The 126,900-nt window shown below is 31.4% G+C and overlaps 3 protein-coding genes across 6 annotated transcripts; 1 reads left to right on the top strand and 2 right to left on the bottom strand.

Moving 5' to 3' along the window:
- Window positions 1-25,166: 25,166 nt before the first annotated feature.
- LOC107368148 (uncharacterized) lies at window positions 25,167-45,082 on the bottom strand. Of its 3 annotated transcripts, none has more exons than XM_015935928.3 (5): window positions 44,255-45,082; window positions 37,692-37,819; window positions 30,703-31,606; window positions 28,287-30,239; window positions 25,167-25,516 (listed from the first exon to the last, which is right to left on the bottom strand). In XM_015935928.3, the coding sequence occupies exons 1-5, from the start codon at window positions 44,665-44,667 to the stop codon at window positions 25,465-25,467; spliced, it is 3,450 nt and encodes a 1,149-aa protein (XP_015791414.2). In that variant the 5' UTR covers window positions 44,668-45,082; the 3' UTR covers window positions 25,167-25,464. The 3 variants fall into 3 exon arrangements, with proteins under 3 accessions (XP_015791414.2, XP_015791415.2, XP_025017858.2); XM_015935929.3 differs by lacking the exon at window positions 37,692-37,819 and adding an exon at window positions 37,263-37,366 and having other exon boundaries at window positions 44,255-44,792; XM_025162090.2 differs by lacking the exon at window positions 37,692-37,819 and having other exon boundaries at window positions 44,255-44,764.
- A 14,624-nt stretch (window positions 45,083-59,706) lies between these two features.
- LOC107368145 (solute carrier family 12 member 3) lies at window positions 59,707-98,593 on the bottom strand. Of its 2 annotated transcripts, XM_015935925.3 has the most exons (12): window positions 97,798-98,593; window positions 97,268-97,478; window positions 95,190-95,285; window positions 94,950-95,089; window positions 94,658-94,777; window positions 85,205-86,497; window positions 84,121-84,233; window positions 82,083-82,487; window positions 62,504-62,590; window positions 61,402-61,522; window positions 60,995-61,062; window positions 59,707-60,343 (listed from the first exon to the last, which is right to left on the bottom strand). In XM_015935925.3, the coding sequence occupies exons 1-12, from the start codon at window positions 98,215-98,217 to the stop codon at window positions 60,208-60,210; spliced, it is 3,210 nt and encodes a 1,069-aa protein (XP_015791411.1). In that variant the 5' UTR covers window positions 98,218-98,593; the 3' UTR covers window positions 59,707-60,207. The 2 variants fall into 2 exon arrangements, with proteins under 2 accessions (XP_015791411.1, XP_025017856.1); XM_025162088.2 differs by lacking the exons at window positions 59,707-60,343; window positions 60,995-61,062; window positions 61,402-61,522 and adding an exon at window positions 61,914-62,435.
- A 6,754-nt stretch (window positions 98,594-105,347) lies between these two features.
- LOC107368165 (putative G protein-coupled receptor No18) lies at window positions 105,348-112,135 on the top strand. Its single transcript, XM_015935951.3, has 2 exons — window positions 105,348-105,730; window positions 107,690-112,135. The coding sequence occupies exon 2, from the start codon at window positions 107,846-107,848 to the stop codon at window positions 109,226-109,228; it is 1,383 nt and encodes a 460-aa protein (XP_015791437.1). The 5' UTR covers window positions 105,348-105,730; window positions 107,690-107,845; the 3' UTR covers window positions 109,229-112,135.
- The last annotated feature ends 14,765 nt before the right edge of the window (window positions 112,136-126,900 follow it).

The following is a 126,900-nucleotide window of genomic DNA, read 5'->3' as shown; positions in this document are numbered from 1 at the left end:
TTTGTATTTTATATCAAAAAATTTTCATTGTTTTTCCTGAAATCGCATCAAGCATTGCCATTACATTGCATATTAGAGCTGCATTTGTCCTCATGCGTTTGCAGTTAACATTTTAATGGTCAGCAAGTTATTTTCGTGATTGTTTCATTCGAGTATCAATCTGAGTGAGTCAGCTTTTGGTCAGTTATTAAATCGTTAAACACGATTTAACGAATCAAATCTAAAAATTCCTGCAATGATCTTCACATAATTTTCGGTTTGATACTATTAAGATCAGCGAACTCCAAAGATTGCATATGTAAGTTGTAAGTTAGTTAGTTAGCTCGCATAGTAAGTTAGTATGCGAGTTGTAAGTTGTAAGTGGATACTTTGATATTGGAGTCGATTTGCAAAGCAATTGTTTTGTGCTTCGATCTTGCCTCAAAGCCCTTTCAGTGAATAATATATGAGCTTCGTTACATAATATGCAATCTTTGGAGTTCGCTGCTCTAATAGTATCCAAACTAGCGAAGAATTTCATTGAAGTTCCGGTTAATTGCTATTTAATTATTGCAAAAATATGCACATTTAAGCATTGATCTGCAATGTTTGACAAACTCTAATTGCTTTGCAATAGCAGAAGACATCAATTCAAGACATTTCATTCAAGATCAAACACAAACTTTTTAAGAAATATGGTTAAATCAATTCGCTTGAACTTCGTAGACATTTCTCACACCTATTAGACTGCATTTATGAGTATGGATAGCCTATGCATTTCTGCGTCTACCTTCAGCATTCACGTTTGTCTTTAGCAAACGTATTGAATCTGTAAAACTATGAAAAGACACTTTTTCTTGCACATTGAGAACTTAAAAGACTGTAATATCGTCAACCAACGGCAAGCTTCTTAACCTTTCCCTTAAACGTTACATATTTTGTAAGAAAGACTAATAAATGCAACACTTCGTTCGAGAGATGAACGACTCAACGATAAATTGTGATTCTGTCTGCAGAAGCCTTTGTAGCTTAAGAACTTTGACTTAGGTTTCAGTTCAAACTCTAGTTATACTTTTGAAATGCAGCAATAAAAATTTATAAAGTAATATAACGAAATTTGTAAAGGTTAATTCAACTTAGAAATACAAAATTGGCGAAGGTTTTCTTCCCATGCAATCAATTCTGTGTTCTTCATCAGTAATGTACTATAAAATGAACTACGTTTGTTAGTTTTGCAACTAAACTCATCTCATTGAATAATCATTATTTTTTTATTTCTCATATAATGTCCATGTAATGTTGAGAAAACTTTGAAAGATCATTTTTCACATTTGAAAACATTATTTCTTGCCATTTGATGAACAACTAAACTCTATTCAACGTTGCATATTGGAAACAATAAAATGAAAATTTCATGCATTTCAAGAATAAAAATGTTTCCACAATAAATAATGAACAAATAAAGAGAAAGAATAAAATGGAAAATCATAATTCCCTTTAAAATTACCCTGAGTTACTAATAAAATGTGTGTGAGTGTTTCACTGTCAACCTTTTTCCATCACTTATTCATTCTAATCACTGCGTTAAAGAAAGTAATAATAATAAATTATCAATTAGAGTAAACAAAATTAAAATAAATATCAAATTATTATTTACTATGCAAAGAGAAACGGAAAGACATGAAAACAAGTGCAATGAGTTTCAATAAATAAGAAAAATTAATAGTCGCAAAAAGTGTTGCAGGTAAAGTGTATTTCAATTGAATTTCATCACGGTCACCATATAATGAGGAGAGATGAAAACAAATGCCATGTGTGGGTTTCAAATGCTTGTTACATGATATTAATTTTGAATCACAAAATTAGATTTCAGGCAAAATCAAAGATTAATTTGCACTTTATCCAAAGTTCAAAATAATAGTAAAATGAAAGCCTCAAGACTCATGCTTTAAACATCATTCATTTTCCTAAAAAAATCAGAAAATCATTAACTTATCAAAGGAAAAGGTCGGGCAGATCACACAGCAAATCAATAACTCTACAACTGGCAATTCACTTCCATAAACTGAAGCAATATGTTCTTCTTCAATCTGTACTAACTCAAGAACTTCAATGAGATTCTTCGCTAGTTTGGATACTATTGCGAACTCCAAAGATTGCATATTATGTAACGAAGCTCATATATTATTCACTAAAAAGGCTTTCGAAGCAAAGATCGAAGCACAAACAATTGCTTTGCAAATCGACTCCAATATCAAAGTATCCACTTACAACTTACAAGCGTTTCAATGTTTATAAGAGCTTCGTTACATAATATGCAATCTTTGTAGTTCGCTGGTCTAATAGTATCAAAAGATCGTAGCGAAAGATCTTCTTGAAGTTTTTGAGTTAGTAGCGATTGAGAAAGAAAATATTGCTTGTGAATAGAGTTTGTTGAATGTAAAAACACATTTCCCAAAGCATTTTGTGTGATATTTATTTCCTTATGAGAATGGTTTCGATAGCATAAAGAGAGTTACTTTGTTTTGAACGATCGGACATTTCGTGCATAATTACAGTTATGAGTAAACCTTTGAACGCATCAATATTTGCAATTCACTTGACGTTTAGATGCTCTTCAGAATTAATGATTTAAGAACTTTAAACACAGCAAGGATGCAGAAAGTTGTTGACGAAGTTGTGCAAAAGTAAAAGAATAACCAAGAGAATTGAAGCCCTCAGAATTTTGAAAAGCTTGATAGAATGCAATTTTCCAAATGAATTTCCAAGACTGAACAAGCTGCAAATATTTGAATAATCTCATTTAAATTATACTCTCTTCATTATTCCATATATTCAGGAAGTGGTGAGTGAAGAAAAAAAAACTTCTATGATCTTCTCTTTAGCATTCAGGTTTGATTGTCTTCAATCTTACTTGTCATGTCTATTGAATGCTTGTAACGGAAACTGAATTTGGTGAATCGGAAGTAAATCTTTAAATTGTGTCCCATGTTTCCAATGAATAACAACAGATAAGCAAAAGAAGACGAAGAAGGAAAACAAAAAGCGAGTGAAAACTGGAAGAAGGAATCAACTAAAAAAGTCTTATTACATTTCAAAATGAATTGCCTTCTATTATTATTTAACTGAGCACAACTTTGCAAAACTGAAATGAGAAAAAAATTTATTCGCCATTCTTTTTCTTTCTATTATTTTATGTATTAGTTTAGACTTGTTTCTCGTTACCATTTATTCCTATTCTTATTCACTTGATTCACTCATTTTATTCCCATCCAACTCATCCTCTTACACAGAACAAAAAACTCCTGACTTTCCAACTCTTTACCGTTCCTTTAACTTCCTTCCTATCCTAATTTAACTTTAAGGTAATCTTAAGTTTACTTCAATGAACAAATCATTGGCATGGAATCCCTTCCAAGTCTCTATCCATTGTTTATCCTCCAAGATGAAATGCCTTTTTAAAGCGCATTTCTCTTGTTCTGTCTAATATCTCATCACAATATTCATCAATTGAATCATTTTTCACTCTCCACTTTATTGTGCCCTTAAACTGCCAAAAATGTTGAGTCCAAAGTTTCTAGTGTTGCTTTGTGTTCTCAGTTGAAAACAACTTTATTCACCAATGCTTGACCATCCATTCTGGGTCAAGATTAATCTTTGCTTCATACATAATCAAAACATTTCAGGTAATAACTTTGAGTGGGTAAACTTGAAAGGGCAAAAACTGAAGTAAGAAGGAAAAGATTTGCTCTCAATTGTTTTCCATTTATATTGAAATATAAATAAATATTATTGTTTTTCCCTTTCTGCCTCTCAACTGTCCAAATTGTCCATTTTTATTTGATCAATATTTGGCTTGAGAAATAATCTGTTGTTAAGATGAAGGAAGAGAGAAAAAACTAATGCAAAGTTCAATATTGAGGTGAAATAAGATGAAAAAGACATTTTAATGGTTTTATATTGATTCAGTAGAGTCAATCGTAAGAGGTCGTCAATATGGCTAATATGATTCACGAAATGCATGATTTTTACTTTAAAATCTTCAGAATTGTTATTCAAAGCTGCAGGTAATTTGAAGAATTCAAGTTCTAGTCGGTTTGGAATGAGAAGAAACTAAACTTTGGAAATTTTGTGCTTTTCTTTCAACTCTACTGAAATGCTTTTTATTTTGCTATTCAAGATCATTCATTAAGTTGCTTGGTGAAACGAATAATTAGACTTAAGAGATTTAGGCATATTTCCATATAAATTTGTCATTATTTTACCACTTTTGCTTTTACGAAATTCGCAGAAAATAACACAATACTGAGTATTCGTTATTGCAATAGAAATAAATACGTTTAGCTTTCATTTGTTTCTCCGTTTGTAACGAAATGAATGCAATTTAATCGATGTGATCACTGTGAAGCAAAAGATCGATCGAAAAGAAGAAATATTCTTGCTAGCCATCCAATTGTTTATTTTGTGCTTTGCTAAAATTGCATTGCTAACGAAAGCATAACATTATAAGTTTCATTAACATCGTTTCAAAGCCTACAATCATTACTAGCAAACAGTATAATTGCAGTAATAGATTTGCATTTGCAAATATGATCGGTCTGAAAGCATTCGTAAAGCTTTGATAGATTTCAAAGCATATTAACTACGTTTTGGATCGAATTGAGTAAGACACATCAAAATTTCTTGCTGCATTATAAAGCCCCAGACAGATATCAAGCAAACTTCATTCCACTAATGCAAAATGTAAACCCGAGCTGAAGTTGCTCTAAATTTATATTTCAGTCCATTGGAAGCTTTTAACGAGTTTCAAGAAGTAATATTTGCTATCAAACTATCCTGTAAGATCTTTTGCGGTTGCCAAAGTTCGAAGAAACTAATCGTCATTGCCATTCGGGTGCAATAACTAGATCTGCCGAGTAGCTTCACTAGCGTATGTCAAAGATGTTCACTAGATGTCAACTTACACTAAAGTTTCTGCATTTAAGCTTGACCAAAGACGTGAGCTGCGAAAGAAAGGTGAATGAAAGAACAAGAAAAAGCGCAGAAGTGACACATTTATTGAGTTAACTACACTTATTGTGGTACATTAATAAGCATAATTTATCACTAATAAATATGAACAAGTTTGCCTTTCGAATGGTGACAATAATTTGTTTCAACTTTTTTGTTCTTCTTTTTTCTCCTCACTTTTTGTGTCCTCTTCATCAACCTTTCAATTGTCTTTTCTATTGACATACTTGTGTTCAGTATTCTTGATGAGCCCAATTACACCATGATTATTCATCATGATTCCATCATCCACACTGAATCACTTCATTTGACCCAAAAAATCATCTTCAACTCTACCAATGGGTCAATAAGAATAATATTTATTCTCATCATTTTCCCATTCTTTCACTGTCCATTATTATTCAGAAAGTTTCCACTATTTTCATCAGATAATTGGTTATACCTTTATCAGCATCATCACCATCTTTCATGAACTCATCATTTTTCTTCTTTTATCCTTCAGAATTGGAAACGAAAACAAAAAAAGAGAAACGTAACGATTCTTAGACTGACCAATTTGTTCACATGATTCCCATGATTATGATGAATATTATTATTGAATTAGGTTCAATATCATTGATTTCATCTCTTCATTTGTTTATCATGGTAAACCTGATCATAATTTCTTCATAACAATTGTTCCATCAGCAAAAGTAGTCTAACCATTTGCTCACCTTTCATGACGAATGCAAACCTTAATGTTACTTTCCGTTTAATTCAAGTTGAACATTTACTTTACCCTTTCCTTTTATGTACTCATCTTCATCAAAATCATCTTCATGACAACCTCATCTAACGTGCAGGTTAATAAAGTCAAGTTTGGCGAAACTCTCACGAGAAATAAAAGATTCTGATCTCAGTTTCAATTCTAACGTCAACCTCATGAGACTCATCTGTGTTTCTTGTTGACAAAATGGCGTTTATAAGGAAACATGTAAATTGTAAATAAAAAGACAATAGTAATTCTCAGTTATTCCCGTGAGTTGAACATTAATTTTTATTTAAGCAAACACTAATTAATGGTTAACAATTTTCAATTGTACCAAAGTTAATCAATAATCCAACCTTAATTAACCACAAACATTAAATCACTAAATACAATTGAATCAAGCTATTCTTCTGGCTAATTGAGATTCAATGGTAATCTAGGCTATCTCATCTTTACTCATTAAGTCACTTTGTTTGGTTTCCTATTTTGACTTCGAAGTCAATGTTTTACCAAAATAAGTTATGTGATTGCAAAGCGAAATGATTTCGTTTCATATTTTCCATGATCATTCCAAGAAGCATCAACTTAACATTTACAAGTCTATGAAAGCTCTTGACCTGGAACCTTTGCAAATTTACTCGACGAAAATCGTTAGAAAGCTGATCTTGCCTAGAAGCAAAGATCCATTACAATGTCTAAGAATCTAAACTATTGCAATGCATAGTCTTGACAAGCCTCAAGCTCCAAGTTATTGATTCATGCATAAGTATAAGTGCAACAGATCAGTCGATCATTTGTAAACCTTGTTTAATTCATTTCATTGGTAACTGAACTTTAACTTTGCATTTGATGTAAACATTCAATTTTGCTATCGAGTTTTGATTTTTAACTCAAACCTGACACTAATATGTAGTTTTACACATAAATTTACTTTCAACTAATAGCAATAATATTCTTGTTCAAACGGCAATTTACTTGTAACACTAATCGTTCAGCGAAAGACTTCTTGTCATTCAATTTTAACAGATGAACTTTGAAGCTTCCCAAGACTTACGAAACTGCCTTTGCAATGTGACTTGAGATTTTGATTTGACGGCAAATATTGTTGAGCAATGAAATGTATTGGATGCTTGACTGAATTTTGCTCGTATTTTACTATCAACATTATTGTATCAATATTATTAAACAAATAAATTAACAGTAATGGTGATGATAAAGGCTGCCTCTTGAATAACTGCAAAGGTGATGTTGTTGATTGATGAAGGAAAAAACAAGAGATGAAAAGTATTTGATAATGTTGTTGATGGGATTGAAGGGAATGAGCGTTTATAAAATGATGAAAAAACGTACAAAAAAAGTGAACCAGGTTGGAATGGGAAACAATTGAAGAGTAAATTGGATAAATGATTATGAAATTGTTACCGATTGATTGACAAGCTTGAGGGGCTCTTACAAGTAGGGAAGGATGGTGAAGATGAGAGGATGAAATTGAGCAAAAAGTGAAAAGTAAGAGGCTTCTTCTGGATCTTTATGGGATCACAAGTGATGATAACAAGGCTTGAGGCAATATCAGCATGATTATGAGGTAACCAGATGCTTATGTCACATAGCCTAATGGATGTTGGATTTGAACATGGAAACACATGGGTGAAGAGGAAAGAAGAAAAGAGAAGAAAAAAAGAGATGAAAATGAAGATGAACAGATAAGATGCAATGGAAAGGTAAAGGATGAAGATGGAAAGAGGAAAAGACGAAAACAAAAGAGACAAAAGATGGAACAATATGTTGATGAAGAGAAGCAATAAGAGAGAAAAACTAAACCCAGAATAATCTCCATCTTTTCCCCTGTCTAACAGTCGAATCCGTGGAACCTTTATATCGGTTAACCCCTTCATTGCCAACCTCCTTCATTACCAATTAATCTCATCATCATACTCATCAACCTCCTCATCCCATGACATTACCATAGTTACCCAACATGTTTGAATGAAAAGAAGCAAAAAGTAATTACAAAAAATGTTAACTTGTTAATGTTCATCTGGCAAGGAAAAGAAAAGAAACGTTTTTTCTTTTCCATTCTCTGTTTGATTCCCTGCTACTCTCATCTTCATCCTCATCTTCCCTAGAATCACTTATTTCATGGTCAAGCACATTGAACCATTCATCTCCAACTAAAAAGAAGCAAATTTTTAGGTTGAATTCTTGTGAAAAAAACAATGAGAAATCTCGCCTTTGACTAAACACAAAGAATGCGAATAAACACACAAGACTTGATTATTTACCAGAACAACATGATGAGTTAATCAATAAGTGAATCAAAATGGTTAACATAGAAATTTCGCTCTTGAACTACATTCAGATATAAAATGTGTTCAGAATAAAAAGAAATGAAAAAAGCGAAAGATTTCAAAAGTCGAACGCAAAGTTTAATACATCTGACAAGGAATATAAAGAATCTTTGATTCTCTGTTAGATTAACTTTTACTCTCTTCATCCTGTTCTTTATTAGTATCGCCTATTCAGTGGTCAAATACATTGTACCATTGAACTCAGATCAAATTTTCAGGTTGAATTATTGTCGAAGAAAGTCAAACAAATAAAACTTGATTTTTCATCAAAATTACAAGTTAATCAGCGTAAAAGATCAGCATCAAAATTTTCCCTTTTGTAAAATTCAGTTATGAAGTGCGTTTAGAATGAAAAGAAATGAATATTTTGCAAAAGCCTTTGAATATGCAAAGTTAATGTTTACTTAAACTCGTTTTAGTTTTGAAGCTCAACTCGGACTGTGAGCATTTCAGGTTGACAGGGAGTTGAAGGAAGTGTAAAAATAAAGGCCAATGAAAAGAAACATTAAGACACCTTAATAACCATCTTGATAAGTAAATTATATTTACTTTATTAAAAGCAGTTAACACGGGAAAAGTTTACATCTAATGTTACATCAACATGCAAACTGACTGATGACTGTTGGCACTATTTTTTTGCATAAAACAAAAAGGCGACCAAAAAATGTCAAAATGATGAAGAAGCAGAAGAAGTGAAGAGCAACCTTAATAAATAACTAATAAAATTAATATAATCATAATAATAACCTAAAATAAAAAAAGTATTAATTATAAAATTAGTTTTATATTACAAAGTGGTTTCTCTTTATGTTACCTGTAATAGTAGCTCAACTACTCATAAACAACCGGCATTAACTCAACTCATCCTCATCTTTTTATTGCAATCTTCCTCTTCTTCTCGCCTCTTTTCTCACCTTGCATCTTCTTGGCCATCATCTTCTTCATCCTCATCTACTTGTAACAGTCTTGAAGAATGATGATGATGCTGTTTCCCATTTCCTTCAGGTAAGTGGTTAAATTGACCGTTGCTGGGTCAAAAATGCGTGAACCGACTTGTTAAAATATATGTGAACCATAATCATAGTAATAATGATAATGATAGTGATAATAATTTATGAAAAGGCAACATTGAAAGAAAAGATGCAAAATTAAAGTGAAAAAGAGCAAAGCCAAGCCCAAACTTTTCAAAGTTAACTTTTAATTCATTAATTAATTTGAATGAAAATTATAATTTAATCTTAAATTGGAAAGGCTAACAAAGAGATGATATTTGACTGGAAAGTTACATGAAAAGATGCACCTTGTTATTAGCATTTATCCTACAAAGAGCTGACTATTAATTGCATTTTCTTGTTAACTTGTCAAAGTTGCGTTTTCCAGCATCCAAATGAAGATGATTGCTATCGAATCAGCCAGTTACTTCTAAATATTTATAAACATTGAAAAGCTTGCTCGGACATTGTACGCAACATTTCGCAACTTCTAAAAAAGCTCAGGTAACAGAGTGAAATGCAAATCTTTAAAATCTTAATTTCTCATTTCATTGTCAATTCTTCCTCCAACAATTAAAACACTTCCTAAACAAAACCAAGCTAGAAAGAAAATAGAGAACCAAATAAAGATAATTTTTCCGATTTTCTTTTCTTTGAAATTTGATAATTAATATACATGTAATTGTATTACATGCATAAAAATCTGAAGAAAATTCAATAAATTCATCATTACAGGTGAAGTGGTTTGATAGTTTTGCTTTGATTTTTGGGTATTTTGAAATGAATTTTTCGACATCGAAGATGTTCAAGTAATGCTAGCCAATGAATGGCTTTGAAATTGATTGTCTTGATACTGGTAGGCTACTGTGCCAACGATCGTATGATTCGTTGAAACTTTGAGAAAACTCGGAATGGAGTGATTTGTGAAACTTTCTGTTACTCAAGTGTTGAAAGGTGAAACAGTTACATGAATTTAAACGTCTATAAGAATGAGCATAAGTATGTCTTTAAAAGGTGGGTTGAATTTTGGTCGATTGCTTTAGTAGCTTTTCTCTGATGGAAATCAAGGTTACAACTCATTCCATCATCATGATATACATCCTCTTCTTTATCATCATGAGGTGACACTTAAAATAGAAACTCAAAAATTATAGGCTTTTTTCGTTGAGTCCAGGTCAGTGTCAGTTAAACTCACCTCATTTGAATATTAATATCATTTAAAGAGATAAAACAAATCTTTACTTTCTATCTTAATGATGCTAATTTTTTTCAATAATGTATCATCATTATCACGATGAAACAAAAATGAAACAAAATGAATCTGTGACAAGATAAACAATTAAATGATTTAAACTGATTTTTATCGTCAAAATGTTTCACCTTTTTTCAGTCGACACAAAATAAATTATCATAATTAACAATTTATCCAGTCAACAGAAAACTAATCAAAATTGAAATCCCATTTCATTTTAAATTGTTTAGCACATTTATTTTACCAAAGTTGACTTTTTTTTGCAAACCAAAAGTCAAATTAACTTGCGTAAAAGTTTCTTTTAACTTCATTTCTTTTTCCGGTTTTGCTATATTTTCTGTTCTATTTGCATATGTTAATGTACATTACATGATGTTCAACAGTTTCACAAGCTCACACACAGTTGCATCAAATCGCAACCATTTCAGTGTGAAATCCAAGCCAAACAAATTCTCATACATTTTTGTCTCTATTTTGAGTTGTTTTATTGAAATTAATTTAATAATTATAAGTTTGCATGTTTACATTTACCAATGAGTAAACTGAACGCATAAGATTAACAAGTTTACTGTGTGAATATTTCATGGCTATTTTACCTCCAGCTTGTGCTTCTTGATAACAGACAGATAATAATTGTAACAGTTTCAAGAGCTTGTGGCTTAAGTAATTTTCACCAATTTCACTCATTATGATGCAGCATTTCTGACCAAAAAAGTGATTTATCGAGTTTTAACAATCATGTTTCAATCGTCTAAAATAATTAGTAAAAATTTGCTGGAAATACTTAAAAATTTGAATAAAAAGTTAATTATAATATGATGAATAGATCAACAAATGCGAAAGCAAATTTTTTGGTAAGCCAGCACTAGGGACCCTGGAATTGTTAAAAAATAGAGCTAATTTGAATTTTAGGTGGCATTGCCTTTAAAAGGGGGAGGAAAAGAAACTGCTTAACTACTGTCTTCTGAGTTCAGGGACCAGAGAGAAGCGAGTATCCTTAACCACGTTATGAATCCTTCTACACCATTTGTTCAATCTTTCTCAATTTTTCGAATTCACACTTGCTTTGAAATTTCTACAGGCTATTCTGCTGATAAGGTGCTAGCAGCAAATAATTTCGCAACTAGAAGAGTAAAAAAACTAAGTGATCGAGTTTAGGTGATTAATTTTCTCGGGAGTCGAGATCACTATAATTTCACATCTCAAGGTCATTCCCTGAAATACCAAGTTTTCGATGTGCTTAATTGATGAATGATTTCAAATCGGGCAAAATAGATTCAGCCGTAGTTGTTCATTTGTGAAGTAAAGAGAAGCAGGAGATTAATATTAAAGGCAGAAATTTATTGTGGCAAAATTTTTTGAATGTTATTACAATATCATTTGAAATCTCTGTTTTAAATATATTAGCTAATTGTTTTTACAATCATTGGACAATCCTTTTATTTGCAATCTCGGTGCAAAGTCAAGAAAAGCTTATAAATTTGATTAAATACTCTTTTCAAAATGAGATTATAGATAAATATAATCATTATTAAAATAACAGTTGTCAATTTGTGCTAAAAGAAATACAAAAGCAGACATTTATCGGGGCATTACTGTGATGTTTTTCACAATTCGTCGAAATTCCCAAAACCATCAATATAAAATTAGATCGTAACACCCATTACTTGCAACTGCAACAAGGCTGCAACTTCTATTCCTTTCTTTCAAGAGCAATACAAGCGGCGTCTCTTAAAGCATCTGCGCCACAAATGCTATGCATCTCTTCTTGATCGTTGTCAAGAACTCTCCGTGGATGAACTCTTTGCGATCATCTAAGGTTCGAGGTCCGTGCGCAAAACCTTGTCTTTCAATCGCCTCCATAGGAACAAGTCACATTCAATCAGATCAGGAGAACTTGGAGGTGATTCTCGAGTGACTCCTTTGCTGGGTACCACATGGTAATAGCAAGGTAACTCCAAATTTGTGCTTTGCATAAAAATTGAATTGTGTCACGAAGCAACAATTAGTAAAACGAAACTTAATCAGTGTGATAATCCGACCTCCAATATCATACTGAGCGAATCCCGAAAAATAACCTTGGATGACGTTGGCTTTGAATATGGCAAATGAGTATCTGGCAATCGGTATAAAAAAGTCTTGCGTCTCTAAGCCTCTTCAAATAATAGCGGTTTACATCATTAAAAATAGAAGAAATGCTCTGTAGTTTGTGTACGCATAGATCGACCCATCCTTGAAGTTAAGGTTGGCCTACATACAGCATCGAAAGTCAAGTTAGAGCTGGTTACGTTATCTTTCGCACATTGCTTGGTAACCAAGCATATCGATAGTCAAATCTTTGAGATGAAAAAAGCACAATCAACATCAATTCAATGTATTAACCAATGAGTTTTAAGTTGATGTTGGTTATGTTTTTTCATCTCAAAAAATTAACTATCCATTTGCTTGGTTACCAAACAATGTGCAAAAGTTAATGTAACCTGATCTAACTTAACTTTCGATCCTCCATCTTATTTCGATGACAATAGGGGTTAAAGGAAATATTTTGTATTTTTCTAATTCACATTCAAAAACAATCAAAAAAGCAGAAAATTTTTAGTGAAATGTCCGATATTGATAGAATTTCTTTACTCGATTCTTTTCACATGATAATATCAACAAAAATGCAGTAGAACCATGAGAAGAAATATCGAAATGGCGATCGACCTAAGATGGAAACCTTTTTGAGACTTTTCGGTTGTGACAATGAAAAACAAAATGCTGTAAAAGAATTTCCGTTAAAAAAGAAAAAAGTTATTTGGAATAAAAGGTATAATTTAATAATAACATGATAATATTCATTGATTGGTAATCATTTAAATTGATTAAGCAAAAAAGTAAGGTGTGCCTTTTAATGCTTATAATCATGTAGAGCTCGTTTGAAACTTTTTTGAAACTTTTACGTTGAAATGTTTCTGCTCATCATTTTAAATAAATGATCATCAATTGGTGTTAATTTAATTTACTTTAAGCCATTCTCATTATTCTCATCAAAAATGATGATCACTTTTGTTCATCATCAGCATCATCATCAGCATACCTTTGATTGTTCAAATGAGGTAAATGATTAAATTAATACTTTCTACTCTTCCTTCCTCCATGATAATCATCAAGTTATAACCAATGCTGTGAATCACTTTACAGAATTACTTTATTAATCTAATCAGTGTTTGAAAAAAAAACTCTTAACTCATTAGATTTTAAGGTGTGACTGGAAACAAGAAGCATTTATCATGCAAAGTAAGAAAGATGAGGAAAAAAAGTTACATTCAACTTGAATTTTGTCTCAACCTTTTTTACCCAATCAATTTGGAAAGGCATCAACAGTGCTGATGGAAAATGGAAGGAAAACATTTTTTGTGGGTTCATCAAATGTCCATCCAATTGTACCATTGGAATCATCAAAATGCTTCGAGAGTTTCATTTCAGTATAAACTCATTCCATCTTCATTTAGCATCACCAAACAGTGTCCAATTGTCTCAACATTGACTGGTCAATAATAATATCCCAATCATAAGCAGCAATTTTGCTGATCTCAACACTTGCTGTTGCATGATAAACATTGTTTTCGTGTAAAGTTATCATGAAAGGAAAAGCGAATAAGAAGCATTTCCGGCTATCATGCTTTTCCATTTCATTTACATGATTCAGTCCTTTTCTCAAGAAAGTGGTTCTTGCATGGAAATTCATTTTTTCTCCTGCTATTTTCATTCGAAACTGAATGATCACATTGATTGAAGAGTATGTAAATTGGCAGGAATAAGCTCTTCATGATTCTATTCATTTTAATCAGTAAACGAATGCGTTCAGTTGAACACTTTTTACTTTGATCTTACCTTGAGTTTATTGAGATGAAAATTTCAACGTCAACTTCACCAGCTCATGTAAATCAGTTTGAAAAGTCATCAGATTAATGTAAGGTTTTTTGTTCTTTTTTGATTTTCTTTCAAAGAAAGGAAAATCTGAACGAAATTTAATTTCATTAACAACCGTTTCTACAGATTCAATGGGGTTTGTTGGGTGAAATAAAGGAAAACATGACATGATGATAGAAGATGGAAATGAAAAAAAAATATTTGATTCACAATGGAACAGAATAAGTGCATTACTCTTTGAAAGAGGCAAAAAAGTTGCTTTGGTTCCATCAAATGGAACATTTTACATGTGAAAAATTATTCTCTTGAGTCGAGCCAAATTGAGATTAACATTCGAGCCTTTGATGGTGACGATTGTGACGAGAAATGTACAACAGTTAAAGAAAAAATTGTATACCAAGTAACCACAAAATTATGGAAATAAGAGTCATTCAGGATGAAATTGAATCAGTAAAACAGATACAACGAATCAAGACTGACAATGAATTTATTGTTAGATTACCCAATGAGCATTTGATTATGAATAACTCAATACATCTTCAGATTATCGGTCAACAATAATGTAATCGAATCAAGTCTTCAGAAACATGAGTTCCATCCATTAGAAGCGCTTAATTTTAAACAAAATGTTTCCCTCATAATTTGCATTTCAAGATTAGAACAAAATTGATGAACTTTGGCAGAAACTTGACATTTGCAAATGATTAAACTTAAACAACACTGAAAATACTGAATTCAGTCAGCTCTTATCAGAACAAACATGTTCTAGAAAACCTCAAATATGAAGTACGAAAGCTGAAAATCGAATTCTGACTCTGAGCTAAAAAGGATCGATATATTTCGTAGTAATTCAACAATTCTGATGTAAACCGAAAATGGAAGATTTCGTAAAGTCTATAATGTTATGCCTTGAAGCTAAACAAGACGATTGGAAAACTTCAAAAGTCAGTTTGACTGAAAAAGTTGTGTAAAAAGAATCGAATCTGTGTATAGAAATTCATGCATGAGTTGGGAAATCATTTTCTTCTTCATCCCTGAGCAGCCTGGAAAATCTAACAAAAAGAATTCAATCAATTAATCAGATTTTCATGAATTTCTGTTGATAGATTATCATAAAGTTTGAACCTTTTGTTTCAATTTTTGCATGGAAACACCCAAATGAATTTTTAATTATCTTAAAATTCCTTTAATGAGAGTATCTATTAACAAGGTGTGTTAATAATTCCATTTAATTAACAAGAAAGATTAAAGGTACAGGGTAAACTCATTGGACTGAATGAAAACTCATCAGATTGAAATGCAACTGATAACAAGAATGTTAACCAGCGAAAGAAAATAAATGAATGGAAACCGCACACAAACACATTATTACTGAAAATGATAAATAAATAAATTGATTGCACTTGAAGGTATAATCACATTAAGAGTAATGTTGATGGTACAAAAGACGCTGAGCCATTCACACTTGAGCACTGAAAAGGATGCAAAATGGTAAAATGAAGGAAAAGAAGAAAATGAAAACAGATAAATCATGAATCGTAAATCAAACGATGATCAGTAAATGAGGAATGTCAAAAATGGTGTTCACTCGTTTGACTTTATTTTAAAGGCAAAGTCCCACACAGAACTTGTCCTGTCATTGAGTAAATGTTTCAAATCATTTTTTATAGCAAATAATAAAAAAGAAATGAAATGTTGAAAAATATTGAATTATCTGATAACATGAAATTACCTGTCAATTGTCGGTTTTCCTTCTGATTGTTTAGCATAGGTAAACCATTAAAAGTGACTCTAAGGCCTGATGAAAATAATAATAATGATAATAATTATGTTAATCATTATCATAATAATGGTAATAAAAGCGAATGAAAAAAAAGGTTCAAGATAAAGTAATAACAAGTTGCAAGACGATTGTATTAATATTATTAAAACGCAAAAGGCAAACAAAAAAGGCTTGGTTTTGTTGAGCACATGATGTTAATGCTTCTTCATGACAAAGGTAAATGTGAAAGAAACTTGAATATTTAGATTTCAAATGAGGCCTAATGTGACGGAAAATGACAATTTTATGTAAAAATGGAACCAATAATGAGTAATAATAATGATTAACGATTAACAGAACAACTCGATTTTTCTTTATTGGACTCAAGTGACCAACCTGGACCTACAGGGTGTTACACACCTACGGATGTTGTTGCTTTCAATGATAACTTTTGTCTCATTTTTTGGATAACTTTTTTGTCCTTCTTTCGTTCTGTTGCAATATGACGCTTTGACGATACATTTGTCGGTTAATTAATGGTTAGAGTAAAGGCATTTGAAATGGGTTTGAAGATGTGATCAGGCTGATGATGATTACAATGATGATAAGTTTGTTTCGTTTCTCGCTAAGTAAGGTTATCAAGCCTAAGGAGCCTCATCTTTAGGTGGTTAGCCTCAGTTACATCAACTTAATTTTTGTTCATTAACTGTCCAGACTTGATTTGACTTTTTCTCTCTCCTTTCTTCAAGCTTCTTCTTCTTCTTTTTTCCGATGAAATCATTTGATTTAATTGTATTGGATGACAAATGTGACGATAAAACAAGTTATCATTAGCCACAACAGGGAACAACATAAATATTGTTGTTTAAAAAGATAATCAAATGAATTTAAATCATTTCCATTGGACTTTTTTCCCTCTTATTTTCTTCTTCTTTTCTTACCTTATCATCAACCTTTTCTCGCCTCCTAATTATAAACCCTTTTGATTAGAGTCTATTGAGGGTCAATATAATACTTGTTGACAGAATGTTTCAATGTTGAATCATTTCGTGTTCATCAACTTTCCCTGTTTCATTCAACTTGTTTTGCCTCATCATTTGGTCCATCTGTTGCTAATAATGGCTGGAACTTGAGCGACTTTCAAAGTTAGTCAATCCTTTCAATTGATCAGAAAACCATTTTTCTCTTTCAGATTCAATTAAATTCCAAATTCTAGTTGCATGTTTTTTCATCTTGGGTGTGATCCAAATGGAAATGGAAATTGGAAAAGTTTTTCCAGAAAAGCAACATTTTCTTCATGTGATAGGAATTTGATAAAGCATGGTAAATAAAGGTGTTTTGATTCATCAGTGATTATGACAAGAGCTATAAAAATGATGGTGATAACAAGACAGAAAAATTGTGCAAAAATTATGATACTTTTTATCGTTTCTTTTTTTTCTTCATGTTACACTCATTTAATGCTCTCTAATAATATTCATGCTTCAGGTAACATCAACTCTTTGGATTTTTATCTTTAGCCTGTAAATTTAGTGTAATATTGAAGCAAAAAATTTAATGACAGAAAAAGGAGCAAATAAAAAAACGGAAAATGGCAAAAAAATTCAGATTTCAGTAATAATATAAAGAGAAGGCTGAATTTTCTTTCAAAATTTAAAAGTGCAAATTACATTTTGTCTTCAAATTATCTCTTACAAGTTCCATGGTGAGCAGTTGAACAACACCAATCCAGACAGTTTACCTTTTAACAACAATAATCCATTTCAATTTTCAATGCAAAAGAATCTCCAATTTTTCAAAGAATAAACTCGAGATAATTTCGATAAAAATTTTCTATCGCCGAAACAATCGAAATCACATTAATCTCAAAAGTTACTTTCATTGTGCACTTTTACTTGACTCTTCTCAGTCTGGACTCATTTAATTTTCTCAGATAATTTGTGATTGAAATGACATTGACATTGCAAGTTAACCAAGTTATTGACTAATGATGAGTTTCGTATGAGACAACTGAATAGATTAGCAAAACAGAAAAGGCAAAGAAAGTCATGGAAAAGAAGAAAAATCTCGAATGAACAGCAAAGATAATTAAACAAAGGTAAACAGAATGCTTAATAAGCTATCTATCTTTGGCATTATTAGCTAACCAGCGGAGAAATAAAATTAACCTCATTATGATTATCATGTTGTTTCATTGAAAAGCAGCAAAAAAACGACACAAAAAATGCAGATTCTTTGTTGACATCAATAAAAGACGAAAAAAACAAGAGTAAAAATCGAAAACTTTTTGCCCAAAACACAGAATACAGATTATGAAGATAGACTTGAAAAATAGTAAAAAAAAGCATCGCAATGACCAGATCAAAGAATCAATCAAGTTGATGAAAGATGAAAAAACGAACAACGATAAATGTTGAAAGATAAAGTCATTGTCTTGGTGTAACAACAGTAAAAACAAAACCCAGCAACCATTCATCTTAAGCTTACCTTTTACTCTTGTTAGTCAATATCTTATCACTGATTTTGCTCATCATTTTTTCCTCAATCAGTTTTTTTCTGTTTTGGTTAATGTTTCTTTTACCACCTTGTGAGTCTGAATCGCCATCATGAACATGATCGTTATTGTATCCTAAGAGTAACTCAGTAACTAGCAAAACCGAAACTCATTTCTTCATCTTTTTCACCATCTTTTGATATTCATGTTAAATCACATTTAGTCTTATCACAAAAAGAGCCTTTATCTTCATCTGATTCAATTCCTGTATCCTCAGTTTCACCAGTGATTAAAGTTAAGCCAACAAGGTATTAACCTATTTCCTATTGACCCCATCACAACGAAAATAACAATCAATTTTCAAACTTAATTAGATTTTTTCTCAAACCTTTTTTTTCTCTTTTCCTTTTCACCATCTTTGTTCAACCTTTTTTCCCTGTGATTCAAGCTCATGTATCACTAAATGAGAGTAAAGCATTTATTAACAATATCAATGGCAAAAGTACAAAGAAATGTGAAAAAGAAACAAAAAGCGCGTAAAAATCATTTTATTGCTATTTTTTATTTCTTCCTCTTCGATTCCACCAAAATTTAAACCCAAACTTTAATGCCATCAACAAAGTGGACACACACAGATAAATTTATCCTTCAGATTAGTTTCAACATTTCTTTGGTTCATGTCCAGATTAACTCTTTTCAACTTTTTTCACTTTTCTTCTTCCATCGTAACGGATAAAAATATCACTTTGATTCGCAAAGAGCAAAACCTTCAAACGATTTAAAGGTTAAGTTTCAATAAGATCAATTGATTTTTCATCATTAATTTCAAACTTTTATTCTTCACTGAAAAAAAAGTTCATTGCAAGCATCTGCTTTTACTCTTATCAGATTTCCAATGTACTGCAATCAAGCTTTTAATAATAGTTTACAAAGTTTCTTAGTTAGTCAATTGAGCCCAACCCAGTGATACTAATAGCAGTGCAAACCCTTTCATTATCGGTAATATTTTTAACGATGAAACGGGCTCAAATTAATTTATGATAAACAAAAATGCAAAGATTTGACAAAAAAAAGTTTCCTTTTTGAAACAATTTTCCCGTCTCAACTGATTGTTAATCTGATAAACATTAAAATGTACATTTATCAGTCACAATCAAGTTGTGCAAGAAAAAAATGTTGAGCCAATGTGCTAAGTATTGATAACTTTTATGCTCAATCTCCAGGATTTGCCAAAAGTTGAACACTTGAAGGCAAAATTGTCGCCACTTTTCAACTTGTAATAACAAACCTGATCAGATGAATTCCAGTCAAGTCTAATGCTTTCTGTTTTACCTTAGTTTCTCAGTTTATTGATGTAACTTGCAACCTTTCAATTGAATTGGACAAAGTTTCCCTTGCATATGTTATCAGTCTAAAAGTCTTGTGTTAATTGACCTTTTAGGGAGAACATTTTTTACGAATTTCCAAACTGATATTTTAAGATAGAAATCTGAACGTTCAATCACAGATAATAGCTTCAGACACATTTCGCTAAATATTCAAGTCTGCAATCATTTCTTTAAAGTAAAACTGGTTACATGTGAGTGATTCATCTCATGATAATTTCCAGTCAAACCAAGGTTGATCACAAAATGAAACAGAATTGGAATATTCCAACTTTTTTGAGTTTCTGATTACAACGTTTCAGCATCGCCATGAATCGAGTCTTTGCAGAACTCGATCATCATTGCCTCGATAATTGTCAGAAAATTGTATTGAAAAAATGCGCAAACAGCAAATTTGTGATTAATTAATGAGAAAAGTTTCTTTTTACTTTTCCATATTTACAAATATTATTATCATTGAGATCACGTTAGGAAGCAATTAATTGTGAAACGTAAACAAGTAACTTTAATCAAGTAATGAAAAGCAAGAGAATCATGACAACCATGATAATGAATTGAATTAAACCTACAAATATCATAAATACACAAATTGTTTATCATATTGAGAAGCAACAATCAATATCATGATATGAAGAATATTTTGCTTCGTTGTTCTATTAATAATTTCATTTAATTATAGATTAATACGTGTAATTTAGACCTTAAATGTTGGATAAGACGTACAATTAACATTGATCAATTATATGTTTGACTGAATAACAAAAAAACTGGAAAATATCTCTTTTATTTTCTTTGTTAGTTAAACATTTCCTTGTGCTTAAATGCTTCTTTGATTGATCAGATTCGTGAGTGCAAAAGTGACTCGAAGTCGGTCCAACACGAAAAGCTTAATAATAGATAAGCAATTTAATTTTGTGTCAATTATTTTCTACTCATTTAACTGTCAATATAATTACTAGGTTTTTGGATCATTAACCGATAATCAAATGTAATATCTTTGTTACTGTGGAACAGGAAAAGTCAAAACAAATTTAAAAGTCAACCATTCAATTACGAGTGTAGACTTACAAACAGATCAAAATCATTGACAAAATTTTTCGGAAAAATGCAAAATCAAAGCAATATCTTGAAGTTACTCCATAAGCAGTTGAATTTCGTGAACCGTTTGCTGATAAGCAGCTCTAATGTTATGCAAACGAAAATTTCATACCTGAACTGAAATTCCAAAAACGATTTTGATAGCTTTGCAATGTTTTGATCGATTAGTTTAGAACCTAGAGAAGATTAAAAAAATTCGTTATTGAACATTACATGGGTAACGCTTGAATCATGATAAATTTAGAAACTTTCAAGATTCTGATAATTTTGAGCCTTTGTTAGTTAACCTAGAAAAATCTTCTCCACTAACTTTCCAACAAGTTTTGAGTTAACATGATTTTGGTGTTTATTTGAACATTGATGCTAAAACTGAAAGGATTGAAATATGAACAACTGAACATTTGACAGGTTACTAGAAATGGTGAGAATGAACAATACAGATTTACTATGAATGAGTGAAAATTAAAGAGCAACTTTTCTTTGCTGATATAATCAAGATCAATAACAGCAACAATGAAAATGATTGATTAGAGTAAATTGATTGAAGCTTTCACTTTATCCATCTGAATCCCTTTTCTTGGTTTGCCCTTTCATTGTAACCCAAAGATGAAAATGAACTTTTACTTAAAAACTTTTGTGTTTATCAAACAGTTGAAAAAGATAAAACAAATGAAAAAGTTGATTGAAAACATGAAATGTTTCAATTGAAATGGCTGACAATTAATCATCAGTTAATCAATTTGCTAAAAAGGTTCAACGTTGAACATCGGAATAAAAAGTTGATGGTAAATTGATAAAATTGGAAACTCTTGAAGTAAACATTTTTCAATAAATATTTTCTTTTCCAATGATATTTACTTATAATCCAGCCTTTATCCATTTCCATCACTAACAAGATTAATGTAAACGACTTGACCCTTGGTCAACACACTGCATTAGCCTCAAGCTGTATGCTAATACTGACACTAACTGAATGATTCAACACTCGATAAGTTATGAGTCTGAAGTAAACTTTTTTACCTTCCAATGTGATTACCGTTGATAAGCTGATTCAAAGTAAAAGCAATCTTCTTCTTCCAATGAAACAAAAATATCAACTTTTTATTTCCAGGCAATTTTATCAATTTTATCCAAAAAATGGAATGAAATTTTTTAGGTGAAAAAGCAAATTTTTTCTTCTTCTTCTTCTTTTCATTCCTATGATTATACCTTTATTCAAAAAGGTTAGGTCAGATTCTTGTTCACATTCTGTGTGTTCAACAACAAAAAGGTAAGTAAACTTTGAAACTCAATGAATCAAAGGTAATGTAATCATGCTTATCTCATCACATTTTCATTGCTATTCAATGTATATTTGTATGTAGATCTTTTGGATCTTAAATTGAATTTCATTCAACATGCAATTCTTTCATATATATTAGGAAAAGTTACAGTAAAAAGATTTTCATTTCATTCTTTTTTACCTTTTTTTCTCTTTTTCCCATTTTCTTTTCTTTTTTTCCTTACCTTTCACCCAAAATGCTCATCATCAACATCACAAGTCGACAAGCAAATATAATAAACAGATAAATAGTGTTCAATATTGTGCTCACTTTGGCTTCATGATATTCCATGATAACTTTTCTGCTTACATTTCGCCAAAAATTTTCTTTTCAGTAAATTATTTACCCTGAAAATTACTGCAGTTCTTATGATTTTCCTTTCATCAGAGAACTTTAAATTAAATTTGTGTTTGATTGATAAAAGTGTAAACTTATGTTAAATAAATCACATTCAAATTAATGTTAGAGAATTTCATGTTTTTCAGTTATTAAGGAAAATTTTGCATGAAAAGCAAATATTTCCAAAGAATAGTTTTTCTGAGCAATTTCATCACACAATCTGAACATCTTGATCAATTGAGAAAATTTGATTTCAACTTATCGATACTTTACGAAATGCTATTTCAAAGTTGAACTCAATGTTGAACTTTTTTTATCATATTAATTTCTGTATCCAATTGATCAGAAAAGATTTCACAAGAAACTCATGGAATGATCTTAAAGTTTTTCTACTCAATCCTTGATTCAACTTTGGTTCTCTAACTTGGTTTAGACAATTTATCAACTTAAAAGGTTAGATTACCTTTTCTAGAATCGAAACCAATTCATATTTATCGACTGAATTGATTTCATGACCATTCAATGCTGTCGAAAGTTGAATGATCGAATGTTCGAATTTACTGAACCCAGAAAAATTCTTGCATTTTGATTGAGAACGATTCGATTTGATCCTAAATCTGAGCAATTTCGGTATTCGATTTTTTCTCTCAATCGATTTTGCATAAATTTCTCAGTGAAAAACTTGATCTTTATTAATGATTGACTGAAATTCCTAAAACATTTCAGAAGAAACCAAAATTATCGTGACTTACCATAACCATCCTCTGCACTTAAACTGCAAATGAGCAAAGTTTTTGAATATTGAACAAATTGAATAAACATTAGCATAAAATCATCAATAAACTCAAGTCATGGACTGATTAAAATTCATTTACAAGTTTCCAAAATTGAGTCAAAATTGAATAGAAACTTGTTCATTGGTCGCCAAGAAGAAAACTGAAATTTAATCAAATCAAGTAACCATTAATTAATTGACTGACACAAAAATATGAACCCGAAAAGCCTGTAAATGTAATAAATGGTGGAAAGAAAATGAAGGAACAAATTAAATTAAATTGATTGAAAAATATTTTCAAGAAAATGTGAAAAAAAGAAAAAAGACTAAAATAATATGATAAATGTTGGTAAAACAATCTGAAAAATTATCCCAAATGACTAATGAAGATCGTAAAGGAAAGAGGGAAAAAGCAAGAGAAAGAGTTTCTCATGCAAAGTTAATTTGTTTCAATGGAAAGGTGAGTTGTTGAAGAAGAAGAAAAAAGTTTAAATCAAATGCAATATTTTTCAATAAAATTCATAGCTGTTGGTGAAACAAGATGGAAATGAATAGATATGAGCGTAAAAGTAGCCAACAAGAGTAGAATCAGCCTGAAGCATTTGAAAAGGCAACAACATTATTAATAACATGAAAACATGGAAACATGAAAAGGTAAGCAAAAAGAATATTGAATTTTGTGCGAAAAAAGAAGCAAATTTTGGCCTCAAAAGTAGCCCAGAATGAGTTATTCATTAACCTTTTCCTGAAAAACTGAAGCAAACATCGAACCCAGAAATAAAGTAAACTCAAAGTTGAACCAAAATTCAAAAATGAACATTGATTTCGATTCAACCTTCCTTTCCAATTCACCTTTCACTTGAAAAGGGTATTAAGTTTCATGAGAAAAGTTGGCAACTTTGAATCAAGATTGCATTGTTGGAATGGAAGAATAATTTTCATTAAAAATATCATTTTCTAGGTAAATAAAGATATTATTATTAAATGTTGTTAGAGTTTTGCTTTCATTATTACAGACAAAATGTTTGAAAGTTGAACATCAATAACAGTTCAATGAGGCAAACTATTGGTTCCTTTTTTGTGCCCAAAAATGTATATAAATTACTTTCTAAGGTCTCATAAATTTTGCCTCAATTCAATGGTTATTATTATTATTATTACATTTTGACTCTATTTTTGTGTGCATTAATATTATTCCATATTCAATGTTGGTATCAAAGTTGAATGTGCAAAACATTAAGTTAATTTCAATTCAAGTCAAGCAAATAAGCAAAATGTTGAAGAGAAGCAAAAATTTAAACTTTTATTATTTTTCATTATTCGTCAGTATTCTTGGTTAATCTCATGATTTATCGATCTCTTTTGGCAACTCAATTGAATAAAGAAATTAAATGTTAAAAGATTTTGTAAAAAGTGAAATCTGTTTCAATGAACAGCGAAAAATCAATGAACTTTTTTTTTCTCTTCTTCCTCATCTTATTACAGATTCTCATTTTTGTTTTTTCTTCTTTTCTTTTTTTCTCTTTCCCTGTTTTCCATGCATTTCTGTTTGAACCAGTTTTCTGTTTTTGGTGAAATGCTCAACTCAAATGAAAACTCAAAATGCAATAAATTAAGTTTAATTTAATATCATTTCTGTGTGATTTGGTTGGGTTACACAGTTGCCTAAGCAAAGAGGTTTTTTGCTCGTCTATTTGTTTCCTTCAAACACTGAATGTTAATTTTGATTAAAAACTTGAGCAGAAACTTTGAGGGCAAAAATTTGTTTATTTTGTCTTTTTTTGTATCAGAATTGTTTTTTTCCAGTAAATCAAAAAAATGAACGACTAGGTTTTTATTTTACACTTTTCATGGGCATTTGTCCACTCAATTTTCACAAGTATTTTTCAATTGCTTAAATTTTTTATCAATAATTAATAGCAAAAATATCAACTCCAGTAATGGAATTGTCTTTCATCTTTTGTAATAAACTTCATTGAAATGTTGGCTTTCATCGTCTTTGACGTCTTCATGGTTGTCCAGTCTTGTCGGCTAACAGGCCAAGGTTAGGATTGGTCAAGTGAAACTTGCTTCCTATCTGAGTAATAGATTGGCGATCTGAAATGGAACAAAATTGTTAGTTTAATTTTATCTGAAGGTAAATGAAAAGAATAATGAATGGGTTAAGAATAGTCAGGGATGAAATGTTCATGTTGTTATTGAATAAAGTAAATACACGAAGATTGAAAAGATTTAAATTCTCGCAATTTAACCCAAACTCTATCAGATCGTAAATTAATATGACAGTTTGATTGAAAATAGTAGACTTTAAATGCGATTTGAAATGTAGAATTGAACAGTTGGAAAACAATTCTTGATAAACTCGTTCAGTAAAAAGATAGAAATCTGAGCATTTTCAGAGCAAATTCAATGAAATTTGTAGAAATCAAGATTCGTTGATTGGCACTAGAGCAATAATTTTTGGCCTTTAAAGACAATTTTTGGCATTTTGGGTTTGAAGTTTATTGGTAAAGAAATGAAAACTTGATGTTGACATTTTCTTATTAAAATATGGTTTGAATCTGCATTGGATTGTGAATGGAAATATGAAACTTTGTTGGATTTTCTTGAAATTTTGTACAACTTTTCATCTTTATTTTAACATTTTGTTCCCTTCATTTCTACTGCTTTCAAGCTTATCCTTTGCCATGTCAGTTTCATTATATAGCTTTCGTTATTTACCAGTTGCCTGACGAAATGTTGAGATGAGATAAAAAATTTCAATTTGATAAAGAAAAGTAATTTTTCTCTTCTTTCATTCACCTTGCTTTGATAATCCGAGTGCTTAAAGTTTTTTTTGCTCAAACTTAATCTTTTAGGAATGACATATTGCACTCACTCACTAGTGATCATTTTAAATTGCAAAAAGATGACGATGCAAGATCAAGAGAAACAGTTCAAGAGAACACAATTTCAACAGTTTTTTCAATCATAAATCATCATTCTTTAAACATTAGCCAATGATAAATGACCGTTAATTTTATTTAAGAAACATTGAGATTACTTTTACCAAAAATCAAATCAATTCAGTGCTCAAAGGTAAACCAAACGACAATGGCAATAATTTTACTTGAGACAGGATCAACACTACTTGAAAGCATCAGAATCCTGAGTAATCTTTCCAATTAAAAGTATTTCTATAAATTGCAAATCGTCCAAAACTGAAAAAAGTAAAACTATAACCAAAATCATTGAAATTAAACCAAACTCTTTTCTTAGTTTTGATAAACTTTCACTAACTGATTTCATGGAAAGTAAATGATGCAAAAATATTCTGACATTCTTATTCTTCTGCAACTTGGCATATGAAGAAATTGTCATGAAAATGATTCCATGTAAAACTGCGATTCTCTTATCAAACATAATTTTTTCATGTTTCATTTGACTCGAAGCTTTCCTCGACTAAGACAAGATATACTTGGATATTGCATTATTAACATGTAAAAAAGTAAACTAAAAATACAAATAAACCCGTTGAACCATTTGAAACGTTTAGTTTGGGAAAGAAACAGAACATGATAAAACAGTATAACGAACAACAACAATATCATCTCATTTTCCATCATCATAATCATCTTCATCTTGCCTGAAATTTCAAGTATTCCCAATTTTCAAACTCAATAACTACTTATGACCTTAAAATGACAAAAAATGTCATTTTAACTTCATTCTTCTTCACATCTTCATTTCTTTCCACTTTCTTATTGCTCTTCATCTTTGCTTATTTTTTTTCCTGTTCTTCACTTGACAGCCCAATATCTTTACTCCAATATACAGCATCCCACTCCCATCCAGTTATTCACCCAATTTTATCATCACCCTTTTGCCACTCTTTCCTTGACTTTACCAAAAACCGAAAGAATGAAAAGAAGGAAAAAAATCATCTCAAACTTACAAGATAAACTTCAATATTGTTGAATAAATTTTTTTCATTTTCACAAAATTTTATCAAAAGCCTTTTATATCCTTTCAATGGCAACAAAAGTGTGCATAAAATGTGAACCTGAGTTAATCATTTTAATAACTCGATAACTTTCACTCGAGTTTTGTTTCATTCAACAAAAGACAGAAATGATTAAAATGTTGTTTTCCACATTCTATTCAACATCCATCATCTCCATCAACATCATTGAAAAATAAAAGCGATTAATAACTTAATCATCTTTCGACTATTGATATAATAATCTGGGAAACCTTATCTTAATTGAAATACAATTTTCCCTCCCAGACACTGTTAATGCTTTTAATTTAACCAGAATCGTAAGTTTCATTGTTAAAGTGAAAATGCTCATCACATGTTTAAAGTATTCAAGTGTTTCTCAAGTGTTCAACAGAAAATGTCTTGACACTATTAACATTTTTCTAATGGTTTTATATTCATTAATAAATGTTGCTGAATATGTGAACCATTTTCAGATTTCAATATAATAATGAAAGGAAGAAAAGTCTAAAAATGCATTTCTTTTTTCACTTTTCTTAGTCAATCAATTATCTTGTATTTTTGCCTTTTTATTCACAACAATATTTGTGACTTTAGCCAAGTTTAGCCTTCTCTTGTTTACCAATTTTTATTGTCATCAAACTCATGAGTTGAACACTTTAATATAATAACATCCAAAACTGCTGGGAATGACAAAAATGTTGATAACCTTTTAAGAAAATATGAAATAATTTTGTTCGAGGTTCACATTTTTTGACATAAATGGCTGAGTATTTTATACTTTCAATCAAATTATAAATTACTTAACTTAATTGCGTGTATTTCTTGTTCCATCAAAAACATGAACATTTCTAATCGAAAAGAGGGAAAAAAAGTTTTGATGCTTACCTTGTTGTATGATAGTAATACGAGTTTGTTGGTCCAACTCTGGGTTGTCCAATGAATGAGTAACTATCTGTGGCTAGATTAGATGAGATGTCTTCGTATTCATGCAAATATATTGGAACTGGTGGTGCATATGGACTAACTTCGGGCACTAATTGTCGTCCAGGTGCACCCACTTGACCATTGTTTAGTCCACTTGTTGGTCTTCCACTGGCAAGAGTCAAGTTTGCATGGTGAAGAGATAATGTTTCTTGAGAAGCTCGTAACACGTTATTTGATCCATCATTCATTGAACGTGAAAATTGGGATTGTTGCTGTTGTTGGTATTGATGAGGGTTTAAGGTTGTTGTATGTTGATGTGTGTGAAGATGATTGATATTGTTATTAACATTTAATGTGTGAAGACGAGATGATGAGCAATTTGATAGGGATGAAGTTAATTTAATTATTGGACTTGGTGGTGACATGAGATGGGATGGATCGAGTGAATAGAAGCAAGCAGTCATTGGAGTTGCTGTTGAACCTGAATTGGTTAGACCATTGACCGTTGAGAGTGGACTCATTGAGGAAGGCTCAATGTTGGCCGTTGAACCAAATTTAAAACAATTTGGAACATATTTGTTTATTAAAAGCCATTTACGGACATTGTGACGAGCGCGGCGATTACGGATAAAAGTAATTGTACAAACGCCGGCAGCATTTGATACATTTAAAAGGCTAAAAATGATGGTTGCAATGACATTGGTTGCTGGTGAAGTCAGGTAAATGTTGAACATTAACCAAAAGCAACATTCAAGTAATAATAAATAAAGTGTTGGCTGCCAATTGTGTTCCAATTGACGATGATGTGAACGATGATGATGATGATGGTGATGGTGATGATGTGAATGTTGAGAATTATGGTGACCATTGTGGTGAGAATGGCGAAGTGAATGATGTCGATTATTTTGCTGTTGATTTTGTTGAGCATTATTGGTGTAACCCGATTGTTGAATAATGGCAATTCCTGATGAATCGGTGACATTGATTCCAGTCTTGTAGTCAATTAGACTGCCTTGGTTGGTGTGATAATGACTCGGGTTGCTTCCATAAATGGGTAACCCAGTTGACTGAGTGTTGCCCATTGAAGCATCCTGACCTGAAGGGTTGGTTGAAGGTGTTGAACTTGGACTCATTTTACCATAGATTGTCAACAAGACGAGAAGGGCAGTGAAAAAGATTGATAAAAAGGTGGGCAAAAAGACCCAGAGTGAGGTTTGAAACAAGATGGATGAGGGTGTTGTTGATGATGTAAACCAACAATAAGTCATTAGTAAGCTGTGCGTTGTTGAACCAGTTGAACCCGGTGTCAGACCGCGATAGATTAATGTTGGTTCTATAAGAAAACTAATGCCTATGGTTACTATGGGTAGACCATAGGTAAGAAGGTAAAGAGTTATAGAATTTTTTGAGATTAAGCTAAGGGAAGATGAAAAGGTGGGCTTATTGGCAGCGGCATTGGTGGTGTTGCTGTTGGTCGCCGGGTTGTTCAAAGGATTGACAATGTTGCCGGTGGTTGAGAGAGTGGATAAAGGTGATTCCATTTTATCACAGTCGAGGTGAGATGAAAAGGCGGTTGTTGATGATGAAGAGGCTGATGAGGTGGCTGAGGGTGATGATGAGGAAAAGGATGTTGATGAGGTTGCTGAAGAGGTGGATGATGATGATGATGAATTGGTTGTGGCTGTGGGTAAGGTTGGTGAAGATGAAGATGAGCACCAATATACTCGAATGGAATCAATTGAAATTACATTGAAAATAGCCTGAAGTAAAAAGTGAAGTAAAATGCCAACAGTGTTGCATAAGGGTGACGATGATTCAGTCCATGGCTGAAAGCTGATAATGCACAGAATGACACTTGACAATATCAATATGAAGCAGATGTTTTTGTAAACAATTTGACGGTGATTTGTTATCCTGTAAAAACGAAAAGAGAAAAAATGGAAAAAATGAAAATACATTCTCAGACTGGAAAAGTTGAAAGGTGAAGAAAACTGTTCAACTCAATTGAGATTGATTTGCAAAGTTGATTTGTGAATGTTGATCACTTTTAATCAACAAAATTCCTTTTTCTTTTACTCTTCCTTCCTTTTTTCAGCAAAAATTGTTGAGTTGCTATTCATTTACAATAAACATAGGAATGTTCATCTGATGGATTTGAATATTGAAGAGTAAAAGGAAAAGTTTTTTTTTCTTTTCACCTAATTTTTCCTAAATTGACATTATAATAATCAATGAAATTTGCATTTCCATGTTGAACAAGAAAAATGCAAATGATGGTGAAACTGAAAAATGCAAATGGCACTAATTGATGACCAGAAAAGGTAAAAAAGAATTCATGAAAAAAGAAAGATAAGTTTGAAGAGAAACTTGAAAATACCTTGAAATGATCAACAGTACAAGTGTTATGCTGTAAATGATAATGGCAATGAGTGATGATATCGATACAATAACTAGCAAATTGGTTGTTTGGGCACGATTGGTTCGACTCGAGTTTTCAGGTAAACTTGAGAAGAGTGAAGGTGATTTGGATGACAAGGAGGAACCATTTGTTGAGTAATGAGTATTGGATGCAAAACTCCAAATCGATCCAGGATAACCTGAATAGTTATTGTCGACCGAATCAAGTGTATCATGGATTGAATGTTCATCCAGTGTTGAAAGTGTAGTCGATGGAAGTCGAGCTTTCAACCAAGGTGGAAGAGTCGTCGTTCTCTTGCCATTGCTATTTAAATTAAAATTACTATTGGCATCGCCATTGATTCCAATACCCTGTAGATTATCGGACCTCTCATATGGAGGAGCCAATGTTGTGGTTGTGCTTGTACTTGAGGTTGAACTTGTTCCCGATGAGAGTTGATGCAACGTCTTTGACATTTGCTTGTAAACACTCGGCATTGGTGTTGTTGAGGGCAACGTTTTACCAGTGATTATTGATACTTTTGGTGGCCTCCAAGGTGCTGAGGTTGATATGGTTACTGGATTATTCATGTTGCCTGTTTCGCCATTCCAATGAGTAGATGATGATGATCGGGTTGTTGATGAGATATCACTTGATTTCCATGAAGGTGGAAACATGGTTGATGTAAATGTACGTAAATTTATTGAGCCACCAGACTGAACTGGAGGTAAAGTACTACTAGTTCGAGTAGTACTTGTTATTGGCACTATTATGGGCGGACGAGAAGTCGACGACAATTCATGTCCATGATCATCGTCTTGAGATGAGAAGCTACCAGGTTTGGCTTTTGATGATAACCAGGGTTTACCGTCAACTACTGATTCTAATTGTGAGAAAAGATAAAAAAGGATTTTGTTAAAAAAATGACCTTTAAATTGAGCTTTTGCTTTTGCACCTTTAAGCTAATAAAGCTATCAAATTGTCACCTTTATCAATCTGACAAAACTGGAATAATATGGAAAGGAAAATGAATTGCAATGAAAATTTTCTCTGATTTTATTCCTTCATTACTTTATTCATCATTTCCGTTCATTTTTTTATGTCTTTTCTGTCTTTCATTAATGTTTCAAGGAAACGGAAAAAATATAAAATTCAATCTAAAAACGGAAATAAAAAAATGAGTCTATTGATTGCTTGTTGATAGACTTTTGCTTTTGTTTCATTTCTCACTTTTTTCAGTTTTCGCTCATTTTCGCACACAATGAGAACTAATATAATTTCAAGAAAATATGAAAACTCATTTTTTGCCTATTTATTTCTTCCCTTCAATTACATCTTTCGAGTTGGTCTGATTGTTTTTCATCGACCACCAAAGTGAGAATAAAGTGAAAAACTGAATTTCCACTGAAAATGGGATGAGAAGGTTACTATTGATAAATGGTTTTACACTTTAAAATCATATTGACCCAATATTGCGATACAATTGAAATGGTTTCAAGAAACCAAGTTTTATTGGAAAATAAAAGTTCACCAGAAATATGGTGAAAAACGATGAAATAAATTGCATATTCTTTGCAGATTTGATTTACTTTAACTTTTCTTTTCATTTCAACTCTCAAAGTGTTTATCAAGTTTCAATTGGAATATAAAAGATGCAAATTTTCATGGCAATAAAACTAATAAAATGCACAAGAATATCAAATGGAACAACAAATTATGCAAAAAAGCGCATGTTGACCTTTTGCTATTCATGTAGAAAAAAGTCTGAGTTGAATAAGAAAATGAAGCCAAAAAAGGATTCCTCAATGTTGTTAATTTGCAACAGAAAACATCATTTCCAATCAATAAACTTGTCTGATAAATTTTCCAGACTTTTTCATGAAATAATAAACAGAATTTTCATCTCAATAGATTTCTTCTACTTTCATTCGTAGGTGAAAATGTTGATTATTTCCAGTGAATTGTTATTATCATTATTACATTACAAAGTTCATGATATACATGATGGAAGAAGAGATAAAAAGTTTTTCTTTCTTTGTCTCAACCAGCATCATAATTATTCATGATATACTGTAAATTGAATTATGAAGGGAATGTTGAGGATAAGATAACCTTGTGGTAATGGAAATATATTTAGCAAAGAATTATGATTATCATGATTACAATTTATTTATTACTTCTCTCTCTTCTGAGTCGAAATTTTGTGCATTTGATTGAAACATTTCAGAGGATTACATTGAAATGATGCGAATTGTTCAAATGGAACAATCAAAATGATAGTAAACTTGCGATAAAAGTTATTGATTTATTGCAGGGATTGATCATCATAAAGAAAATTTGCTTTTTTTCCTTCTCTTTTTACCCTTCAAACCAACTAATTAGGTAATTATTAAGTGATTGTTGGGATTCAAGTTTTTATTGGATTCAAAGTAAATGAAGGAAATGGGATTAATCGAGAATCTATTTGGATTAATTTGTGCAAATTGTGGGTTTACTTTGTGTGTTTGTAGGTGAACAAAGCAAATATACTTTATAACATAATGAGCAAGATTATTGGCAAATAGTAAATCAATGAGTAATAATCATTATCATGAGTAAGATGAGAAAAAAAGGAAAAGAGAAAAAAGAGTTTGATTGGAAGACGAAATTGAATCTAAGGTTTGAGCGATATTACGAACACTTCTCTTCATGACTAACCCTTTTGTTCACGTGTGTGTTTTCATAATGAATCATCTTTGAAAGGTGAATTTCGAGGTTGATTTAATTTAATTGAGGAAAAAGGTTTAAATAAGATTTACTTGAGATGAAAAAGATGTACCAAAATGGGAGCTTCTATGCAAAAAAAAGGAAACCGCGTTTTCAATCATTTTTCATGTTCACTTTGTTCATCTCATCCTACCCTTACGAGTAAATCTCATCTCTTATTTATTCCTACTTTTATCATGAAGATGAGGTAAAAAAAGGTTCACAAAAGAGAGCAAAAGATAACGAGAAAAGTGCAACATGGAAAAGCAAATCAGTTTGAGCATCAAAAATTTACAAGGTAAAGATTAAACGAAGAATAAATTTTTTTCTTCTTTTTCATCTTGCGATTCTTTTTAATCTATATCATGATGATGAGCCGAGACCAAATATGTTGACTACAAATGAAGAGCAAATAAGAGGATAAAAGCTTTGATCATCTCTTTTTTTGTCGCCATCTTCATCATCACTCCTTCAAGTTTGCCCAAGGACTTGTCTCAATGTTATCACCAACAATGAAAAAAGACAGAAGCAACAGAAAAATAATAAAAATAATAACCAATTGCCTGGGAGTTTTCACTCCCAAAGCGTTTGGACGATGAACAATTGTCATATAAATGAAACAAGACAAAGAGACATTTCTTTTCACCTTCCATCTCTTTCCTCATTCTCATCCTCTTCTGATTTAATAATGTTTCCATGAAAGAGTTTCTTCTACCAATAAATCTGAAGGCAGATAAATAGACAATCGCACTTGTAGTAAAAGTTTCAAGATGAAAGCGTGTTTATTATTCCAATCAATGTCAAAATGACTTTTATCAATGATGGATAATATATATATACATAAATGTATAAACACTGAACACTAACAAATTGAGGAAATAATCTGTTCAACTGTTATTGGAAAGATGAGAAAAGAGAAAAATGAGAAATAATTGGAATAATAATGAAAATGAAAAAAAAGATGAAACAGTTATGATGGATGCAAAAACTGACGGAATAAAGAGAAATGGTAAAAACATTTATAAGCATCTTTTTCACGCTCTTTATTCACTTTGTCCAACAATAACAGACTCTTGAGATGATTTAGTTTTCCAATTGAATACAAGGACAACATTCAACTTGGTTACTTGAGAATCGAGATTACATATAGAACCTTTCGAAGCCTAGATAAACTTATTATCATTTTCGATATTCGAGAGAATGGAAAAGGAAAATATTTTCTCTTTTCAATGTTACACTTTTCACAGAGGATTAAGCCTAGTCGATGGATCAACATAATCATTATTGAAATGATCATTTTGGATTAACATTGTTATTACAATTGTTGAAAGTCGCAATTAAACTGAGAAGGAAAACTCGTCTGATCTTAATCTTTCGAGTCGACTTTCATTTTGTACTCTTTTCCCTCAGCTTTTGATATTAAATGATAACTTTGTCTCTCTGAAGATTAATCATTCTGTAAATTGAGATTTCCTTTTATCTCAACTTTTTTTTTCTTCTGTCAACATTTCACTAAATCATAATCTTTACTGATAAATCTGGCAAATGTAACATTAAGAGCATATTATATCATGTACAACAATCATGATAATTGGTTTGCAACATTTCAGTCAATATCATTTTCTTGATCGCATTTGAATATTTACTGTTGATCAATTGACTAATCATTTTCATTTTTTGTCTCTCACTATTAGTTTTGCAGGTTACAATTGGACAAGTGGTTGTTCAAGTTGATTATTGAAAGAAAAACATTGATGAGAATAAAAAAAAAGACTATTCAATATCATGAAGAGTCATCAATTGATCATTATGCTTTGGTGCTGCTGAGAGACTCTATTGTGTTACACTGAAAACAGACAACATATCAAATGAACAGCAAACAAAAGAAGTACAACAGTAAATGAATTAAGGACAAATAAAAAACTACTCAATGAACTTGATAACAAATAAAGTTTAAAATGAGAGCAAAGAAGACAAAAAAGTAGACAAAAACGTTAATTAAACTGTACAACCTACTAAACTCAAAATGAAACTAAAAAGGGTTAATCGATCAAAAAATTGGACAAGAAATCAAACTCAAGAAATCCCAATACTGAAAGGAAACATTGCTAGGAATCGTTGAAAGACACAAATCAAGATTTTTGTATCGATTTTTTTTCAAGTTAAAGTATTTTCTGGTGAAAATGATGATCGTTTAAGTTTGATTATTAAACAATGGATCTTCATCTTTTCAATTAAAATGACATTAAACTTAATGGTCTTGATGAGATGCTTTTCCTGAATCAATTCACTTCAAAACTCGAAAACTATCGAGAAATTTCAATCTAAAGTGAATCAAAAATTTTTACTTTCAATTTAAATGATTCTATTGATTTTGTCGAAACAAGATTATTGAATGGATTGATGAATGCTTATCTGATGTTTCTGAATGAAGAATCAAAGATGATTGAATATTTCTTAGGAAATTATCTTAAAAGTTTTAAGTTTTCTTTTATGCTTTGCTATTTTGAGAAGAAAATAAATTTTAAAAAAGTTGATTTTATCTGAAAGTTGAGGCACAAATTGAAGGAAACATTGAACACTTTAACCATCTATTTATTGAGTTAAGGTTGGGTTAGATTAATGATTTTTGATCAATTTGACACTCTTAATGGGACAAAAATGTATATAACCTGTGAAACAAGTGGAAACATTGACTTGATTTCAATAGACAAGAATAATGACAACATTTCTAATTGCAAATTGGTATTGATCAATGTGATTAATGAAACTGATGAAAGAGTCCAACCCATCAACTGTCCCTCAGCATGAGTCTAATCATTATGGTTATCCTGATGAAACTGATTATCAAGATGTATACATGCCAATATAAGGCAAAATCCAAGTCATACTTTGATTGATATCATTTTAACATTTGTCAAGAAACCATCAGGGAGGTAAAAAGAAGAAAATATTTCAACTCTTTTTTTTGTTCTCATCTCTCATTATCACCATGGAATTTAATTTTCATTATCATGTGACCCTGTTATGTCCTCAGGTAAAGATTGATTGTTGAAATAAATTAGATTGGGAAAAGGTAGAAACTCAACAGAAGAGTGAAACATTTAAGGTTGGCAAAGAAAAAGATATCAAAAGATGATGATTGAAAGTAACAGATGAAAACTATTGGATATCAAGTTTCATTTTATACAAAATCTCAGTTTTCTTCATTGACTTCATCAACTTGAACATGTTTCCTCTTCTTATCATTTCAATTCCAAGCTCAAAATTCAATCTTTTAATCTTTTCATTTTCTTTTTTTTTCTTTGCAGTCTTTTTAGTCTTGATTCCTTTGCAACTTTTACCTTCATCCTGAAACCCGAGACTCATCTTTGCTTCACTTTGAGATTGGCTTTGATCTGAAGAAGTTCACTTTTCTACTTTTCACAGTTTATGAATTAACAACTTTTTCTTTCTCGTTAACATGAAAAATGTTTCCATCTCAACTTGATACAAATAAATCTTAATCCGTTTCAATGGAATACATTTAAAGATTTTTAATCTTATTCGTGTTTCCAGCTTAAAACGTTTGTTGACAACAAAACGGATTAAAATAAAATGTCTTTTAGTTAAGCCGAGTTACGACAAAGTTTGCTAATCAACTGCAAAAAAATATTGCTTTTATAATCAATTATTTCGCATTTTGGGAAAATTTCAAAATAAAAATGCTTCAGAAATTGAAAAGTAATTAAAATCGGCAACAAAAACTCATTACTGGATGGTTTGCTGTTAAAGTGTTAGAAATAAAGTTTTACCTTTACATTGATAATGAACTTCAAGATATTTAAATGTTAGTGAACAAGGGTCATCAAATATTTTACTGGAAGCCGGAACTCGACAAGAGTTTCGCTGACCACATCTGAATTTACATACGGATTAGTGGGTTAAGAAAAGAAAATGTTAGTTTGAAAGAAAAGATCATTTATAATAAAATATCCATTGACCATTCCAATCAGTAATAATGATGTTTTGATGAAATTAGCAAGTACTCTTGGATATTACAAGAGAACAATTTAGATAACTGTTTAACAAAGGTTATGTTCAATAAACGCAAAATAAATGATGAAGGATGACGAGCAAAACAAAAGGTGAAAATAATAGAAATGGCGAGCAAAAGTAAAGCGTGCAATATTGTGTCCAAAATTGACACAAAGGTGAAGGGAAAACAAAAAAAAAATACAAACCTAAATGTTGATGGATAACCTTTGGTAAACAATCGTATTGCACTTCGAGGTACTTATAAGTTCCTGGGCAATGATCTTCAAAAATAGTGCTCGATACAGTAATATTGCATTCTCGCATTGAATGGCATCTATAAAAGGATCCAAAATGGTAACAAAAATCATGCAAAAAAAAGAAAAATAACCAAAAATGAGAAAAAAAGGAAAATGCAAAAAAAATCAAAAGCATGCAAAATGGACCGAAAAATTGGGTAAAAAATTGGAAAAGTTGAAAGTTGTTATTGTAACCTTGAATGCATTTCATGATTATTTGTTTCATTGAAGCAAAACTGGCAAAGTGTTGATCAACAATTGATTATTAAAAAGGTTGTAAATTGAAAGTTTGGAAAAAAGCTTTAGCCATTTTAAATGAATCATAATTTGAGAATTGTTTTCTCACCTTTTCACATCATTCAACCTTTCACTTCATTTATTGACTCAGCTTGACTCCCTGAGTGATGAACGGATAAACCATTTTGAAACAATCAATTGATATTTTCTTTGCGTTTTGCTCACCACTTTTGCCTTGTTTACATTTACATATTGCAATATCATTTGCAAGCAAGTTATTGTTTTGAGATGAAAACACGCAGCAAGGATGATGAAAAGAGCTCAATGATAATGAAAGATAAAACACTTTTTTCTCCCTTTAATCTCACTGTTTTTTTCTCGCCTCAACAAAAGCATCATCATGAATATCATCATGAACCAGAAGAAACAAGAGTTAATGCAGTCTTTTATCCTTTCCTGGTTCATTCCTTTTTTTGATATTATAATTATCCTTTGCAGTCAAATCACAAGAGCATTGAAAGCTCAACATTTTTTATCATTACCATCATTTAATACATGAACAAAGTGTGCCAACAAGACAAACAGAGAAACTCTCAATATTTCAATATTAGAGGAAAGACTCTTCAAGTGATAATATCAAACAGTAAATGATATTAATTTTTCAAGGGCAACAGAAAGCAATAGTCTCGTGGGCAATCAAGTGCACATATTTGTCATTCAGTGTGAAGCTCAACAATATCAATTTGAAATGAATCCATCAACTGATTACCTCAACATTAAGCATTTTCCCGTTGATCCCACTTCGCTCTCAGCTTACAATAAGGTTTCCCGCTTTTCCCTGCATTTCCATTAATTATTTAGCTTTTTCTCTGACATTTCATTTTCCAATCTGAATATGTACAAAACTGTTATCCATTTTATTGGACAAATATATCAATTTAAAAAAAAAGTGAACAAGAAAATTGTTCAAAATGAATGTTGCCTAATATTAAAAGATCAACAAGCTTAACGCAATTTTGGGTTAATGCAAAAGAAGCACTATTTTTATCACTAGTTTATTGTTACAACCAACTGGGAGTGCAAATATGATATTGAAACAGTTTGTGCGATATTATTGAATAAAGATGAACAGAAAATGTTGCGCTATTTTTTATTTCGCCAAAGTCTGGAAAGTCAAAAAACTCTTGTTTGCCTTTCAATGTTAATATGGTAATATCACTTTTCAGTGTCTATTCATAAGTAAACATTAACAAGAGAGCAAAGAAAATGTCAAACTGGAAAAGGCAACAACAGGGAGAAATGAAAACTTTATCCTGCAACCTTTTCAATTGTAATTTAATATAATTTAAGAGGAAAGCTGATCATCTAGTCTTGACTCGGGTTCGGGCGTGATGATAATAAATACTTGACTCAACCTTTCGCCTTATCAATAGTAATGTTTCAAGTCGCATTGTACAACAGATTTTTGGCAAAAGAAAAGTTGAACAAAACTAAGCTTTGAAGCGATTAACCAGATTGATTGATTGCAACAGTTTACAAATTACAATGTTAGTCCAGAAAGTGTCGCAAAAGTGACTAGTGATTATAACGATTATCACTTGAAATTATCAAAATGCATTTTCTTTATTCACTCAATTTAGTCTCTTTTTTCCTCTTCCATTGCAAATGATTTACAGTTAACCTTTTCTCATGTAGTAATGTTCACTATTGATGTGCTTGCAAAGGATAAGTTTGGATAACTTTTCTCGCCTCTTCGAGTTTGCAAATTATCCAATGAACAAAAAGATGATAAAAGATGAACTTTTGAAAACTGCAAATTACTTTTCTTTTCACAATTCGTGTTCAATGGTGAATCTCACTGTTATCATTCAATCTTACGACTGCTACTTATGATGAATATAAATGAACTTTTAATGCAGTCATTGTGTATCATGGCTTGTACTCATCTTTCCTGTGCCTTCATCATCATCATCATTTCACTTTTGTTCATCTTCTTCTTTCCTATTTTCTTATTTAACTTTGTCTTACGACTTTTCATCATCATCTTCTCACTTGAATGAACATTATCTAACTTTCATTTTAAAAGTCTACTGTGTTAACCAGTAAACCTTGTTATTCACTTCATTATTAAAACCAAACTGATCCAAAGCTTTGTTAGTTTTTTTCCTTCTCTCTTCTCTCCATTCCCTTCTTCATTATGTCATCATCGCCATCATCATAATCATTAAATTCATTGAGCTCTCAATGTAAGCATTAGTTAATAACATGGTAAAGAATGAGAATTCATTTTCCATTCAAAGCAACACTCAATGAAAATTTCAACTCACAAAATGGCAAAAAGAAGAGCAACTTTTTTCTTCTCTCGGTTTCAAATTTTTCACCTAATTAGCCAACAACTAGTTACATTTTCATCATCAATCTCATGATAATCAGTAGAACCAGAATCAGTCACAAAAGAGCAAAATTCAACATTCTTTTCAGTCAACAATGAATCCAATTTTTTGATACATTGACTTGTGTAAAGCAACTGATACAACAACAAACTATCATATTTCAGTTCAATTTTCATTATCAATTTTCAATCTTATTGTTTCGTCAGGCAAAACTGTAATGAAGCAAAAATAGTTCAAAGTTGATCTCATTTAATGAAGGTTAAAGATGAAAACATTGAAAGGGATAAATTAAAAGGTTAATTGATGGAGTTTCAACAATTGAAATTGAAGCTGAAAAAAGAAGAGAAAAGTTAACTTAAACATTCTTTTCCGTATCAATCAACTTTGATTCCAACTGTTAAACTATTATTTGATTGGCAAAAATCCTTATTCATCACTGATCACCATCTTAACCTCCTCTTCATCCTCAACCTCTTCATTTCTTGACTTCTCCATCTCACCAAACGCCCATTTCTCTAATCTTTTAGATGAATATTGAAAAAAAAACTTCTCATGTGATTAATCAGATAACTTGTATTATTTAGTTGCAATATTTTCTCCAAGTCTTTTTTAATTAAGAATATGAAAAAAGAATGAAATGATCGACAATAACAAACTCTGAAAATCTCATCATTTCCATCATTCTCTTCATCTAATTGTTTATCATGTCAAAAGTAATCAAACGATGAATAAAGAAGCTGTTGATTGGACCAACATTAACCGGCACTTGGACAGCAATGGAATCACGCAGAGTTGATAACTCATCATCTTCCTACATTCAGAATTAATGATCAAAATGGAAACTCATTTCTTTCCTTTCTAATTAAAATGTTCAACATCTTCAAGAGAAAAGATTGAAACAAAGAAATGAACTTTGCTCAATTGACAGATAAACATTTGAATGTTGGAAAAGAAGACGAAGAAAAAGGATTCAAAGTTAACAAGCAAAAATTATCATCAAATCTTGCCTTTTAATCATTCCGTTAATTAAATGGCAAAGAATAAAATTGATCTCATTATTATCACTCTGTATGGATATTATCATGAACCAATGGAAATGATGTTTTCCTTCCTCATTTGTAAATATATTTTTACGCTTATTCACAATTTTGTTTTTCCTTCGTATTCTTTTATCTGTTTAGGTAAACCTTTTTTTTCCTCTCATCAGTTCTTTTCATCTTTTACCATGATATTGTTATTGTTGATAATAATTCATACCAACAAATATACTTTAAGAATGGAATCATTTCTTCTCTTCTTTTTTTTCATCTTTCCAAATGGTTTATGCACAATAAATATAATTCATAAGATTTGCATTATCATGATTTAACCATGTTTTTCCAAAATCAACTGAACAAGCAAAGATGAGGGAAAAAAATGATGATAATAATGCATTTCATGGGGTAAAAAATGGATTAAACTTGTGCCAGTAATGGAAAAGAAAAAGGTATTCAGACAAATATCATGGTGATTCTATGAATAGAAAGATAAAAAATGCGAGAAAATGGTGAAACAATAATATTGAGAAATGATTAAACATTAAGTGTGAAAGGTAAAGAGGAAAAACTGAAAAGACAAAATGATGATTATTCCGACAACTTGTAATGGAAAAGAAGAAAATGTTGAAAATGATGAGAATCAGGGGAAACTTAATGAAACATTGATTATTAATAAAAGATAATTTTAGGTTAACAGTTGGTTCAATGAAAGATGGCAAAGAATAACTTGACAAAGATCATTTTTAAATGAAGAGAGAAAGGAATGAAACAGAAAAAATGATAAATGATGAAAAGAGCATATCATGTTGATATTGATGATGAAAATGGTCGGTGAAGATGGCGATGGTGATGATGATTATGTTTATAAATGTTCTGATTATTGTGCAAAGAGAAAGAGAGAGAGAAAAGAAAAATAAAAGTAGCTAATGAAGATGGAGAAAGGATGATAAGTTGATGATGTTGAGCCTGAAATGGTGAAGAAAAATATTATACCTTTAAAGTTCCGGTTCAACAGAAACAAAAAATCCAGGCTATAAGAGTCACTATTCAGAGCAAGCCACACCTTAATGACTTTCCACTGGATGAGGTAATTAGTGGCATATCATGGGGAAAGATTGCCCAGAGGGACCAGAGAGAAGAAGAAGAAAGGAGAAGAAGAAAGAAGAAGATGAAGATGAAGAAAGAAAGATCTATTGCTCTCTATCATCAGGTGAATCTAATATAATAGGCTTGGGAATAAGAGGCTTGGTTAAAATTTTTGCTTTCTTCTTCTTCTTCTTCTTCTCTTCTTCTTTCTTCATCTTTCTATGATGACTATAATTTTACAATCTTTTTCAACAGTTTCTTGTTTTCCTTTTTCTTCTTCTTCTTTACCTGGCTAAAATTTACTCAGATGATGACGATGGAAGAAGCTAACTACTTAGGGCTTGGTTTTGCTACTTTTTTGCACTTGACTTGTTCACCTTGTTGCTACTTAAATAACGTTGTATTGTATGAAATTACAAACTTTTTTTGTTTCTTTTTTCGCTCCATTTTGTTTCTTTCTGATATTTTTTTTGTTTTGTTTTTTGATAAAACTTTTTCTTCTTGATTCATTTTCGCTTCGCCTTTACCTTTTTTTTCCTTCCCTTACCTGCTTACGAGTTTACCATTAATAATAGTTTGATTCAATTTTTAACCCCCTGAAGATTGTTATTACATTTTTTGTTGTTACTTTTTTTTCCTTGCTTTCTTTTCGTTGTTATGGTATTCAACTTGAAATTTGGTAACCAGATGGTTGGTAGTGTTAATTTGAAGTTGAAGATGCTTCTTAAGAAGGCAACAAAAACATGAATCAAAAATGATGATCAACAAGAACATGATTATGGATTCTCTCACTTTATTCAGGTTTATACTCAAACTTTTCATCATTACCTTCTTGCTGTGTTTGTCATCTCTTACAAGGCAAAAGCTTAAGTGGTAACGATTTTTCCGATTTTTTCGGGCTTATAATGACAATTAAAAATAATTAGACTCTGATTTTGGCTCTTGATTGGCAAATAAGCGTTTTCAAGGAAGATTCACATGCATGGCAAACACCGCAAAGTGATCATGCTTTTTCATTGGAAATTTGCTTTCTGCTATTTTCATGTGCTTTTCATGACTCAAGTACACTGCTAAGTTCACTAAAAAACGCTCAAATATAATAAATCAGCAACAAATAACACGGTTGCTTGGCTAAATTTTGACCGCGGCATTTTGAATTTAAGACAATCTTGAAAAATAAACACCATTTGTCATTAACTGCAGTAATTTGTTGCAATTTTTCAGACAAAACTGTTGAGTCACCTTTTGTTGACAAAAATTTTGAAAATTAAAATTAACAGAAAATATTATTTGATTGAAACTACATTTAAACTAATATTTTTTTCTTCCTATCAGCTTGACACTTGGCCCTTCTTCTTAAATTTGGTATTTCTTTCACAAATGTAGCTGTCCCTCTCGATGTTGACGGGCCTCCAGTGGACTCAAGGTGAGTTTACATTAAAAATGTTTTCAAAAAGTCAAATAAATTTGAAAAAAAGTGTCACAGAAAAAATTCCAAGCTTTACTCTTAAAATAGATAACTCTTGTTCCTAACTCAGAAGCCAAAATACGTGCTCAATTATTTTTACTGTCTACAATATAAAGCCGAAAAATCGGTAAAAATTGTACCACTTAGGGACCTTCCCTTTTTAGGGTCAATGTTGAAAAAGAGTTAAGTTTATTACGGTTAATTGGATTGGTCAACTTTTCAATGGATGATGAAAAATGAAGTAAATTTTACCTTTTAGAGATAACTTCATAGGAATGAGGTGAAGTACAATCAACTTTCCAGTCAAGATTACCATGGCTATTACAAATTGAGATGCTGTATCGTCCATAATTGGCCCTTATAAGGTGTATCAGGTAACCTTCATCACACTTGATCTCCAATATTTTATCCTCACAAGCATAAACAGTTTTATACCTGGCAATATTATTATTAACAACACTATTTGAACTAATATTGTGAGTCGATTTGAAAAATGATGAAGATACTGATGGTGATGATGATGGTGAGTGTGTTGGTGAAGGTGATGAGTGTTGAGATGTTTCCACGGTAATAAGCACAACATGATCAACAATTGAACACAATAAAATAAAGATGATCCTTAATCTGGACAAATGAACACATAACCAATCCATTGGTAAAATCATTGTGGTAACTTGACCATTTCATTTGCACATCAACATCAAGAAAAGTTATCCCAAACAGTGTAACACTGAACAGCTTTAAAGTTTAACTGGTGAGACCAAAGTGTAATGCAGTAAGAGAGAGACCAAGAAACAAGAAAAATTTAGGTTCCATTTGGTGGAAAGACTCACTCAAGGTGGCGCTGTTGGCTAACAATGCCATCTAGTAAATGAAAAAACAACTATAAATTTCTAAATCGCTGCGTCTTAGGAAATGACAATTTGTACTTTTTTATTGTGAAAATAGGCTCGGAGACTATTTTTGCTCGAAGAACTATTGTACAATCTCATGTTGAGCTCACATTCAGAGTTGAATTGAAGATATTTTAGCTTTATTTAATTATTGCAACACATATAACGAGTCCAAACAATAATTGTTGATTTAACCTTAATAATCTAACACGGGAAGTGGCCCAAACACTACCAAAATTTTGAACTTTTTTGGACTTGAAATATTCTAATGGGTCAAATGTGAACCTTTGTCAAACCTTTTAGACAGAAAATTGTCCATCACCCGTAAAGTCACATGGTGTCAAAAATCAATTTTTGCTTAGGTTAAGCCTATTAAATGCATTGTGCATCGATTAACAAACATTTTATCATAGACTCATATTACTTGCATTAAGCACATAAACCTGTAAAAAACAACTTTGATCAACATCAACCCGCAACTAACATGACTCGGCATCAGCAAGTTCAGAATCAGGATCATCTGTAGCTTTTAAATTGCTATCTAAAAGACTTGAAAAAGGTTTTATCTGACCCATTAGAATATTTCAAGTCCAAAAAATTCAAAAATTTTGTAGCGTTTGGGATGCTTCTCTTGCAAGTAATAACTTAATTTAACCCGTGTGTTTTAAAATTCAGCGTTTGAATGAAAAAATTGAAGGTCTACTCGACAAAAGGATGTTGATCAAATGAACACAAATATTGTCTGAAAACTCTTTTCGTTTTTTAAATATTGTAATTATTATTAATACATCAGTAGCTCTAAATACTAGTCAAACGTAAGCCAACGTAGTCTGAGCAAGCGTTTAAAATTGTGACATTATTTACATTAAAAGACACAAAAACGGCATTTTTTCAATTTTTCAGTCAACTCTCTTGAGGAAATTCAAGGTTACTCCTTTCTGCCCTGCATACATATGTGTTGCATCTTTTACAGAATTTCATCGGAATCAATTCTTTGGTTTGGCCGCAATTCTCAAGAGGAAAGATTTTTTGGGCAGCTTAGCTTAGTTTAACTTAGCTTCGCTCAGGCTAATTACCGTGATCGGCATCAACCAAAGGGCAAAACAAATCTACCGCCAGAAGCTGTTCTTTTAATGAAATCAAGTATTTCCTATCAAAGAATTGAATCCAAAGAAATAATTCCTCAGCAAAAATAGGCTTTAATTGGACATCTTAACATGGAACATGAAAATCTCGGAAACGGCTTGAGATACAGATGTACAAATCGGTACAAATCTAAAGATTAGCCATAAGTTACACAGAAATTGAGAGTTAAAGTGCGTCATTTCGAGAGCCATTCATAAGAAACTGTTCAATGTAAACATTTTCACCTGAAAATAACTTGAGATACAAATTGAAAGAAAACAAATTTTCCTTTTTTTAATTTCTGTTCAATTGCACCTTTCAATATCAGGCAAAATGATGAGTGATAAAAGTAAATATAGAATTGGAAAGAAATGAAATTGAAATTGAAATTGAATATACATTTTCTGTGAGTTTCAATATTTTGCGCTTTTCCAAACCAATAGATCCAATGAAAAGAAGGAAAAGTTTCTGAAAACTTGCAAATCAATTACACATTTTCATGGGTCGATTCTTCCATTTTCAGTTTACCTTTTCATTGACAAATTTGCATACAACTTTACAGCTTATTTGCTTGCAAATTGTGCAACAAACCTTTCACTTTCAAGCAACTTGCCAGAGTAAAGTATTATCACAACAACAGCAACAATAAATGATAATAATGAAAGTTTGCTCCTAACAACATTCAAATCCATTCCAAGTAATCTTGTTGATTCAATTTTGGATGAAGAAACGAGCCGAAAAGAAAAGGAATAAAAAAGTTTTCCGTTTTCATTGACAAAAAGTAAAGCTGCAAATTACATTTCAATTTACGATTGAACAATCAATAACGTAGGATGGAAACTCGAGATTTCCAATTTTCAGAAACATTGCCAATTGTCATAGCTGTTGACAGTTGAAATCATTTTCATCATCATTCTAATCATCAACATGATTATCATCATTAACTGTCAATGGGAAAAGCAAGTTTTGTTTGTCATTTGGACAGCAATTTTGGAAAGAAAACAATGAATAAAAGAAAACAATTTTTTTAATGAACATAATTGGTTTTTACAATTGCAAGTTGAATGACAAAAAATAAGATGAAACAGTGACCCAAACCTGGCAATGATGACCTTAAAAGCCAGTCAATTGTAATAAATGAATCATAATATGGTTAATGGTCAAAACCAAGAGATCAGGTGAACACAGAAGAGACACTTTTACAGTTATGTGTGATGATCATTATGTTGGCTTCTCATGTTGATTGCCTGTAAATTTCATGTAACCTTTTCATTTTAAATTATTGCTTTCAACAATTTCATTGTTCGTTTGACTATTCATTTGTTGTTTAATGAAACCATCAATGGACAGTTGCGAGTGTAACCGATTAGTTATGCTGACCATTTGGTTGAGCTGTTCATCATGAATTATCTCGATTTAAACATTTAATTCTAATTGAAGTTGAAAAGTAAATAAAGATTGATTGGAAGTGAAGCAAATTCAATTTTCAATCTTTCATTATTAACTGATTTAAATGGGAAAACAATGAATGCGAAAGTTCAATTGGAATGATCAAGTTTTTGTCTTTATTTGAAGAAATCAATTGACTTTGAGGAAAGTTTGTTTTGTGCGAATTGATGATAATTAAAAAGTAAATCAATTCAATAAATTAACTAATTTTTGCATTTTAATCACCATTTTAATAGCAATTTATTCAATCATAACTTTGGGTCAATGAGAGATTAACACTAAACTGGATCAACTAGAAATCAAATAAACCGTTTACTATCAAGTTGACTCTTCAAGGTGAAAGTTAATTGAATGTTTAATTAACTTTTGATTGCGGAAAACCTTTTTGATAAAGTTATCCAAGCTGGACAAGAGATGAAAGAAGATATCAATTTGGATTAAACGCGATTAAAAGATTAATCGAAAGAATAGCATTTTGTTACAATGACAATGTAAATCAATTGTCGAGATTAAATGATAACTTAATGATGACAATTTAGAGCGTCTTTGGGCAAAGGAATTTGGTTTTTCATGTTTTAAAGGAAACCCCATTAACTGTTTAATAATGGTCAATCCAATGACAATTTGCAACTGTTTTTGAACAGTTAGCAGTTGAGGTAACACAAAAAGACGAGTTTAAATGTAAAAGCTGTAAGAGAAGAAAAGAAAAGAAGAAAAGAAGAGAAGAAGAGAAAAGCTGTTTTACTGATTAAAAAGCTTTGATATCTTGATATTGACTTGTCAAACAGGGAATGTAAAAGGACCACAATTTTGAGCCAAATAACTTTGTTATTGTTGTTGACACTCACAGTGTGCAAACCAGTGCAACACATTCAATGTTCAACTTTAGTCTTAAAAATCAACTAACTTTGCCTATTTGCTAGCAATCTTTCAGGTCTCAATCAAATGTCTCCCACGTTGAGCAACGGCCAATGTTCAACACAAAACACGGCTTTGCACATAAACAGACAGGCACAATAAGGGTCATCAAAAAGGACTTATCAGGGCAACTTATTATATCCATATTAGAAGAGGACAAAAATATATTTATATGTTCATCTAAAGACGGATTAAAAGCTATCATCGAGAAAACGCTTCCCTTCATTTGGACACATTTTACACTCTTCTAAATGCTGGGCGTTCTTGGTCCAGCTTTACCCATATAATGTATCCAACTATGTACAAAGCTTAGCTTGTCCTTTTACCTTTTGTGTTACTTTTTGTCTGCTTTTGTCTATTATATTGTGCTCATTGTATCACTGGATTGACAATATTATTATTGTAATAATAATGATACAATTGATTTCACTTGGCTCTTTTAGATGAACGATAACAAGAGCAAATTTTGCGCTTTCTTTTTTGCTCTCTTTCTTTCCTTTGCCAGCTTTTCTGGCCTCATCATGTCAACTTATGATCCATCAGATCACATAGTTTTTTGTTATCGTACTCTCTGTATGCAACTATATTGGGGTCACTTTATTATTAAACTTTTTCCAAGTTAACCTTCCCAGCCAACAACTTCATTCAATATCAATTTTTTGCTCATTGTAATCTAATCAAGTGGTCTTTAGTGTCGAGCTTTAAACGTTAGTTTTCTTCATATCGCACATTTACACTGTACATTGAATACACACTGAAAGTACCAATCAACTGTCAATCAATTTTCCATTCTTCTTCTTATTCCATCTTCAAACTTATTGATCAAAACAGAAGCTGTGATGATCAGCTAAGAGTGATTCATGAAGAGATTCACAGTTTGAAGGTGATCACTTTTTTAGGTGAAAAGAGAGAGAAAGAAAAGTGAAGAGAAAAATTTCAACTTTCAATCTTTCATTGACTTTTTTTGTCTCCGATTGTTACATGAAATGTGCATCTCAATGAGAAAAGCTTGTTTTTCATTGGAACAGGCTGCGCTATGAAAAGACAAAAGTTAATATTGAAAAAGGTTTGACCAAGAAACGATGATCAAATCAATTGTAAAACAATAATAATTTACTCAATGGTTAAGCTTTACGCTTTTAACCTACTTTAGGCAGATCACTGAGAGATTCAGTTTCATTGTTGTTTTCACAACTTTTTTACTGAACAAGTAAAGAAGCGAAAAAAGTGTTTCCAGGTAAAGATCAATACAATGTATTGATGAATGGTGAATAAAGGTGAGGTGAGATTTCAAGGCAAGACTCGAGTCGGGATGAGTTGAGGTAATAAAGAAACAATGGAGCTTCTTGTTAACCTCTTTTTCCCTCTCAAATCAACTTTCATTTTTACTCTTTTCTTTCATTTGCTCAACCAACTCAAAATCATTACAAGATTAATCATTCATTTTCATCATTTTTCACCATCATAATCAAATCAATCGCTTTTTCTTCTTCAACTCATCGAATCATCAATTGTAAAGAATTCGAAAGAAATGAGAAAAGAGTCAACCAATTGATCGCACCTTTGAAAACCCTTTACTTTTCAATTTCATTCGAGCACACTTTTCATCTCTAACTCATGTAATATCATGGGACTCAAGTGTATTCAACTTTTGCAGTGAACATTTCAACCTTTTCTTATCACCATTAAACCAGATCAACTGTGGGTTAACACTGGCTGTTGGGTGAATGTGCAGCAATAAAGAGAGCAATGATGATGAACATGGCAATGAACATGAAAACAGAGCAACAGTTTCAAGAGAGTGAACAGATAAACCCGAGAATCTTGTTGATGTTAAACGTCAATTGATGTATTACGTTTAAAGAGTGAACAAAGTGTCTTGCAAACATTTGGTAAACAAGTAAACAAGAAACGGCCACCAAGGAGCAATAATTGTCTTAAGAAATTCTGTATCATTTTCAAGGCAACAAATGAATGATGGAAAAGAAAATGAAATTTTCTCTTTTGCTTCATCAATTTTCAACAAATTTTCTCAGTCAACCTTTCTATCAACTAATTTATGCTCATTAACATTTTCCAACTCTTTACTCTTGATGCTCATTTCGCTTTAGACACTTTCCATCTCATTCATCCATTCACTTTGCACATTTGACAGACCGGGTTCAAGTGGCCCAGTTTAAAGGTTAACTTGATTTTGATGTTCGGGCTTCGAAAGTCTTTCCAATGATATCTTTACACATTGATAAATCATGTTGAAATTTGAATTGGGAAAACGCTTCACTGGTCAACATCTGTCAAAGAGTTTAACCAGAAAAGTGGTTTTGTTCATTTTTTCAACTCAAGTGTGCTTATAGTGATTAGGCTTACAACTTTCAACTGGTTTGCTTTTGTAATCCAATTTCACCTCAAACTGGATTAAGTGAGCAATTTGTCTCTTAACGCTCAACTTTAAGATTTCACAAGTTATATAATTTTCGCGATTCAATCAATGATTTTTATTACAAGATCAGATTGAATAAGAAATTGCAAGTTTTTGATTCTTTATTTGCGCTTTTGATTAAAAATTCAAGATTTGTGACTTTGAAATGTTATAATAGTTTTCAGTTAAACTTTATTCAAAATTAATTTTGTTTATTCTAAATTTTCGAGTTTTTCAATAAACTTTAATTTGACGATTAATCAACATTTTTATTGCAAGGTTATAATGTAAAAATTTTACTCTTGAATAGTAAAGGAATTTTCTTTGAAATTTCAGTTTAAAAGCTTAAATGATGAGCGTGAAATTGAGCCACTTGATTTATTCAATTTTCCCTCGATCTTCATTTCAACGAAAATTTGAGTTAAAGAAACGTCTGAATCTGCATGACAGACTTTTACGTACGAAAGTCGAGTATTACAATTACAATAATTTTCCGACCAAAACATGCTTTTCCAAGTAAACCTTTTCTTTCGGCAAGAGAAGAAAGTTGATAAATGTTTAACATATGATGAACTTGCGAAACTTGAGCGCAATTTATGGCAATTAGTAACAATCACAAGCCGTTCGTGCGAGAAAAAAACAAAACCGTAAACTCAAGTCTAATCAGATGTAACTGGATGGTATTTGGATGATTGAGAGAAAAGGTTAAAGAAAATGTTTTAGACGAAATTGCTTTCAAATGGAGCGAGTTGGTGATAAGAAGAAGAAGAAAGAACAGCTTGGAAACGGTCAAAACCACGAGGTCAGAATAAATCACACTGATTGGACTGAATATGGTGATATGCAATTGCTTGCCCTTTTCATATCTTTTGCTTAATCTTTAACCTTACGATGATCATATGTTGATCATTAACAGCTTAAAGACAAGCACACAAACAATCTGTAAATGTTTAAATGAACAAAAACTTGTCTAAAGGCGATCTAAAAAAGCTCAAGTCAAGTCGCACTGGTGCTTTTTGTTAGTCAATTAATGTCCAATCGGTTTGCCTTCATCCTTTTCTGCTCCTGTTGTGAACATGTTAATTAAAATGAAAACTCAATTGAATCTAACTTTACCTTGATTGTGCCCAATGAATGGACAGTAAATAATGTAAACTGTTCAACTTAAGACATCAATCAATAGTTTCACAGAGAGAAAGAAAATGAAAGGAAGAGAAGAAGAAAAAAGGAAAAATTGAAAACACAATAAAAGAAACGGCAAACATTCGTTTCCCTCTTTTTCACCTTCAAAATTACCTTTTACAACAGTTAAAATGACCATTCAAAAAGGTACGAAAAGCCTTGCGGCAGTGAGATGGAAGAAGAAAAAAAAACATCGCTTTAATAACTTCGCAACTCTCCAACTGAGCTGCAATATAATAGCAAATGATGAGAAGTGAAACTCAATTATTATTGTTAACAATTGAGTCAATTATTGATTCCCATTAAACTGTTTAATAAGCTCAATTCAGGTAAATATTGGAATGAATGAAACAAAGAATATAAATAAATACAAATTTACTGGAAAGCAGCTGAACTCAAAATGAACATTTAAATTATAATCATTGTTCGCATTGAGAGAAAGGCCAGAAAGGCATTTTTCATGATTCGATATTTTCTCACTTCTTTACACGATGAATGATTAAATCTTGATTCAATTCAAGTGAATGATGAAAAGTGAAATAAAGTTAAAAGTTTGGAGAAAAGAAAATAATTTGAAAATTGTTATAATCATTTTTACACCAAAACATCATGAAGTTGCTGATTAATCGATTAATGGTTAAACATCAGTTGCACTGTTGAACGATATTCAACCATTCAAGATAAACCTTGCAATCATTTATTCTGAAGAAAGTTGAGAAGAGAAAAAAAAGTGTTGATAAACTGAAATTTTTTTTCTGATCAACTCTTTTTTTCGCATTTCCTTGCTTATCTTGTAAAGTGATTCTGAACGATTCTGGAAATGGATAAGTGTTTGAAAACTGCTCAAGATAATCAGTTTTTTTCTTCTTCTTCTTCTCTTTTCGATAATTGAACAAGATAATGTTTAAACATTTTCTCTGCTTTAATCATGTTCGAGACAGAAAATGAGTTCACTTTTGCGACTCATGATGAGGCGATAACAAAACGATTTTATATCAATACCGAGAAAAGCTGAATGGAAACCGGAATAAAGAGTCACGAAGTGTGATTATTCACTATTAATAGTCAACCTTTTCACTTGTGATATTGTTTCAGTTTTGAGGTTAAAAATGAGCGCAACTTTAGCCTTCATCGATCCATTCAACTATCGATGCCTTACAGCAGTCAACAGTTTCCCCTGAAGACAGCAAATCAACATTATTATACTTTTTGATGGTCAGTTTCCTGTTTACATTTCCTGTTAATTTACCTGAAAATGTTTGCCTCTCATAAATCAATGAAAATTGTAACCAATTTATTTGTTTATTTCATTGATCAAACTTTAATTGTGTCGACTGTTTTCATTTCATTTTTCATCTTTTGTTCAATTTTCGCTTCTTCACTTTTCTTTACTTTTTTTCATTCCTTACTTGCTTTAACACTCGTTTATTATTGGATTCAATATTGATTGGTTATTGAATACCTTGAAATTGAATGTTAAGATAATCGCTTGAAAGGTAAGGTCGACAAGTGAATGAAAACCACACCCGACGAATTTTGCTTTTCATTCTTATTCAAATTAATTTTTATTGAAATATTGTTGAATTACAATTGAAATCTTGAGTTAATGTAAATTGATTTTGTTCAGATTAAAATCAATCAATATCATTTGTCAATCATTAGCTGATCAATTAAGTTGAAGGTAACCAAAGAATGACATTAATAACGAGATTTAATTGTTCAAGATCGTTTAATGTTGAGATTTGATGATTTAATTTAATCTCTTTTTCACTGTAAATCTACATTTTGATGAAAAATAAACGCTTTTTATTCGGAAAAGTGTTTTTGATTATCTCAAATTATCAGCTCATTACATCGATCGATTATTGAGATTTAAATTTTTCTCATTTCATGAATTATATGGAAACATTGGAACCTTGGAAAGTATATCAATTGATTGATTATCGAGAAGAGTGAATTAACAGAAAATACAAAAAATTGAAAAACAAAAAAAGTTAATTGGGCCAAGCAATTCTTCAATTAATCTCGACTTCTTCCTCATAATTAATCAAGTACAAAAGTTGAATCGCAATGAATTGATTGAGCTTCCAATAACTCACCTAAGGCAATCAAATGTAACTTTAATTATCTTTTCAAATGGATCAAGAAATGGACGGAAATGACCGTCAAAATAAGGCTCTTTCCTGTGTCCAACACCGGCAAGGCAAGAAGACAGAAAGAAAAACAAAAGTTGAAGAAAAAAGTTGTTTTACTTTTGAAAAGTTGATCAGCAGTAAACTAATGATGATAACAAAGGTAAGAAGATGATGAAGATAATGAAAGTTGTATTAATATTTGCGTGAGCAACTTTAATAAGCAAAAGCAAAAATATGATTAACGAAGAAGATGAAAAGTCTGAATAATAATTATCATTTCAAGTTGACACGCACAAGAGTAGCCAATGTCTAAGTGGCCTGATATTAGGCCAACAGAGGCAAAACAAAAATACATTTTTATCAATTTATTAGGCAACAAATGAAAAGCTATTAACATGCAAAAATGCAACAGACCTACAGGTTGGTCATTTGAAGGGCCAACATTGATTGAGTAATGGTTCAACAATTTCCGTCTGTAACAAGGTTGAGAGAGAAACAAAGTTGAAACATGGATTGGAAACGAAAAAATAACTTTTCCAATTTTCTCTCGTTTCTGTTGTTTTTAAGCTTGCTTGCCTCACTAACACAGTCATTGACCAAGTCTCAGCAAGTATGCCAAGCCAACCCGTAATGCTGCTGTTGCCCCGTCTTGATCAATATGTAACAATTTTCATTCCATGTAAACATTTGCTTTCAAATGTAAATGCTGTGTAAATTTCAATGTGGGTTACTTTTTTTGCATCTTTTACTTGTTCTTCCCTCTTCATCTTTATACCTTTCTTCAAGGTTTCCCTTTACTGTCACCCTGCTAAGATGAAGAGAGTGCTTGTTGCGTTTTCATTTTTTTGTATCTTCATCTTTTCTCTCTCTTTCTCTCTTCTTTCCTCTTGTGTCAATATTTATTCAGCTTAACAGAACATAAATTGAACTTCAAGTAATCGGGTAAAGAAGATGAACAGATAAATAAATACAATTTTGTATAATAATAATGTTACAGTAACAGCAAGAAAATGTTGCTACCAGTTTTCAGTCTTGTTTTCCCTCTCTTTAACCTCTGGCAATTTAAAAAATTAACCAAATTTTACATTCAAATAATAGGCTCAACAAGGTTCATTGATTGACTTTTTTGCTTCTTTATATTAACTTTTAATCTTGCTCTCTGTCTATCCCTCTATTTATTATCATTATCATCACTTGTCCCAAATCTCGTTGCTTTCACTGAATAAAGGTTAATGATGAAAAGAAATTGAAAATTTGCTTCTTTCCAAAGTACCTCTTAATTTTAAGCGGAAACTTACAAGCATTTTCCTCTCTTCATCATCCTACGACTCGTTGATGATGTTGATCATTTTCTTGTTCAACTTCTGAAGACTTTTTTGCTTGTTCTTTGTGTGTTTAGATGTGTAATACAATTGAAGCAGCAACCACGGTTGGTTTGATGGTTAAACAGGTCTATTCTTTGCCTCTATTAATGCTAATAACAGCACACAAAGATACATACTATTATTACAAGAAGAGACTCAACGGAAGTTGATAATTTCTTGTCAACCCAAGGGAGACATTGAAATAGCCCCAGGTGAGGAAAACGGGAGTGCAAAGAGAATCAACAATTATTATGAGTTTTTTCAACAACAACCAATGAAATCCTATGAAGAAAGTAAAGAAGAAAACGGTGATTCAATATCTCTTCTTTTGTTTCATTCATATTCATTGGTCCGCTTGGTTAGCCATTCATAAAGGGACGGCAACTCACCGATTGAATCCATAGAAGAGCGAAAATTTTCACTTGTTTGTGTTCGCTAGTGTTTCAATAATGCTGGTTAAGTCTAAAATATTTTACACTCTTATTGGAATAGATAATAATTTAGATTATCAAGAAATTTTGTGAGTTTAATTAAAACACATTTTATTGCTGGTAACTTTCCCTTTCAATAATAGTGAAAATAAAAACCTTTGCTCTCTATTTGAAGTAAAATAAAACTTGAGCTACTGCTTTTGAATCTGAAGAGTTGTTTAGTAGTCAATGACACGACATCTATTGGAGAAGAAATGAAGTATTACAGAAATATCGAATTTTTTTATAAATTTAAGTTGACATCTTGATCTACAAATCGAAAGGAGCTAGTTCAGGCGATATAGCACCAACATAGCGAGTTTATTTTTTATGCTGACATTTTCATGAGTTTTCGGGTTTTGAGACATATTTCGATACTTGATATACTGTATAATGCAAAACTAGTTTTAATATTCCTCTTCTGGACCAAAATTTTTTTGCTGGTTCTGGATCAACTTTTCACTTGACTTTTTCTGCTCTCTAGACTAGCTTGTCCGCTCTGAACCAACATTGGGTATATAGGACTGCGTTAATTTTGAATCATTTTCACTTTACACACAGCTTACCAATGAATAAAACAGCAAAGGTCGCAAAAGATAAGTTATGTTTATTTTATTGCTTTATTAAAATATGTAATGTTTATTTAATTGTTCCATAAATACGAAAATGTTCATAACCCGGAAAAGGCGCTGATCTCATGTTTGCGTCCGCGTCAAGTTTCAATTCGGTGAAAATCGGAGTGTGATCTGAAGTTATTTTGTTGAAATCCAATTTTACACTCCTGAAAAGTGATCTGAATCATTGGTCTGGACATGATAAATCCTATTCTCAGTGGTGAGATACATATTACGGTTTGGTCCAATTTCGCCAATCTTTTAAGCTTTAAAGACATAAGCTTTGAGTTAAGTGTTTAAGCTTGGTTGTAAAATTTATTTAAATTAATCGAGATACACAATCAATGTATGAAAGTAAATCAATTTCTCCTTTACATACTTATTATAGTAATAAATATAATTTTGATTGATACGAATATATTGATTATTCTTCCGATGACCCTTTTACAATTGATAACATGAGTTAAATCGATTCTACTCTCTAACTCGAGAGACTGCAGTTGGTTAATTGAATTGAAAAGGTTAGGACTTCCATGGTTGAAGCAATGATTTAATTTATTATGAAACTCTTCCAAATGGTTAGTTGTTCGTGTTCCAAAATTACCGAAATGGCTCCATGTATCTCTTTTGAATAAAGAATCGTGATTGATCTAAGTACATTGAATATAATATAGAAAATCATAAAGTCTCTCATCATCAAGTTCATTAAATTCATTTATTATGAACCAAGCCGTATCTAAGTCTGACAATGAAACTAGAGGCAAACCAATACATCTTCTTATTGTCTTTCTGAAATTATGATTAATACTCTTTGCTCAATCCTAAATTTTTAATTTTTCTATATAAACATTGAGAATAATGAAAATAGCAACCATGAATTCTTATATCAGGGAAAAAATACTGAATGGTTTAATTATCGCCATCTCAAAATCACAATGAAGATGCTCAGGTTTAAATATAATGCCTTTTTTGTCTAATATCTGAAGTTAATATTGATGATAATTTGAAATAAGTTTGCATTTTTTTGTTAGGCAATAAAGCATAAATAACTGGAAACATATTTTCATTGATCATTACATGAATTGTGAATAATTGACTGAATTGTTTAGAAATTGCGGTAAAATTTCCGTCAACGTAAACTCGATCTGATTTCGCTAAATTTTCAAGAAAAGTCGGTGAACTGAAAATGAGTAAATCATTACTGAAATGAATGAAAAAAGGTTGTTCATCGAGAGTTTGTTGATAATCAGAAGGGATTGCTAACTTATTTTTGTCGATGATTGGATAAACAGAGTTTCTGTTGACATAAAGATATGATTTCATGTTTAAGAATCTTGGTGCTATCGAGATATCTTGATTGTTTTCAATTAAATTCAATGTTCTTTTCGTTCTGACCTTGATAATAAAAATAAGAATGAAAAATAAGCATAATAGTATCTCTCGGTAGAACCTCCAAATGTAGAGGGTAATAAACGAAAGGGCAATGTAAGGGTAATAAAAGAAAAGGCTTTACAACTACTTCGGGCAACAAGTGCACTTTATTGCATCCAATTCACCACTGCCCACTTGTTTGCTAGCGGCGTTCTTAACTAGTGTTACAGAGGGGGGGAAGGGTAGTCATAAACTTTTTCCTAGAATTGTTTACCAAGTAATTAAAGACAATAATAGATCTTGAAAGAGTGTATCCATAATGGGGTGAAGGTCCAAGGACCAAGTTTAACATACTGTTTAACATACATTTGTTTTGCTCAACAATGTTTCCCTTTAGTACACCTAGTAAGTACAATTAATTTATTTTGATCAGTAGGAATTGTGTCAATGTTATAATGTTTTTCTCTTATATTTCTTTCTTTTTTTTTGCCACGCCTACAACACGTTAAGGCTACAACCAACACACGATTAATTTTAACTTCACGATATCTGGGAACAGCAACAGTGTCAACATAGTCCTCCCTCCTGACCTGGCCAACCCCACAGGAAATGTAAGACAGACATCCAATAACTCGGCGGATTCTGGTGCGGCTACAAAACAAGATCATTCAAAAAATGGGAAAACCATCGTACAGCGACCGGCCCGACCCTTAGTGCGCTTCATTCCAAAACAAAGTCAGTCACGGTTCCGAACTATGGGTCGCGTTTCTGGAACAACGATGCCCGGGCCAAGTCATGGTTTGTTTAATCGAAGTCAACCTTCGGCATTTCGACAGTCAACTGCCTCGACATTCAGTCGTTTATCTGATCGGTCGCCCACACGGACTACGAATCATGTACCCGAGCGGTCGCTCGCCCGGACTCCGGTTAACTCGCCTGAACGGTCATAATAATAAGAATCATCAATCAATATGAATTTTTAATTTTTTCACCTTCAACATTCAACCCTGACTTACTGACCAACCATATATTGTCTGATCTTTATTATACAACATTAGCTTCGTCTAAATGAGATCTAACTAACGATATATAACAATTTAATGTGAACTAATTAATTAGTAAGAAACATCAACTCTGCCGGCATCGAATTTTAATTTTGTGTGAACAAATAGATTTGCTGTTCAAACAGGAAGAAAAAGACCAAAAACAATTATAATTTTATCTGACAAATTAAGTTTGAAATTTAAATATAAATGTAAATATTGCCCGTACATAAGCGATAAACTAGTCGAGATCGACATCAAGCGTCTGGTAAAACCAAAAATCATGAGGATTCGAGCTTTCTAAAGATAGTAACTATCGTCCATCCAAAGATTGGAGCCATTCTTCGGATTCATAAGCCTTATTGTCAGACTGGAGTAAGAAATTTAAATACACTGAAGTGTGTAAAACTGCTTTAGTGTATGTAAATTTCTTCAATTATCAATCTATTCAATTTCAAACACATAGGACTCCAATCAAAAAACATAAATGAACTCGAAGATTGCCTATTAGAGAATATACAGGATAAAATTACATGTCAAAGAGTAAAGAGATAGCTCTCCATTGGGTTAAACTTCACTATCTTTCCACAGATGGCACGCTGTGTCCCACTCGATACTCTTGATACCATTTGAGAGTGAACAAAATGAATGACAAATATCTCATTCTTATCAAGAAATTAGGTGAGTTTAGGTCACCAAAAATAGAGTGAGAACTTATGCATTTGCTTGAATATTGCTTGCTTTTTATTGGAAGTCAATCAAAGGAAGCTTGAAACATGAAAATTGATAAATAATGAAATGTTTAAAAAGGATTTTACAAAATATTGTTTCTTATGCTCTGTTTTCACAATTACACTCTTCATTTTATTGATAGCGATTTATACTTTAGGAACAGCAATAAAGTGAGATATGCGAATTGAATATGTTTCGTTTCAAGTATTTTCCTTGATCCATAATACATTTGAACTAAGACAATCCAAAGCCAGTCAAGGTCAATTTTAGCGACATTATCAGGGACTTCAAATGAGCAAGAATTGTGAAAAGGCGCAAATGGATGGAAAATGTTGGCCAAATAAGAAAAGACAAAAAAGTAAAACAATAAGTTTTGAGTGAAAAGTTAAAAAGTGATGTCCTGGATTGAATTTTGCGATTGGTTTAAAAAACGCAGATGAGATGGAGAAGTTTCATGAAGTTTAAAATGTAGAAGGCAAAAAGGCAAATTCTAACAATAAAAGGTTAAAACGCTAGTTTGATTGCCACGAATCAAGATGAATGGCGGCATATTTTGCGTCAACATTTCCAACCAAGCCATGTACAAGGGTGCTGAAGTGCAGTCCCGCCTAGGTATGGGTAAAGTCCTGGAAAAAAAGTAAAACAAAAAATAAGTAAACTGAAGCAAAGGAAAATCTATTCATGGATAAACTGTGAAATGATAAAAGCTAATGATCGTTTGAGAAACATTTTTATTGATCCAATATTCAGTAGCTGTACGTTTGTCATTGCCATAACTTGACTTTGATTGGTTTGATAGAGCGCAGTTTCAATGCTATTTTATTAATGGAATCAATGTTTGAAGAGAAAAAACTATTTTGTCTTTTTTTCGATGATCAAATGAAAGAGCAAAAAGGAAGACTAAAAATAAGAATGAGCATCGAGAGTAGGCTGAGAAGATGAAGAAAAAAGAGGAAAATGATATTGACTAGGTAAATATTTTCTCTTTCATTACATTTTCTTTCAACTCCATCATTCGTCAGCCTCTATTAAGATATTTATTATTATCATTATTATCCAGCTTCTGAGTTTTAGTTGATAAAGAGTCTAATTGATTGAACCTGACTCAATGAAATGGTATGCCATTTTTCATGGTAAAAACTAGAAAAGGGAATTGACTAGAAGAGCGACAAATTACAGGGCAACAAAGACAAAAGCGAATAAAAGATGTTGACGATAAAGATAACGATCAAAGAGTAAAAGACAGGCAAGGGTTGAGATATAAACTGAATACTTACATAAATATCATGGAGGCATCCTGGGAGTACTCAAGAAGCAATTCTCTCAACCGAATATGCCTATTAGTCTGTAAAGTGGTGATGAGAATCGAGTTCAGAGAAGCGTCGAGAGAAAGAAAAAAATAGAGAAAAGATAAATTAAAGAATATTAAGGATTCAAGATGAAAACAGGTAAGTTAAATGAGCAAGGTAAAGTATTGCAAATTGAGAGTCAAGATTTATGATTATGATGGAGTCAAGGTAAAGACAGAGACAAGTGAATGAGATTCACAAGAAAAGCTCAAGAAGTTCAAGTTGAATCTCATGAAGTGAGGGATGAAAAAGTTGAGAAAAGTTTATAGACAGAAAAGAGGGAAAATGAGGTTGGAAAATTATGGTTATTATCATGAAAAAGTTTTGCTTCTCACCAAATCCTTTAAAGTATTCAATTCTTCTTTGGTTATTTTCATTGAAGGTTTACTTTGATTACCATTTTCATCGTTTTCAGTTTCCATCCAATCTTCAATCAGATTACGGAATTGCATTTTACTTTTTTGTTTTGGTTTAGTGTAGTTTGTAGAGTTCATTTTTTGGGTTTAGGTAAGAACATGAAGATAATTCAAGGACCACAAATGATAATGATGGTGATGATGAAAATAATAGTAATAAGAATAAGAATAAAATTGAGAAGAAAAGCAAATTATAAAAATGCAGAAACAAAACCGCAGAGAGATAATAAATAACTGTAGATCGGAAAAGGGAAGAAGCAAGGAATGAACAAGAAAGTTTTTACTTTCGTTTCTACTCATTCACAATCAAATATAATGGCTTTTCCTTAGCTTTTAGTGCTTTTCCAGCGAACAGAAAAAAGTAACTTTTTTGCTTCTTTTTAACTCTTCTATCGAGTAAAAACCAACAAAATTTATAACATTGTTTAAGATTGTATTTAGACTTTTATTTTATTGTTTACTCTTGTTTTGTGGTAAAATTTATATTTATATGAATATCTACTGTAAAGTAATTTAAACAATCAGGAGGCTGAATAAGAGTGAAAATGAGGAAAAGGTTTTTTCTAGAATTAATTGGTTTCATCTAAATCTTTTTACCTTTCCTTTGATTCGGCTTTTTGTGCTTTTACTTGAATCAAGGTTAAGATGAAGCAATGCAAATCAATGTCAGGTAAAATGAATCGCCAACATTTACTGTCACTTTATATCTGTCTTTCAAATTATTCATCAGTAAAATTTGAACGAAAATGAAGATTTTTCGGAAAATTAGCAATTCTGTTGCCGATCGCAATTTTCATTTTCAACTAAAGAAATCGAATTCCAAAATCCTTCAGTTGACTTTAGGAATCTTAGGACTTTCTGTTATTCTTTTGAGACGCTGCAATGTCGACATAATACCACTTATATCCGAAATTATAAATTGCTTCAGATTCCATAACAAGAGTAAGAGTTATCTATTATTTCGAGAGCAAAGCTTGGAATTTTTTTCGGAAATTTTGAAAACTTTATAATGTAAACTTACCTTGAGTCCAATGGAGGCCCGTCAACATCGGGAAGGACAGTTACATTTGAGAAAGGAATACGAAATTTAAGAAGAAGTGCTGTCAAGCTGATAGAAGGGAAAAAATATTAGTATAAATTTTAAGCGAATGATACTTTCTGTTCATTTTAATTTTCAAACATTTCGCCAGCAAAAGTTGATTCAACAGTTAGTTTGTCTGCAAAATTGCAACGAAATTACTCCACTGATGGCTGAAATCGTTTTCATTTTTAAGATTGGCTGAAATTCAAAATGTATTGGCCAAAAAGTATTTGCTACTGAAGTTGAAAAATTGATGAAAAATCTTCTATGTTGACAAATTAGCTTTTGAAACATTTTCCATTCCTTTTTTATTGATAGCTTTATTCATTTTCAAAATTTGCACGAAATTTTATGAACATTATTGTATTACTTAACTCTTTCAACAGTAACCATTGATTTTGTGATTAAAATAAATTAAAAACCTTTGGTTGACAAAGAATGGTTAGACTTGGCGTAGACTGAAAGAAGCAAAAAAGTGATCAATATTCCAAGAATAAAATTCTTTTTTTACTATCTCAAGCTTCTTTTCCCTGAAATCCCAGTTCAGTATAAAAAGTTCAATTAAAATTTGGTTTTTTGATGAAAAAAAAGTTGCAAATAAAAAAGTCAATTTTCATATTGAACGGATTCAAGGCTTAAACCAACGAGTGTGCTGAACTGATAAAGAAATTGAACAGATCAATTGAACAACATGAAGCTGGAAAAAAGTTGCAAACTCAATTCAATAATTTTTTCTGTTCCATAATTTTCCAGCAAACTATAATTGAATATAAAGATGAGAAAGAAGCATAAAATTAATTGAAATTTTTTAATTGCTTTAGTGCTTCAGTAGAACTGAAAACAAACTGAGAGAAGTTTATCATCCGATAAACTCCCAGTGCAGTTGCAATTCTGAGCCACTTTTATTGTTTCCAATTGAGTTTCCAGTCTCATGCTCATGAATGTCTTTCTACCTCAAGGCAAATGAAAAATTAATAACTTGAGTAGAACTTTTTTTGCACCTTTTCTCTTCTCACCATCAGATAACATCCATTATCATTGAATCATTGGAAGTTCAGTTGAGATGGAAAATGAATATTTTTTTCTATTCACTTTTCTTTCTTTAGCAACGAATTTGCCTTTCTTTAATTGAAATGGCAAATGCAATTCAACGGTTGATTAAGTCGAACCACTTTAAGCTGAACCTTTTCCTCTCATCTCATTACAAGATTCAATTGAATTACTTATTCATGGTCAGATATGATTAAAATTTATGGATTTTCCAATTTAATCTAATAAATTTGGAAACTTTTACTCAAGTTCATCAAGTTCAATTGGGTTCAATTAACGTTTACTTAACAAATGCAGTCCAACATCAACTTTGATCCATCATTTTATCCTCATTTTTCATTCTCTTTCCTCTTTCACCTCAAATTGCTTTTCACTTTTTTTTCATTAAAACCCTTCTCTTCACACAACTCAATTCTGGACATTGAATCCATCATTGGATGGTCTCATCCATTGTTCAACAATAAAGTGTCAAAATGATACTGTCTAGTAACTACTGGCACTGCATGGACTGCAACAATGATTCAATGTTATCGCATGAAATTGATGAGATGGAAAAAGATTTTCTTTTTTGTTCCTCTCTTTACTCATTTCACTCAGCTTAATAAATAAGTAATCAGATTCACTCATTTTTAGTAACTTTTTGTTCAACCTTTCATTTTTTCTCGTCACTTTTCAATTTCGTCTCTCATTCCTTTACCTTTATCCTCGACTGTAAATCAAAGTTTCATTCTTTCCTTTCCTTCTCCATCAACCATCATTGATGAGTTCATTTTTATCTTTATATTGTTCAGTTAATCATCCATTAATTTGAATATAAATTGTATTATTAGTTTATCAGGTTTAATCCGTTTTTTCAACTTTTCAACCTAAATAACCTGTCAGGATGAACCTTTTCCAGATAAATCTATTTTTACTATTATGATGAATGAGTAACTCTAATATATTGAAAGTCATGATTTATCTGAGTGGGTTCATTTCCATTTCACAAGAATCTCAATATTAAAAGTTAAATTGTTACTTTATTTGGATGAAAAAGTCAAGTCCAAATTGTGCCAAAGGTTACTTTTATACTGGACTTGTTGATATTAGTCTCTTCACAGTTTTGAGAGATTTGGAATTTTTCGTTTTAAGAATTTTTATGAACTGTAATTGATCAGCATTTGGTTATATTGAAGTGAAAAGTTCAATGGTAATCGCATTGGCATAGAGTTTAAGAGTTTGCATTTCAGTAACATTTTAGTCGACTTTATGCGAATTCAAGAAGTGCGTTAGAACTCGGTTTTTCAGCTACAATGTATTATTTTTTCAATGAGATTTATCTGTTTCAGAGTGAAATTGTGAAGACAATGAATGATGAGTTTTCTTCTGTTTATTTTAATCCATTTGACTGCACCAATGCTTATCGATAATCACATTATTTATAGTTAACCCTTTTAATAACATGCACAGACGATGTATGAAGTTAACAAGTTGTTATTCTTGAGAGGTTCAGTTCTGTGAAGAGCAAAATTCCAACTAAGAACTTGTTATCTTCATTCTGGGCTCGTTAACTCAGGCTAAAAAAGTAGAGATTAACGGATGAATCCATTTTTCATTTCAACTAAATTTGCTTCTTCAAAATAAATCTACGATAATGAAGATTACAAAGCAAACACAGATTGGATAAAAATGTTGCAAATGTCGAGAAGGTTGCCAAGCGAAAGGAAGGACAAGAAAAAAAAGATCTTAATCTTAATGTTACTTGGATTAAATCGTCTGTATGTTTGCTTTATTATCAAGTAAAGTTGTACAAAAATAGGATCATAATGAGATTCGAGCTAAGGTCGGCTCTTGATAAAATTGTACGCAATAACGAAATTCAATCTCTTTTCCTTCTTTATCTCTTAACCATATTTTAATGTGATAATAATATGAAATCAGCGTAAATGTCATTTAATCAAGAGTTTTTCAAGCTGACAAAATGAAAGTCATGAAAAGAACAGAATTTTTCCTCTTAACCATAAAATGTCGAGAATGCGATCAGAATTTTCATCATAAAAACATGAAAAGAAAATGGAAAAATGAAAAAAATGATTCAACGATTCAAATTCAAGTTGCACAATTTGATAAATTAAAATAAGTTTGAAATACTTGAGAGTTTACCCAGCAAAACGAAAGTTGGAATACAAAGCTTGATAAGATTGAGAATACTTAGACGAATATAATGCGTATGTTCAGCAAGTTTGATAAAATGTTTTATTCTTTAGCATCGAAGATTAATCTCTTAATTTCGAGATTTGTATTTGGACCATTTGCCGATGTAACAATTTTGTTGATTACTTGTTGACTGACAAAAGTGGTTCCTAACATTATTCTTGTTCTTTTTCATGCCTTCTTCTTTTAATCAACTGTCTCATGGCGCTTAAAAGGATTAACTTTTCAAACTGATTTTCATGATCAGTGGCTTGTCCTTTTGGATCTACACTGTAGACTTTCTCGATCAATGTCTATTCGATTGAATGTTCAAGATTGCTGAACCTTTGAAGTGAGCCAATTTATTTTGTCTACAAGACTAAGATAACTTGTTTAACTTAGATTATCCTTGGGCTCATGTCGATATTCAATCCATAATTTTCTGGGAGTAAAACATTGATAATGAGATGTGATTAGAAGAAAGTATGGAAAGTTGATTGACAATTGTCTTTAAGCTGTAAACACAAAGCTAATATGACATGGATATTCGGATTAAAGTTGGTGACAGAGTAAAATCATTACAACTAATAGCTTTATTATTCGTTGACGAAGGCAGATATAATATGGAAAGCAACACCAAGAATGATCTGTGCACAGTTGAAATTCAGTGAATGGCCATTATTTTAATCTATCAGTAATTCATGTTTTGGTCCAAATCAAGTCAATAAATGTTAATGTCTCAGCTAGAACAAGCTAAGTCAAAGCATTACTAGATATTAGGTATATGTCATGTTAATCACTTTACTTTCAAAAATTTTTTCGTTCGATCAGATTCAACCCTCAGATCAATAGCTAAAAAGCGCATCTATTGAAGAAAATATCTTTCTATGTTCTGATAATTCAATCATTCTACTGAATAATAATTTCTAAAAAACTTTACAATATTGTGACTTTGTATCATAAAAGCGGAAAATTTCATAAATTTCAAGAGTTTGGACTGAGAACATTGAATGGAATATAATGACAACGATAATAGTAATCAATATAAATAATAATTCACTTTTTCAGTTGGTATTCAGTCTTTTTTTTGGTAAATAAAATGGTGTTAAATGCAATAAAACGATTGAGAGTAAGAATGATGAACTATTTTTGTTTTGATTGGAATGTGAAATGGAAATTAATTGTTGGTGAAAAGGTTCTTCAAAGGTGATGTTTATCTTGCTTGGAATAACATTTTGTAAAATTGTACAATAAAATGAAATGAAACGAAATTTGATGAAAATGAGAGTTGAATGTTTGGGAGGAAAACGAAAGAGTTGCATTATGGGTTTAGTTGAATATCATTTACTGAATTTCTCATCATTATCATCAACATTGAAAAAAAGTGAAACAAAAGATAGAAACAATGCAAAAATTCGTGAACATTCTGCAAACACTGAATGTAAAGAGTTGTGAAACAAAAAACGCAATAATGTAAACCAATAGTAATTGAATGTAAACGTAATTTAAATTCTCATCAATTTCAATACAATTGAAATCTTGTATTCTTTTCTTTCACTTCACTTAACTCACTAATATGTACATTAAAGTTTATTGTCATTCAATAAGTAGTCATTGAAATTAATTGACAGAATTCCAAGTCAAACTCTTGATCTGAGAGAAAAAGTCGAAAAAAATTCAGCGCAAAGTGAGATAATACAGAGAATGCCAAAAGTCATAAAAACATCAGTAATTGACAGAAAATCGCAACCGAATTTCAGTCCAACTCACTTCGAATATTTGAGAAAATTTGAATCGAAATCGTCAAAAAGTCGAATATTTAAGTCAATTCCCAAATGCAACCCTTTCAAGTTTTTATTCAAATTCATTGTTCTTTGTATTCAAAGGATTTACAGGTGAAAGGAAATGGTGAAAGAGTTGCAGATAAACTCCCTTAACAAGGCTGCTTAATTAATAAAAGTCTATTACTATTATCATTATCAGCTGTGGGATGGGATGAAAAGAAAAAATACAAACTCGAAGGCAAAAAAGAATCAAATGCTATAACATTAAAATACCTTTTTACCATCAAAGATGATTCACTTGATTGGCAGAATCCTTTTTAGCATTTAAACTTTCAAACACTTTATTCCCTTGAATCAATTTGTGCTCTAGAAATGTGCAAATTTACATTTTAGTTCATTGTGCTTATTGGTTTGTTTGTTTTCTTTACTTTTAAAGCCAAAACCTTTCAATCAACTTCGTCTGTGTTGACATTTTCGTTAACCCATTTCATGCTGTCACTTTAAATCAATGTGTAAACCATTCTTCAGCTACAAACCTCTAGTATTTACCACAACTCAACAATTATCAGATTCATGTTTGCAATCACATCATCGAGGAAAAATAGATGTTTTCATTCATTCACTTTCAAGCACTAACATTTACACAATGATTGGTCAAGTAACAATGACATTGTGTCTTCCAATATAGACATTAAATGCTTAAGATTGCAATGATCGATGTGCCCTTTAGATCTTGCTTACCATTTTTTCAAGATGCTTTGAGTCCTGAAAAAAATGTACTTTGATTGGCTAAAACAGGAGAAGTTAGCTTACAACACGGTCCAAGCAAATTTCTTGAGGAAAAGTCGAATTTTGTGGATTTCTTAATTCAAGCTATCAGAGACAATTGTGTTAGGTACTCATATTGATCTTTATTCTTTTGAGTATTGAGAAGCACAAGTTCAAAGTTTCAAGGTCATTCAAAGTTTTATAATTGGTAATCACACCACAGAAGTAGTCAACTGATTTACCGTTATACCGTTGGTTAAAAACAGTTGCTGCTAAAGACCTAAGATTTTAACCATGCGATTTCAACTACGCAGGTTGAAGAACCATAAGTTCAAAGGGTTCAAATTATTTCGTTGGTTACATTAATTTTGATGTTGTTTCTGAATAAATCTGTATAATGCTCTACAATGTCTAATTGAATAATAATTTCTGCAAGTTAATATAAGAAATGGTAAAAAAGTAAGCAAAAAAATGGAACCTCAAAGTGATGTTGAATTACATAAATAATGATAAAAGGAAGAAATAATTAAACTTGATAATTAATTAAATAAACTTGAACATTCAATCAATTAGTTGAACCTTTAATCTTCTTCTTCTTCTTCTTTGAACTTCTTCATTCGTTGCCCATTGTTGTAGTTAAATGCTCTCAAGTTTAATTTAGTTCATCAAAATTTATTGTTTCCTGTTGTGTGTGAACAGTAATCAATTTAAGCTGTTCACTTTAATGAGTTAACCCAGCTCCTTGTTGGATGAAACAATTAATTTTCTAGTTCAAGAGATTAACTTAATTAATGTAATAAAAAGAGAGAGAGAGTGGAATAAAATCCCGGCCAAAAATGCAAATATTGAACTATGAACAGAGAAGCTGAACAGTTAAGGGAAAAGGGTCAGTTTAAGGTAACATAAAAATGTCATCAACTTGACCAGTTGGTTAACCAGGAGAGACAAAAAACAGTTCAGAAAATTACAGTTAAGAGTAACGTTAAAACTTTAAGCAACTTGGAAAGTTAATGGATGACTTTAATGTTGATTGAATAATGTTTTTTTACCAATTTTTACGAACAGATAGTCTTAATGGTGAAAATTTTTAAAGTTTGATAAGTTTGTATTTCAAGCGTCAAGTCATGAAAGTCAAAAATTATTGACTTGAAATTTTCTTTATCAGCAAAAGTTGAGTCGTTTACAACAAAGTACAGTTTTAATAGTAGTGCGTTTGGTTGGTAGAGACAGAATTGAATTGTTTTTATAATGAAATAAATGGATAAGTTGGTTGATAATTTCACTTCTTTCTTTTGTTTCGTTTCCATTCTCATTGCAATGGATTGCTCCATCAATTTTTGGCTCACTTTTCAATCTTGACTCTTGATATTCAACAATAAACTTTGTAAACTTTAACATTAACTCGATTCAATTCTGAATTCTTTTCGTTTTTCGGAGTTTTCTTACAAGCCATCAACTAGCCATATTCACACTTATACATCATTTGTATATTAACTATTCTGATACTGAAGAAATTCTTTGTTTTCTACTTTTTCGAACTTAATCTCTATTCTAATCTCTATGCATTCTGCAAAACAACCAAACGTAAGTTGATACAGTAGCAAATATCTAATGGAATCGATGATAAAAGATGTTTACACAAAGTGTTACATTAGGCTATCAGGATGAGAGATATTGAACTTTCTGTTTCTTCCTGTTAAATGGCTTATTTTGATTTAGGAAACGTCTCAAGGCTGTAAGTCTGGATCAGTGTTAACTTAAGACTAAGGATTGGATGAATGTTTATCAAGATGTGACATTTGTTCATATTATTACAATAAAATATCAGTTTTTCAATAAAACATTTTCAAGACGAGAATGTCTTTAAATGATAAAAAATGAATTGCATTTGTTGTTTCGAAACATTTTTACTTTGATTAATACTTTATTGATGCTGGATGAAAATGATGTTATATCAAGAGATAATTGCATGATATTGGAATGGTAAAAATAGTGAAAGCTTGAAATCAATCTTGAAAAGGATTTGACTTGGAAGTAAAATGTAGAGAAAGAAAGAAAAGGCCAAAAGAAAAAAGAAATAAGTGAATTCAAGTTTTGTCCATATTTGTTGGTGAACATGTAATAGATGGCCAAGGATAGGCAGATGCAATAATCTATCACAAAAGATGGATGATTTTTTATCATGAGATTCAGGCAGAAGTAGTTTGACAAATGTCATTACATCTAACAATATCAATTCCAACACTTTGACCATCTTAGTATTCAAATTGAACAAACGATTTTCCTACAAGTTTCATTGTTCTAAATGTTTCAACAAAATCTAAAAAAACTTTTTTCTCTGCTAATAACTGACGAAACTAACAAAAATGAACTCATTTCAACAATTCGATGAAATTTTGTTCGTCAATCAATTGGCAATGATGAACATAATCAATGAATATTCTAGTCAGATGAAGCAGGAACATGAAACTGAAAAATTTTGTCAACTTATTGATCAATTGTCAAACGAACAAAAACTTTGAAAAACTTTGCACGAAATGAATGGAATAGGCGAAAAATATGATTTTACTCTTTAAACGAAAGTCAATTAATAACAACAGTTTTGGTGACAAAATATTGTCACAGGTTTAATGGTGTTTCTTGAAGCAAACAAATGGCAATCAAATAATATTAACAAGATGGTTAAATGAATATAAATGTAGTGCAAGTGTTTTAGATGTGTTGACATTTCATGGCGATCAAATGTATTATCAGAATGAGTAAAGTTGAAAGGGTGAAAATAGTGGAAAAGAGAAGCAAGTAATTTACAATTTTCACGTATTGTTCAACAATTACAGATAATAAATTTGAATATTACATGCAATATTAAAAGGTTGGTAAAAAACATTCAAAGTTTGTGCTCATTTGGCATTTGAATAATGCTTCAAGATTTCTTCTTATTAAATAGTCAATTTGACTGATTGCTTTTATTTGTTTTTATTGTTCAATTTAGTGTTTGCCATTTGTTTTTATTGATTTTTTTCGTTCTCTCTCTTTCATTCTCTACTGAATATGATATCTGAATGTTAATGTACATTTACATTATTGTTGTTATCGTATAAATATTGCAGGGAGGAAAATGAAAGTACAACTGTAAGAAGAAAAAATTTGTTCCTAAGAATGGTTCATATTGAAAGTAAAGATTGTCAATAAATTGATGGTTTTGTCTCACAAGTAATAATTTATCCTTTAGTCAAGCAAATAAATTGTAATCATGGCGATGGTGATAATCAACATGATGTAAATAAGGTGATGTTGAATGCAAATCCTTACATCCTGGTATTGCTTGCTTCATTTCGATCGCTATTTGTACATATCGTAGATAAAGTTCACTGCTTATAAAAATGATCGAAAAACAGTTTTTCAAAGTTATTGAAAAAATTTTGACCTGAAATAATATTTTATTTGGACGAAATTGGACCAAAATGTAGTGCTAAAGGATTCGGGTTTCGTTAATTCATCTAGACATTCTTCACAATTCACTAAAATATGGCAATTTGTAAATTCATGAATTAATGAAAGAGAAACTATAAAAAGGACCTTCTTCATGACGAGAAGTATGAACTGGGCATTTTTTCATCATGTGCACCTGTTTGCAGTCATAACTCACAAACGACTTATGCTGAAGACCTCGATTAAAATAATGATTTTCGGTAGACAGAAGACTCGAGTTCGAACGCTCAATTCAAGGTCAGCCCATTATGGACCTTTAAGTAACATTCGAAGCTTATTTTTGAGATTAAGAGTTTTTAGGTTATGTTTACATGTTCACAACTTGAGCTAAAAAGTTCCTGTAGCCCTTATAACGGAGAAGTCGCTCAAGCCAACTGACATTGTTTTTTCTTCTACTCAATCCAGATTCAAAAGCTCGCCTCTCAACTCCTTGCGGCTATTGCATAGGAAAAAGGTCTAACAGTTTACCACTGGCACCGAGGTTGCCTGAAACCGCCCATCCACGTCGCAAAGAAATACACCTCGAACAGTCCCTAATGGTAACATTACTTCTGAATCTCCAGCTCAATAATCTTCACTGCTCTTGATTCATCTTGACGATAGCTTTTTTGTTAAAATCAAAAGATTCTCAAGAAACTACTGGTTTGATTATTTTTTATGTTCAAGGTCATGATAACAAATGCGTTCAACTTTCATATCAAAGTTCGCATTCCGTTGGACCTTCTAAGTTTTGGAAAAGTCTATAAGTTTATGCGCGAAATACTTTTCTGAAGTTCCTTGCACTAGGTGAGTACCGAAATGCTTTACAGTGAAATGCCAGATAATGACAGTAAATTTGTCAATGGTACCTAATTAAGGAGGGGTAAGAAAATCTGTATTTTTAAATATGCTGCCCAGCGAATAGTACGAATAAGCTATTTCAAGTTACTGTCATTATCCGGTATTTTACTGTATGCATGTCCAATCAATCAAATTTCCGCGGATGAATTTCAAATTTCAAATTCCTTTACTAAAGCATTTGACATTGTTAAGTTCACTGCTTAGCATATCTGCTTGAATTAATAGGACCTCTTAAAATGTCTAAAAACACACTCACTCATTCACTTGGTTATCGTGTGATCCGGTTTTGCTCAAAGGCCGATCTCTGGTGGAGAAATTTTATCTTTCAAACCTTTTGGGTTTGAAAAGCATTTTCATTTGAAATGGAATTATTCAACAACATTATCAATGGGTCAAATGAAATGTGTATAAATTTAAATTAACTGCGCTTGATGAAACTCTCAGCTTAAAAACTTTATTTCCGAGAATTATCAACCAACTCGAAAGAATTTCGAAATAAAGTGTTGTTCATTTATAATACAGCCTGGAAGCTCTCCCACTCAACGAAATTTCAAGCTCATTTCACTCATGCAATGAAAAAAATAATGAAAATATCATTATTTTTGTTACATTTGAACTTTGAAAACTGAATAAAATCAAAAAATTACAGTAAATAACTTCAAGCAACAAGCAAAGGCACAATCCAGATTCCCTTTTCCAGATTAAAGCTCAAAATCATTTTTCATGTTATAACTGTTTCCGGTGGTGGGTACAAATGAATAAATCATTAAATTTCAGAATAAGTTGATAATGGCATCTCCTTTAAGCCCAAGTTTACCAGCTGTGAGTATAGATTAAGCAAGAACATTATAAACTCTAAGAGCATCTTTAAGATTATCAGTCAACAACTAATCTGAATACACTGAAACATTCTCAGTTTTGATAAATGTCTATAAGAAGAAGTCAAAACGGAGCCAAAAAAGGATAAAATTTTGTACAAAATCGAAAAAAATTGTCGAAAAGAAATCATGAAAATTTATTTTCATTTTCCACTCTTCACGATTCGTGTAAATCAAAAGAAATTGCAAACTGAACAAAGCTGAGAAAAGATTATGATATTTATATTTGGAGAAAATTTATTCGATAATATCAATATTAATGAAATTCTCGAGGATAATGGGTGAACATAAAATGAAAAGTGAACCAAAGGCTTGAAACTTTTCCCTTTCTTTACTTTTCTTTTTCAATGTCATCATGAGCATCATGCCTTTTCGAAGCTAATTTGTGATTATGTGAGTGGATTCGATTATCGAAGGTTTAACTTGACCATCGTTTTGTAAATAATGAGCTGGATAGAAGTGAAAGTGATGAGAACAACAGATAAAAATGACTTTTCTCTCAATCTCATTGTCTCGCTCAATTGCTATTAATATTGATATTAGAATAGTGAAAGTGAAAGCTAGAAAAGAAGAAAATTTTGCTCTCAACTCATTCCAATGACCATCACCATGATAATCATCATCATCATCAACAGAAAACATATCTTTTTCTGTGTTGTTGAAAAAAGTAAAATAAAATGGTTCGAGTTATATACATAAATAGAAAGATGTGACTGGCCTTTTGATGGGTCAATATCATGTCATCTTTCATTCAATGGATTGGATGAAATCGTTATTGGTATCAAAATCATTGTTTTTCATCATCGTTTCGCTTCTTCTTTACCTCATCTTCATCTTGTTCATCATACATTATATCAGAATGAACTCTTTCTCCCTTTTCATTCTCTCATGAGATAATCATGAACGTGACTTGACATTTTTAAAACCATTTTTTGTTGAAAGAACGCTATTTTCAAAATCAAACTATTACTTTGCTCGAAAATATTTGACCATATTTTTTAGCTCTTCATTGGTATTCCAAGCCTTTTAATGGCAACAATAGTTTTCATCTCGAGTTGAACCTTCTCCTGATGAATATACATTCAATTCATCAAATCTTTCTATTCATTTCCTTCAAGATTTTCCTTTTTTCTTCAACTTGCAAACAAATACTTTTTTTGATTCAATTGCGAAAATGACCTTTCGTTACTTTATTTAATTTAATTTAGCGTTTGATGATTTTAAGATAGTTTACTGAATCAAGAGTGTTCAATAGATTTGAGAGAAACTAGAGAAACTCATAACTTGAGAAAATTATATTATCTTTTTCCAGTTCACTCGAAAAATTGTTAATCAAATTTGATAACTTTTCAATCCGTCGGTAAATGATTTCGAGATTCGTGTTTAGAAATGGAAAACATGTTCGTAATCTTGTTTCAAATTTCATCTCATCATATTATTCCATTGATTATTGATCAAGTTCGTAATCCAGATGAGATTCAGTTGCAAATGAAAAGATTGGTCAAGATAAAGGTCGGTTCATGTCAGATCAAGGTTAATAAAGATTTATAGATTTCAATTTCGATTCATAATCAGTTTACAGAAATTGATAAATGGGCAAAATATTTGTAAAAATAAGTGCAAAATGTTTCAATCTTTTCTTGAGAAAAAAACAAAATTCATAATTCCATTAAATTCGGTAAAAGTTTTGCCATTTGTTGTTCAATCAATTTCAGTTTCTAAAATTTCAACATTCTCTGATTTCATCACCTGGCTTCAACTCTCAGCCTTACTATTTTAAGATTGTTTAAGCTCTTCACATTGGGATTGAAAATTATTATGTTTACTGAGTTAATATTCAGCTTACTGGACATATAATTCACGCCAACGCTTTTCATGCATTAATAGCAACTGTTCAGTTGAGCATGTTTGACTCTTTTTCAAACTCTTTTGACCATCTTTATATTGTCCATTGTCATTGCTTTATCTTTCGATTTTCATTATTTACTTTTCCATACTATTACAACATAACATTTATCTTTTTTCATTTCTTTTTTCAAAAGAAAATCTCATGAAAATTCACTTATAAATTTCAATTTCTATTCATTCTTCATGGTCATTCATTCTTTTTTGCTTATACAAAAGGTGAAATCTGTTTACTATTGAAATCAGATTATCTGAGCATTTCATTGCATCAACCTTTTTCATTAATTTGTAGGAAAACAAATAATCAAGTTTACTTTTTTTTGCATTTTCAATAAACTCCATAACAAGATAAAGAAAGCAAATAACAATAAAAATGATTCCTCTGTTGAAAGTAAACCAAACATGAAAACATTTTACTCTTCATTTTCAATTATAACCCCCAATGAACATAGTTTTTTTTGTGAGTCAAAAAAGAGTCACATGTGACTCACAAAATTTTGTGAATTTTTTTGTGAGTCGCAATGTGACGGCCTTTTGACTCACAAAATCTAGCTGGCCATTTCGGGCACTAAATTTTGATCCTGTTCATGAATCATAAGGGAAATTCATATGATTCTCAAATTAAAGCCCAATAACTCAATTGAATTTGATTCTTTAAATTTTAACATTAAAGATTTGAGTTAGAAATCCTATTGAAAATCGTCACATAATTTGAGCCTCAATATAAGAAATATTATCTTATATATAAATTCTGAATCTCCTTTGAAGATTCCTGTCGCTAATGATTCATGTCGCCATTTCAGAATCACGAAGAATTTTATGAATCAACCATGAGAAGATTCGATAACTTCTATTCAAATATAAACATCAAGCATTGCTCACGATAGATATGTCTTTTAGTAGTTTAATTTAATAAGTTAGTTGTAGCCGAGTGGTTTGAGGCACATTAAATTAGTATATTAATTAGTGTCCTGGGTTCTAAACCCGTTAGGAGCAGTTATAAATAAATTAAATTAAAATGTAAGATATAAGGTAAAATAATTTTTGGCATAAAGATTCTTATCCAATGAATTTTGAATCAGAATTTCTGATTCTCATGGTAAGGATTCAATACGATTCTAAATTTCGTGAATCAATTGTGACAAAATAGAGACTCACAAAATTTGTGACTCACCTGTGAGTCATTTGTCCTGTTGTGAGCGTTTCGTGACTCACATGTGAGTCACAAGTGTTCATTGGGCCTCAACTTGAAATAAAGTTTGACATTCGATATTATCATTCATGAATTTAGTCAAATTTTTATGCATCTTGATGTTTGAGTGAAATCTGAAATGCAATGAATTCTGAAGAAATGAACAAAGAAAAATTGTGTTTTATTGGTAAACCGCAAATCTGATGAAAATAAAGATTGACGTAAAGTTGAAATAATGGGTAACTTGAGATGAACTCTTAATGGCAAAACAACTTTTGTTAACTGTTTACTTCCAACCTCATCTAAGGACAACATTCAAATCCATTAACTGAAAAGTCATGAAAGCATCAGGTAACGATAAAAAGAAAAATTCAGAGCAAGAAACTGATAAAGAATTTTCAAAATGCTATTTTCCCCTCAAAATGTCAACCAAAACTTAATTTTATTTCATAAACCAGAAAAAGTTCAGTTTCTTCTTATGCTTTCAACTCGATTTTTTACGTTTCCTTTAACCTTATAAACTCATTAGTGCACAAATTCACAGCTAAAGGTTAATTCATATTGAGCTCGATCTTTTCTGACATAATTACTAACGCAACCATGAAACTAATTTGCCGATAGAACAGTTTGCGACTAATACTGACTTCGAAAAGAACTTTTCAAATGAAGGAGAAAATTCTTTAGCATTCTGTCAACAAACATTATTATCATAATTCATCTGAAAATTATTGCAATTCATTTTCATCTCGTTGTACAATTTAACCACAGATCATGTTTAATATGGTAAAGGGCGATAAAGAATGTCGATTAAGGTTTAATGTTTTAAATCACTTTCAATGAAATCGATGGACAGTCAAACACACCTGTTAAAAATTGAAAGTAAATCATTTTGATTATTTTCTCAGGCAAAAATTATTGTTATAATTTTATCAATTCTAGACTGAATAAAATTCATATCCAAAAATCAAATGTTCAAATGCTTTGCCCAATATCAAATCGAATCTCGATTCGATCAGTTTTCAATCAATGGGCTTTTAAAAGCGTTGGATTATTTGGATTCAATGTTCAAGTCTTCAATTGCTTCCAAAGCTAGTCGACTGATTTGAAGAAAGTAAGTTAAGAGGTTTGAATATTGAAATTAGCCTCCATTTTTCATGAACACATTTTGAAAATTTTGTTTTTAGAATTTTGATGTTCGTCCTTTATTTCTAAATGTACATCATTTATCATTTGATTTATCTTTGTATTATAAATCGGGAATTCACTTCAACAATAATTAATGGTCAAGAATGGATTCCAATGCTTTTCTTTGTAAAGAGATAAAAGATGTTTACAAAACATAAAATGTACAAAAATGATCGTCGATTTAATGTTATAAAATTCAGTAGTCAAGCTATTCAATGGAACAGCTTTTCTACTTCATTTCAACCGGATTCAGGATTCCTGAAAACAGTTTAAATTTCTAACCAAAAGCTAAGCTTAAGCCGATTTATGTCCAAAGATGATTAATATTTAAACGGTTCTTTCTTGTTTCATCAATCCTTTAAGCTTTTTATGACTTGGAAGGAAAATACTAAAAGTGATTGTTAAAAAGTATCAGACAATCACCGCTGGTTCGCTGGACTGAACAAGTCTACAGAACAAATGGAAAGAACTGCAAAATCTAATACATGAGATTTAATCACATTCTCATGCCTGAAGAATGTCTCAAGAATGTTTGAATTTCGTTGTACTTTATCATTGTTCAGGTTGTATACATATAATAACCAATGAAGAAAAAGTTCGGGTTTAATCGATTTAATCGTATTTTCACAATATCTTGCAGCTAAAAGTTCAAATTTTCTTCAGAATTGAGTTTCAACTTGAAACAATGAAATAAAAAGATTACAGATTAACACAATTTCGAGACATTTTTTGTTTTTCCACCGCAGAATAAGGTATGAAATTTTCGTTCGAATATGATTCAGAACTGCGAAAGAGTCTTTCAAATTCATTTATCAAATAAGTAATTTTGTTTCATTTTCAGTCCCAAAATTGTCTCTCGTCTCATTGCTGTTTTACATTTTAAAAAGCTCTATTGATAAAAAACAAAATTTCATCGAAAAAGAGAAAATATGAAAATTGAAATTAAATAATCAATTTTAGTAAGTGATTTTTGATCAGAGATAAAAATTGGAACCAGATAAAGTTCATCAATATCAATTTTTGAATATTTTCCCCAGGAAACGGAAAGAATCAAAAGATTTTTATACATTTATTTAGCATATTTATCCAATAAAGTGAAAAACGATAAGTTTTTGGCTTTCAATATTGTTGACTCTTGTTCAAGTTGAGCCACTTAATTCCAGTACTTTCACTGTAGACACTACAGAATGAGCTTAATTTTGTTTCATTAAAATTGTCAACTTAACACTGAATTCAGTTTAGAGATAAATTTCACTCGACATTATTCATTTCACTTAACATCTCATTCTTCTGGATAAACTTGCTCTTATCTCAGTTTAAGTTTTTGTTGCTCTTTTCTTATCCTTTCCTGAACTGAGTAACTCATTATTTGTTGTTTGACAATCCAGACTAACAATTGTGTCAAATTGTTGTTTCTCTCCCTTTTCAGTATTTTGTTTTCTTTTCATGAAACTCACCTTTTTCACATTAAGTGAATAAAGAAAAACAGATTTCATTTAAGCTTCAACCAAGAAGGAATTGATTGCAAAGACTAAATGGAAAAGTTCAATCAAAGTGTGAATAAAACGGAAAACAAGAAAAACCAGAACGGCAAAGGAAGTAACTCATGGTGAAAGAACACTATAAGTTATTGTTGGACTTGAGAATAACCATTCGACTAGAGTAAAAAATTGGTGGAAAGTTGTCAATGACTGAAATTATCTAGAAAATGGACATTCGAACGAAACTCTATAACAAGCTGACCAGTCAATCAATAGACTTGAGAAAAAATGAATTCAAAAATGTAAATGAAATGAAAAGCTAAAATATTATTGACTTTGAACAGTAAAAGTTGAACAAGATTGTTTCAATAACATCAATTTGTTATTGAAGGAGAAACAACTTTTTGTTTCTTTTTCGCTTTTCTTTCATATTTCATGACATTATTGGAACAAATATTTTATTCATTGATCCAATATTCAAATGATTATGGCTCAGTCAATTTCAAGCGATTTTGCCTTTTCTCTTTTTTCTTTAGCTTCATTCATGTATCATCAATAATAACCATTCAAATGATCGTCTGAGTTTTTCTTCATTCCAAGTTGATCTTTTCCTGTTTCTACTCATAAGAGTCAATATCGTATTCAGACCAAATGATATTCTCTCAAAGAACTTTTTTCTTCTCCAAGCCCAAGAGTAAAGAGTTATCATGTAAAGAAAAAAATGAAATGATCTTCTAATGATGAAAACAAGCTGACTGACCAATCAAGATGGATGAAGAGCGATGAGTCAAATCTAGAAAATCAACAGTTTGATAAAAGAGGGAAAAAATAAGAATATTCATTGAGTTTCATCACAGTTTCTCCATGAAACTAGAATCGATTCAAAGTGAGAAAATACCAAAATCGGATAAATTTAATGCATTTTCAGCTATAAATAAACAAGCAATTTTCCTTTTCACTTTCAACTTTTCTTCTTCCATGAAACTGATAAGTGTAAGAAGAGGAAAATTCAATTGATTTGGTTTCATTAATAAAATAATTTCCAATCTCATTCTTTTTGAATTAATCATTTGATTTATACAGAATCAATGAGAAAACTGGAAAATCAAAGTTATCGCTTGCTATCAATTTCACAACATTTTCCCTCCCAAGACTTGGAGTGAAAAGAATTGAATATCAATAATATTTATCGATAAAAGGAAAGAAAAAAAAAGATTTCTTTCAACATTTTCCATTCTTTTCAATCTGTTAATCTCGACAGTTTCATTATGATTGCAATATCTTGAGTTATCATGATAATGAACCTTAAGATAACTTTCAATATGAAATCAAGATGGAAATGTTTCAATATAAATTGAACCTTTTCCTCGTCAAAAGAAGTTACTTTCAATATCATTCCAATTCGTCGATTGTTCATTCTTTTGCTCAACTTTTATTGCCTTCATGTATCACTTAACCAGTTGACTGTTTGCTTGGAAATGGTTATCAAGTGTAAATTGGGTTTGTTAGAGCTTCAAACAAATGTAAATAATGAAACATTTTCCTCATTCTTTACCTTTCAACTCTAATCTATTGATGATTGGAATCAACTCAAGACTACTCCTGTCGTCACTCATGAAGTTGGTCAGAATTGAATAACACGGAGGGAAAGGAAAGAGTAAATATTATAACAATAACTTGAATGAAAATAATGGATGGAAAAAGCGAAAAGGAAAAGATTTCTTTTTACTCTTTACTGAACCAGAAGAAGAAAAGTTGAGTCCATTATCTTCATCAACGGCCAAGGCAACGAGTAAAGAGATAAACTTATTTTTCTTTATTCAATTATTGGTCAGGTATAAAGGTGATGTTGATGGTGATAATGATGATGGAGTAACAAGTGGTAACTTGAGACGTAACAAATGAGAATGTAAAGGGTAAAAGTGATCATGTAAACAATGATTATTCTGAAAGGTGAAGATGTTCAGGAGGTAAAGGATGACGATTAAGTTTAGCTGTTGATGGAAAAAAATGTTGAACCAAAACTCAAGTTGAACTTTTTTTTCTTTTCCTTTTCTCTCTTTATCATCTTTTCAATTTATTCTGTAATTTTGCTCATGTAACATTAGCAACAATATGTAACAATTGTATCGTCAAGAGTTGGATGAACAAGAAAAAAAAGTAAAGCAAAAGAAGAGGAAAAAACAACAAATGATGGTTATGTTTCGTTAACGCAATTACTGAGCGTTTTTTTTGGGTTAACTTTTTTACTTTTAATTTTGTGAGGTTACTTTTTTCATGTTTTTACTCAACATTAAAGGGAAAACTCGCAATTGAAATGAGAAGAAAAAGTGAAGGGAAAAGAGTTGAATTGGGAAAACAAGTTATTATCATCAGTTTAATGATTAAATGTTTACCATAAATCACACTGAGAGTGGGAGAAGTAAAAGGTTTGAACAACTGTTCAGTTGAAATAATTATATCAACTGAGAAGGAAAAGTGAAAAAAAATTATTCGAGTTGAAAGGTTGCACCTTTTTAAGGTTGTAAATGATGCTTTTGTTTGCGATTCAACTTTTCTTTCCATTAATTTCAATATTTATGACGTTTGCACAAATCAAACGATAATTTTCATTATAGCTCAAAGTCACTTAAACTCGATTATTTAAATAAGAAAATTTTCATAATCAAAAGTACTCTTACCGAAAATCGCCAAAATCTTTGTTTTTTTGGCACAAGTTGTTGGGCGAAATGTTTGAAAATGTTTTACGAATTGATCTAAGTTTTGACTTACTTTGACTTTGCTGTTTCGATGTCTGTTCTAGTCACGGAAAAGACTCTCATCTTGCATCCGTACCAAAGACTGTTTCGAGTGTTCTGCAAAATCCAACCTAAAAGCAAGGCGATTCCACCTGTATCGTAAAGCCACCAAATATCTATTGTTCCTTTCTTTGGATTCTTTTGAAATTGATTTACTGAATCAATAACTTGAACTGGAATGATTGATGAACGTTTCTCTTGCTCTTCGGTGGCTGCAATCTTCTGAACAAACTTGAAATCAAACTTTGTATCTTCAGGTCGAATAGTTTCATCGAAAGGTTTCTTCTTTTCCAATGAAACGGAAGAAAAAAACTCTGAAAAATCGAAACCTTCTTGAACTCGACAGATGACCAGTGATATGTGTTCATCCAAGCAATAGCTGAAATAGAAGCGAAAATAAGAATGAAAAATGAATACAAAAAATAGAATTACTGAAATTTGAAAAACAACAAAAACTCATCCATCAACATTTAAAATGAATATTTAATTGCAATTTTTTGATCGAACAAAAAGAAATTTTCTGTTCAAAGATTTGATGTATTCAGCTAATAAATAAGCAACAATTTAAACCAACATGTTGTGTTTATTCTGTTAATATCAGCCTTTTCTCCCAATCGTTATTTGACATTTGATTTGCATGAAACCAAAGAATATCTTTTCGTTTACAATCAACATCATGATACAGGAAATGAAAAACTTCTCCAACAGACAGAATATTAATAGTTAATGATATTAATATGAATATCGTGAAGAGTAAAGATGAACTTACAACAAATGAAAGCAACAAAAAACTAGACACAATCTTATTAATCTTATTCTGTCCAATATTGGTTTATCGTTGAAATTCAATTTTCTGTTTGGTTGATTCTCTTCAAATCAACTAATTCAACAAAAGAAATGTTTTAAAATTAATATCTCATCTGTCATTTGAATTTAATCTCTGAAGTTTACTCAGCAAAATATCGAACTACAGAAGAAATAGAGAAAAAATCTTTTCGACTTTTCCTTTTGTCAATAAAGAATAAAATCAATCGAAATCACGAACTTTTCAGGTTTCGATTATCGTCAAATAGAGTGCAACTGAACTGAAAAACTGTTGAATAGAAACTAAACCTTCTAATGAATCAACAATAAAATTCACTTTTTTATTCTCATTTGGTTCGAAGCAAAATTATACAAAATCTGGAAACTTTTCAATTCCCATGAAAATATAAAATTCACTGAATTTTCACTAAACCAATGTTAAGCTTTCCATTTATTATAGCAATTAGTGAAGAGACGATAAAAAATCTGTGAACTTTAACAAGACATTAAATGTTATTCAATTATAACTCGTTATTGACTTGGAATGAAAAGATGGACAGAATGGTCAGTTTGTATGATTAAGGATTAAAGGGATGTCATGAAAGGAATGCAATAAAAGTTATCATGATGAGAGTCACAATGAGAAAGCGGTTTACGTCCAACGACAAATTAACAGTTTCGCTGGATAAAGAGTCTGATGAGTTGAACAGCTTTTATTCATCCATTAATAGATTACATTTTTCTTCGCTTCCCTTTGCTCTTTTCCTATTCATGCTCATCATTTTGCTCAACAAATGAAAGACTTTTATTCTGCTATTAAGCTACTTGCTCTGAATTTAGAGTCATGATGGATTATCAATATTATTTTTTTTCTCTATTCTTTTATTATTTATAAATATAAATAGATATTTGCTTTTTTGCTTCTTCTTCTTCTTCTCATCTTCATCCTCATCATCATTATCTCCTTCTTTGCCAAGTTATGCACAATAAAGGAACAACTTATTTTTTCTCTTTGGATTAATTTGATGTTCTGTCCTTGCAGGGAATGATGAAACAAAACATGTTATACATTTCATCTCAATAATGAACTTGATTAGGATAATAATGATGATGACAAACACAAGAGATGAAAAGAAGGCGAAAAGGAAGAAAAAAGTGTTTGCATGGAAAAAAAGAAGATCATCATTTTATTCTCATGATTGACTTACTGAATAACATTGAAATAATCCTGAAGATCTTTTGGGTCTTTAACTTTATCGTGCCAATTACTTTTATAGCCCATCATCACAATATTGGGACGCAATTTTCCAAGTCCAACAGTCTGGAGAAAGAAGAGAAAAGGAGAAATCAAATTATTCAAAATTCTCATAATGATCGTTGGAACTTTTCTCAATCCCTTTAACTGCTCATGCATCGAATTTTATCAGAAAAGAATATCAAGTTTAACATTTTTCATGAACACTGGATTCACTTTTTACTTGAATTTGAATGAACGTAAAATCATTGAAAGAACCGAAAATTTCTGTGTTCATGAAAAAGATTTTTAAAATTTTTCAGACTTTCGATTGAATTTCGAGAAGAATTAAAAGCGAAAATTTTTTATCAGAATTTGTTAGTCTTTCTCGAAACTTTTGCATTTCGATTATTCTGTTTTCATTTGTAACTCCATTTTCATATCGATTTGTTTCTTATTAATTATTGTTTCTGACAACAGAGTCGTCATTAGTGTTGCAAGTTACTTAAGCTTTTCATTATTGTCAGTCACTAAATCTACCCTAAGGAAATGAGGATGATGAAGATGATGATGATCAATTTGATAGAAAAAGAAGATTAATTTAGCTTTGTTCTTGCTCAACATTTTTCAATGATTTAATACAAAGTGAACAGACGGTAGACAAAAAGAGCAAATTTTGACAGTTATCATGAAAAGTAAAGGAAGAGTTGAGAAAGGTTTGATTCTTAAACCTTTAATGATAAGCTTTTCAGTTGATTAATCAATTGATTGATGTGTTTACAATTGAAAGACTAGTGATGAAAAGATGAAATGTGGAGTAAATTGGAAAAGGTATTATAATATTGTCTCTTCATTGAGTAATCTGTAAAGCCGATCATTTGAAATGAAACTCAGAAGATGACAATTCTCATAATTGATTGGCTCAAAGAAAACTGTTAAACAAGTTAATCATCATTCATTATGAATGAAACAAAAAAAATAACTTTGATAAAATAATCCTCGAACTTTGGTCTTTAGAATTGCCGATTCAATTCAGATTCTTAAATAGTCTAACTTACCGGAATCATTCGTTGACAGCCATCGAGTAAGTTCTCACCTTCCGTCAGAATATAAAACGCTTTTACTTTTCTCATTCGAAGCCAAACCTTTTGCGCAGCATTGGCTTTTTTTCGGGCCTCGAATGAAATGGGACCTCTTTTGATGTGTCCAAGGAAGAGCATTCCATAGTCTCGACTCAATGAGGCTGCCATATCAATCAAGGCTGGACGTGCTGACGGGTTGCCCGTAAGAACCAAAATGTTGGGTCGATAGTTTTTAACGTGTTCTTCGGTCCAATAGAGTTTCATCGCTGCGGAATGAGCAACGTTAAAGAGTTGAGCTTCCGAAGTTGTGCCCCAGTTGACTTTGGTTTCCGTCTTTGAAATGTAAAGCCAAATGATGAGCATGAGAACAAGCGCTGCTAAGGCCGAAATCCAGTCCAAGAGGAACATGAGAATAAAACAAAGAGCCGCTGAAATAAGGCTGACCCATTTGTTGAAATACTTAAAGGCAGGTCGAAAGGAAGGAGTTTTAACCCAAGCAGCATGGAAGCAGGTAATGTTGACCAGAAAAAATGAGATCAGATAAAAGTTGGAAATGTAAGGCGCAATCAGATTGAGATTACCAATGGAAGTGAAGATACCGGCCACAACAAAAGTCAAAAGATAACCACGTCTTGGATCATTGGAAGGACCGTAACCCTTGGCAAACCAAGCAATACCGGGAATGAGGCCGTCTTCAGCAAAAGACTGAAATATCCTTGGAGCAGCCATGTAACAACCCAAAGCCGAGGAAAGGGAAGCAGCAAGAATACCAATGTAGATAAAGGGTTCAATCTCAAGGCCAACATGGGTCAACCCAGAAGAAAGTGCAACTGTATTGTAATCATAAATTAAACCATAAGGACAGTCGCCTTGATTACAGTTGGTTATATTGGTAAAGGGAAATTGGCTCATGGATCCAGTTGAAAAGGAAGAAACTGTCCATCCCAAGATGACGATAAATACTGCATAGGTTGTTGAAGTAAAGAAAATGGAAAGAAAAGTTCCTTTAGGAATGGCGGCGGCCGGGTCACGAAGGTCACCCGACATACAGGCACCTGTAAAGATGGGTGTAACGGAAGGGAAAAAGACTCCAAAGACGGTGAAAAAGCCTTCATCGGGCACAAACTTGGGCCACATGTTACTCATGGCAACTTCATGGCTCCATCCGACAAAACCTTTTCTCTGTTGATCCAGTTTCGGCGGTAAAAGTGCTCCAACAAAATAGTCAAATATACAAATTACCAAAATGATGAGGAAAAATGTTTGCGTCTGAAAAGAGAATCGGAAAAAAATTAAAAAATGCAAATCAAACGATTTCAATTAGTCGCTCAACTGAATTTTTTTCAATAAATTATCATTCAATGGGAAAAGCACTAAAGCAAACAATCGTAATTGGATAATAAATCCAACTCTAATTTCATGGTAAATCCAGTAAATCCTTTCAAAGTTAAACATTCAATTTAACTGTAATCAAATCTGGCTCTTGTTGGAGTAAAAGATGAAGATGATGATAATGATGAGGATAAACGTAAAATTTTATTCCATTCAATAGTAAACATTATTTTGTGATAAGACCAAGAAAAATGTAAAGATACTTTAGACTTTATTGTTTTCCTTCATTCATCTTAAGTCTCTTTTAATGTCAATCCTTGAATCTTTATCAACATTTTGTTTTCTCTTCTTTTCCGAGTAAATCTTCTTAAATCATGATCATCTTGAGAATTATCATTAGAAGAAAAAAAAGTGAATAAAAGAGAAAAATGAACAAAACCAGAAATTCAATTTATCTCATGTAACCTCAAACAATGCCATATTCATCTCAATAATTGAAATAAACTGTAAATAATTTCATATTAACATTCAATTTGCGTCTCTTCTTTCTTCATGCATCTGATAAAAATTCAATTCAATAGTAAAATGTTGAAATATATTCAAACGAAAAGTCTTTCAATATTAATGTCAAACTTTTCGAAGCGGAGTTTACATCAACTTTCATGATGCAAAGAGAATTTCTTCCTTTATCGAAACGAAAATTTTTCAAGATTTTACAAAATTTATTCATTTCTCTTTGTTTGAATGTCTATTGATTGGTTTGGAAAGTCGAGCTTCGAAGTCTTTAAGATTCTTCTAATTGATTCATTTAGTATCGATTCAATTATTATCTACTTGACTGAACTGATTAATGCGAGTAAAAAAGGAATCTCGAGTTGAGCAATCACATGAAAATCGGAAATTGGAAAAATAATCTTTTGTTTCCTTCATGCAACTGACATCCAAACGCAATATTGTCAGATTAACAGATAATACAGATTTTCGAGTTTAGTCAAGAATCAGAATTTCGTTCAACATATTGGTTTCTAATTTTCTTACCAATTTACTTGATATATTCTTCCTGATTCTTATCGATTCATGATTCAGTCAATTTTATCGATTTCCAATTTCGCATGAAAAATGTTTTAATATTCGATTTTTGGTGAAACTGTTCGACATTTGACAGAATTCTTTCTTCGTTCATATCCAGACTCGTTATTTATCGAATAATACATTTAGATGCTTCAAGGGTTGCATCGATACTCAATATCCAAAAATTTCTTTTGAAATTCTGTTCAATTTGCAAAATTCTCATGCGGCTCAATTCTTCAACTCAACCTTTTGCAGATCAGCTCATAACTCAGAGTTTCACGAATTAATCATACTCTGCTTCTGAAGGAATCACAAAAAATCTTGAGAATTCTTATTCGAATAAAATAATTTCGTCGATTGTATGAATTGCTAAAAGAATCTAAAATGACTCCATGGTTCATGATATCGAAAGAATCTATTATCTATTTTAATTTAAAGTGAAACAAAGAGTTGAAGTGACATTGTTTTTGCGATGAAACTTGTCCTTGTTGTCTCCCTTTGCTAGTGACTGAGAAGAGGAAGTATTTTTTGCTTTTACAAACGACTATAAAAATTCAATTAACTTTTTGCTAAAACATAAATCAATTGAGAATAAACAAAGAATGAGAAGAGAAAAGATTCAGAAATTGAATGGAAAAGTGAAAATAATGATAAAGATGAAGAAAAAAAGTCAAATCAGTTATTGTTTTAATTAAATTTCCGGTTCTCATGAAGAACATCATGAATAAGTTTACTTTCAGCATTCACTTTACACAGACAAACACACGAAACAAACAAGCAAGTTCATCTTTTTTCACTCACAACGCCTTTTATCATCATTAAAACATGATTGGTTGACAATAAAAAACTCAGAGAATCCATTTGTTTACATAAATGAATATTGTGAGACAATCAAAGTTCAACAGAAAAGGCAAAGAGTAAAAGCTTAGAAAGTAAAGAAAAAAGCTGTAAAAAGAATCGTAAAAAAAGTGTTCGTGGTAAGGGTATTATTCATGTTCTGTGATTCTTTACTCATGTTAAAGAATTCAACATCTTGGTGAGTAATGAATAAGGTGAAACAGCATGAAAAGCTGCAAAATTCAATCTTCAAGATTATATGCAAAATTTACGAATCAAATTCTTAAAGTATGAAAAAATCATGAAAAAAGCAATGAAAATAGAAACTCAAACTTCAAACAGAGCATTGAAACGATTTCGTTATGAATAATCAAAAAGTAATTTTTCGACCAAAAAAACTCGAAAATAAAGTTCCAATAAAGCTTTTCATTTGAAGAGATTTAACAAACCTCAGTCTACAGGGTTTGGCTAATATTCAGAGTTCTTGAAACGATGAAAAATTCATAAGCAAAAGACTTTAATTGAAAACTCGAATTCTGAGTTATAAAAAATTCTAAGGTTTTGAATCGAATTAATGGAAATGTTTTGAAAAATTTCGAGGAAAATTCTGAGTAATGTCAAGAGTTGAGCACGACTTGAGATTCATGATTCATTTTTTGTTCGTCACTCATTTCGACCCAGATTTTGTTTTATAACTTTCTCAACCTTTCCTTATTGTCATCATTTTTCTCGTTCCCATGTTAAGTATTTATATTTGTTTCATGATTCTTCTCCTTTCCTCTGAGTTATTATCACTTTTACTTTATTTTCAATTCTTTTTCTCAAGTATCATGAAATCTCCATTTTGTTTGCCTTTCTTCCTTTATCAGTTCAACATTTAAAATTGAACTTTCACTATTTCCATTTTTCATCATTTTCTTGTCTTCATGATTTACTATTTACTGTTTACGAAGAAACCTCTACATTCTTCTGTGAAACATTCAGAGTCATCATTCTTATTCCCAATCATTGTTCAACTCTCAATGGTCACTCAATTTATTTTACTACTTAGTGTCCATTATCGTGAGAAGAAGAAGAAGCTAAAAAATTTTCACCCAACTCTCCATTCCAACCATTTCACTCCATTTTTCAATACAAGAGACAAAAAATGACCAAATTTTCATTCATTTGAAGGCAAAGAAAAATGATAGTAAATCACGTTTACTATAAAACGAAATGAAAATAAAAAATGAAAAACAAAATCAATCTACTTTTACTTCATCACCTTCGAGATCAGTTCAACAACTCATCAAGATAAAAACTCCCAGACGAAACTTATCAACGATTTACTGCTAATCGTTGCTTTTCAAATATTTTCATTGAAAATGTTCTTCTCAAGTGATTTGCATTTCGAATTTTAGATCAACGAATTCAAAAATTCTCCCAGCTTTGCAACTGCAAAAAACTCTGACACTTCAATCTTTAACGAATTTTCCTGTTTTTGGGTTTTTTGGTTCTTGCTTTCTAATCGAAATGAAGAACTCAATTCTTTGAAGAGTTGTTCTAATGCTATTATCAATTGATGTCTCAGGGATAAAAAATGGATAGAACTGATAGAATTATCGAGACATTCAGAAATTAAATGGAATTCTCTCGAGCTGAAACCAACTTTTCAATATTTTTCGTTTCGTAGTTTCCTTTAGCGTTGAAAAGCTCAAGTAACTTAATGTAAGCGCACATGAATTACCTTGCAATGACAGCATCACATAAATCAATACGATTTGGGCTGAGATGAGCTTCTCAAAGCTGAAGATCAATGATGACGATTAGCACCACTTTGATTCGATTCAAACACTTTCATGTTCAATCCATTCAATCACCTCTGTACATTTTGTCACCTCAAAGGCAACATCTTTTGCCTTCTGTCAGATGCTTTGCTCTTTAAAAGGAAGGATTTTGTTTTTTTTCTCCTTCATTCCTTGTCTTCTTTGTTGCCATCTTCATCTTCTTTTCCTTTCAACATCTTTTTTTCACACCAAAAGTATAATGTCCAGTGTCAAATAAAAATCTATACTATTGACCATTGAGAAGAAGGAATGAAAAGAAAACTTATAAAAACAAAAATAAGAACAGCTTAATCTTAAGCTCAATTCCCAGTCTTCTGTCTGTCAACTAATAAATGATCAAACAGAATCATCATTCAGTCCATTTACAGTTTCAACTTGAAAAACAAACAACTTGAGAAAAGTTGAGAACAACAAGTTTTCGCTTCATGATCAAATATTCAACATTGATAAAGTTTTCCAATGAAATTATCATGAAATATTAAACTGACGAAAAATGTAGTTTAAAACTAATGAGAATAAAACGATTCAAATTATCACAATAACTGACAACAAAAGGTTTCAAATGTTTTAAATTGTTGGATAAAAACAATCCGAGTTGAAACATTGAGAAAAGAATGAAATGGCAACAAAGAGAAAACTTGAGAAAAAAAAGATTCAAGAATAAACTCAGAGTTTCCAAACTAATGTCAAGTGTTATTCAAATAAAGATAAGAGGAACAGACAACCTTATTGTTACCATGTAAAGGTAAAAAGAACTCAATTGACAATGAAATTTTCTCACCTCTTTTTGTTCCCATTCAATGGCAAACAAGTGAAAATGCATTAAATGTATCAATTTGAAAATTCAATGAATAGACATGACATGGCAAAAGAGAATCAATTGAATATTCAAGAACGAAATCAACATTGAAACATCAATAACATGGACAATCGAGTTTCAGTTCAATCAACTTGACCATTGATCAACAAGGAAAACGATGTCAGTTGAAAGTTGATCAGAAAAGTGAACAAAAAAAAGCAAAAAAGTTTTTCTTCTAAACTCAGATGATCATTGAATCAAAATAAACATTGATTCATCGTTAATTACGTTAAATCGCAACATTTCACCAAAAGATGAAAATATTTTTCCATTTACTTTTACTTTTTATCAACTTTTCCGTCAATCAAAATGGGAATGAAAATAAAGACTTGTTAATGATTACAATCATGTTTATCAAAATGATGAATGAAGATGAAAAGTGTCAAAATTTTACTTCTGCCATCGAACTTCATGTGACATCATGTTACGAATAATGAACAAGAGACGAAATTTCATCATTTTTCTAAACTCATCGAGTTCATTTTGGTTTGTATTAATGACAAGCTCGATCAAAAGCAACCAAAAGAACACAAAAAGAAAAAGTTGTTTATGGCTTTTCGTTTTTCCTTTTTTTTCTTCATTTACTTCAAAGATAATATTAATAAAAGGCTTATTAATAAGCCAACAGTTACGCATCATTTATATAAATAATATCAAGTAAACTCATTTTCACAATTTATCATCAGCATCATTGAGCTATCTGGTTGTTGCAACATTTCATGATAACTTTTCCTCCATTTTTCCAATTCTTTTTACATATCCAGGTAATTACCAAGTAACAGGTATGAGAACGCATTTGCTTCGCCTTGTTGATTCACTCAATTTGATTCAAGCGTAATAACACTACGAAATAATGATGAAGAAAATGTTTATTAACTCGAGTTACTTGGAGTTTATTTCAAATTATTTTCTTCTCTTCAGCCTTTTCCTTCTGTTGATTAAAGGATTGAGAATTAAATAATCGTAAATCGTAAATCATGGCAACTTGAATTTAGCATTGAATCAGAACATGATTATACTCGATCCACTTTTTCTTCACCTTTTTTCTTCTCATCTAGAAATCCTTTTTTACTCGCATTTTGTGAACATTATCCAACTATTGATTCATTTGTTCAGAAGTTTCGGTCCAGTTGAACTGGATAAGAAAAAAATGTTTCAATATTGACACAGTTTTGTGTTTGCTTTGCGTTTGTTTACTATTCAGACTCGAATTTGCATGGAATTCAATAGCTATTATTAGATGAGATTGGTTTAGGTGGAAGAATTTTTGCTTGCGAAGATTTTTTTCTCTGTTAAAGGTCGACTTGAACTTTATCAGGAAAGGAATGTTAGCTGTTTGGAAGCACAAATTAAATTCATTTTTTCACGTAAAAGTGAAATTCTCGAGAGAATTTTAACCTTTCAGGTTTTTATATCAACAATTTTTCCTCATCTCTTTGAATGAACATCATCACTATTCGCATACTAAACACCAAGTTGTTTACAGTATTGTTTATGCAAATAGTATCATGACATGAAGGCGGCAAAATAAAGAAAAGCCCATCTGAATATTAATTTCATTCAATAGCTTTTTTCAACCAGAAATCTCAAGAGATATCAAGTTCGAAAAACAAAACATTGTGAGTCATAAATAGAACTGCAATCAAGACACTATTTCATGAAATACATGGCAATGGAATAGTTCGCTGTGAATGTTGAATGACAATTTTGCGCGTTGAATAATCGATTTCAAGTTCTTTTATTTCCAGGATTAAACTTTACTCTTATTTACAAACTTCAAATTCAACCCTCAATTTGCAAAGCCACAAACTCAGAGTTTTAATACCATTCAATACTTTATCACTCGACTAAACACTTTTCAAGAAAAGCACGATTTTTATACTTCGATGAAGCAATTGATACTTTGAACATTATCTTGCAATTTCATCATTGGTTATCATTCATTGATAAGATAAAGATCTGAATAAATCTCAGTGCAAAAGTATCAAGAAAATATCATTGCGATTTGTTTGATTTTTAAACATTTTGAGTACAAATGCAAACTGTTAGTTCACTTGGAAATATTGATTCGAACAGAAATTTCTGCATTAAGATTCTAAATCGGTTGATCATCAGGTTTAGACCATTAACATAAAAAAAGATTTAATTAATCTACAGAAAATAAGATTGAAATTAAGATCGAGTTTTTCATTCAACAGCTAAAACTTGTTAATATTCAATTCTCAATACTTTTGCTTTGAGCTTTAAAGCTGCTGAATCGTCATAACTAATGGAATCATTTCATGTAAAGAGCATTAGTTACTCGAAATAAACTAGACTCAGGTCACTACTAACATTGAGGTTTCATTGATTTGCCTTTAGAATCTGCTCGAGTCAGCTTTTTATTAATGTTACATTAGTATAAACAGAAAGTCAATTAACCGTCAATTGCAATGAATATGACATATTTTGCAAGGTAAAACTATTCAAGACTCATTTACAAAGAGAGTTAAATGAAAAGTTTCATTAACAAATGTTTCATTCAGTGTTCATCTTTGATTGGGTGAAACTTTTCTTTTCTCGTATCATCATTATCATTGATCAGCTTCATTGGTTCATTGTTGAAACTTGTCAGGCAATCATGAACAACACCTTGAAAACCACTTGTTCATTAGGATTTAAACTGTCAATCATGGAAAAACTTTCAAAAGTTTCATCGAAAAGAAGAAATATTTCAATTAAATGATAAGAAAAGATTTCATCCATTTCCATCTGAAAATTCAACTTTTCATCATTTGTTCTTAACATTTCAATCCTTAAATTGATGTAAAATATTATTGTTTCATGATGATGATTCTGATTGTTTTCAGTTGCTCTTTTGTTTGACAAATGCAAACAAATAGTGAAAAGGAAAAAAAAGAAATGCAAAAACAATTTAACCATCATGATCGACTGTTTGAAATGGCATTGAATGATGGTTTCTCATGAAAATCAGCCAAATAAAGAAGAACGCAAAATTGTCGAACAAAAATGTTTTGAATGTCAAAATGAATCGACGAGAAATTATCATAATCTGTTTCAATCCAAACTGATCAGCCAAGCTCGATATTGACTTTGCTAAACAAATGGCTCAAGTTTGATTGATAATCAATTTGCTTGGAAATGAGTAAACTTGAAGTTTAATTTATTATTGAACATGAAACAAAAAATTCGTTATGAAAAATGAAGCTCGAATCTGATTCTTTTGGTTTCATTGCAAAATATTCAAAATTAAATATTAATCATTATTGATATAAAGTTGCAAAATTTGGGAAATGTTTTGATTCGAAATTCTGGAATTTTTTCTTTTTCGAAGTTTGATGAAATTTTCAGACGAACCTTTTCAAGATGATCAGAGTTTCATCAATCAAGAGTTGTTTAACAGTTTGAATTGATTGATGCAACAATTTGTCAACTTGAGTCTACTGTGAAATGATTGATGATTAAAAGAATTTCAAAGTTTTCGAGAAAATGAACGATTCTTACCTTGGCTTCGAATGATAATGAAATCATTGGAATGATTGCAATTAAAATCAAAAACAAGATTCCAACGAGTCTCACATCATTATCGCAATGTGGAATTGAAATGATGCCAATACCGAAATGCTGTGAAGAAAGAAAAGAAAAGATTGAAAAATTAATTTCATGAATCGAGTTCGGTGAGATGAAGGAATGTTTGAAATAAGAATTGCATTTATCCATGATTAAAGTTTGTTGAAATTATGAGGTTCCATGTTGACAGAATGGTCAGCATAAAAAAAGAAGAAAATGTTTTTACATCAAATATTTGGACAACAGCTTCAGCAGCACCAATCAAGTTTAACCCAACAAAGGCTGCATTGGTCAAGGCGAAAATGATTCCAATCATGGCTCCTGCTTCAGGACCAAGACTTCGAGATATCATTGAATAGATTCCACCTTAAGAATTTAAAGGTTAAAGTTTAGAATTTGGTAAAGAATTTAAAGAAAAGAAAATTTCTTTTTTCGAAAAATGGTTCGTTCAAAAGGTTCAACTTACCAGCTCCAATATCACCATTGGTGCAAAGAGCATTCATTGAAAGGGTTGTCAGGCAGGTTATTGCCGTTGAAATTAAAATTTGTAAAAGTGCAACAACTAAAGTGAATGGAAAGAAATGAAGCAAAAAATCATTAAATTCATTTTAACCTGAAATGTTCAAATGCAAATCAATGTGTAAAAGTTGAGAAAATTTTCCAGCGAACTCCTTGAAGCTCAGTCAACTGGACGAGAGAACAAATTTAAGCATTCGAAATCGTTTAAATATTTCGATTGAACCTGAAATGACTTTTCTCAAAATTCAAAAACAAAAAGTTCAGTTTCAATGTGTGAATAGAATTTGCTTTTCGAATTGAAAAAAATTTGAATAAAAACTAGAAACAAAGAAGTTTTTTGATTGAAGTTTATGAAGAACCGAAAATTTTTGCTTTTTTTCTATTCTAAAGTTAACTTTTTTTCTGAATCTTCATTGAAAATAACATTATTGTTCCGTAGAAATTCAAGTGTTCATGAAAAATTGAATGGATTCTAAATGATGGAAATTGATTTTTCCAGGAAAATCTGAAATAACAATAAGAAAATGGATTTGCTTATTGAATCTGAAAGACAATTTGAGTTTATTTGATTAGCGCAATTCGTCTTGTTAAAGACATACGAAGAGATTCATCAATATTCATTGATGTTCATTAATAATCATCATGAGTTGAATCGGAAAATAAAATGTAATATCAAAAGTCAACAAAAGAAGCATGAGCAACGAAGAAAAACTAAAATCGTAACTTTACCATCAACTAAACAAGTGCGATGATAAATAATTAATTAACGAAACTATCATTTTCAGCCAATTTTCTCATCATTTTTACCAATTTCATTATGTAATTGGAAGCAATCAATTATAAACTCACGAGAAAATGATAATCATGTTTCATGATGGCGAAGAGGAAAAAATTCATTCATAGTTACAACTCTTTTTGGTTTGATCTCATTTTCATTGCAACCAACGCAACTTAAAGCTCATGAATGAATATCATGAATGAGTTAGAAGTAAAAAGAAGAGAAATGGGAGCGAAACTTTGTTTTTCATGTAATCACAATTTCACAATTATGTACTTATTCTCCATGGTTTTGTACTCTTTTCTGCTGCCCATGACAACTTCAAGGACAATTTCCCAGTCAATTCTGATTCTTAATTCTCATGAATACGATAAATCAACTCGGATTAACCAAATTAACTTCATTTTAGATGAATTTTCTTCAGAATATTTCACAGAAAATGAAAATATTTTTCCTCAAATTTTGCTGCAATCCTGAAACTTATATTTGTCAACTAATTAACTAGATATTTTGAAAAATACTTTTTGCTAGTTCATTCGTTTTAACAGAATTTAATTTAAACTTTCATTTTCCATGAACTTGTCAATGAATCTCATTTTTTTGATAAATCATTTTGCTAATTCAGATAATTCGAAAATCGAAACTTGGAAAAGAAAATGAACTTTTGTTTTGCTAAATTTGTTTCAAATTTTACCCGAATTATACATTCTATGAAAAGAATCTGAAAAAGCCAAAAATATTTGAACTTGGATATGAATGCTTTTTTCGAACTTTGTGTTCAATCTTTCATGTTTAAGCAAGATTTTTGTGCTTGACGAAAAAAAAGTTCACAAAAAATGTTACTAATTCTAAACAAAGTTGATAAATTTTTATCTAATTAATGAGTTTATAATTAGTTTGTATCTCATAGATAAAGTTTGACATAAAAGGGTGAAACATTTGCAAAGTGAAATTTTGTGACTTATGATAAACCTTGCCAGTTTCATGAAAGTTGGAGTAATGATGAAAAAATAATGAAAATTAATTTTGATTTGTTTGATCTTCGGCATTGAAAGAGATTAAAAAAGATTTGAAATTAATTATTAGCATCAACAAGTTTAAAGGTAAAGAGTTGATGGTAAAAGATTAACTTAAACACAACTTTTCAGGTGATGAATAATCATGAAAATTGTCAATTTAAACATTTCGTCTAACTGAGCAAAGTCTATGTTTGTAAAGAAGATAAAGTTTCAAATTGTAAGCCTTACCGATTCCCGCTCTTCCAGTCATCCAACCCATTCTCAGGAATAACATTACACCTAACAGGTTGACTGTGGTTCGTACAAAGACACCTTCAAACCAGCCAAATTTGACTGCAGTAAGAGCAGTCGAGGGCTTGGCTGGGCTTTCAATTACAGTTGTCCAAGTTGAATTGTCATTGGATACATTTTTGATGAACGTATTTTCACTTGAGGATAACTATTGCAATGGAAAAGGTTAAAAAAGGTAAAAGTTAGACTCAATGGCAAAGGTCGATTCGGATGAAAATAAGGCAAAAAATAGAAAAATATTTCATAATTTAATGGTCAGCTAAGAGCTTGTCTGGCTTTCAGTCTATTTCCGTCTAACCTTTAGATTAAAGTCAATTTTTTGTGTCAACTATTTTGTCTCTTGTCAACCAATCTGTTATTGTTGTCAACATTGATAATAAGTTTCAGTTTAAAAGATTAGCTTTTAAATTTTTTTCTACTTTTTCTTATCATTTTTGTGGTCAACTAAATTCAATTGTGATTCTTACGTCACTTTTCATTGGTTCATGAAGCTCATCAATGGTGGGTCGAGCACCTCTTATACCAAGTTCCCGGTAATAATTTTCAAGCCTTGGTATCGATTCGTGGTTAATAGTTGTGTACACATGAAGATTATTGGTAGACTCGGTTTGAAGAGTTGATAGACTATCATTGTCCATGTTACCATTGCGTCTAAGGTAAGACGGGAAGATGATTGATGATTTACGGTTCTTTGGAGGAACCACGGGATTGGACATGGAGAGAACCGAAGGTGCAGGTGAAGGTGGAACTGAACCATCTCCAGTAAAGACGGGATTCTCGTAGCCACCAGGGTCAACATTTACAGCATTCAGGTCAAGGTTGGTGATGCTAAAGCGTCCTTTATACTTGGCAACTGGGTTTGGTTCAACTGAACCATAAGCAGGCATCGTAAGTCTCGTTAAAGGCTAGTGTTAACAATGGATTGAGTGGAGGACAAGCAATGAGCAAGTGAAGGTAGATGAGGGTAAAGTCACCAAGTAAGTGGATCACCAAGTAAAAGCACAATAACCTACAAAAGGCAATAAAACTATTCTAAGCACTTTACTTTGTTCCCTGTGGAAGCGTGTCAATATAAAAAGTGAGTGTCACAAAAGGTTGACGTCCAAAGGACTGATCAAGAGCCAGCCGTGATCAGCAAAATTTGCGTCAAAATTTGCGTTTCACCGAGTAAAGTGATAAATAAAAAGCATGAGACCAACGATGACACAGATATAAAAGTAAATGATGATGACAACGAAACAAGTGTTAATGCAAAATACCAATGTGGTTACAATTTGCAGCTCACTTTCACTCCTCTATCATCTCTTCCATTGTCTCTCTTCCTCCCTCACTTTATCTCTCTTATCATCTTCTCTCTCCAATTAAAATTGCTTGTACTTTTATTTCCCCATTTTCAAGCTTCAACTGATTATCACTTTGATTGTTCAACTTTTTTTTTCTACCCCAAAACTCACTCATTTTTATCCATTATTTTACATCAACACTTACAATTGAAATTGATATGATAATGAATCTCGTTAAATGTGCTCTCATTTGAATTATGCCTTTTATACTCTGTAATGAACTATTTCAATCACTTCTTGTTTGCGCCACTTGAACATTCACTTTTCCTATTTTCATTTTTCTAAATTCAAATTTTACTCTTTTTTCCACTCTCAATTTTCCTCATCTAGGCAAAGATTCTAGGCCAAATTTTCTCAATAAACCCATGAAAAGTTGAACGATTCAATATCAATATTTACATTGAAGTAATGGAAAAATTAAGGATCAAAATTTTTACTCTTTTTTTAGCTCCATTCAAGGTTAATCATTTTTACAAAAATTTGCTCCAAACTGATTAACATTGAATGAAACAAAGACTTTTGAGTCTTCATTAAAAGGATGAGTAAGTGTTTGGACAAGATTGTTTTATTTCAATGAAAAAAACTTCAATTTCATCTTTTCTATTGTAAGAAACCTTGAAGTTTGTCAACTGAAAAGTATAACAAAATGATAATTGCAACAGTAATCATGGAAAAGTGATTCAAAACGAACAAGATTTTACTCATTTTAATCTCGTGCCAATTCATTCATTCATTTATTCATTCATGAAAAGTGATTGAATCTCAATGAAAATAGATTACAACGAAAATAAGTAAATCTATGAATTAAATTGATACAACATGGAAACATGATGGTTATCATTGTGCACCTTGCATTGCCTTCAATGATGTTCATCATGGTGGTGAATAAAAAGCCCATGAAAAGGGAAAAAAGTGTTTTCTTTATGTTTGATGGAAGCTCTCAATAATTCAAAAGCAAATGACAACCAATGAGAATCAAAAGTTGCAAAAAATATTAACGTAATTAAGCTAATAGCTTTAATGGCATTTCTGTTCATTTCATTGACGATACAAGATGAAAGAAGGCAACAAATTTCAAACAAAACAATTTTTTATTAAACTTAACATAAGTGTTCAAATTAGCTCAATTGTCGGCTCATTAATGAGATTAAATAATTTCCAAGAAACAAGTTACTTTAGCCTTTTATTTCCCAATGTTTCACAGCAACTTTTTCACCAACAATTGCTATCTAAAGTTGTAATCAAAATGACCATAAATGAACAACAATTGAACGTTATTGACGCAACAAATCTTTTTTTTCAGAAAATTTCGCTTTTCTTTTTTCTTTAGTGTGAAAATTGGACGAATTGGATTCACAGAGAAAACAAGATTCATTAATATTCATTTATAATAATCATGATGAGTGGAATTGGAAAATTGGTGAAAACGAAAATTGTAACGGAAGTTAATCGAAATAAACAAATGAATAAAGCTAAAGCATATACTTTTCAATAAAACTGGATAAGGGTGATGATGAATAATTAATTTGATTGTCTGGTTAACACTTTTACACTCATCTTAATCAGTGGCTAATTGAAGTCAATGAATGGCGTACAATGATAATTATCATATTGAAATTGCTTCCAATCGTAACAATCAAAAGCAAACAATCCAATTAACCTTGAATTAGGTAGCAATTTGGTTGCCTCATCCGCATCTATTCAGTTGAAATTGAATGAAAAAAGAACTAAATTAAGCTCTTCATTTTTTTCTCTTATTCATTATCACATGAAAGGTTAAAATTTTTGTTGTTTTTTTGATCAACACGAAAAGTTGTTCAATTGATTGTAATAGTCTCAACTTGAGGTTTTTTGCAACTTCATTAATCGCTTTTTTTGTTAAATTTTTTGCGTTTCTTTTTCATTATGATTTGTGATTACATCTTTCAATTGGATTTCCAACTTTGAGAAACCCTTTATCAACTCAACTAGATAATTCATCATCAACATTGAACTTTATCCATGCAAGAAAATGAATCACTTTTCTCGTTAGTTTCTCATTTAATTGTAATCAAATTGATGTAAAGTTGATCAAAACTTTACTGTTTATCTTTACTTAAACCACTTGAGAATAGATAAAAAATCAAATTAATCTTGTTCAACCTGAAATGTTATCCTAATTAGAAAGTTAATCGGGAAAAGAGTAAATGTATTAACAGGTAATCAACGCAATTTTTTCACAGCTTCTTGCGATTAATTGAATGATATATAATTAAATGGATATAATCATGAAATTTCTGTGATTAATTACTTCCCATTGCAACATCGATATATGAATATTTCATTTCACTAATTTGTTTGATCACCAATTCATCGTTTTTAACGATCAAATGCAACATGATAAATCAAAAGATGATCCAGAAATGTCTTTTTTCTTCGGATCACTAAGACCCATTTCATAAGCCCAGAGCTGATGGCTTAGCTATCGTCTTCCTGCACAAACCAGTATAGTGCTTAGTTAAGTGAGTGATATTTACTTTTGAGCGCTGTTCTTATTGTCTCTCAAGCACATGTGCACTAAAATGATTTTAGAACTGGTTTTTGAGCAAAGCCTAAGTGAATTTTAATCGAGTAGTGCACAGTAATAGATAAAAAATGCCAGCACTTATAAGCCCTGTGCTAGTAATAACGGAAACAAGGCCAGTAAATCTTGAGATTTTTCGTCATCAGATGAAAGGAATAACAGTGATTCACATTATATTTCGATAATTTAACGTTTAATTGTGTTCAATTTTGTTTCACATTCTATTTTTTATCGTTTCCAATTTACTTGAGTCTCCATGAGAATTCTGATGCTTATACAGGTCTACAACAAATGATGATTTATTGGTTTTGTTTCTGTCCTGAAACCACAATCAAATGTTGAACAAGCATCCAAAAACATGCAACCTAAACTTTTTTCATCTGGACTCCAAGAAAATAGCTCATTGCTCAAATGCTCACGACCTAAATATACAACCTTCTGAAACCAATAAAAAATTGATCGACAGAGAGAATAATTCTTTATCTTAAATTCTGAGATTTGAATTTCTCAAGTTAATATTCATTCATAAAGTTCTACATTCATCAATGCAATATCACCTTAAACCAGTCTATTACACCAAACAAAAGTGTGTTAACTGTCGTATAATATTAATCATCGCCCTTATTTATATAACCTAAAAGTATTACTTTTCAAAACAAACATAAAGATCAACGACTGAATAATAAACTGAAGTAATCAGAAACAAGTGCAATCCATTCTAATTGCGGGCTTTTCGTGTTTTTCAATTTTCTTTTTACCTTTAATTTCTCCCCTTTGTTGAATAATCTTCATCGATAATGAATTTAACCGTCTACAGTTTAATCGAACATAAATTAGCCAACCTTTAAAGCAATCGATCATCTCAATAAATGTCTAATCAAAATCTTTATTTCTCAATATCAACTCTGTTTTATTTCATTTATTTTTCATGATTAACTTTCTTTCGCTAATTTTCATATTTGATTCGCTAAAATTAATATTAATGAACACTTTTTGCTCATTAATTTTGCGATTTATCAATCAACTGAAACAAGACAATGAAATGTCAAAAGATCATGAAAGTAATTTGAATTCATTTCCAAAGTTGGCTAAACCTTTTGTTTCATTCAAAGCGTAATGTAAACCGAGAATTTCACGATTTCTCCTTTGCTCATTGATTCCGATTGAAGGGAAAACTAAAAGTTCATTCATCACTCAATTTGTATATATTAGAAGCAAACATTTCAAAACATTCAAACCATGAAATGGAAAAAAATTTGAATGCGAAAAGTAAAAATTTAATCTAAAGCGTTGCTCAAAAAAAACCGAAAATGAAAAGTCTCTCGACTTTTGAGCAGAAAAATATTTATCCCAGAATCGATATTGAAAATTGGTCGGTTTAATGATAATTTTTGATCAATTTTTCATCCTTAAAAGTCGATCCTCTGATAATGAGAAGAAGCGAAAAGTTGAATTTTGTTTCTCTTTCATTCAACCTTTTCATTCTCATCCTAACGATAAAATCATCAATCTTATTTTGGATTCTCTTAAAACCCAAATAACCAAGGAAGCAAGAAAAAGCCAAAGAAAGCAAAAAGGTCTAACATGATCATGGTCGTCTGATCAATTGAGAATCTCTCTTGAGATGAAAAAACGTAAAAAGTTATAAACCAATAAAAGGTTACTCAATGTAAACAGATATGATGTTACTTGTGTATCATTATTATTATATTGGATATAATATCAACTTTTTGTATCTTTTCATCCAATACTCCAAGTTAACAAACTTTTCCTCATTTTTCCGATTCTTTATCGTTTATCATTTTCTCATTTCTTTCCTTTTTCTTCATCAAACACAAGACAACAATGAGCCAAGCAAAAAGTCAACTGTTAAATCAGCTGTTAAGGGTCAATTCAATATTCTTGAAGCATATAATTTAGACCGATAAATCTTATTAAGTCAAATAATCAGATGATAGATAATCTTATTAACATTGATAATGGTTTACATTAAATTGTTTTCTTTGCTTTTTTTCGACATTTTTTGCTTTTCTTTTCTCCCTTTCGTTCCAACGAAACTTGGCTCAATTGTTGGTCGATTGATGAATGGTCAATCAACTGAAACTGCTCAATGTTATCCCATTAGGTTAGTCAGTAATGAAACGAATTTCTTCTTCTTTTGTCATTCCACTTATGATGATTGTTGTCACTCTTAAGATGAACTTTTTTTTCTCTGTTTACTGCTATCAATCAAATTAACATTTTCATTCAATATTCACAGTCATGTTGGAACTATTCAAATGATAATTTGAGAGGAAAAGAAAAGAGTTGATTATTCCAACTGGGAGTGAAACATTTTCCAATATTCCATGATTTGGAATACAATTTTTCTATTTCAATATTCATCAAAAGTTTTTTTTCTCATTAAAAGTTTTCGATTCTTTCACTGGATAAATATTGTCACACTTTTGATACAAATTTCAACATTCTTCCAGGGAAATAATTTCCATGAAGCAACATAATGATTTTCAAATGAATTTATGCAAGTGTATACATGATGAAGTTCTGGCGATGTAACTCATGAAATTCAATATTGGCTTTGAAAGATTGTATCTTTGCTTGTTTTGAGAGGAATAAGAATCTTTTCCTATTTTCCATTTTTCGGTTCGCCTTATATTTTCGTTTCTTATTCTTCTTTTTTTGAACATTTCGAGTTCCATCTGGGATCAAATTGTATTGTTCAATTACAATGGAAGATGATTTCAATAATAATAATAATCATAATAATGAGGATGAAAAAGCAAAGAATAAATGGAAAAAGAAAGAAAATCGAACAAGAGACAACTTTTTTTCTTTCTGAATTAATGATGGTGATCAGTTGCAGGAAATTAGTGGCAATATGAATGCTTGGATTTTTTCTGTTACTCATCATGATTGAATGAGAATCAATCGTAAGCTGCTTTATTCGGAAATCATTCAAATCATTATGAAGGTTTATCCGGTGAGAGTTGGCGCATCAACGTCAAGTTAGTTTTCATCTTAAATACACCAAAAGAAGAAAAATTTTATTTCTTTTTTCCATGCTTCTATCATTGAAATGATAATTTTCTCCCTGATTAAGCCAGTTAAATGATGAATCAGAGCAAGGTTCAGTTAAATAGCTTCCATCTGATCACATTTCAATAAAATCAAACCAACAATGAAATATTTTCATGATTATTCAGGCGACTGTCTGGGTTTCAAAAGCCAACCTAAAATGTTAGCTTTATTGATGGAATCTGGTTAGTTGCAGTTCTTTCGTTCTGTTTGATTCCAATGAAGATCAGCTCATTTCTTTCCAAAGCATTCCATTGATTTTAACCGAAATAAGGTCACAATGTGGAATTTTAGCCCTGAAAATATTTTTTCTTTGTTTTGAATTGATGTTGGAATAAAGATTTGAATGTCTGGGTTGAATAATAAGATGGCTCGAATTTACTTGGAATTTTGAGAACCAGAATTTGAAGTTTGAAAAGAATGAACAAAATCTTAAAGTTTATTAAGTTTCATGACGATTTGATAAAGAAAAGTGCAAATAAATGAGCAAAAGGAAAGAATGAAATTCCTGGTGAATTCAGTGATTTCAAAAGATTCATTACTTGTTATTGAAGGAATCAATGAAATGAACGAAAAAGGTTGAATCAGCATTTTTTTTTGTCAAATCCCAGAACTAAGCTAATCATTCGAACAAAAAGTGTGGTGAACAAGAAGGGAAAGAATAAATTTTTCAACTTCGATATTGTTTTTTCTTCTATTCTAGACAAAATTATGAAAATTTCAATTGGAAAGAGAATGAGAAAAAAGAAGAAAATTCAGACAAAACTGATTTTGGTTGATCGAAATGAAGGAATGATTATGAGGAAAGAAAAGAAAAAAATGAAAAGACAAATGTCCAGGTAAAAGAGATCGACTTGAATGATGCGAATGAAGGTGAATGAGAAGATAAACATGATGAACTAAGAATATTGAATAAAGTGTAAAAAGAGTTGAAGAGTGAGAAGAGAGAGAGAACAGAAAAAGACTAAATGGAATTGATTCGACTCCAGAGTTGCAATATATTGAGTTGGAAGTTGTGTTGAACCATTATTCTGTTAGTCATTCCCTGCTTCGAGTTGATTTCGCTTCTCAGGGTTTGCCATTCCTTTTCATTTCCTTACTTCGAACAGCAACTTTGATCATTGAACAAACATGAAATTGTATTTTCTTTTTCCGTTCATTATCGACTCCGTCTTTATCAACTTTTAGTGTCCATCAATCGAAACGATTTACTCATTTCCTTTTCTTTTGCTACTCAACAGAAACAAAAGTAGCTGGAAAATGCATCCACCTTCATTCCAGGATTGACCATGTTTTGTGATAGTTTGTGAACAGTGGATAAACCCTGAATAAGACGAATCTTAAAGTAGCTTGAAAGCACTCAGCATTATCAGAATTCATTCTTGTTTCGTTTATTCTGCTCAATCAGTTTGTTCCAAGGTAAATATAATTTTACTTTTCCCATTCCAAGTGGTCAATAAGTTTTACTATTGACAATTGTGATTAATTGCGAGTTGAAAGGAAAAGGCAATAATGCAAAAAACATTCAACATCGAGTTCAACATTTGTTTCTATCAACATTATCACCATTATTCTTGTAATGCTTATTCTGTTATTTCACTCCCAGTGACTGGGAGGCAAATTTCGAATTTTCAAGTTTAAAGTTTTTTTCTTTTACTTTCATTCGAACTTGAAATCTTCACTTATTTCAAGAGATCATGAGTTCATTTTCGCCGATACTTTTAGCTGTTCGACTCGATTATGTTTTTTATTGTTAACATCAATAAATAGTTACTGATGAAGAAAAAAGAGAATGAAAAAAACTAACAAACATGATCAATTGTTCATTTGTTTTGACTTTTCATTCTTTTTTTCCATTCTTTTCTCATTCCTTCCATTGAATAATTTTTCTTTCCACTTTTTCTCTCTCTTTCTGTTCGTTTTGCTTTTCTTTGCAGATTTTCAATGTTCAGAATAGAATGAAGAAGAAAAAGTTCTCGCTGTGATTTTTATATAAAAGTGAATAGAGAAAAGGGAAAATGAAAAAAGAGCCAAACTTGAACAGAAGGTGATGCTTAAAAGCATTTGTTAGTAAATCAAAGGGAAGGCATAATGATGATAGAAAAAGTGAGTAATCTGTTCGAAAGAAGAAGAAAAAAAGAAAAATTCTACTCACGGTAATATGTTCAATAGGAATCTCGATACGATTTTCAACAATAATAGTCTTGACAATGTATTTTGGTTGCCTTACAAAAAAGACAAGCGAAAAGAAAGAAAAGGCTTAAAGAATCGTTGATAATACGCTTTAGCTTATTTCAACTGTTCGTTCATCTTTTCCTTACCAGTTTAGGTTCACCTTCACTGTTGATTGTAATGCAATAAAAAAGAGTTACATGAAAAAAAACTAAAAAAAGGAAAACTAAATTCTTACTTAGCGATCATGAAGAAACAGCAACAATTGGTATTGAGATATTTATTGATCTTCAGAACATTTCAACACTTTATTCTCATTCCAATTGTTATACCCTTTTATCATCAATGTTATGTTTAACCCAAAAACGTTTTCACATTGGAAAGGCTTAAGTGACGAAATTGGTTGATCCAGAAAAGATGATAGAACAAGTTGAAGGAATAAATTTTCGAGTTTCCCTTTTACTCCAAAGACAATTAGTAAATTGTTGAATCGTTAACTGCTTATAATGAAATGTTTTCAGGTTAAGGGAAAAAATGATTCAAGCGATTGTACAATGTAATTAGCTTGTTCAATATTTACTTTTGGTTAACAAGTTTAATTAAATTTAACTTAATCCAAGTTTCATTGGTTCAACAGAATGTTATTAATATTAATTATCATGATAATGAAAGAGTTGCTTTTGTATTTTGTCACAAAATTGTATTAATTTTCACTCTTTGAACGATTCATGTCAAGTGAAGTAGAAAGTCGAAAAAATTGTATTCGACAATCAATCTTGTTCATTATAATGATCATGATTAGGATTAGAGTAAAGGGAATGGAAAACATTTTCTTGGTGATATTTTGGTTGAAAAATTGTTGAAATAGTTCTGTGAATGCTGTGAAACAGCTCAACATCAACTGCTACTTGAACCAATTGTTTAATTGAATATTATCATCCATCATGAGCAATTAATGTTTCAACTACTTTTAACCAGGCACTTTGGATCGATAAGAGTTGAATCCTTCAATTGTTGTTCATGTAAAATTGAACTTACTTATTGAGTTCAATTTGAGCTTCATTAATAGTTCATTTATCATCTATTATTGAGATTTGTAATGTTGCACTAATTGACTTTTTGCTAAAGTAATTTGCAATCAAATTGCACACTTAACTTTCTCTCAATTTAATTATTCTAATTCAACAATTTCTTTTCTTGTTTTAGATTCATTTGGTTCAGTGATTTACAGAGACGGAATTTGCAAGTTCCAAATAGTTTGAGTTTCTTGGAAGGGAGAAGAAAATGAAGTGTAAATGAATTCTTCTCCCTTTCTGATTCCTTGTCATTCCGTTGTAACCAAGTGAGACCCACTAGTGAACGATGGATGAAGATGACTTGAATCTGACCGCAAGTGATTGGAATGATGTTGCCGTTAGTTCGACCGAGCCGAACATTGAATCACCAAAGACTTTGTTGATGATTGTGAGTTTAACTGCTGTTACCATATTTACCATTGTTGGCAACACAATGGTCATTATATCAATATTTTCATATCGTCCGTTGAAAAATGTTCAAAACATGTTCCTTGTTAGCCTTGCTTCGGCTGACATTGCGGTTGCCGTTATTGTTATGCCTTTCAGTATTGTTGATATGCTATTGGATCGATGGATTTTCGGTACTTTTTTGTGTGAAATGTGGCTCACTTCGGATGTACTTCTGTGCACCGCTTCCATACTAAACCTTTGTGCCATTGCATTGGACCGTTACTGGGCCATTTATGATCCCATCAATTATGCTCAGCGACGAACCGTCCGAGCCGTTTTGTGTAAAATTGCCGCCATTTGGATAATTTCTGGTGTCATTTCGATTCCACCCATTTTCGGTTGGAACGATTGGCCCGATTCCTTTGATGGTGACACACCTTGTAAATACAGTGAACACATCGGTTACGTCATCTATTCAGCTTCAGGTTCATTCTATGTTCCACTGGTTATCATGTCGGTAGTTTATTACAAAATTTACAAAGCGACTCGTAAAAGGTTGCGTGAACGTGCCAATGTTCCAAATCAATCGATAGGACTTCATTCAACCACAACGGGAACAACTTCATTGTCCATGTCAGGTGCAGTTAGTGCCAGTGTTGTAAATTCAACAAACATAACTTTAAACGACTCGACCAACAACCGAATCAACAATATTGTCAGCAATAATAATCGCACCAATAGATGTGATAACACGGTTGGTTGTGGAACCAATGAATCCTCTTCCCAGTCTTCATCACCAATCCTTCAAGGTTCCCGTCATGACCACAATTTACCTTCAATAACAGACAAATATATAGTGATGGACGATTCATCAAGAACCGAATCGGCAACGGGTGATACAATAAATGAAAGTATAAAATCGAGCAAATCGACCAGTCGTTCAGCCAGCAAAAAGCACGGGACAAGCAAATCAGGAGGTCAACCAAACACAGTGGCCAAGTTTTGGGAAGAAAAGCAAAGAATTAGTTTATCAAAGGAAAGACGAGCAGCCCGTATACTGGGAGTAGTGATGGGAGTCTTTACCATTTGCTGGTTACCTTTTTTCATCATGTACCTAGTAATACCTTTCTATCCGTATGTTTCATTTGAGGTACGAGCTTTTATTACCTGGTTGGGTTACTTTAATTCAGCTTTGAATCCAGTTATTTATACCATTTTTAATGTTGACTTCAGAAGAGCCTTTGCAAGGCAATTACGATGCTCTACACGATCAGATTGATTTGATCAATATTCAATAAAACTAACAACTCTTGAACGTTCAACAAGAAAACAAGACCAAAACACAAATCAACAAAGAATAACCAATTGTCTTCTTCATCCTTTTTCTTCTTCTTTTTCCCATTCTCTTTATTTCTTTTCTCTTATTTCCTTTTCTTCATTCCATGTATTTTTATGAACAAAAATAGACAGCTAAAGACAAACGATCCAAAAATACTCAACAGTTGAGAGGCTGATAGTAATAAAGCAAAGGCAAGATTGTTCAGAACATGTAATGCTGGAAATACCTCGAAAAGTTGACTTTTGTTCATTTCATGTTTTCCTCTTTTAGTTACCTTTTTTCACTCAAATTGATTTGGTGAACATTTTTGTCAGCTTTAAATTGGTTCCAACAATATTATTGTGTTAGATAATTGATATAATAAATGCCAAAGGTGCTACTTTTCGTTATTGTTATGAATAATGACAATGTTGGAAATGTATTATAAAAAGTATACAACAAATGTATAAATATAAATATATAAATATAAATCGAATGATAAAATTTTGTATAAATAATCAAAGAAGCCAAATGTTAACATTTATAACAACAAATATCTGAATATATAAAAGTTTGAGAAAAGAAATGAACAATTTTCCTTTTTCATTCCAATTTAACCCTTTCTCTTCTTCCCTTTCGTCTCAATTCATTTTTCATCAAAAGCAACATCTTTTTTACTTACTTCCTTCAAAATAACATCTTTATTACTGATAACTTGAGTGTGATGAGAAATAAAATAATATTCATCTTTTCGTTGCTTCTATTTCTTTTACTACAAATTCCTGCTCATCTTGTTTCCCAATTTTCATCTTTATATTGTACTTTGCATACTCGACTTTTTCATTTTCAATGGTTATGAAAGGATGAATTGCAATCTCAAGAAAATCAAATTGCAATGTTTTCAAACAGCTTAGTGCTGACAGAGGGAACTTGGAAAATGCGGGCGCTTTAGAACATGATTGTACAGTAATTGGCTCCAACATGTTTCGTTGAAAACTGGACTTCTGATGACACTCTAGCTAAGGAAACATTCGAGTAGCTAAACATTAAGATTTCATACCACTTAATGCTATGTATTCCAAGGCTGTTTAGGTTGGACCATTCGATCTCCTTCTGACATAAATGACATTCTTCTTAAAAGAAGAACTGGAAGATTTGCAAACAATTTCAGTCGAGTAAATAAAGAACTAATTTTATGTTATGAACTGAAATGAAAGTTATTTTGCTTATAATCGCGAGCAATGCTTAGATTGTTATTAAAGCTAGTTAGCTCTATTAGAATCGATTTGCAATACAACGTGACAAATGTAGAAAGTAAAAGGTTCGCTAAAATACTCTGTTTATTGGAAATGACTCGCAAGTGGCAGCAGAACTAGAAGTTTACCTTGAGCTTCCATGTGCTGATTCCACTTCCAACTTAAATAATGCATAATGCTATTGGAGACGCAATTCGAGGTAATAAATGAAGAGTTATATTTTGTTGTAAACAAACGAAAGAACGAACGAAATTCCGATTGTAGAATGCATTTGCACATTGCAGTGAAACATGAAATGTGAAAGCAATAGATGAGCAAACTCACGACTCGTAATCGAAATAGCCGGAAGAAAAGATATCAAGTTTGATATTGCAGGTGCACTTTCACATGATTATGACAGTTTTCATCTCTTATATGCATGGTTACTCCTTTCACATCAGATTTCATTTAAAAATTCATCATTTTTATGGCAAGTTTCTAGATCTACCCACAAAAATAATGAACCTGTTAATCCAACTGAAATTTAACCTTATCTGTTCAGTTTATTATTGATCTTAACGAGTTAAGCATTGGACTTTTTTCAACCTTTTGACATGTCCTGTGGTTCTCAAGGCTGATGAAAGTGGAAAGGTTGGATTAGGTTAGCTTAAGGTTCCAAGTTGAATAGCATTCTGGTTTGATAATCAATCATAACAGTGAGTAGCATAAAAGATAATAGTTTCAATGACTTTGTTTCTGAAGTTTACTTTTCCGCTCTTCTCTAGAAGCTGAGCTATTTTTGTTCATTTTGATGTAACGATAACCATCATTCAAATGATCATTCAACTTTTTTTATAACTTTATTAGTCCAAATAGCAAAGTGCATAATATAATAATGAAATATCTGATTACTAATAAAGCATCGATGTTCCAATAATGTAACACAAGAAAAGAAAGTTTGCTCAAATTCAAAATAAGATGATCAAGTTTCCCAGTGAAATACAGTCGAGACAAATGAGAAATTTTGAAATGGAACGAATAAAATGAGATGAAATAGAAGCTGATGGATTAGCGTCCAATTATGAAATTTTAGTTGTTATTTCATGTTAAACTTCCTACATGAATCCAAATAAATAACGAATTGAACTCAACATTGTAATTGATGACAGAGACAAGAGTGATTCCATGCATCTAATAAGGTATCTTGTTGAACTCAATTGTGAATAAGTCAACCTTTAGTTGATTTTATTTCATTATGTACAACTGATGAAATCTATGTTAATATAAGAAGAGACAGAAACAAATTGGTTGATTTGGAAATTTTCATTCGCGAAAAGTCATTTTTCTTATTCTACTCTAACTCAATTTATCTCATCTTTCAAGTGAAATGCTAATAAAACGAGAAGTAACAAACGAAATGAGAAAAGAGCAAAATGTAGTGAAAGAGTTGAAGTAAAAAATGAAAACAGAAATCTTTTTTTCTCTTCGTTGCAGTCCTTGCTCCATTCGCCATTATATTATTATCGTTATGATTCCAAGTTAAACGAATTGTAAAATATTTGTTATTATAAAATGGACTTAAACAGTTTTACTTTGACTCAATCTCTCAATAAACAAATGTACTTTTGCATCCTTTGAACCAATTGAACACTATTTTTCTAACCCAGAAGGCAATTGAATTGTAATTGAATTACGAGGTGAGTTTTTGGAAAAGGAAAGAAACAAAATCTTTCAAAGAACACAAAATTTTGTTTCAAACTTCTTCCTTTAGCTTTACTTATGAACTTTTCAATATTTTTAGAGTTGCTCAAATTCAACTTGGTTAACCCAACGAACTAACGTAAGTAGAATAACTAATTGCATTCTCATATGCATTTAATGCATATCGCTGATCAATTGCAAAATAATGGAAGAAGAAAATATTCAAAATTAAAAGTATAAACAGCATTCACTTTATTCATTCATTCCTCTTTGAGGATTTTGCTCAACTTTTCTGGTTTATGGTTTGGTTTATAATAAAATAATGATAATGCTCGTGAAAAGTGATGAACAACCTGTAATGGAAAGAATACTTTTGGGAAATATTAAATTAATGACAACTCATTAAAGGGCAGTTAACTGTTCATTATTAATCAACTTAAACAACTAGTCTATAACAATAATGATTATGTTCATAAAACTGTTAATTCAAGAGGCTTCTCCAAGTGTTTTTTACTTCTCCATATTCATCTTTAGTGGTATTAAACTTTCACCTCGTATTAAACTTTGCAATACGTTTTTCGTTATTGATCAGCAAAAATGTTGAAGAATGAATATGAATTGTTTTAGAGCATCTTTAACCTTTTTACTCTCAGTTCGTCGTACCTTTTGCTAGCATTTCGTTGCAATTCCCTTTCAGCTTCTTCTTTAAATCTAATGTAGAGTTTAATAGTTTTTGACTTTATTAGATTGATTTGCTAATTAAATATATCTTATGCATTTTATGATTGCATTAACCAAATTGACAATTAGGAAATTTATTTGTTTGATAATTAAAGTTGAAAGCTTCCATTACTCAGGTCATTTTGCAGTCAACAATATTGTTGCAGTAAATCGTCAAGTCAATAATTTTGCACTAATTGTTGATTGATTGATTGTTAGTGACAAACTGATCAATCAGTCGTGATTGACTATTGGAAGGAAATCGAGGAATAAGCATATTACAACGCAGCTTGAAGTTGAAGAGTTATGCATTTTTTGGACAATGTTTTAAAAGCATTAGCTTCTGCCCTGCAATCGAAACAATAACAGCAAGAACATGTCTGTACACGAGCTTACAATTAACCTGCAATTTCATTCGAAAACCTTTATTAGCAAAAACAAAGTGTTCAATTACTCGGATAAAGTTTAGAACTGCAATGTTAACTTCTTTCTGAGACTCTGTTGTTTTTCGTCTGGTTTCATCCAGATTGTTTCATAGAGACAATAAGATTTAATAAGTTCACCGAAAAGTTTATCAAGCATATTTGAATGGATTACAAGGAACGACTGCACTACAGATTAGTTGAAACAGAATAGTGGTCTAATTAACAAAAGTCTATTTGTTTCGTACAATCTTGTGCAGCAATATTGAAAGATTGCATTTGGTTGCTCATAGATTTTGGTAAATTTTCTTGATCTGAGTAAAGAAAATGAACAGAAAGTAGAAAAGTTTTCGAACATTTCATTTGGAAGATTCGATGATAATGAACAACTAATAGCCCAAAGGGCTTTGTCAATGTTTTGTTTGCCTTCATGTAACACTTTCTTGTAATCTTAATGTTCCCAGCATTTGTTTTTATCCACTTTATTTGTATCCATTTTCGCCGTCTGTTCATCTTCTTATGCTCTTCTCTTCACAATTTTTCCAAGTAATGGGTTCGCATAAAAGTGATTAAGATCTTACGCTTTCTTTTCTTCCTACACTTTTCCACATCTCCAACCAAGTAGCTGGAATAGTTGAAACGTCGAAACTCTTACCCATGAAACTTGTCACTTCCTTAGAGACTTGAACAGAAAAAGTGAATGTTAGAATAATGCAAGTTCATAAAATGTTTCGAAGCTCAGTCAGATCCAGAATTAAGTCAGTTGTTGTGAGTGAATTTTGTTTCCCTTTAACTTACAATTGTCACCCAATTGATGTCTCGCTAAAACATCTTTATTTGAAGCATAAACATTTCTCCATACTTTTCAAGTCATATACAAGAGTAATTATTATATGCGAATGTTTCACGATACAAACTCTGAACACTTCAATTCAATCTGTTTAAAAAGACTTCATAGAGAGCTAAAGCAACTCTACATAACATTAAACTCGACATTCAACTAGATTCTATCTTTTGTTTTGTCTCTCAGCTTGACATGACTTTAGGTGAACAAACATTGATCGAGAAACAAAAACTTTGTCATTAAATTATTGCTAAAGTTGCCATAAAAGGGACGAAACATCACGAAAAGTTCAAATTGAAATTACACTTAATTTTACAAAGTGCGACTTCAATAAACTCTATTGTGTCTCATCAAAAGCTCCACAATTATGCTCTAAAACAAGAACGCTTTTTGGTTTGATTCTATCGATACTTTTCATAGACTTTTCGAATTTCGTATGCAAACTAATGTTTGTAAACATTGCGTAAAAATCGTTTCATAGCGTGAACTAATTTCTCTTCCACTCCAGTTGCACTAGACTTTCATGATTCTCATTTCTCTTTTTCTCCGCATTTCATGAGGAATACTTTTCTTTCTGAGATTTCATTCATTGAACTTGATTAACCATAGCGCGATACAATCATTAATTTTTATCGACATTCATTCTCGGTGCAAAGTAATGCAATTTTATTTGTTTGTTTTTACTCTCATGATCATCTTTCATTTTGCTCTTTCATTCTTCGATTGATATTCATTGATGACATTTAAACTCTTTTCCTCTCTGCATTAAGCAACTCCAACTTGGAACCATTTCTCTTGCCAAAACCCATTCCCAACTGGATTCCTTCAAACTAGTTGGGTTAATAAACTAACTCCGAGACTAATACTAATATTGCGAAGCCGAAGTCCATCCTTTGGTCAACAACTGTCATTAAAACTTGTGCAATCAACTGATTAATGCAATAATAAATCATTGAGCTTAGTTTTGTCTTCACTTTACCCTTGCACCCCATTATGATCATCATCATCATTCCTAATAATACTCTCAATCGACAACATTTAATCGAAAAAAGTATTCGATCCGAAAAAGTGTTCAACTTTTACATCTCAACCCATTTCAAGGAAAGTCTCTCGATGACTATTGAAACGTTAATCATGAAACTGATTAAATACTCTCATCCATATTGATCCATCATTATGAGGTAAACAAGAGGCAAAAATAGTTTCAATAATGAATTTATATAATTCATATAATGAATTAATGGAATAATGATAATGACGAACATTGAATCAACAGAAAAGTCAGACTCGTTATTATCCAATTTGGACAAAAGTAAATACATTTTCCATGTTTCAATACAGTTAAATGAGTTTGCAAAATGTTGTCAAATAAATATTCATTATATTCCTGTGTGCATTGGTGATTAACAAGAGCCAAATGTTGTTTCAATCAGAAAATTAATTAAAGAAAATTTTGTTGCCAATTAAACGAGAAATGTTGAATCCTCGAAAATTACGATCAGAACCGAGTAAAATCTTTCCAAGATTATCTATTTGATATTTATTTATATTATTATTTCCATCACAATAGGTGTAACAATGAATGTTGAAATGATAAACATGAAAAGTGAAAAAAATCAACAATTCAAATTAATGCAAAGGAATAATCTTTCAGTAAATAAACTTTTGTTTCAGTTATTCAGTGTTAGACACGAAATGGTCTCATTTTAGCGAAAAAAGTAAACTTTTCAATGTAAAATTAAAGAATACAATTTATTCTTTTGTCAACTTAGACAGTAGTTTGAACTTTTTTCATGGCATTTAACAGAAAAATAAACTTTTCGAATCCCTAGACAGCTTATTTCATGTGAAATTATGAAAGATAAATAAAGATCAAAAGAAAAAAATTGATTCTTTTCCAATGCTTTTCATGTTTGCATCACGAAACATGCCCATCATCGCTAGTATCAGTTGCATGGAAACTGGATAAACTTCGTTTTCACCATTTTTTTATATTCTAATCGTTTTGGAATGAAATCTTTTCTGTTTCATTCCTTCGCCTTTTTAAATCATTAAACATGATTCAACCCTTTTGTGCCTAACATTTGTCGATAAACATCCAAATTTGAATTTTTACTTTCATTCGAAATGCATTTTTGTTCATTTGTTTTCCATCATTTCCATCATTACTATCTAAATGCAGTGATAATCATGTTTAGCGATTTGAACCAATTGATTTTTTCGAAGGAAAATGTTGATGAAAAACAAAAAATACAAATAGATAAAAAAAGTACGAAAATGTTATTTTCTCTTGCTAATGATGATAATGGCAATAAATGAAACTCTGTATGATGAGCAAATGTATTGGTGAAGGTGGAGTTGGTGAAGAAAAGGAAAAATACGAATCGAAGTAACATAAATACCGAGAGCAACCATCAATCCAATGAAAATTATCATCATAACCTTAAGGTAAGTGAAGAGTATAAACTAAAAGCAAACTGAAAAGACGCCAGATAAAAACATATTGCTATTAGGGTGTGAAAAGGGAAGAAAATGAAGAAAAAAAGAATCAACAAACTTGAACTGAACAAGATGATCATGATGATTGTGATGGATCTTTTTTTCCACCTAAATCAACAATAAACGAAAGTTTCTTTTTCGATGAAAAAACAAAATTTTTCATTTTATCAACAACATTAATGTTATCCTGATTTGCAAATAACATTGAAAGGCAACTTAATGTCTCCATATTTTTTCGTCAACATATTTATTCGTCCTTTTTTATTGCGATCTTTTTCTGAATCAATTTTCATCATTTGAAAGTTTACACTTTTTCTGTCTCATTTCTTGCCATTGTTTACTTGACAATTCATGAATAAAAACACTTTTTTAACCTTTTCTGTGAACCATTTAGTTTCACTTTTTATGATTGTTTTTTGTTCATTTGAAATTGAATAATTTTCAATCACTTTAGGCAAGTTTGATGAGACGAGGTAGCAAAAAATTTTCTCACTTTCATATGATTTTCGCTCTTTCAAGTCATAAAACTTGAATGATGAATATGAGATTATGTTGCTTGATGGTCTTTTTTGAATATTTTTCATTCGCGAATATTTAAATTTTGTGAAGTCTCTTTTATGTTGTTTGTGATGGAAAACAGAAATGATGGTCAACTCCGGGCAACATTTTGCTTTTAAAGTTTATAATCAAATTTATTCAATTCCCAGGATAATCTGGTAGAAATGAAAATTGCATGTTAATCAAGAAAATGGTGGAATTCTTGCTATTCTGTCGCATTATATTTTGATGTTGCACTAGTGTTGGGTTATGATCAATCGTAAATCGATTTAAATCGACAATCGGCTCCTCTGTTTCAGATCGATCAAGAAAATTAAGAGATCGATTTAACCAGGAATGGCTACTTTAGAATCCTTTGATTAATCAAAAGGCAATAGTTGTTTAATTTTTTGATTTCGACGATTTAAAGATCAGAAGATCTAACCTTTTCTGAAATCACACAATCTAGCATTGAAATATCTAACTATGCAAGCCCCTTCAGTACCGTGTGAACGCTTATTTTCAAAAATTGGATTATTAATCACTGAGCAACGGAACGGATTGAAGCCTAAAAATGTTGAATTGCTATCTTTTCTTGACTCATTGCCTGATATTTACATTTAAACTCGTCTTTTCTTATACTTTGTCAATTTAATAAACTTACGATCGGACAACCGAACGATCGAACAGTCGATGAAATCGATAAAATCGATGAAATCGACAAAATCGATTTATCTTTTTTCTATGACCAAGAAAATCGATCAGACTTGAATTGCTTGATCGGCCAACACTATGTTGCACACTTGATCAAGAGAAAAGGTAGGCAATCAGCAAAGTAATTGATATAAAATTAGATATCAGTTTACTGATTTTACAGATCTTTTAGCGCGGAAGCACGATAGGTCACGATGCTGAAAGAATCGGAATGCATACTAAGGAGGATAATTTTAAATATCTCCAATATTTTTCTGATCAATTGGCGACCACTTCATGATGATCTACCCTAAACCATCTGTTGAACAAAATAAACTGAACCTAACATATCTAAGTTAAAATTTCTTAAGAACCAGCACTTCAAATCGTTCTCTTTTAGATCCAGCTTCAGCTTCGCTTGGTGATACAGCTATCTCCTCTGGTTATCCTCAGGTGGCTCAAACGTTGTTTCTTCCACTCGACTCTCTTTTCTTGGTTCGCTATTTCTGTTGAATCTCCCCCTGCTTCTAAAGTATTTAACATTTCCAAAAGTGAACCGTGAAATTGTTGGAAAATGAATTATGTAAATCGTTGTCGCGTTGCTTCAATCCCAATTTTTGTGAGTTCGCTTCAACCAGTCTGTACTCTTTTTATCGAGTCTACCTCTTTATTCTGTATTCCGTAGTATTAATAAATTTTTGCCTACCAGATACATGAAATGTTAACATTATTGTTAAGTTAAGATTTAGTAAGTTTACTTTAAAACAATTAAACCAGGCAATTTAAATAAACGATTAAAGTAAGATAAACAAATAAAACTTTTTCTGCTACATATTGAGCGCTTTTCTGGACAGCCACTGTCCAGTTACAATAGTTTAAATTTGTTCTCCCACGCTGTTTATTTGAACATTTAATCTTGATCCCTCAACCAAAGTAAATTCAGTTGGTAGCACTGTTATTTTTGTTGTTTTGTAGCAGAACAGGTGTTGTCTTAGAAGTCCGTCATCACCAGTTCTTGTTCAATACAATCAATCTAGGGACTTGATTCGTATTAATATCTCCTCCAGAGCTAGAGATTTGCGTTTTCATATCGCGGTACCAGTATCGTCTAAATTGTCCAAGTCTTCCTTTGGCTGTGGGAATGGCGAAGAAGATCAAATGGGAAGAGATCAAAAAAGCATCTCGACTGTCAGAATTCGGCTCTTCGTCTTGGTTCACATTTCCTGGAATCGCGGATTCATGATTCATGATATCTATTCTATTAATCTACTCATAATGTCATAACGTCGCTTCAGTTTTCAACAATTTACTTTGCTTCTCTCCTTTCTGCCATCATTAACCAATTCACTATTTTACTCTATTCATTCTTTTATCTTCTACCTCATCTCCGACTTACTCTCCCCATTTATCATTGACAATTGTCAAACTGACTAAAATTAAAGCAAAGAAAATAAACAGTTTGGATTTGAATGTGAAATTAGAATAAGAGTTGAATTGAGTTCACTTAGGAGAGAGAACGAGAGAAATTCATCAACCATGAAATTTTGCTGCTTGAATTGTATTGCCTTCAGTTGCAAGAGAGAAGGACAATTCACCAACGACAAAAGTTAGTTCATCGTCAACAATCATTTATTGAGTTAAAATATCTGATTTTTCAATTGAATCCAGAATATGTGCCAAACTTGGTGAGTGTAGTGTTTGTTTGGCGTACAAGGCATTTTGCGAAGAATTAACACCAACATCGTCTCCATCTTCTCTATCATCAAAACCATCACCTGATGAAAATTGTGCCTGCGTAGCCTCCAACCAATGTTATTCACCGGTGATGAGTCCTGCACAAAAGAAGTTGTTCAAGAATTCGAATGGTGTGCGAATTTTGCTATCATCTCCATCAAATTTTTTACAAATTGATATATGATTTAATTTTTTTTGACTTATAGTTCAACAAGTTGAATGATGAAGCTAACAGTAGTTAAAAAGTACGATGTTCCTCCCGTTTTGCTGAGGGACTTTCAACAAGGGGACTTTCTACCAAAACAAACTTATCAATTAAGATCAAACTTTTAATGTGTAAACTAACATTTGAAGCTCATTCATTAGATGAGATAAGATAAGAAAACAATTAACCTGGTCTAATGATCACCTGTAAGTGATTCATGTAAACATTAACAGCAATTTAATTAATCAGATAAGTTAAGTTAACCTAAGCCATTGTTATTGATCTTATCTTGATTTTTTCTGTTGAAAAGTTTCTACCAATTCAATCTGATAAGAATAACCAATTAAATATTTTTAACCTTCGTTACTACGTTCATTCAAGTTTGTGTATAATACTATATTAGATAAGTCAATGATATCATCTAATGAATTTAAACATTGAAAGATAAGAAGAGCAAATTTTCGGAACGCGCTCTGCTTTTCTCTTAAAGCTATATCAACTAATGTTATTGATGTTATTGATTCACTTGTACATGTAAACATCTCATCTGACCAATCATAATTAATGATTTATAGGTTACAGCTGATATTATTCATTTTCTTTTTTCTTGTTTGCCTACTTTTCTACTATACTTTGCTTCTGTTTGACATTACAACCTTATCAGGGAAATCTCACAATCGCTCGATTATGTAGTTGTAAACATTGTTTCACTATGGGATATTGGAAAGGTGTCAGTGATAATAGATAACACAAGACGTAAAAGGAGATACAACGCTCAAGTGATTAGAAAGGAAGGTGGAGTTTTCTTGGTTTTTGCTTCCGGTAAAGTTGTTGCCACCGGATTCAAGTCTGTAGCATTGCCTGGATCATTGTTACAAGAAATATCTCCAGAAAAAGATGTTATATAAAAAGGGTGATAAACGTAAAGTATAATTTACATTCACTTTTAACTATGGCTTACATTCAACCAACAATTATGCATCAACTATGAGTTGTTGACATTTTCAGTCGTAATGTGAACTGTGAAAGTGAACTGCGTGTTTGTGAAGATTTTTTTCATCGGATTACTCGGATTATCACGGATTATCATGAACACAACGAAATTGACATCAATACAGCATAATCAACAGCTTCCTCAATAGACTACTCGACATCAATTTCAGGTTCATCTGATGATGCAAGCGAGATTGGCCTCGATGATGATCAAGTAAGTCTTGTTTGTAATTCGGTTCTTGGTCCTTCTCCACATCCACCTCCACCGAATCCTCAGGAAAATGAGATGAACCGCTTGATTCACTTGATGGACAGGTTGATTGTATCAACTGATAGGCATAATGAAATAGATGACTGGTTGTACGAGGATGTTGGAAGAGTCTTCGAGCACATGATTGACAGATTTGAGGGTTTGGTTGAAATGAACCGGTCAATCATGAATCAACTACAATTACAATTGAATTTGGATGAGGAAAGCGATTAATATGATTGAAAAATCAAAAATAAATCTTGCACTGTTGTCTAACAGTATCTAAATGAAGAATAAAAGTATTATGATTAACTATTTAAATGGCTTAACTTTTTTTATTCACTTTGTTTGCTGTGCAAAAATAGAGCGAGAGAGAAAGAGGTAGTAAAATGAACTGGATTGGTTGTTGAGCCTCTTTGCATTCGATTTGATTTGATGTCAAAAAGAAAGAGAAAAGAAAGTAACCAAGAAAGAGAAGAAAGGGATTAAATTTAAACTTATAAGTAGTTATAAAAGATCCGGGTCTGGATAAGTTTTCCGGGTCTGGATAAGTTATCCGGGTCTGGATACACTTGTCCGGGTCCCGGATAAATCCAAACCCGAACAACTTTTGATGATTGATTAAAGCGTAAGGGAGCGTGGGAGAATTTCGCGTGGCAAAATAGGATCACTTGTCCGGATCTGGATCAACATTACTATATAAGGCTGAGTTAATCTTAATCTTGGTAAAGATGGACCCTGAGACTTATAAGAATATAATCAAGATCTTATTAGTCTTGATAATAATTATTGTTATTTTTTACGTGCTTTCTACCGACCTACAAGTTGTTTGCAGACTACTTACTTTGTTTAGTCTTATGGAAACATATTCATCATATGAAGAAAGTGAAAAAGACAAGGTTAAAACTGTTGTAAAATCTGTCCTCTATAATATGTTAAAGAACGGAATAGACCAAAATGGTTATCAAGAAGTAAAAAAGTATAAAAAAGAACTTGAAGATTTAGACAAAAAAGTCAATGATGAAGTGAAGAAAAAAGAAACGCTTTTTAAAGAAAATTCAGCCTTAAAAGAAATGTTAGCTATTAAGGATAAATCAGACCTTTCTTTTGCTATTTATTCTCTCAAAGAGCTTAAACGACTCTCAAAAGTTCCATCGGACATGTTGGAAGAAAGATGCCGGGGACTTGAATTTGTTTAAAAAAATGAATCTGCAAAATTCCATTAAAACTGTTATCTTTTCCGTAAAAATTAATTTCAATTATCAAAAAATAAAGGTTCAATTTGTTTAAGGAAAGTTTCCCAGCAGCAGTTATATAAAGTCCTTTTTTGGGACAGAAAATCTGTCCGCTTCTGAGACAGTTCGCCTCTAGGCCAATGATACCGTATGACGGTGTTAGTTTTTTCCCGGTAAAAAAATGAAAACTTTTTTAATGAAAAAATAAATTAAATGAAAAATGAAAATGAAATTTATACAAATTAAAGGCCTCGGCTTGAGTCTCTGAGCTCAAGACTCGACCCAACGCGTGTATCTCTCCTGAAATACTTCAGGAGGGAAACCAAAGGCGGCTTCACACCGCAAATCAATATAAGAAATGAATTGGTCCTTTTCGGCCAATTCAGTCCGGACCTCTGCCATCTCAGCTCGCAGCTCCTGATTTTTGGCTTGCAGGTGCTGGTATTGTGCCAACAAGCGATGGTTTCTCACCAACAGGCGCTAGCTTCGCGCCTCCTGGTCCTCATACAACCTGATCTTTTCCATCGCCAGCTCGATCGTACGGCGGATGAAGGAGGGGACAGCAATCAGGGCTGACTCAAGGTGAGTCAGTACCCTTCTGAGCTGTACGGTTAAAGGTGATGATTGACTGAAAAGAGAAAAAAGGTTATTAAAATGTCAAAAGTGAATTAAATTAAAAAAGTACTTACCCTCGGGTTGGCATGATGATTAAATTAAAGTTAATTTCAACAAAAAATAATAAATAAACTAAATTGCACTAACTAAAGATGACGATAAAGGCACGTTGATGGTGATGAGGACTAGAGATTACGTTAGAATGGGATTAAAATCGAACTTTTCAATTGAATCGAAGCAATCACTTTGCCTGATGCAAAAACAAGGAATACACCTTGTTTTCTTATAACTTGAGCGTTGCATTTCTTCTTACGTTTAGAGTTATCAATTTCTAATTTTATTGGTCCGTCTATCTTCCATAGACTTACAATATTAGCAATAGTAAAGTTCAGCGAGTTTGATGTCATATTCACTTGTTGGTTGATAGAAAGTATGAACTAATATCACAATGACTATAATTACGATCACTAAGATCCCGAAAACATCCTTCTTCTTTGTGAGAAATTCCATTTTTGATTGAACATTTGATTGGTACTGCCTTATATAGTTTTCATCGATTCATCGGAGTTGTCATAGAACGGACAACTTTTCAGCTGTGCTAAAGTGATCAAATTTGATTGAGGGGGAGGAAATATATACATAGGTAGGCACCTGTATGAGCACACTCAGTGCTAGAGTGAGCTAATTTAGGCACACTGTATGTTGGTATTGAGACACTGTAACATTGAAAAAACTAACATCGTCATACGGTTACAGTTGATATTTTTCCGTCGGTCATATAACCATCGTTTTGTGCGTGCTTTAAAACCCTAAAAACAACTACAAAACATCAACATACTTATCAACATCATCACTTTTTTTGTGACCCAAAAATTTTTCCAATTTGAAAAGTAAGCATTTCTCAACAACCAAACTACTACCATCGTGTTATTGGTTTAGAAGCGGACTGGTCCAGAAAACCCAACTTGGCCCAGAAAAACCAACTCGGCTCAAAAAAGGACCTTAGATAACTACTCCCATCACTTTTGTTTTCGCGCGCGAAAATTCTCCCACGCTCCCTTAACCTTTAATCAATCATCAAAAGTTGTCCGGGTTTGGATTTATCCAGACCCGGACAAGTGTATCCAGACCCGGACTTTTTATAACTAATCTTAAACAGTTATCAAATGCACTTATCTTTTACTCGATCTAATGCTTTAGGTAAATAAACAAATTTGAGTTGGTAGGGCTAAACATTGAAAACAATCATTGGTTTTAATTACCATACCTTGGTACATTGGTCAAGTTAATTGTTGTTGTTGAATGTTTGTTATTGCTTGGTTAAGTTAATCATCTTATTCGATTGAATTAATGAGTTTCAATGTTTGTTTACATTATCAAAAATGATCTAATTCCCTAACTTTGTTTTGGTTGCAACTCCCCTGGTCGAAAGTCCCTCATCAAAAAGGTAGGAACATCGTACTTTTTAACTACTGCTAACTTTATTTCAGATCTTTTATAGTAGATTTAAACTTTGTGAGTGTAGTGTTTGTTTGGCTTACAAGGCCTTTTTCAAACCATAAACACCAACATCGTCTTTATCTTCTCTACGATCAAAACCATCTCCATCTCCCCTACCATCAACATCATCACCTGATGAAAATTGTGCTTATGTAGCCCAAACCTATGTTAGAATCTGGTACAGCATGGATCCAAGTTATCTACAAACAATCATTAGGTCTATGAAACAAGAATTTTTGAAGTGATCAAGGCTAATGAATCGCAAATCGATTATTAATTGTTTTTAATTTCTGTCCTCATAATTTTTGCCATGCGCAATACTAATTTTCTCAAATTTTCTTATCTAATTGATTTTTTCCCCTAATTTTTGCAACTTAAAATACGTAATTTTGCATCGACTTTCAATTGATACTAACCAGTAAACAAGCAATCATTTCACAGAAAAATTATTCCAAAAAAATACTGTCCTCAAACTTATTGCCAGCAGTGTATATACTAGAGTAATTGGTTGAAGGAGCGGAGGCTATTCCTGACGGAGTGGACTCATAGATTTTAAAAATTGATTCTGGTTAATTTTCAACAGGAAATCGTTTTGTGTACAAAGAAAGCGACCTTTCCTCCTTCCCTCGGAATAGCTAATTGTTCACTTTTGATGAAATTGTAGCAATTGAAATTGATAATTAAGGTTCAGGTGAGGAAGATAATGAACTAAAGGTAATGATTCTAGCGAAGATGATGAAGAGTAAGGTGATGAGGTAGCCTAGAATAACCTAGAAGAAATAAGAACAAATAGGTTGGTGTCAAAGTCAAATATTCAAGCATTAAATACATACGTTACATCATGCGTAGGGGGTGATGTTTTTTTTGTCCGTTCGTTTCCGGTCTGCAGAGTAGTTTTTTAAGTTTTTATACTACATACTACTTCTCTCTTACTTGGCCAGGTTATTAGGATCTGCCCTTGCTACTGCAAAACAGAAAAGTTGAGAGGAATAAAAATTATGATAGAAGATTCAGAATAAAAGAATATTTTGGAAGAGGAAATAAGACTTAACGCGGAATTAGAATGCTATTTCACACTCGATTTTATTCGGAATCTCATCATAAATCATCATATTCGCAATCAAACATAAAATGTAGCTACGGAGAAAGAGGCGAAGAAAACAAGAAAAGAAACAATATCAAGCGTAAAAAGGCACAGACATTTTCCAAAATAAACAGATGAAGTTAATTCAATACTTTTTTTACATGCAAACTGCTGACCAATTTCACACATCATTAGATCTGGATTTTAGTAGCAAGTCAAGATTATCGGTCAACATTGATTGATTCAATCTGTGTCTCTCTGAGAAGCAAAAAATGTCTGTTTATCTCTTTTTAGTGTATTTACTCCTTTCATAAATGATTTTTTTGGTTGATTCTTCTAAACCATTTAATGGATTATATTAATAAAAAAATACTTCTCTTTTTTATAAATATTTACTTCTCATTTCTTTCCGTATATTTTCACTTTGATAACTTTTTTGCTTCTCTTTTCATTTGAAAAACTTTTTTTTCTTTTTACACTAAACCAACCTTTACACTTTTCAAATTAAATCTAAATATTGCGTGTAAAGTTAAATGCATCAGAGAAAATAGCAAAAGTGGCAAAATTTCATCATAATAATCATGAAATGTTGAAATTGAAAGAGATGAAACAAAAGAAAATGAGAAAATTTATTCATTTTATGGCAAAATTTGGATCAATACAAATTGGAAAGTTTGTTTTTTTTCTCGAGTTCCATATCACTACATGGCACCTCATAAAAACATAAACCAAATTGTTCAGAGTGAAAAATATAGTTGCACAAATGTACTCTCAATTGTTATAACCAGAGTGAAATATTGTCATCCCAAAGAATTAGATTAACCGGGAGAAAAAAACGGAAGTTGAGAAAGTTTGTGTCGAGAAAAGTTCATGCTTTCAGCCTTCTCCATCTCATCTATTTAAAATGATCGGAAATGAGGATAAATTTAAAGTGGTTTCAACTTGAGTGTTGGCATGAAATGATGATGAGACAAAATTTGAATCAAAAAAGTCAAGGAAAAAATTTCGTAATCGTTTCAAAATCTCAACAAGTGAACAGCAACAAAACCAAACATAACCATAATAATATTGCCATATTAAAGTTATTCACTCATCATGCATCGTTCATAATGATGATGAGATGGAAAAGGAAAGAAAATGTTTTATTTGAAATTATGGAGGCAATCGATCGCACTGAGGTTCTGATAATGTTCTGTATTTTCCTGTTTATTAACATCAATATTTTAATCATTCTAATAGCCTTGGAGTAAGAGTAACTACTGTAGGAACGAAATTGGAAAGTACATGAACAACGGCTAAGAAGTTGAATTCACACCATTCAATCCTTACAATGGAGTACAATTTATGGTTCAATGCGCTTGAGTGC

The sequence above is a fragment of the Tetranychus urticae genome, chromosome 2 (assembly GCF_039701765.1).
Source record: "Tetranychus urticae isolate SD_2017Ah chromosome 2, NJAU_TeUrti_SD_1.0, whole genome shotgun sequence".
Classification (NCBI taxonomy): Eukaryota; Metazoa; Arthropoda; class Arachnida; order Trombidiformes; family Tetranychidae; genus Tetranychus; species Tetranychus urticae.
Note: the sequence above shows the minus strand (reverse complement) of the source record. Positions and strands in the feature narration are given on the sequence as shown.

Coding starts and splice junctions, on each gene's coding strand:
- LOC107368165 (XM_015935951.3), top strand. CDS start 107,846: ATGGATGAAGATGACTTGAATCTGACCGCAAGTGATTGGAATGATGTT.
- LOC107368148 (XM_015935928.3), bottom strand. CDS start 44,667: ATGATTTTACCAATGGATTGGTTATGTGTTCATTTGTCCAGATTAAGG. Junction 37,820..44,254: donor TATGAAGTTATCTCTAAAAG/GTAAAATTTACT, acceptor ATCCTTTTATAG/ATGCCATTCAATGCGAGAAT. Junction 30,240..30,702: donor GTACTGTTGATCATTTCAAG/GTATTTTCAAGT, acceptor TCGTTTTTACAG/GATAACAAATCACCGTCAAA.
- LOC107368145 (XM_015935925.3), bottom strand. CDS start 98,217: ATGCCTGCTTATGGTTCAGTTGAACCAAACCCAGTTGCCAAGTATAAA. Junction 95,286..97,267: donor GACTGGAAGAGCGGGAATCG/GTAAGGCTTACA, acceptor CATTCACTTTAG/TTGTTGCACTTTTACAAATT. Junction 95,090..95,189: donor CAATGGTGATATTGGAGCTG/GTAAGTTGAACC, acceptor TAAATTCTTAAG/GTGGAATCTATTCAATGATA.